The 143,437-nt window shown below is 45.8% G+C and overlaps 1 protein-coding gene across 3 annotated transcripts; it reads left to right on the top strand.

Annotated features, from left to right (window-relative positions):
* The first annotated feature begins 39,873 nt into the window (after window positions 1–39,873).
* DICER1 (dicer 1, ribonuclease III) lies at window positions 39,874–108,613 on the top strand. Of its 3 annotated transcripts, XM_047736079.1 has the most exons (29): window positions 39,875–40,007; window positions 60,605–60,668; window positions 61,547–61,647; window positions 65,437–65,624; window positions 66,446–66,608; window positions 68,061–68,191; window positions 69,108–69,242; window positions 69,685–69,845; window positions 71,652–71,820; window positions 73,287–73,759; window positions 79,702–79,834; window positions 81,303–81,545; window positions 82,097–82,251; window positions 84,855–84,987; window positions 85,740–85,815; window positions 86,640–86,779; window positions 88,404–88,583; window positions 88,825–89,038; window positions 89,238–89,391; window positions 90,309–90,491; window positions 90,824–90,929; window positions 91,327–91,502; window positions 92,448–93,231; window positions 96,871–97,026; window positions 100,190–101,078; window positions 102,940–103,208; window positions 105,771–105,933; window positions 106,020–106,095; window positions 106,446–108,613. In XM_047736079.1, the coding sequence occupies exons 4-29, from the start codon at window positions 65,511–65,513 to the stop codon at window positions 106,609–106,611; spliced, it is 5,742 nt and encodes a 1,913-aa protein (XP_047592035.1). In that variant the 5' UTR covers window positions 39,875–40,007; window positions 60,605–60,668; window positions 61,547–61,647; window positions 65,437–65,510; the 3' UTR covers window positions 106,612–108,613. The 3 variants fall into 3 exon arrangements, with proteins under 3 accessions (XP_047592036.1, XP_047592035.1, XP_047592037.1); XM_047736080.1 differs by lacking the exons at window positions 60,605–60,668; window positions 61,547–61,647 and having other exon boundaries at window positions 39,874–40,007; XM_047736081.1 differs by lacking the exons at window positions 88,404–88,583; window positions 88,825–89,038; window positions 89,238–89,391; ... (8 more) ...; window positions 106,020–106,095; window positions 106,446–108,613 and having other exon boundaries at window positions 86,640–86,794.
* The last annotated feature ends 34,824 nt before the right edge of the window (window positions 108,614–143,437 follow it).

Genomic DNA, 143,437 nt, shown 5'->3' with positions numbered 1-143,437 from the left:
TGGCAAGTCCAGCTCTTGGTCTCAGCTCGGGTCTTGATTACAGGGTCATGAGTTCAGGCCCCACATTGGGCTCCTGATTTCAATTTTTTTTTTTTAAGGTTTATTTATTTGACAGAAACACAGTGAGAGAAGGAACACGAGCAGGGAGAGTGGGAGAGGGAGAAGCAGACTCTGCTCTGAGCTGGGAGCCTGATGTGGGGCTCCATCCCAGGACCCTCAGATCATGATTTGAACTGAAGGCAGACCCTTAACAACTGAGCCCCCCAGGTGCCCCTCTGTGCTGATTTCAAATGCTGATTTTCACCCTGGACTTCACTGCTTAGAAGATAAAGTTACACCCTAGGGAGGTTCTGATTCTTGATGACTTTGGCCGCTTTGGCATCTGTGGGTGGAGAGTCCCAGAGCTGGGAAGGTGGTGAATTTGGTTCGTCAGATCGCCGTTCCCCACCATGCATCCTTCCTCCCCCCCCCCCCAAAATTCTGCACACCACTCCCAACCCGGTACCGAAACCACTCAGATGTCTCCTTCCTGCTTGCATAAAAATGCCTGAAGATGACCCAGATTCATGTTTTCGTCTATGCTTGCAAATTTGCAACCGAAATCACTGCCTCTAAATCTCTAGCAGCAAAATCTCGGCATCTGACCTCAAAAAATTCAGCCACCACTTAGTCATCCCGCCCCAGCTAATCACCTCTCCACCCCAACACATGCTTTTTTTTTTTTTTTTTTTTAAGATTTATTTATTTCTTAGAGCAAGCGTGAGTTGGGGGAGGGACAGAGAGAAAGAATCTCAAGCAAGGGTCTCACTGAGCCTGGAGCCTGATGAGGGGCTTCGTCTCACAGCCTGAGTGAAAACCAAGAGTCAGACGCTCAACCGACTGAGCCACCCGGGCGCCCTCCAGCACGTGCTTTTTCAGAGCAGGAAATCAGGCTCTCTCCTTCAAAACACGAAGACGCTTCACTGGGCTGGGCAGAACACAATGAAAATAGGGAGGATTTGGATTACTTGGATGAAGCCGTGATCGGTTGGTCTGTGGGCCAGGAATACCTCTGTATCCTTTAAGTTTACGAGTTGGGAATTTTGCACTATTGAAAAAAAAAAAAGCTTTTGATGGGTTTATTGCATTTGTGGTAGCTCCCACTTCTTTTAGTCCCACCTGGAGTCAGTAAGAGCATGTGCTGTGCCAGGAGTCAGGAGAGGCACAAAGGCCTGTATTCTCAGTGTCCGGTGAGGCTCGAACCACTTCTTTAAAGGAAACTCTGGGCGTTTCTGTAACCTAGAGAGTTGACATCGTTCCAGAGTAGGACAACACTGGCCTGAGCATCAGGAAGCCACATGGGGGCTTTGGCTCACCTGCTGTGACATCTTGAATAATTCATTGACCTCTCTGGGTCGGAAGTTGGAAAATCTTTTAAAAAGTCCTTCCTATGTTTAAAAAGCCAACGGTCAACAAGATAGATTTTCTTTTTAACTCTCAGTAAGTGACCTATTTGCTTAAAGTCAATGTATGTCTGTATTTCTAAGTGAAGTCCAAAGCTGTCAGAACATTCCTTGCGGCTTTCGTATCTGATAAAGGTGCCTTCAGAAAGGGTTTGGTAGGGCGCCTGGGTGGCTCAGTGGGTTAAGCCGCTGCCTTCGGCTCAGGTCATGATCTCAGGGTCCTGGGATCGAGTCCCACATCAGGCTCTCTGCTCAGCAAGAAGCCTGCTTCCCTCTCTCTCTCTCTCTGCCTGCCTCTCCGTCTACTTGTGATCTCTCTCTGTCAAATAAGTAAATAAAATCTTTAAAAAAAAAAAAGAAAGGGTTTGGTAAAACAAAGCGTAGTCTGTCGGAGGTGTGGGGATGAACGTTGGAGTAGAATGGAGGAGATCTGCTTCCTTGGGCTGCTGGAATGAAACCCGTCTCCTCAAATTAAGTCCGTGTCGGGGGCACTTTGCCAGAGAAATCTGTCCCAAATGCCCACGTTCGGCAGTAGGAACAAAGAACTTTAAACAGGACTTTCCTACCCTTCCCATCTTTTCCCCCTTCCCCTAGCAGACTCAAAATCCCCAGGGACAGAAACCCCACTCGCGCTGGGCGTTTGCGTGGGAACACCGGATCCCTTCTGCCGAAGGTTGGCACGTTTGTGGAGAATGTCCCAGAATGAGCATCGCACCTGCGGGGCGCTATGAGGAGGAGGAGGTCTGCCTTTTGTGCTTGAACTTGACCGTAAGACAGTGTCTGCATCACTTGCCTTGGAGCCAAAGACAAATAGGATAAATGGTTGTTCCCTCCCTTGTGTCGTCTGGACAGATGGCAGCCAGGCAGTGCTTTCTTAGGAGCCTGTTCTAGTGAATGGTGATAGCAGTTTGTTTCAAGGTCTGTAAATATGTTTAACAGATTCACTGCTACTGTTTCTTTTAACATCAGGCCAGAGCTTCAGGGACAATGTCTGAACATTTGTATGGAGAGCGCCAAGAGAACTGTGGGAAAAAAGAGTGAAATGTTATTTTGTAAAACAAGGATTATTTTGTCTACTGAGTATATATATAGCCGTAGCTTTGTAAAAAGGGATCTTTGTAAAAAAAAAAAAAAAATTGTATGAATGTGCCCTCTTATTTATTGATTATTGTAAATGAAGATATAAATGACTATTTGCATAATTTATACCTGTGGAAAATTAACTGGAGTGTTTGCTATTTGACCGTTTTCTATTAAGGAATGGTAGGCTCGGTGCTATGATGAATGGTCTTGGAAAATCCCATGTATTCTTAAGAAAATTTTTAAGTATAAATTTTGCCAACTGTCCATGTCCGTGATAACTTTTATTTCCCTGCGTGTCGGTGTCTTTGCCAGTCAGAAATCTGTCTTTCCCATGTCCCACCCACCAAGACTGTGGTCCCGGTAAGCATAAAGTCAGTTGGCTTTCGAGCTGTAGAGGTTGTTGGGAGTGTGAGCCTTGGCATGCGAAGCTCCTAGAAGACACCTCAATATTACTAGGCAACCCAGTAATAGCTACATGGCTCTGTCCTTAACACTGCCTGAACTTGAAGCTGTCTCTTACCAGCCCTTGGACCCACAGCAAGAGCCACCGGTACCCTGGGCTCCCCAGAAAACAGAGGCCGAGTGAACATTAATGTGCCAGTGCACTGTCGTGGGGTGAGGACAGCAGGGCAGCAAGAGGGAGGCAAGGGAAAGAGGGAAAGCAAGTTAAAGGCCATGTACCATATTTATCACACGTCTGCTGGGTCTCAGATGCTATTCTGATTGCTGAAAATCCAGCGGTAAATGAAACCAAAGTCTTGTACTCGTGGGGCTTGTAGTCATGGAGCTTACATTTTTGTTTGTTGGTTGGGTTTTGGGGTAAGATTTATTTATTTTAGAGCGAGCAGAGGCAGGACAGAGGGAGAGAGGGAGAATCCCAGAGTACTAAACACGGAATCCAACACAGGGCTCAATCCCAGGACCCTGAGATCATGAACCGAACCAAGCTCAAGTCGGCTGCTTAACCGACTGAGCCATGCAGTTGCCCCTGGAGTTTCCAGTCTCAGTGGAGGGAGAGAGACCTGAACAAAATAAGTAGAATACACAGCACGTCACATTCGTATCCATGAGGGCTTGAAGAAAAGTCAGGGAAGGGGGATCAGGTTGATAGCAGGTGGGGAGGGAACGGTATGAATAGTCAAGGAGGCCTCTTCTGAGGGACGAACGTTTGCATAAAGGCCCAAAGGAGATGCAGGGATAAGTCCCTCAAATGTCTGGGGAAGATCTTTCCAGGCAGAGGGAGCAGCGGTGACAGAGGCACTAAGCCGGGCCCATGGCCAGTGTTCTTAAGGGTCCCGTGGGGCCAAAGCAGTGAGTTGGGGGTTGGAGGAGAGGTCGGGGCTCACTGCATGAGGTCAGGCAGGGCCTCGTAGGATGTCATAAGGACTTCGGCTTTTCCTCTGAGGGAGCTGGGGCCCCCTGGAGGGTTGGAGCACATGGGACTTAAGCAGGCTGGGCGGCCACCATCAGAGTAGGTGCTGGGGATCAAGGGCAGAGTGCAGAGCCAGCTCGGGAAGAGAGGACACAGCTACGGACCACTGTGGTGAGCAGCACCTGAACTGGGGTGTATTTTGGAAGCAAACCCTCTGGAGTTGCTAACGGATTAAGTGTGGCTTGGGAGAGAAGAAGAGGGTCAAAGGCTCCGAGGTTTGGCCTGAGTGGCTGGAACAGGGGATGCGCTATGCTCCAAGGTGGGGGGATGTGGAAGGGGCAGGTTTGGAGTCTGACTTTTGTTAGGTTGGGATGCTGTTGGACATACCCCTTCTCTCTCCTTGCCCAAGGATCCTCAGCGCACAGTGCAGGGAACGCCCTGGGTGACCCATCATCAGTCAACCCTGGGCACAGCCCCTTTGAAGCTCTGCTGCTGCCCTGCCTTGAGGCCGGGGTGCCTCCAGTGGGGTTTGGACACCAGGTCCCCAGAACCCCGACCAGCCATTCCCACTGGCATCCCAAGGATCCTCCACTTTGTGCTCCCTGCTCCCCAGATGGGCATTTTGCCCTCCCCCCTTGCTGTCTTTGCATTTTTCCTCTTTCAAACATGGTTTAATCTCTGATCTCCTTGACCTCATGCGAGGCCTGCTCCCTACTTGATCAGAGGCGAGGAAAAAATGCAGGGTGAAAACACATCCAACTATCTGGCCACAGTAAGAACCAGAGGCTGATGCCAGGAAGATAGATCCCACGCTTGGCTCACCAAAGCCTACAACCAGCTGCGCCATCTTGTTCCAACTTGACGTTCTGCCTAATGTTGGATGGCACACCTGTGCCGTGAAAAGGTCAAGCGTGAAGACATTTTCCTTCCCATGAATAGCTGTAACATTTAGGATTGATTTCAGTTGCCTTTGACAGAAAGCCCATGACAGCATGGGATTAATAAACACGACCAAAGTTTTAATGTTGTCTCTCGTAGGAGAGAAGCCATCAATCCAGGGTTGGCTCAGCCCCTTCTCTGTCCTCCCTGCTCACAGCACTCACGCTGCATCGTCCCTAGACCGACGTCTTTTTCCTCACACTCCAAAATGCTGTCTGTCCCCCCAAATGACCCAGGCAGTTCCATGCTGTAGGATGGCAGAAGGAGCAGAAGTTGTCCATCCTGCCTTTACGACTCCCCGGGAGAACCAGACAACACACCATCTCTCTGGGATCACTGCACTTGGTCATGAGCATGGCTGCTAGGCAGTCAGGATAGGTGTCCTTTGGCTGAACACGGCTACACAGACTTCTAACAGGAGGGGCGATGTAGCTGGGGACAGGCAACTAGCAGCCTCGGTGACCCTTAAGTCCTGGCAGTCAGGTTGGGCATCCTGGGTGCAGCTTCTCCATTAAATGCACTTGTGTGGAAGGCATCCTGGGTGCACAGGCTCGGTGTTGGGGATAAGGGCAGGAATAAGGTCAAGTCTAGCCCTGGAAGGGGCCCGCGAGTAGCTGGAGAGCAAAGTGGTGTAGATGGCTGCCATTGGCTACCAGTTCTTGAGCACTCCCCCAGGGCCACAGAGACCCTTGACACCGTCATCAAACTCAGAACATCCCAGGAGGGAGATGGCCCTGTCCTGCCTATGCAAACACTGAGGCTGGATAAAATAAATTCACTCACACGCTGCTCAGCAGAGTTAGAATAAGAACTTGGGGCTGCCAGACTTTGTGTACTATATCAGCCTCCCTTCCGTGCCCCCAGCTATAGCCCCCGCCCCCAACAAGAGGACATGACCTGGGGCCGGGGATCCATGGCTGCTCCCAGAAAGAACAGCCCCCAGGATTCTGGTCGGAGGCCCACAGCCTGCCACGGGCAAGGAAACTGGATAGGACAGCTTCCCTTGCTACCCGGCACCAGGGGGTCGGTTCTCCTAGGGACCTCAGGGAAGTCTCTAACTTTCCCAGGCCTCAGATCCTTCAGATGCGAAATGGAAAATAGTAACAGGCCCATTGTGAGGATTGAAATGAGCGACTTGTCTGTGAAAATCCCCAAGAAATGACCCAAGGACAGATGTTCATATTATTAGAATAGCGCCCTTATTTCTTTCCCTCCTAAACAACAGAGTCAAACTCCAATTATATTTGCTTAGAACTCAACCCCCTCTCAGCCAATATTCGTCATCTGTGGACTTTGTGTCCCATTGCTGTAACCCTCGGGATGTCCTGACGGCCGTGAATGTTCTAGACAGACAGCAGCATTTCACACTAAGGTTCTGTCCAGACCAAGTGGCAATGCCCCATCTACTGAAATTAGCATGAAAGAGTAGAATTAATTCCCACAGGGGGCTCCACCTCTGCCAACAGATGGGGAACCCCTGTGGAAAGTCATCCAGCCTTCCTGGGTGAAAGACAGACCTGTCTGGAGTGACCACAGGAAAAACTAGAGGCTGAGCATAGTTTTTAATCTCCTCCTCCTAATAGTCTGTGTGGAGTTGGGGTTTAGGTAATGTTAGCTTTCAAATCACATAGGTGCCATTTTAGGCAAAATTACTTGCTAAGAAGCCTTAGCTCAGTCCCTGGAGACCCTCAGAGGATCCCATGTGGCACTCCTTGGGGAAACTGTGCGTCCAAAGATAGAGCTCAGCTAAGACTGTGGGCTGGAGCCTGGCCTACCTGGGGACAGAGTTCCCTAAAGTCAAAGTCCATGGGGAGAAACTCTCAACGAGAGGTCTCCGCAGACTACTTGGGAGAAAGACATCTCTTTAAAAAAAAAATGTATTTCCAATCTGTCCTAGAGCAACTTTTGTACCATATGGTATAAATTAATAACCAAGAAATGAAATTTTATAAAGACATAAAAAAATAGAAGTCCCAATTTTATGTTATTAGAGTCCGTGGACATACAGGTATGCTGTCACATCCCTAAAAAATATCTGGATGTTCTCAGCTTTTGAACTCAACCTCACAGAGGCCCAAGGACATGCAGCAAGCCAGGGCCCACACTTTGAGTAGCATCATCATAAACCACCTGTACCTTCCACCTTCAAAAGGGAAATGATGGTCTTTGTTTTTGTCTTAACCTCATCATTATTAGCTAAACAGATACCACTTACCTGAACCTGCACATCACAGTTGCTTGGTCTACTTCCTAGAAGTTTCTGTTTGCTTGCAGAGGGTACAAGGAACCTGCCAACGCATGGTCTAGTTTCATGTTCATGGTATCCTTCTGTATTTCCTAAAAGCGCGTTGTCTTTCTTGTAGTACGGAGGGGAAAACTGAACTGAGAAAGGTCATTTGGCGATGAGGGGGAAGGGTCGGAGAGCCCCACTGCAGCCCACACCCAAGGTGCTGACACCCATCGGGCCCATCTCCACCACAAAGGGCTGCCCACGTGCCCTGGAAAGTGGTTGGGGAGAGAATTGCGGGCCACCCCAAAATGTGCCTATTGGTTATTTTAAATAGAAGTCACGTAAGAGACAGCCAGTGCAAGGAGGACACTCAGAAAGCTCTGTCCTCTTGAAAGCTAGACATAAATGTCCCAAATGAAAGGTACCCTCCCTGTACCAGGAGGTAAGGAGACATCCTTATCACCAGCATTAATAAACCTTGTTACTTTTTACGAATTTACTACTCCAGCCCAAATTCTGTTCAGGATTCCTTACTGAAGGAACCTCCCAAAGTTAAGTTTTCTTTGTCCCATCAGTTCTTCACAGACATATTGTCTTTGTCTAAAAAATATAAAAACTGCCTGCCTTTGTCATTTCTTTAAGTCCCCATTTCATTGTTGGGCCTCTCTGCGTGAGTAATTATACTTTGTTGTTCTTTTTTTTCCTCCTTTTAAATCTGTTTCATGTAAGAACCTTGAAGAGTAGAAAGAAATTTCTCCTCCCCCACAGAATCATAAGTGCTTTCTCCCAACTGGCCTTTACCAGTTCAGCTTCAAGCCTTCTTCATTGAGCACAGCCCTTGGCAGGTAGGCCCACATGCCACTGGAAGAATACTCCAGCCAAGGAAAGAGACTGTCAAGGGCCTGTGGCTGCCAGGGGTGCAGGAGGTCTTGTCCAGCTGTCAACGTGGACACAGGTGAGTACCTGGCTTCAGGAAGCCTGTATCCTCCATCATCATCAAAGCACCAGACAGGACTAAACCAAATCAGACTTCCTCTTTCAAACACTCCAGAAGCCCTGGACAATTTGGGGAGATGGGGACAAATCTCCAAATGTCCTCCTATGTACAGCATGTGAAATGGTGGCTGGCACTGCATTCCAGGGACCAATGAGACCTCAAGCCAGAGACACCCCATCACATAGATGCTACAGAAAACATTCAACTTTTCTAAATTTATATAAAAAATAACAGCTTTCACTCTTACTATGTATGTGATAAGTGGGATAAAAGTCTAAGCTGCCCTTCCTCCCCAGTACATTCTAGAACTTGTGGTTTAAAGTTGTTACTAAAAGCTAATTTACACCTGGGGTCTCCACATCAGGGAATCCATTCAGCTGCACGTTCTAGAAACCTAGCCACAGGAGCTCACCACATAGGCTTTAATTTCTCCCACAGGCCATTGAAATAGGTGGTCCTGAGGGGCAGTGGCTCCATGGTGTCACCAGTATCTCAGGATTTATTCTCTTCTGCCACTCTTAGCATGTGGGTTTTGCCCTCATGGTCTCTTCTGGTCAAAAGATGGTCTCTACAGCTCCAGCCTCCCATCTCTGTGCCAGAACTGCAGAAGGAAGCCCCAAGAAGAAGGTAAAACCATCCTGGTAGACTTCCATGTAAGTCCCGTTTGCTGACACTGTGGATATGACCAGCCCTGGGCAGCAACGGAGCTTGGGAAATGTAGTTCTGTAGTTAAGACTGTTGCTGCCCTTGCAAAAGAAGGACCTGTCTGTGAACAGTGAAGGAGAAAATGAACAGCGGGGAAGCTGCTGGTTGTGTCTGCTCCAGCATTCCCTTGTCCATCTTGGGGAATGGGGTTAGCTCATTCTTTTGCAATGGAACACCAAATAATAATGACTGCTTATTAAGTATCTATTATGAGCTTGGAAGTTTGTCAATCTTTGCAATAACCCTGAAGGTAGATTGTTATCATCCCCGTTTTATTTCATTTCATTATATTTAAAGATTTTATTTATGTGACAGAGAGAGACAGAGCAGGTGGAGTGGGAGATGAAGAAGCAGGCTCCCTGCTGATCAGGGAGTGTGACATAAGGCTCGGTCCCAGGACCCTGGGATCATGACATGAGCTGAAGGCAGATGCTTAACTGACTGAGCCACCCAGGCACCCCTCATTTGTTATTTTTTAAAGATTTATTTATTTATTTGAGACAGAAAGAGAGAATGGAGGGGAGGAGCTGGGAGAGAGGGAGAAAGAGAATCCCAAGCAGACTCCCAGCTGAGCTCAGAGCCCGACTCAGAGTTCAGTCCCAGGAGCCTGAGATCATGACCTGAACTGAAATCAAGAGTTGGCCACTTAACCAACTGAGCCACCCAGGCATCCCTATCATCCCCATTTTATAGATGAAGAAATAGAGGCTGAGAGGTGTCAAGGGTCTTGTCCAAGGCATCACCTAGGCAATAGATGAGAAGATCTAAATCTTAACTCTGAGGTCTCCTTAAAATTGAACTTTCTGCTATAGCCCAGTATACACCGTGATGAGTGCCTCAGAGGAAGGGCTGGGGCTGAGAGATTTTTCATGCTGAAGATCATTCTTCTAAATTCAGCATCTTTTGTTTTCCGCTTGTTCCTCAGCTGCCTGTCCCCTGGGTTCACTCACTGATACAAACAATCTGGTATCCAGTCTCAGATGGCCATCTGCATTATTTTTGGTTCCCATGAATATTTTTGTACCAAAACACTAAACACAAATGCTTGAAAGTTAACCTCTATTTCTTGAGGTCCAAGGGAACTTGGGTTCCTTGATCAGTCAAAATGCTTCCTTCCAAGCAAAAGAAATTGACCCTGGATGATGAAGCAGAAAAAAGTCAATGAAAAGGATAGAGGTGGGGTAGTTAATAATGCTGGAGGGTGTTTGTTTATTTATTGTTTGTGTAATCAAAGGCTATGCATTCTCGCCAAATCAACTAAATAAGTAAATAAAAGGATATGGGAAAGGAATTTGAAGCTAAAGCTTCGAGAACAACACCCAAGTCGGATGAGAAAATCTCTGCACTTACCCCGCCCTTTCAAGCCCCAGGGAAAGGCACCAGCAGTACCCCTCTGATGCCCTTTCAGCACCAGGAGCTCAACTTCGCAAACCTCTACTACCAATGCCTCCCCGAGAGCCAGGTGCCCTCCACCACCACATCTCATACGGGGAGATGGGACTCCACTAGCAGGAATTTCTCTAAGTGCGGAAGACTATTCAGAAGATGATGGACCGAGGGACCCTGTCGTGATGGAAATATTCTGTGTTAGAATGTATCGATGTCACCATCCTTGTCCTGATATGTTACTATACATTTGCAGGATGGTACTGTTGGGGAAACTGTGTAAAAGGTACACAGGGCCTCTGTATTATCTTGAAAGGAAAGGAAATTTCTTTACCCTCAAGGTCTTCCAGCTGGACTGAGAATTAAATTTACATGAGACAGATTTACAGGAGAAAAAACACAATGTTTTATTACGTGCTCACGGAAAACTTTGAGAGCATTCATTAGTAGGAAATTCTAGTTTGGGCTGGGGTAGTCAATTAGCAAAAAGTAACAAGGGTTATCTAAATAGGCTTCCTGGTTCTAAATTTCCCACCTCTGCTGATAAGGATGGCTCTCTACCTCCTGGCCCAAGAAGGGGACCTTTCACATGTGACATTTATTTACTGCTTTCAAGAGGATGGGCGAAATTCTGATTGTCCTTCTTGTACTGGCTGTCTCTTAAGTGACTTTTATTTAAAGTAACCAATAGGCCAAAAAAGGCACATTTTGGGGTAGCCTGGCGTTGACCCCTGCAATTTCTTGCAACAACCTGCGAATCTACAGTTATCTCAAAAAGTCTAACTATGAAAGATTGTGACGAGAATAAAAAGGCAAGCCACAGACTGGGAGAAAATATTTGAAACACCTGTCTGTAAAAAAAAAGGACATGTATCTAAAAACAAAAACAAAAACAAAAAACGAACAAAAAACAAACCCTCTTAAAACTCAATAAGAAAACAACCCAATTAAAAAGTAAGAAAAGGATCCGAACAGATACACCACCGACAGAAATATACAGATGGCAAGTAAGCATTTAATAGGAGGCTCAACATCGTAGATCATTAGGGAATTGCAAATTAAACTGAGATCGCCCTTCACATCTATTAGAGAAGCCAACGTCCAGAACGCTGCCAACCCCAGATGCCAGTGAAGATACAGGGCAACAGAAACCCATCCATTGCTGTTGGGAATGCAAAATGGTATCGCCACCTTGGAAGACAGTTTAGCAGTTTCCCACAAAGCTAAGCATCGTGTTAAAAAAGAAAAAAATTCAACTGAGTACATTTGAAGATCTAATTGACTTTATTGAGCAACTGAAGAATGGGGTAGCAGCCCATGGAGCAAGTAGAGAGATGCTCAGAGTTGTACCAAATGGAAGGTTTTCTTTTTTTTTTTTTTTTTTAAGATTTTTATTTATTTGACAGATCACAAGTAGGCAGAGAGGCAGGCAGAGAGAGAGGAGGAGGAGGCAGGCTCCCTGCTGAGCAGAGAGCCCGATGCGATGCGGGGCTCAATCCCAGGACCCTGGGATCATGACCTGAGCCGAAGGCAGAGGCTTTACCCACTGAGCCACGCAGGCGCCCCCCGAAGGAAGGTTTTCATAGGCAGGACGGTGACACAAGAAGTCATTAGCAGAAGAAAAGAAAGGATTGTTTCAGCCGGAACATCTTCTTTTGTTGGGGGAGGGGAGGGAACGGCAGGGTTTGTATCACGCAGATGATCTCACCACAGCTGATCCGAAATGTCCCAAAAGGTCATGTACTTGGAAGAGGTTGAAACTGTAGAGAAATCTTCATTTGCTGTGGGGGGGGCGGTCAAAAGACTCCAATTTGGGTTTGTTCTTTCTTTTTTTTTTCTTTTTTTTTTTTAATTTTATTTATTTTTTTTTTAAGATTTTTATTTATTTATTTGACAGAGAGAGATCACAAGTAGACGGAGAGGCAGGCAGAGAGAGAGAGAGAGAGGGAAGCAGGCTCCCTGCTGAGCAGAGAGCCCGATGCGGGACTCGATCCCAGGACCCTGAGATCATGACCTGAGCCGAAGGCAGCGGCTTAACCCACTGAGCCACCCAGGCGCCCTTTTTTTAATTTTATTTTTTATAAACATATATTTTTATCCCCAGGGGTACAGGTCTGCGAATCACCAGGTTTACACACTTCACAGCACTCACCATAGCACATACCCTCCCCAATATCCATAACCCCATCCCCCCCTCCCAACCCCCCCTCCCCCCATCAACCCTCAGTTTGTTTTGTGAGATTAAGAGTCACTTATGGTTTGTCTCCCTCCCAATCCCATCTTGTTTCATTTATTCTTCTCCTACCCCCCTAACCCCCCATGTTGCATCTCCTCTCCCTCATATCAGGGAGATCATATGATAGTTGTCTTTCTCCGATTGACTTATTTCGCTAAGCATGATACCCTCTAGTTCCATCCACGTCGTCGCAAATGGCAAGATTTCATTTCTTTTGATGGCTGCATAGTATTCCATTGTGTATATATACTACATCTTCTTTATCCATTCGTCTGTTGATGGACATCTAGGTTCTTTCCATAGTTTGGCTTGTTCTTTCTTTTGTAACAATTGTCTTACCAAGTGATCCAGCAATCATGCTTCTTGGTATTTATCCAAATGAGCTGAAACTTCTGTCCATACAAAAACCCATACGCAGATGTTTACAGCAGCTTTATTCTGAATTGCCAAACCTTGGAAGCAACCAAGATTTCCTCAACAGGTAAGTAGGTAAACAAACCGTGGTACATTTACACAATGAGATGTTATTCAGCGAATCAAAGACATCAGCTATCAAGTCATGGAAATACACGGAGGAACCTTAAATGCAAATTAGTAAGTGAAGAAAGCCAGAGTGAAAAGGCTACATGCCTTATGATTCCAACTATAGTACATGACATTCTGAAAAAGGCAAAGTTATGGAGATAGTAGAAAGATCTGTGGTCTGCTAGGTTTGCGGGGGAGAGTGGGAGGGATGAATTGGCAGAGCACGGGATTTTTAGTGAAATTATTCTGTACAATTCTGTAATTGTGGGTACCTGTCATTATGACTTTGTCAGAACCCCCAGCCCTACCCAGCACAGTGAACCTTCCCATAAAGTATGGACTTCGGGTGATCATGATGTGTCAAGTGCAGGTTAGGCGATTGTAACAAATGTACCCCATTAATGCAAGATGGTTAAAAAGACGAAAACTGTAGAATCGGGGCATAGTGCACCCGGGAACTTTCTGTACTTTCTGTGCAGTTTTTCCTTAAGCCTAAAACAGCTCTACACATGGAGTCTTTTCAATTTTCTTCTAGCTTAATGAAAAAAAAAAAAAAAGATGAATGATAACCATGATTATAACAGGAAGTTATTCCAGAATTGCCTCTAGGGGTTAGAGGTACATGGCTTGTCTCAGAGGAGAGATCTGAAAAGTCAAGTCACATAAGACAAAGAACAAACTTACAGGAACACATGGGGGGAAATGACAGCTAAAGAAATGTAAGTTAAAAGTACCACTTTGCACATTTTAAATTCACAGAATGCAAATCGAAGTGCTATTTTACACACGCTAAATCAGCATACAATTTCAAATGCCACCTGGCGTTTGCAAAGCTGTGAGGAGTGTGATAGGATAATTTCCCACTAGTGGGAGTCTACTTGATAAACACTTCCGTTCGCTGGTGTGCTGAGCAAGATGCTCATGTATTTTGACCAGAAAATTCTAGAAATTTATTCTAAGGAATGTTTGCTGAGAACCCAATTCTACAGAAGTTAAAAAACCTATTGAGGAATATTATTGTTCACGAGAAATGCCCTGGTGTCTCCGATACATTGATGACATTTTAAAAAGTGAGTGGGGATAGAAGAGACTTAGAAGTCTTAACAACCAAATGCAATATATAGACTTTGTCTGGATTCTGATTTGAATGAATTATAAGAAGATTCTTTTTAGACTTATGGAGAAATTTTAATATGGACTGGAAATGAGGTGATATTGACAAATTATTGTTAATTTTGTAATGTAAAGATGGCAGATGTAAAAATGGCAGATGATTATGGTTTTTTTTTTTTTAAGATTTGATTTATTTATTTGACAGACAGAGATCACAAGTAGGCAGAGAGGCAGGCAGAGAGAGGGAGGAAGGGAAGCAGGCTCCCTGCTGAGCAGAGAGCCCGATGCGGGGCTCGATCCCAGGACCCTGAGACCGTGACCTGAGCCGAAGGCAGAGGCTTAACCCACTGAGCCACCCAGGCGCCCCCAGATGATTATGTTTTTAAAAAAGTCATTATTAAAGAGGCATTTTGAAGTATTTATAGGTAAGATGTCATGCTGAAAATAATCCAACTTTTATGATACGTATACTTTACCATGATTTTCTAAAATCCATAAATATATGTAGTGGTGGGAAGAGGAGTTTGGGAATGAAACAAGATTGGTGGATGTTGACGGTGGCTGAAGATTTATGATGGGTACATTGATATTTATTATACATTTTTATATGCTTAAAATTTTCCATAATAAAAAGCTTTAAACTATCCCATTTCAGTAGACTATTAGTTGTACCTTACTACTTTTTCTAGATAGTTATCTGGGCACCTAGTTGCCTAGTAAAGACTCCATTTCCCAGGCTTCTGTGCGGCTGGGTGTTGCCATGTGATGAAGTTCTGACCAATAAGATGCAAGAGAAAGTGACACGTGACACATGCTGTTCACGGGTCTTGCTTTAAAAACAAAACAAAACAAAACTCCATGTACACCTGTTTTCCTGACCTTTGCCATTTTCCACAGCTATCCTGGGGAAGTCAGAAGGAACTAAGGAATCCTGACCTTTTTGTTGTCCCTCATGGGAGAAGTTCATTCTTCCTTGTGTAAGAGTAAGAGTGAAGGATACTTCATCTCCCCGGATCATTTCAGGACCAGTTTCTAGGACTACATCAAGTGGGCCTTCATTCGGAAGTCACTCATTGAACACACTCTCACCAGCTTCGTTTAGGTGCCATAAATCACAGGGCATCCGTGAACTTCACAGACACAGGCTAGGAACTTTTAGTGTCAGCTTATTCGGAAACGTTCTTAGCCACTTCCGCAGTGAAAACAGACTCTGAAAAATTTGTAGGCAGCATCTACTATGTGCCAAGCACTGTGCAGCACTGTGCAGGTCTGGAGAAAACAGATTAATAAGGCATTATTTCTCCCTCTTTTAAAGATCATGTAGTCTGGTGATTTAATTTACATGAGATTGAAGACAGAAATATGTGCACTATTGATGGAAAATAGATCTTTCCCAGACCAAGCATAATGCTATTATTTCTGATTAGATATAAAACCCTGAATCTCAGCAAATCTCTGCCTGCTTCAATCTAACAGTAAAAGAAAGGAGTTACTATTCAGAATTTTGTTTTACCTACAAAAACATTATAAGAACAGAAAATATTTTAGAAGAGACAATTCCACTGGTAATCACCTAATGCATATATTATTTAAAATTTTCCGTTTACTTTAGTCCTTGTTTATATTTATTTTTACAGTTATGTTTATATTTACAATTTTTACAAAACCTAACCAGAACATATATATAATATTACACTCGGAAATATTTGGTCCAACTCTTCTTTCACTCAAGCATTTTTCATTCATCAGAAATGATCTCATATTTTGCTTAATTACTGTCTTAACATTTGTTATTTAGGTTGTTTTGAATATTTTACTATGATTGAAAAAAAAAAACCTGTTATAATAAACAACTTCCACCTTTCCCTTTTGCAGTATTTCTTAGCAAAATTTCCTAAGAATATAATCACCAGTTCAAGGAGTGATTATTTTTATGTTTCCCAGCAAGCTGATTTCCAGAAAAATTGCACCAATTCTTATTACTGGGAATACAGCAGTTTTAACAGAATGTCACCACATCTGGGCATTTTCACATACATTTTTGGTTAACTTAGAAAATATGTTTTAGAAATATATTTATTGAATTTTTTTTTTTTTTTTGCTTTTTTAAGATTACAAAGGGGGTTGACCTCTTTATTTGGAAGTTGACTGCCCTTCTATGAAATGTACCTGTCCTTTGCACACATTATCTATCAGGGTCTTGAAGATGTCGTTGTATCTGTGGCTCTTTGTTTTTTTGTCTGTTTCTTTCTTTTCTTCAGGCTTCATTTTTTTAAAGCAGTTTTACGATCACAGCAAGATTGAGGGGAAAATACAGAGATTTCCCATAAGCCCCTGTCCCCCCACACAGTTAACCTATGGGTTATCAACATCCCCCATCAACAGAGTGGGACATTTGTTACAACTGATGAACCTACAGTGACACATTGTCATCACCCCGAAGTTCACAGTTTACGTTAACGCTTATCTCTGGCTTTTAATAATGTCTATTACTTGTATCAGTTGCTTTCAATCACAGTACAATTTTTAAGGAAACTCTTTAATTAAACATTTTCTGACAGCGTGTAGCTAACAAGGATAACCAGGGCAAGTGAATCCCATGGCTTTTTAATAAATTTAAGCAAAAAATATGAACTGATTAATAGACACCAAAATGGTAATAATTTCACATGATATATGAAATACAGAATAGGTCACCATGAAATACATAGCTCCATCTACTGTAAGGACTTTGAATTGGATATCTCTGGATTTTGTACTTCATGGTCCTTAGTTTATTCTCATCCCAACTTTAACTTGGGAGTTTTGTAAGCGATGTCAGGCTCCGAGCATTTTGCTAGACCGTAAGGGATTTAAACATAATTAACAAGAGGATGCTGCCCTTGGATCTCCTAGATGATTTTTTTTTTAAGATTTTATTTATTAGAGAGAGAGAGCACTCATGCGCACAAGCAGTGGGGAGGGGAAGAGGGAGAGGGAGAAGCAGGCTCACCGCTGAGTAGGGGGCTCCATGTGTTTAACCCACTGAGGCACCCAGGTGCCCCATCCTAGCTGAACGGTTTCAAGGCCACCCTTAACCCAGGCTGACATCTGGTGACCTGCTGACCCAGTTCCGCCTTAGAAGGACTGAGATTTTAGGGTCTAAGAGGAATTATTCTGCTTTATCTAAAGCTGCAATCATTGCGGGGAAGGGAGTGAAGTTAAGTGACAAGAGGGGAAAGGACTTCTGGGAAGGGTTGGAGAGATGGGTAGGGAAATAGAGGGCCAAGGGCAAGGAGGAAAAAGCAGCCGGTGATGCTCTCTTTATCCTTAGCTGACCAGCATTTCAAGTCAATGAAAGACACGGAAGAAAGGTCCTTCCATGAAGGACCAGGTCATTCATTCAGAGCAGGTGTGCCTTGCACAGACCAGACAACATGTTCGGAACCAGAAGAACCATCAAGCAATAGTGCTTAGTAGATGAAAAAGATGCCCAGGCAACACCTGTGGTGGGTGTTGACATAAGTGTGCATGTTTGCAATGTGCCTTGACAGTAGAGAGAAGACAGACATGCCCTTTGCTGCCAGGAGCAAGGGCAGGGGCAGCGGGGCACCAGGTGTCCCACAGGTGACCTCACGGAGGAGGAAGCAGGTGAGATAAACACGGAATGGTAGGATTTCTAAGCGCACGGAAAGAGAGGAAGAGCATTTCAGGGGAGGGAAACAGCGCACACATCTGCATCGAGGTGTGAAATTTCATCATGTCTTTAGGAAACAGGGCAGCCTGGTGCAGCTAAAGGTTGTAAGATGTCAGGGCAAGAAGTTACATAAGCAGGGGTCAGCTTCTGGAGGACCTTAAGCTTCCGGGCGAAAATGCTGCAGACATCCAGAGGTTTGAGACAGGTCAGAGACAAGAGAACCATCATCTGGAAGCAAAACAGAGTGGATTGTAGTGCGTTACGACTTGGAGGTCAGAGAGGCTAGAAAGAGGTTAGAAAGAGGTTAGGAAGCTGTTGGAATGAGTTTGGAAGAGAAATGGAAGATCACAACTGGGACAGTAGCAGTATGAAGAGGAGGTAACAGATCACAAGGGGAAGTTCAAATTCATCTTTGGAAGGGACAGTATGGGGCCATCAGCTGGACTTGCGTGGCATCTCTTACCAAGACAAGGACATTGAATGAAGGGCTGATCAGTCATTTGATTAATATTCACCCACAAACACACTAAATGGCACAGAAAAGTGTTCTATCCATGTTATTTATTATTATTACTATTATATGTCTCAAAAACGGAGTCATCATTTGCTAAGTTTTTTCGGATACTCATTTTCACGGACAATTTTTAGAAAAGTTAGATAATTAAATTTCTACGTAGTAAGCAAAATACCAGAGATTGCTAGAAAAAGTATTACTGCATTTAAGAATATTAACCCTTAGATCAGAACCTTGGTAACTTAGTTTACTCGATGTTGCTCATGAAGCAGCTCAACGAAGACGGCGTTACGATGTCACCCCACCTGCTCTTCCTCTGTCTCCTGCCCTCATACTGGACCGAGAGCATCCACAAATCAGACGCCAACTTATTTGCCTTCATGTCCCCACACTCTGTGGGAGATCTCCGAACATGGTCACGACCAGTGTTCCCAAGTAAAGAATGAAGGAAGAAATGCATGGGAGAATGGGTGAGGCAACAAAAGAATGAAATCCGGGGGAAAGAAATCCCCTCTTTTGGACCAAATATAATGTGCATCATACTTGGAAATGGCCTAAATGACCCAGGCAAGGGACGAGTAGAATGGACTCCTGGCAGATGCACTTAGCCACACTGGAATCTGTGGTGAAGAAGGGCCAGTTCTCCTCCCACCCAGAGGCAGCTCAAGTCCAGCCACCCACATCCTCCCTCTCCAGAACCATTTTCTCGCTAAATAGACTCGTCAAAGAGGACCGGTTTTAGCCCAAATAACTTGGGTTCAGTTTTTATTATCGTTCAGATTTTCTGCGCACTTCACAGACTTTAAGATTTTTATTTAATTATTTGAGAGAGGGAGAGAGAGAACACAGAGGGAGAGGTAGAAGCAGACTCCCTGCTGAGCAAGGAGCCCCATGTGGAATTCGATCCCAGGACCCTAAGGGTATGACCTGAGCCGAAGGCAGACACTTAACTGAGCCACCCAGGTGCCCCGCTTCACAGACCTCTTGTATGAGCATATTATGCAGGTACAGAAAACCCAGCTACTAGGGATTTATTTATTTTTTTTAAATATTTTATTTATTTCTTTGACAGAGATCACAAGTAGGCAGAGAGGCAGGCAGAGAGAGAGAGAGAGGAGGAAGCAGGCTCCCTGCTGAGCAGAGAGCCTGATGCGGGGCTTCACCGCAGACCCTGAGATCATGACCTGAGCTGAAGGCAGAGGCTTAACCCACTGAGCCACCCAGGCGCTCCGCTACTAGGGTTTTAAACAAGGTCATGTTTTCCACCTGAGAGTTTTAGGCTCTTACGACGGCTCCAAGCTATTGGGATTCCAAGTTCTTTCTGTTTTGTGGCTCTTGCATAATCAACAGGCAGCTTTTAGGACCTCGTCTGATATGACAGATCCAATTCCCCACCACGGTATCCTCATTCCAGCCCCAGGAAAGGGAGAAAAGAGGGCAGGAGGACATCTTCATTTTAAGGGCATGACCCAGAAGTTGCAGGCTTTGCATTAGCCAAAGCTGGTCAAGTGACCACCGTGGATCCCAGATATGCTGGGAGATGAAGCATCTAGCGGGTTCCTGGGGGGCGCAGCTGCAGCTTCCATCGCTGCAGAACGAGGCCCTTCACCTTTCTCAGACCATGGATCCCTTTGGCAATCTATTGAAACTGCTTCTCAGAATTCTCAGTATCTAAGTAAAAAACAAAAACAAACAAAAACAAAAAACAAAAATACCTTTAAAAATATTTACATTAAAGGACACCTGGGTGGCTCATCGGGTTAAAGCCTCTCTGCCTTCGGCTCAGGTCATGATCTCAGGGTCTGGGGTGGAGCCCCGCATCAGGTTCTCTGCTCAGCGGGGAGCCTGCTTCCTCCTCTCTCTCTGCCTGCCTCTCTGCCTACTTGTGATCTCGGTCTGTCAAATAAATAAATAAAATCTTTAAACAAAAAAACAAAAAAAAAATATTTACATTAAAAATCATAGTGAAGGGTTTGCATTTGTGCCTCTTATTGCATTAATAGCAAGTCTGGCAGCAGGCCTGATCGCAGCTGCAACTTACTGTGACCATCACCTCTATTACATCTGTAATTGAAGGAAATGATAAATTTCACTTAGACATTAGTTAAAACAAAGATGTTTTTTTTTTTTTTTCTTATTCTGGTTCACGAACACACTGAATTCTATCCGAAGGCTTCTTGGATTCTGCAAACCTCCTTTATGCATCCCCAGGAATAGCATAAGATGAAGGGACACTGAGGGTCACTCATAGTACGGGCCACACTCCACATTCCCATTCACACCCGGGCTCTGGGGTCAATGCTATCCGTAGTAGTCAGGGTTCATGAGGAGACAGAAACGTGTGAAAAGGAAAAGTAACCCATGCTCAGCACGGAGTCTGCTTGAGATTTTTCTCTCTCCCTCTCCCTCTGCCCCTCCTGCTCATGCTCTCTCTCTAAAATAAATAAATATTTAAAACAAAGAAAAGAAAAAGAAAGGGAAAAGTTTAATATAATTCTTAACTATAACATGGATGGAGGAATTGACTAGTAGGAAGTAAAGAGAGCTCTAAAGAATATAAGAATTGAAGATGGAAAGAGAACTGAGGACTGACATTGTCAGAAGGCAGGACATGGCTTACTGGATGACAGGGTAGTTGCTGGTGGAACTTGCTGGAAATCCATCCTCTAGCTGCTGGGAAAAGCCATTCCTGGAGAGGCATCTCGCTGCTGGCACTATGAAACCAGCAGTGGAACCGCGGGGTGCTGGGTGCTGGGTGCTATGTGCTGGGTGCTGTATACTGCAGCATCCAGACTCTGGGGAAGCCACCTTTCCTGCCATACCGCACACAAGGGAAGGCACTGGCACTGTGCAAGCCAGGTGCTGGGGGGATCTGCCTGCCCCACTGTAATTGGTGATGCTTCATACCTGATGGCTGGTTAGTGGCCCTGGTATGACCACCAATTTGCAACTTTCCTCCTTACTCCAGCCTTGTTTTCTCAATTGGTGGTCTGGTGCTGCTTTCCAAGTTCTTGGTTGTCTCCTAGTTCTCTAAGCAAAGATTGAAGGATGGCTCTGAATCTTTAATACTGGGCTGGAACCTGGATACTTAGCTCAGCCTTTTCTAACTCATTCCTTGGAGCCCCAAGTTATTATCCAAGTCTCTTCCCTTAGCAGATGGAATCTTATCACAGTTGTGATGTTTTCTAAGAAGCTCATTTGCTACGGGGTCCTACGCAACAGACGGAGCCTTCTTGGACCAAGCCCAGATCTCTCAACATCTTTTGGATCCTGGGAACCTTGCTGACTCTGGTTTCCGAGGGCCCTAGTCTTCCAAAGCCCCATCCAGTTCCTAGTCTCTGCCCTTTCCTGCTGGTGCACTGCTGAGACCCATGATGACTTGGGGTTAATTTCTTCAGACGGCGAACAGCAAAAGTGGGAAGACTAAGACTAGCTTTAGGGGCATGTAGACGTGGTTCCTACTGATGAGAAGTTTTGTTTTTTGGGTTTTTTTAAAAAGGATTATTTATGAGAGAGAGAGAGAGAGAGCACAAATGTGGGCAGAGGCAGAGGGGGAGATATTCCCCAAGCAGACTCCCCACTGAGCCTAGAGCTCAACGCAGGGCTCCATCCCAAGACCCCAGGATTATGACCTGAGTAGAAATCAAGAGTTGGCCTCTTAGCCACCTGAGCCACCCAGGCGCCCCCTCCCCATCACGTGAAGAGTCTAGAAAATCCTCCACCGAAAAGTTTCTTTCTTTCCTTTCCTTTCATTCCCAGCCCCCACACACATATCTTAGCTCCAGGCTCCCTCCATACTGGAAATAGTACCATTTGTGATTTTTTTCCTTTTGGAGTTAAAATCATTGTGATTACAGAAATCTCTTTCAGCTGCTCATACATACCCCTGAGAGAGAAATAACAAGCCATTATGACCTAGTAACACTTAACGATGTTTTATTTACTCCTCGCTTTTAATAAGCTGTCTGTGAATGGGGCCTGAGGAGGTTAAGTCCCAAAACATCTAAGTGTGGCTCAACTACACATCCAGCTTGCCTGGGACAGTTCCAGGTTATGTGTGCCATCCCAATATTTTTGTGAAGATTTTATTTATTTGAGGGAGAGAGAGAGGGAGAGCACGAGTTGGGGGGAGAGGCAGAGGGAGAAGCAGACTCCCCACTGAGCAGGGAGCCTGATGCGAGGCTCGATCCCAGGACTCCAGGATCATGACCTGAGCCGAAGGCAGACACTTAACTGACTGAGCCACCCAGGCGCCCCCCACTATTATTTTTAATAGTATCCTATTTCCCTCTGGCCTAGGTTTAGACAATACTCAGTCACTTAACTAAGTGGGATGGGTCTGGGGCATGTGTTTTCATTTGGGGGAAGGGAAATCTGGAGGACGGATTGAATTTACTGGGAAGCAGTGTAACGTATTGAGGAACAGTTGTCAGAGAAGAGAAAATGCAATGGAGAGTGTCGCAGACAAGCTTTGTTGACTCTAGAACCTGCCTTAACAAATCTCCCTGTGTGTTTTAGCCTCCCACCTGTCAGTGGGCCTGGAAAGAGTACAGGTTGCATTTTTGGGACCCTAGCCTCACACCACAAACCTAGTGACACAGGCCTTGAAGTCAGTCATTCAGTCTTGGATTTAAATCCCAGATTCACTGCTAACTGGTACGTGACTGTGTCTCTTATCTCCTGAGGTTTCTATCGATAATCTGTGTCGCTTGTCTCTTTGGGTCTTTATTTGTAAAACTAGGGTAACAGGAACATCCACTCTTCAAGTCACACTAAAGAGTAGAACCATTAGTGTGGGTAGGGTATTTAGCATAACGCTTGGGGCACAGCAATCCCTTAAGTTCATTGTGGGTAATCTGTAGTGGGTATCTTAGGGACTGGTTCTTCATCTGTCCTTCTCTGAAAACTTCTTGCCCCACTGTGGTAGGCCGAGTAAAGATGGCGCTCAAGGGGCGCCTGGGTGGCTCAGTGGATTAAAGCCTCTGCCTTCGACTCCGGTCATGATCCCAGAGTCCTGGGATCGAGCCCCACATCGGGCTCTGTGCTCAGCAGGGAGCCTGCTTCCTCCTCTCTCTCTCTCTGCCTGCCTCCCTGCCTACTATGATCTCTGTCTGTCAAATAAATAAAATATTAAAAAAAAAAAAAAAGATGGCGCTCAAAGACAGCCCTGTCCAACCCCTGGAACCCATGAATGTTGTCTTATTGGCAAAAGGCACTTTGCAGATGAGATTAAGTCAAGGCTCCTGGGATGGGAGGATTATCTGAATCATCCAGGTAAATGTGAGGGGTGATTGCCAAGTCCTTGTAAGAGGAAGGCAGAGACAGATTTGACTCCGGAAGAGTAGAAAGTGATCTAATGTTGGAAGCAGAATGTTGTGCTTTGAAGAAGGAGGAAGGGACCTCAAGCCAGAGAATACACACAGCCACTAGATGTGGGAAAAGGCAAGGAAATGGATTCTCCCCTCAGAGCTTCCAGAAGGAACCAGCCCAGTGAAACTGATGTCAGACTTCTGACCTCCAGAACTGTAACAGAATACATTTCTGTTGTTTGAAACCACTGTTTGTGGTAATCCATTACAGTAACTACAGGAAAGGAAGACACGTGCCCACAGTGGGAGTTTCTGGACCACCATATTTCTTTCTTTTTTCTATCAACATGTAATTGACATGTAGCACTACATTAGTTTCAGGGGTACAACATAATGACTTGGTATTTGTATGTATTGCAAAATGATCACTACAGTAAGTTGTTTACTTCTATCACCATCCGTACCTGCAAGATGCTTTTTTTTTCCTGTAATGAGAACTTGTAAGATCTACTCTTAGCAATTTTCCAGGGTGCAATAATATATTATTAACTGTAGTCACCGTGCTGTATATTACATCTCCATGACTTATTTCAGCAGCCTTATTTCTTTCACTTGGTCTAAGACTTGATACATGACCTAAGCTGGACCAATCGGATTCTTCCTCCCAGGCATATGGAATTTTATTCTAGACTTACAGGTATTGAGACACATCCATGGCAGAACGCCAATGACCGTGAGCTTCATGCTGCTCCTGCTTCGTGCCCTTGCCTGGAATTATTCAACTCACGCTCAGATTATAACAGGGAGATCTATTGTAGGATTTAACAGTATCCTTCCAACAAAATCCCTTTATCGGTTAAGGTAGCTGGCTTTGGTTTGGGTTGATTATCACTCCAAGAAATTGATCAATACAGACAAGCTGTAATCAACAATCAACTAAGAAAACTGCGTGGTCTCTAACAAGCCACTGGATTGCAGCCTTTGTGGCAGCACTGATTTGGGCTTTTGTGACCTTAAAGCAGCTGACAATCATCCCTGAGAAGACGCTCCGCAGCACAATTGAACCGTGCACAGACCAGGCACCAGGGCAGCTGAGAAGACCGCTCACCTGGCCTGGCACAGTCAAAAGTGAGGCAGCTCATTTTTAGGGGGAAGTCCCAAAAAATTCCATTCTGAGTTGAGTTGCACGTTCTTGACATATTCCTGGATTTTTACTAAGAGATTGTGGTTGATTTTGGCGGCGAGGGTCACGGGGGTGGGAGGGGAGACAAAAGAAACAGTCTCACTGCCCAGTTGCCAAACTTCTGGGAGAAATACAAAAACATGAATAGTTCAGTCTAAAAATCTCACACTTGCTCTGGCATGTGATCAAGCTCTACCAAGTGTGAACACTATTTTTTTTTTAAGATTTTATTTATTTATTTGACAGACAGAGATCACAAGTATGCAGAGAGGCAGGCAGAGAGAGAGAGGGAAGCAGACTCCCTACCGAGCAAAGAGCCTGATGCGGGGCTTGATCCCAGGACCCTGAGATCATGACCTGAGCAGAACACAGAGGCTTTAATCCACTGAGCCACCCAGGCACACCCCAAGTGTGAACATTTTAAGAGAGAACATTGTAGCTGAAACCTGGGGCCGGAGCATTTGTTTCTGTAACTTGCATACTTTATATTCTTTGGCATCCATTCAAAAGTCATTTCAGTGACAGTGACTTCCAAAAAACAGGTGTCTTTTGCTTTAGGGCTCATTCATCCAGCAGACGTTTATTGAACTACTGCTTTGTGCCCAGGGTGCGGCTAAGTGCAAAGAGGATCTGGCACGTTTCCTGATCTCGGGGGCCGATCACCAGGTGGGAGACACACAGAAACAGGCTGCTTCTCTAGGAATTGCTCAGAGCGTGAGGAATTCTCTCCTTTCCCAGGGTGTCCAGCACGGGATTATGAGGGTTGAGAATCCTCATATTTAAGATGTACTCAAATATTGCTGCTTCTGTTTCATTGATTTCAATGACTCTTCCCATACGTCTCTAACATTCCTGATAACTACAACCCGTGGAATGCTGATTATGTGCTACTCACTTTACATACGATATTTCATTGAGTTCTCTCAACTCCAAGGCACGGCTACCATTATTATTTACACTTATGGAACTCAGAACTGAAGCTTAGTAAGGTGAAGAAGTACGAGACAGAGCTTGGGTTCCAATCTCGATTATCCGGAGATAGCCTGACCTCCCTCTCTCTATAGATACCAACCTTGGACGACATTTTACAGGAAATTTGCTAAGGTTCAATGAAAAGTCAAGCTTACTATTTTTCATCATCACTTTACTTGCAAGGACAGAGATGCAATTCAAATGGTTTTAAAAGTATTGGGGGCAAGATGGGATGAAGCTGGCTTTAGGGAGATCTTACCATGTCTCCATCTCTGGTCTCTCTCCTTCCTCCTCCACTCCCTGTCTCCCCCTCTCATCTCGGTTTTTTTCCCGGGTTTCTTTGGTGTCATTTGCCTCTCCTGACATGGGGTCTCTCCACATCTGGGGAACACTTGGCTGCCAGCTGCCTCCAGGACCACGCACTTAAAACACACTGACTAGAGAGGCAAAGGGATTCATCTTCACCAAATCCAGCTGCAAAAATCCTAGGGGAGGTTTCTGATTGGCCAGGATGGTGTCACGTGGCCAGGAGGACCGTGAACAGTGATTGGTCCAGCCTTCACACACCCCGCCCTGAGGTTAAGGGAGGGGTCTGTGCCTCGCCCTCCTGGAGAACTGCAAGGTGAGAGGTGGGATCGCGGGGGGCGGGGGGGGGCGGCGGGGGAAGGAGAAAGAAATTGCTTTTTAAGAAAGCATGTGCTGCTCCAGGACAGACAAAACAATGTGTGTGCGTTCTCCATAGACCGGAACCAAACGGGGTCCTCCGGAGGCTATTGTCGGTGTAACATGCCTTGAAAGTGCCTGAAGAAGGTGTGTTTAGCTAAACGCTGAGCGGAGGGAAGGATCTTCGCACTAGTGGTGTGATAGGCGACTGTGTTGCAATCACGGGGAATCACGCAGTCTTGGGTTTTGTTCTCCCTCTCCCTCTCTTCCTCCTTCCTCCCCCTCTCTCTTTCCCCCTTTTTACTTTTGCTCCATGCGCACAGTGGAGACGTAGAGATGGGTGTGACACAGACACCGCATTGGAGCCCTCGAGAAGCTCTGCTTAGCGGGGATGAGGCCCCGGGCATGAAGGCAGGGAGGCAGAGACGAGAGAAAACGCAGTGTGGAGTCAGGGGCCACGACATGATGAAGCGGTATTTGAATAAAGAGTGAAGGACAAGGAGCATGGCAGACAAGGACAAGGGGAGGGTTTCCAGCCAAGAGGTGTAATATAACTATGTTGCAAACTCAAGGCAAAACAGAGGGACCCCGACATCCTGCCGCTGGAAAGAAGAGTGTTTTCATGGCAGCCCCAGGAGGCAGGTGTGCCCAGAGCACAGGGGCCCGCAGATCAGAGATCGGAGACCAGCAGGCCATGAGACCGAAACCCTGGTGGAGGCTGGGTTATGCGGGAACTTGAGCGCATCAGCTTGGATGAGGGCAACGGAAGATTCTGAGCAGTGGACTGAACCAGTCTGAGAGAGTCATACCTAATAGCCTCTCTTTTTCCTTTGAATCACTAGATAAAGGAGAAGATCATAAGCGGACAGTAGGCAAGCGAGGACGGTGGCTCCCACCAGTGTTCACCTTGGGATGACACTCTGGCTGTCAGTTTCAGGCACCCCGAGAGCCCGGTGAGGGCAGAAGCACTGTGGAGTGTTATGGGCTGTGTTGGGTCCCCACAAAATTCACATGTTGAAGCCTTCATTGCCAACCTCAGAATGTGACTGCCTGTGGAGAAAAAGCCTTTAAAAAGGTGATTCGGGTAGAAAGAGATCATATGGGTGGGTCCTTATCCAGCATGTCCTTATAAGAAGAGGAAAGGCAGAGGCACAGAAAGACATCAGGGATGTGAGTGTGAAGAGGGAAGACCACGTGAAGACACAGAGGAAGGACGGGGTCTACAAGCCAAGGAGGGAGGCCTCGGAAGAAACCAGCCCTGCTACCACCTTGATCTCAGACTTCCAGCCTCCAGACTCTGAGAAAATTAACTTCTGTTGCCCTACCACCCCCACCCCTCCTGCCAGTCTGTGGAGCTTAATTCCGACAAAACTAGCAGAGCTAATCCAGTCAGTGTGCCCAAGCCCTCCAGATGCTGGTTGTTGTTGGTAGGGAGTGTTTTAGTCTGTTCAGGCTGTTATAACAAAATACCACAAATCGGTATTAATATCTGCAATTTATTTCTCCAAGGTCTGCAAGCTGGAAGCCCAAAAGCAGGTGTCAGCATGGCCAGCTTCTAGGGAAAGCTGTCTTCCAGGTTGTAGACCCCTGACTCCATTGCAGTGTCCTTACATGGTGAGAGGGGCGAGCAGCTCTCTGGGGTTCCTTTTACAAGGGCACGAATCGCACGCAGGGGGGCTCCACCCTCATGACCTAATCACCTCCCAGAGGCCCCACCTCCTATACCATCACCTTGGGATTTAGGGCTTCAACATCTGGATTTGGGGGACCCGAATCTTCAGACCATAGCAGGGAGTGACTCCGTACAGTTACCTTTTTTTGACTGGCTTGGCTCATATTGCCTGGGAAAGCTGAACCTCTGCTAATTTGGGTTTGTCCAGGAAAACAAACAGGTAGGCAAATGGTAGTAGGGAGAAGGAATGGACAATATACCCACCGAAAATCTATGTTGAAGTCTACAGCTCTGTTTAACTAAGCTTAGCATTAAAAAAAATCTGGGTAGGGGCGCCTGGGTGGCTCAGTGGGTTAAGCCGCTGCCTTCGGCTGAGGTCATGATCTCAGGGTCCTGGGATCGAGCCCCGCATCGGGCTCTCTGCTCAGCAGGGAGCCTGCTTCCTCCTCTCTCTCTACCTGCCTCTCTGCCTGCTTGTGATCTCTCTCTGTCAAATAAATAAATAAAATCTTTAAAAAAAAAAATCTGGGTATACCCGATTTTATCATTCTAAGCTATTTTAAAAATTGCTTTATGCAAGTACTAATGCCTTGTGAATGTGGTTAACCGAGTAATAATTCAATACAAATTAAGAGTATACTATATACTTTTTCCAAATAATGAAGAGCTAATGCCAAGATATGGGAAACTTGTCGTCCAGGGGACGGGGGAGGGGAAGTCAGTCAAATACTGAGACACGGATAGGGTAACCGCATGGCTGTAATCTTTCTGTTATTTTGTTTTCCCCTGTCAGAGTGACAAGATACTGGAACTCTGTAAGGGAGCTATTCGGGGCACTGGGAAAAGCAGCAAGTAGTTTGGGGTAACTTTCCCTGGTAAAATACGGAATAGTCTGACGGTCGGGGTTCTTTCCTTCTAAATTAAACAAGCCTCAGGGATTCAGTACTGAGGTGAGGGCAAAAGACCTGATTGAGCAAAAGTCATCCCGAAAAAGGAGATGCCAAGAAATACTGACTTCATTTTATTGGAGTGGAAAGAGAAGACTGATACAATGAGGATCTGGGACAGTGGAAAAAGGGTATGGAGTGTGCCTGACTGATGAATTTTTTCTTTTTCTTTTCTTTTTTTAACAAAAAAAATTTTTAAAGATTTTATTTATTTATTTGACAGACAGAGATCACAAGCAGGCAGAGAGGCAGGCAGAGAGAGGAGGAAGCAGGCTCCCCGCTGAGCAGAGAGCCCGATGCGGGGCTCGATCCCAGGACCCTGGGGTCATGACCTGAGCCGAAGGCAGAGGCTTAACCCACTGAGCCATCCAGGCACCCCGAGACTACTAATCTCAATCCCAGTTGATAAGCCCCTTCGTTCAGATCACAAAGCTCCAATGCCCAGCAGTGCTCTGTCCAAATGGCACCTTCTACTTTCCAGAAAACAGGCTCTTGGTGAGCTTGAAACCATAACTATAAAAGAGAGTAAAATGCACACATTTTCCCCTTTCAGATATCTCTAATTCAGCTACATCTCTCTGCCCCAGGACGATCCTGGTCAAAACCATCATGTCTTTTACCCTATTGCAAACGAACACTCCGATTTTGTTCTTCATTTCTACACTGGCTGGAGTTAACTTTAAACAATATAGATCTTACCACTTTGGCTTAAAAACCTTTCTATGTCTTCTCCATCTTTGAGATGAAGCAGTAAATCCTTAACATGATACCCACGTTCCTCTGTGTTCTGGAGCCATTTTCTTATCTTTCCTCATCTCTTGCTTTATGTGTGGGTCAATACTGGACTTCTTTCGGTTCCTGGAATGAGCCATACCTCCTTGCCTCTGGGTTCTGGCATCCTGTTCCTTCTACCTGGAAATCCTCCTACACTTTACCTGGCTGCTCGAACTTCAGGTCTCCGCTTATAAGTAGATTTCTTACTTAGGAAGAATGTCCTCGACCCCATGAACTAAGTTAGGCTCCCCTATTGTCTGGTCTCCTACCCATAGGCATGGGCCATTAAAGCGATCATTGATATTATTATTGATATTATTTGATATTCTCCCCTGTTGGACTGTAAGTTCCATGAGAATAGGAACCATGTCTACCTTTTTTCAATTCTGTAGCTCTTGCACCAAAATAGTGCCTCCTGTAAAGGAAGTGCTCAATGAATATTTCGTGAATAAATGAGTGTTTTTAATAAAGTAAGAAAAAAATATTGCAACAGCTGATACTCAGAATTCCTCTTTGGAAAGGAACTCTCTTCCCAGAACAATAGTCTGAGGAAACTGAAGAGGGTGGGTAAGCCCTTGCTAGTTCTGAATGTGAACAAGCACTAAAACCTGTTTGAGGAAGAGGCCGCCTCTCACTATTTGAATTAAAGAGCTGAACTTATTGTTTGCGTGGAGACACGGAGAGCTGCATGTGGCACTGGCTTTCCGGTCAGAGCAAACTGCTGATCTTCAACGGGCCTTGGGAAGTGTGGAGTTCAGAGATGGGGGGACTTTCAGAACCCAGAGTGTCTAGGGATTGATGGATCATTAGCTCTGGAGATGTGGTTATGGGACCGAAGCTCGCTGACTTGCAGAAAGTAGCACTGTCTCTGGCCGGTTTTCGGCGGCCCATGTGCTCATGAGGAGCAGATCTGATTTAGACCGTCTCTGGGAGTCAAGTGCGGTGCTCGAGAAAACAATCTGTTGTTCTGAGAGGGTGGAGGGTGAGAAGTTTTATTCTCAGACCCCAAGAGATGAACAGAAATGCCACCAAAGAGGAGACAGGGAAAGAGTTGAGCAAGGTGAAGACACAAAGGAACTCTGCAGCGATGTTCAGAAGTCATTTTGAGGATGACAGTGCCTTCTGTTAGGCGGAAGTTGATTTCACAGATAAGAGGCAAAACCTCTTCCTTTGCCCCATCCTCCTCCCTGCCTGCCTCCTCACACTACTCAGCATTTTTGGTCATTATACTTGAAGAGTGTGAACGAGCCTGCGGGGGAAATGGAGGCAAGGCTGGGTTCCATGTCGGTGGTACAAGGCAAAGGTGGTGTGTGCATTAGTTGCCCAGAGCCTAGGGTGACCATGAAGAGGTAAGTGAGATCCACCGCGGAGTCGTGGAGTAGAGTGGAGTGAAGTTGTGGAATGGAGTCTACCCCACTGTGGAGTAGATTCTGGTTTAAAGTTAGGTTTGTTGACGTCTAATTTGAAGTCATTAAAATTAAGTGAATAATTCAATGAGTTTTGTCAAGTATAAACAGTGGATTATTCCTACAACGATTAGGAGAGAGGACATTTCCCTCTCCCCCAAAAGTTCTCTAATATCTTTATGTAACCAATCCCTTCCCTTCATCCTTTGCCCCTAGCAACGACTGATCTGATTTCTTTCCCTATATTGTAGTTTTGTCTTTTCCAGAATCTTATGTAAATGGAATCCCCTATAGCATGTAACTTTTCCTGTCTGGCTCCTTTCACTTGGTGAAATACTTTTTTTTTCTTTTCTCTCTCTCTTTTTTTTTTTTTTTTTTTTTGGTGAAATACTTTTGAGATTCAACAGTGTTGGCGCTTATATCAATATTTCATTCCTTTTTTATTGTCAGGTAGTTTTCTGTTGTATGGACATACCACAATTTGTTTCCCCATTCACTGAGTGATGACAATTGGGTTGTTTCCAGTTTTGGGTGATTGTGAAGAGAGTTGCTATAAACATTCATATAAAGGTCTTTGTGTGGACATTTGTTTTCATTTGTAAAGGTAAATATCTAGGATTGAGATTGCTAGGGTTATAAGGAAAGTATGTATTTAACTTAACAAGAAACAGCCAAAGTATTTTCCAGTGTGGTTATTTGCGTTGTATCAGCAATGCATGAGAGTTCTATTGCTCTATACCTGGGTCGGCACTCTATAAGCTCAATCTTTGTGGCCATTCTAGAAGGTATGCACTGTAGTTTTAATTTGCATTTTTTAAAATAACTAATGATATCAAGGAAAATTTTTCATGTTTATTTGTGCTCTGTATATGTTCACTGGTAAGGTATCTGTTCAAATCTTTTACTCATATTTAAAAATTGGGTTGTGTTGGGGTGCCTGGGTGGCACAGTCAGTTAAGTGTCCCAACTCTGGATTTCAGTTCAGGTCATGATCTCTTGAGATGGAGCCCCACATTGAACTCCACAGTCAGAGTGGAGTCAGCTTGAATTTCTTGCTCCCTCTCCCTCTGGCACTACCCCCACTCTCAAATTAAAAAAATCTTTAAAAAAATTGGGTTGTGTTTTTATACTGAGTTGTAAGTTCTTTATAAATTCTGGATACAAGTGATTTATCAGATATATATTTTGAAAATATTGTCTACCAGTCTGTGCTTTTAATTTTCTTAGCAGTGTTTTTTATTTTTCAAAGAGCAGAAATTTTTAATTTGGTGAAGTCCAAATTTAGTTTATCAATTAAAAAAAATTTCTCGTTCATACTTTTTGTTCCTATCAAAGACACCCTTGCCTAACCCAAGCTTACAAAGGTTTTCTCCTATAGTTTTTCGAGAAGTCTTACATTTGTAGGTTTTACATTTGGGCTTATGATCCATTTTGAGTTAACTGTATGAATACAGGGTATGATTTGAGGTTCTTCTCCTCCTTCTTTTTCTTCTGCACATTAGTATCTATTTGTTCCAACACCACTGTCGAAAAGACTATCCTTTCTAGATCCTTGCTATCTTTGGCAGAAAATCAATTGACCATATATGTATGAATAGATTTTTTTTAATATTGAATAGATTTTTTTTTATATTTTGATATTTGATTATTTTCCATTGATCTGTGTTTGTCCTTACATCGGTGTCATACCATCTGGATAATTGTATCTTTATAGTAAATCTCAAAGTTAAGTACTTGCATCTTCCAACTTTTCAACTTGTAAGTTTCTACCAAAAAATTCTGCTGGGATTTTGATTGGAATTGCATAGAATCTATAGGTCAATTTGTGGAGAACTGACCTCTTTAGGATACTCAGTCATAGTTCCATGAACATAGTATATCTCTTGATTTACTCAGGTCTTCTTTACTTTCTCTCATCAGTATTTTCTAGTTTTCAATGTAAAATTCTTATATATATTTTGTTAACTTTATTTCCAAATATTTCATGTCTTTTGATGCCATTATATTTTAAAATTCCAATCACTATTTTTTAATTATTTATTTATAGAAATATAAATGATTTTTGCATAATTAACCTGTATCCAGTGATCTTGGTAAACTCATATATTAGTTCCAGTAGGCCTTTTGCAGATTCTTTAAAATTTTCTACAGTGTTACTTCTTTTTCTTATTTTTAAGTTCACTTTTTATTTGAAAATAATTCCAAAATAAAAGTTACAAGAAAATATGATGGTTAATTTTATGTCTCAACTTACTGGCCTAAGGGATGCCCAGATAACTGGCAAAAGAATATTTCTGGCTATGCCTGTGAGGATGTTTCTGGAAGAGACTAACATTCAATTCAGTAGATTGAGCAAAAAATTCGCCACACTCACCAATGTGGATGGACATTATCCAGTCCACTGGGGGCCTGAATGGAACAAGAAGGCAAAGGAACTATAAATTCTCTCTCTTTTCTTGAGTTGGGATATCCACTTTCTGCCCTGGGACACCAGAGCTCTGGTTCTCAGGGCTTTGGACTCTGGGAGTTACACCAGTGGCCGCTGGTCAGGCCTTTGCACTTAAAAACTGAATTACAACCCCAGCATTCCTCATTCTGCAGATGGAAGATAGAAGAGGGTGAACTAATTCCTATTAAAAAAATCTCCTCTTGGGGTGCCAAGTTGTCTCGTGGGTTGAGTGTCTGGCTCTTGGTTTTGGCTCAAGTCATGATCTCAAGGTTGTGGGATCAAGCCCTGCATCAAGCTCCTCACTCACTGGGGAGTCTGCTTGGGGATTCCCCCTCCCCCCACCCCCCAAGCACATGCACATGTGCACACACACACACTGTCTCTCCAATAAATGAATAAATAAATAAATAGATAAATAAATCTCCTCTTACAATTCTCTCCTATACCCACTGGTTCTGTTTCCCTGGAGAACACTGACTAATAAAAAAGTACAAAGACCTCCCATAAGCCCTTCACCCTGAAACTCCATTCACTTTTCAGCAATTATACCAATGATATCTCTTAGGGCAAAAACATCCAAACCATGCCAGGATTACACATTGCATTTATGTTTCTTTCATTCTGAAATTGTTCTTTAGTTCTTCTTTGACCTTCATAATCTTAAAAATTTTCCAGATTATAGGCCAGTAATTTTGTAGGCTGTCCCTCAACTCGGATTTTTCTGATGCTTCCTCATAAGGTTCAAGACACCCATTTTTGGGAGAAAGATTACAGAAGTGATGCTGTAGCTCCTGATGTTAATTTATTGTCTTGCTGACAGTAAGATTGATGAGAGACATATTTCTATGGCTCTGGAAGCTCATTTCCTTCCCTCTTTTGGTAGCAGAGCTAAGAGCTTGTTAAGCTGGACCAAGCAGGCTAGTGGAGCGACAAGACCTTGGGCCAGGGTCAGTGCTCCTGGGGAGCAAGGCCGTTCCCAGGGCCTTCTGAGCAGACCTTGGTCCTTGGTATGCTTGCTCCTTAGCACCCTATCTGGGGTTTTCCCTGATATATTTCTTATTATCTGGAGAAACTAGGAATTTTCCAGCCCCAACTAGGCTAGCATATAAGCATGTAATGCCGTGTGGGGAAGGCCCACATTCTGTCTTGGACTACGGCTCTGTTTGTTTTATCCCTGGCTGCTGGCTGAAGCAGGCTTCATCCTGTAGGAATCTTTGACATGGTACACACGTAATAGTTGTGCTTGGCCTGTGCTGTGTTGTAACGACAGTGTGTATGTGTGTGTTTAAGTTTACCTCAATAAAGCCCATATTATAGCTGTACCATGTAGCACTAGGGGGGTGTGTCTATGACCTTCTGCATGACCGTTAACATTGAATACTTGAGTAAGGTGATGTCTGTTGGATTCCCTTTAGTAATGTTCTTGTTTTTAAAATGAGAGTTTTATGGGGAGATGCTTTGAGCCCATGTAATATCGCATTCCTCATCCAGCTTTGACCCACTAGATTTAGCAAACACGGATTGTTCTTCTCTGATGATTGGCAAATGGTGATTTTTTTTTCAATTTTTTATTTAGATTCTAGTTAGTTAACCTACAATGCAATATTGGTTTCAGGAGTAGAATTCAGTGGTTCATCACTTACGTACAACACCCAGTGCTCATCATAACGAGTGCCCTCCTTAATGCCCACTCCCTGCCCACCTCCCACCATCATCCCTGTTTTTACTCTATCTTAAAGAGTTTATAATGGCTTTTCCCTATTCGCCCCCTCCCATATGTTCATCTGTTTTATTTCTTAAATTCCACCCAAGAGTGAAATCCTATGGTATTTGTCTTTCTCTGACTGACTTATTTCACTTAGCATAATACACTGGCTCTAGCCAGGACATTGTGAATGTCAAGATTTCATTTTTTTGATGGTTGAGTAATTTTCCACTGTGTATATATGTATACACATACAAACACACAACACATCTTCTTTATCCATTCATCAGTTGATGGACATTTGGGCTCTTTCCATAATTTGGCTATTGTTGATAATGTTGCTATAAACATTCGGGGTATCTATACCCCTTTAAATTTGCATTTTTGTATCCTTTGGATAAATACCAAGCAGTGCAATTGTTGGATCGTAGGGTAGTTCTATTTTTAACTTTCTGAGGAAACTCCATACTGTTTTCCAGAGTGGCTTCCCCGGTTTGCATTCCCTAAATGGTGATTTTCTAATTCCATTATTCCTTCTAAATTTATTAGTTACATTCTAGTATAAGGATGACCTGTCTCTTCCCCTCATTTATTTGCTCATTAAAAAAAACACAACAAACACATCAGCATGGACTCATGGATTCTACTTTACTCCATGGGACATAATTTCCTACTATCATCATTTATTTTGATGTTCCAATTTCCCAGATTTGGCCAGCATGAGCCCCTTCACGCTGACTTCTTTGTCCTTTCGAAACGCCTCCTTCACTCTTTGGGCATTTTCCTATTTTCTGGCCCAATAAGGAGTTCCAGGCTCATCTTATACTTTCTCTGTCCTGACCCTGAAATCAGATCTTTCTTCAAGGAGCCCTGGTTCCTTTCAGTGGAAAATTTATTTAGATCTGGGTGTAAGGTGTTCTCCCAGCTGTTTGCTGCTACTCCAAAGCTCTTTCAGTGGAAAGAGCTAGGAAGTATATATACATATACATACTTTTTTTTTTTTTACATATACACTTTAAAAAAAAAGATTTTATTTATTTGTGAGAGAGAGAGAGCGTGCACACATAATCAGGGAGCTGCAGGCAGAGGGAGAAGCAGGCTCCCTGCTGAGCAATGAGCCCAATGCGGGGCTCCATCCCAGGGCCCCTGGATCATGACCCGAGCCAAAGGCAGACGCTTAACCAACTGAGCCACCCAGGCATCCCATATATATGCTTTTATGTATATACCGGAAACCTTATGCTCACATCAAAACCTCCAATTCCAATCTGACCACTCAAGCCTTCTTGCTTGTCCCCTTTCTGTATTTGTAACCCTGTTCCCCAATAGTGAGAAATCTGGCTTCCATTATCCTCAATATAGTTTTTAATTTGTGTAGTTCCCTTGTGTATATATTCAGCCACCTGACTTTGCAGGACTGCACCCCACCTTCCCTTCTGGGCTCTGACCTCCATCCTTGGCTGACTTTCTAGATGAATAGGGGAATGGCTATATTCTCCTGTGTCGCTGAAAAAGGAGAGAGAACCAGTTAGTAGAGAAAGATACACAGATGAGCAAATATAGAGAGAAAAAAAAAACCTAGAAGAAGGACACAGAGAGTACCTTTGAGTTCCTGAAAGCTTTCCAACTCCTGGGTCTAGGTCTTTGCTGTAGCTCTATTCCTGCTCCCAGCTTTGTGAGAGGTCCTACAACCAATGATAAAATTCTTCCCTTTTGGTTAAGCTATTTCAGGGTGGTTTCTGTTACTTGCAAACAGAGAGTCTTAAACAAAGGTGTATTTATATCCTGGCTTGTTCAATAAAGAAAAAAAATAAATAAAACAAATTGTGGAAATAATCAGGGCAAAGGGAAAATAGAAATTAGCCCACAGAAAATGCATACCACATGGTACTGTACTGTTGCTTAACATGGGCTGAAATATTAGCTCTAAGATTTCTAGTGATCCAAACAAAGTGTGAAACTCTATCCCTTGTAAGAGTTTAGGTCTCCGGATTTAAAAACAAACCAGCAACTGGAGCATGGATAGATGGATCACTGGAACGAAATGCAGAGCGTAGAAGTGAACTCTTCAGCAAATGGCCAATAAATGGCAAACTGTGTAGCCATCTGGAAAAAAAAATTTTTTTGGATCCATCCCTCATCTCATACACTGAATCAGTTCCAAATGGTTCCATGTTTAATTGCAAAAGACTGGGAGTCTAAATGTCCACCAATAGAGAATTGGTTAAGAAACTTACAGCACATCCCAGCAATAAATGTTATGGGGATTGAAAAAAAAAATAGCAAGGAGCTCTGTATGTATTGCTATAAAATATTTTCTGGATATAGGATGTAAAAAAAGCAAGGTATAGTAGGTACGTGTAGCATGTTACCATTTTTGTTAATGAGGAAGTCTTGGCTTGTATCTGCACAAAAAAATTCTGCAGAAGAGTAAGAAACAATGGTTACCTGTTGGGGGAACAGGTGTGAGAGAGAGATTCTTTATGCTATGTACTTTTTTTTTTTTTGCTATGTACATTTTTATACTGTTTGATGGATGAACCATATGTTTGTACCACCTATTTTTTTTTTTAAAGATTTTATTCATTTATTTGACAGACAGAGATCACAAGTAGGCAGAGAGGCAGGTAGAGAGAGGGGAAGCAGGTTCCCTGCCGAGCAGAGAGCCCGATACGGGGCTCAATCCCAGGACCCTGGGACCATGACCGGAGCCAGAGGCAGAGGCTTTAATCTGCTGAGCCACCCAGGCACCCCTTGTACCACCTATTTTTAAAATTAAAAAAAAAAATTGGTGAAAATCAGACAAATCTGCCTAGGTAGTCTTGACAGATTGAAAAGGCAGCAGGAGGGGCTAGAAGTTTGACCTGCCCACAGATTCTCAGTGCTAGTGGATGGCTGCATATCTTCACCCTGAGAAGCCATCCTTCTCACAAAGGATTATCTCCGAAAAAGCTCTAATGTGTGTTACTGGGGGAGGTCTGTTGCCCACAGTACTGAACATATAAGAAACGCTTTTATGGAGGTCTCTGCCCAAAGCGTTCTACTTCGTAATGTTGCCCATGAACTTTCTACGTTCAAGTGAAACTTCAAGCGAATTTAAGGTAAACAGATGATCAAAATTGGAGCACGGTAGTGACTCACAGCCCACCAATCCCAAAGCTAGTAAGTACCTGGGGTTCTAATCTCAGTTGTTCACTTTTTAGCTGCTTACGGTCTGGAGGCTTGTCAGTTTCTTCAGCTGTTAAAACCGGGGCAGTTACAACGCCCACCTCAGAGGGTCCGTATTAATATCACAGGCCTGTGAGCCCTAGAGCAGCCTGTCCAACCGCAGTAGAATGTGGGCCACACAAGACATTAAAAGTCTTCCAGCACTCACATTCGAAAAAGAAAAAGAAACAAGTGAAATCAATGTTTATCCCAACATATAAAAATATTACCATTTCAATTTGCAATCCATAAATGATCAGTGTCTTGTCTTACTTTTTTTTTTTTTTTTTTAAGAACGCATACATCTGGGTTCCAACCAGCACATCTCCATGGGGACTAGCCAATTTTTAAGTGCTCAGTAGCGGCACGGGGCTGGTGGCTGCTGCAGGGAACCGTGTCTCCGGCACGTAGTAGGCGCTAAGGGCTACCGCGTAAGATCCGGAGCAGGGTGTCTGTCACCGCACCTCCTCTGGAGTACACTGGTCTTTCACCGGGAGTGCTCTACCAGGGATGCCTACATTTTGGGATGAATTAATAGGATTCTCTTTAAGCCAATCACGTACTTGACCTCCACCCATACTTTAATTCACAGCCACGAGGTTTGGCAGAGGGTTGCGACCTATGCAAATGAGCAATTTACATAAGCGGGGCTGCAGTCTCCGTCCCATTATCCGGTTATCCCAGTTCCGGGGCGGGGGTGGGGGTGGGGTCTGTTGCCTCCCCAAATGTGGAGGGCCGTGCACCACCACCGCGGGAGAAGCAGGCGAGTGGGGAGGCCCTTTAAAAAGGGGGAGGCGGTGGTAAGAGGAGCGCTGAGCCTCCGGAGAACAATTCCGGCCGTGGGGAAGGGCCACGTTTTGGGGGCGGTGGGAGTCAGAGGGGGAACAATGGAGGCGGACGAATTCTGAAAGCCGGGGTATACTGCCAAGCCGGGCGAGCGCCCGGAGTCTCGGCGCGCGGGCCGGGAGCGCCCGGCCATGGGCGGCGGATCGCTCCGGCCCACTCCCGGCGCTGGGCCGCAAACGCCGCCTGGCTTCCGCCTCCCGCGCCCGCTGTCTCCCGGCTCCTGAGTGGCTGCGGGGCCAGGATTAACCTTTCACCGCCGCACTCTGTCCAATCACAGGCTCGCTCTCATGCCGGCGCGGGGCGAGCCGGGCGAGCGAAGCGTGGGGGCGCGGAGGGGGCGGCGCGGGCGCCGGTGGGATTCTCCAAGCGGCTGTGCGCCGTTGCCGCGGGCCGTGCGCGGGCTGCGGACGAGCCGGGCTCTGCGCAGTCTCCGCAGGCGCCGGCGGGAGGGGTCGAGGCGGAGGCGCGGCGCGGCGCAGGCGGCTCCAGGCCCAGGTGAATGGAGTAACCTGACAGCGGGGACGAGGCGACGGCGAGCGGGAGGAAATGGCGGCGGCGGCGGCGGCGCCAGGCGGCACCGGGAGGCCTGGGCTGTGACGCGCGCGCCGGAGCGGGGTCCGATGGTTCTCGAAGGCCCGCGGCGCCCCGTGCTGCAGGTGAGGCGGGCTCCCGCGGAGCCGCTTTGTGTGCGGGGCGGAGAGCGGCTCCGCCCGGCCCCCGCGCCGAGGCCCGCGTGGGCGCCGGGGCCCGGACCCGCCGGGGAGGGGAGCCGGCGCGGCCAGATGGCGCCGCCTCGCCTGGTCCCCGGCGGCGCGGCCTGCGTGCCGGGCTGCCCCCGCGCCGGGCTCCGCGCTGCTCCGACCCCGGCGCCCCTCCGGAGTCGGCGCCTCGGGAGGACTCGGTGCGGTGTCGCTGGCGGCGGCCGGGGCCGCGGGCGCGTCCGCAGCGGGCATGGAGCCGGGCCTGCCTCCCGCTGGGTTGGAGGAGAGCGGGCTTTGACAGGTCCGGTTAGGCACGCGGGAGCGGTGCGGGCCCGGCGGCGGCGTCCCGGGAGCATCCTCGGGACCCGCGGCGGCGGTGGGGCCCCCGGCGCGAGGCCCCCTCGGAGGGCAGGAAGGCGGCTGTCGGGGCTGGCAGGGAAGCGCGAGCCTTCGGGTCCCGCCCGGGGAGGATTGTTCGTGTTTACTGGCAGGTGACCAGCTCTGGGTCCCCCGGGGCGGGTGGCCGAGGCCATCTTTTCGCCCCTCCCCTCCGATGTTTTTGTTGCCAGAACGCCGGAACCCTGCAGAGGAGCCTTTCTGGAGGGTTTTTAATCTTCGGGAAGTGAGTGTATGTTTTAGGATAGCACATCAGATTTATGTGGATTGTCTAGAAAAGCCGAGCTGCCCCGAAGGCTTTGCCCGCAGCCGAGCTTAACAAAACCACGTAATGTATCTCTAATAGCATGGAGATTTGTAGAAACAGGGATGAGTGCGCTCTACAGTGTTCAGCCCGTGCTTTTGTGAAGGAAGTCATCCTTTCCGCGACACGTTACCGAACCATATGAAAAGTCTAAGCATTCTTAGAACTATCACACTTAAAAAGCATTCGTCTTATTAAAGAGTAATTATTTTGGAGTCTGTGCTGCTTGGAGGCGCTTCTGGCTTTGGATTTTCTCAATCTTTACAATCCCGATTTTCAGTTGTCTTCCGTTGCTTGTTTTTCAAGTTCAGCACACTCAGTGAATGGAAAAGGGCAGGAGTGGGGACTTAAGTAACTTGGAAAATATATGTTTTAAAATGTGCTTTCAGAAACAGGTTCGCTCAGTTGAACATGTATTGTTGTAAACGTTAAATTTCCTAAATAAGAGCACATCTTAACCAAGAGCTCCAGAACTTTATATTAGAGGGTAGATGGTGGTACAGGATTCTGAATGAGACTGCTAGGGAATAGTGATTTTAGTCCTATTAATATTTTGGGGAATTATTAGTATCTAGAATACTCTGGAATAATCAGTTTATTTGGCATAGTGTTGTCTTCAGAGCCAGCTACTGCCTGTGGCACGTGTGTATTCTAGGGAGCAGACATGTGCGCGCGTACACACACACACACACACACACACACATACATGCATATAATTGTAGAATTTTATTTTAGACCATGTCAAACTTACTCTGCTTACAGATGAAAAATACTATAAAGACTGTCTTTAAAATGGTCACTGTGTACATTTAAATGGTAACGTGGGTTAATGGATGTATTCATGGCCTCAACATGCAGTTCTAAGAAAAGATGTATTAGTTTCATTTGGGGAGAAAAGATCTTCTTTTCCTGCCATGATTTTCGGTTTATGCTGTCATCTCATCATTGAAGGTTAAGACCATCTACTGTATTTTGCCTGTGGCTCTTGTATGAGTTGTACAGCGAGGTTTGGCCATTGCTAAGTTTTCTTGTCTTGGTTGTAGAAGACATTGTCTTTCCAAGGGGTTCGTGATTCTTATTCGATAGCGATTTTGTGGTGTTTCATAGCTGGTAGCTCTTTTGGCGTAGTGCTGCCTTCTAGGAGGAATGACTTTCATGGCATTGAGATGATTTACTCCCTGCCACTGTCTGGCAAGTGAGAGATGCTGGCTTCATTTGAGAAAGCAGGTGTTTCACAGAGGTTCTCTCACTCGTGACCTTAAAATCCTGTGGTCATTCCTTATGGCAAAGGAAAGAAGGGACACATTCATTAATGAAGAGTGCCCCCTTATTATGTACCAAGATGTTTCAGTTGCTTTTATATACATTCTCATTTAATCCTCACTGTGATCCTGAGGCCAACTCAGTATTGTCCTTATTTTACATGTAAGGAAACGAAGACTCAGGTTATTGACCCGAGTTAGGAACCTGAAAGTGGCAGTCAGGATTCGGTCATGGTTTGATTTCAGGGGCCTCTGTATGGACCCTCTGCATTGCATTGAACTGCATTGTTGTGCCAAGTGGATTTTAGGAGAAAAACCTGCATAAATGTAGGTGAGTCCTTAGTATCTGTTGAAAAAAAGAAACTCTAAATATTCAGGTGACCTCTGATTATCTGATTAATAATTTAGATTTTTTCCCTTTTCTTGTGGTAAAGTATGCAGCACAAAATTTACCATTTTAACTGTTCTTAAGTGTGCAGTTCAGTGACATTAAGTATGTGCATGTTTTGTGACTGTCACCGCCATCCATCTTTGAAACTTTCCCTTCATCTTCGGGGGAACTCTGTCCCCGTTAAACACTAACTCCCCATTCTATCCATCTCTCAGACCTGGGCACCTCCATTCTTCTATCTCTGTGGATCTGACTGCTCTAGGAACCTCGTGTCACTGGAGTCATACAGTATTTGTCCTTTCGGGACTGGCTTATTTTACCTCCCATAGTCCTCAGGCATCGTGTCGTAGACGTCTGTTGTAGCATGCGCCAGCACTTCCTTCTTTTTTAAGCCCAAATAATATTCAACACACACACACACACACACACACACATTTTGTTTACCTGTTTTGACGTGGGTTGCTTTTGCCCTTAGGCTTCGTGAGTAACGCTGCTCTGAACATAGATGTACAGGTCTCTGTCTGAGCCCCCACTTTCACTTCTTTTGGGTATAAACTCGGAAGAGGTCAGACTGTTTCTTGGTCATCAAAACACACAAAAAATTCAGAATTTATTGCACTGTGATTTTTCTGAGGGTTGTTCCAGGCAGTGATACTATCCTGTAAATAATTCCTCTGTGTTAATAAAAGACTTTCATCTCCTTGAGGCCCAGGATTTGCTCATTTTTATGATCTTGCTTCCTACCACTGGCCAGTGGATGTTCAAATAACTGAGGTCGTTCCGTTGCTTCATCTGGGGCTCCGTTGCGCTCCGGTGGGTGCTAGAGGAGGAGACTGGGAAGGCACATGTTTAACTTGCAAAAATACTAAGTTGAAGCCAAGTGGTTTATCTTGTTCACCTTGTGCTCAGCTTTTTGGACATTCAGGAGTGTCCTTTGTTCAGGAAACCCCAAGGAACGGATATGTATTAAACTAGCTCGTATTCACAGGTTTCTTTGTAATATTTTTTCTGTCGTTATGCACTTAGGACTTCCCAAAGTAGACCAGGATCTTAGGGGGTGCCATTATCTCTTTGGGAGTCTACCTGCTTAGCCTGTGAGGTGGATCTTTTAGTCCTTATTCTTCTGATTCTTGGATGTTCACCAAATCTTTTGCATGACCCAGGGTGGTTTTTAGTTGCAACTAATTTCTGTGAAAGCGATTCTAGTATTAGTACAGCAATGTAGAGACAACTGTGTGTTACTTTATAATTTGTCTACTTGAGAAAGGATTTGAGATTGTCTTACAATGACAGGTTTGAGAAGACTGAAAGGAATGGCGGAGGTTGAGGGGTAGAGTATGGAAGTTGCTAGAGGGAATTAGAAGAGAGGCTTACGGCAAGGATGGCTCAGCATCTGTGTGGAACTAAAGGGGTTTTTTTTGCTTTTTAAAATTTTTGTTAGAGCAAAAGAGGAAACGAGACTAATTATAGTTGGCAGTGATTAATGAGAGGAAGTATGCCAAGAGAAGCAGACTTTTCTCTTGTATGAAGAGTAGTTAATCGTTTGGATTCTTGCATAAAACGATATTAACAATATATGGAGAAAATGTTTTACATTTTACAAATGATAGGGAAACATTTTTCGCGTGCCATTTTAGAGACGGTGGATACAAGCATCAGGCATAATAGAAAAGCTTTAGTAATACAGGTGTGCTTCGTTGTGGTAATTTGATTCCATAGAGCTAGTTAATTTATCTTTAGGCTGATGTCCCTGAAATATCAATTGTCTCATTCAGGCTTTTGACAGTTGCTGAGTAACAATCCATTCACAAATGAACTCATTTCTGCACAGCATAGATGGTCAGGATTCTCTGGGCCTGTCTTTAGGAATGTGTGTTGGTCGCCTTTCTTATGGGGTGGTGTATGCTCGTGAATGAATACAGAGAGAGAAGCCGTCGAGAAGCCTAGCTGATGAAATTTAAATTTTCAGTCCTGTAAAAAGGCCTTTGTTAAAATAAACCCGAGTACAAAGTGACTTTCCTGTTTATCTGAAATTGTCAATGAATTGTTGGTACTCTTTTTAAAATACAAAGTTGCTTTACATTTTAAATAAGTGACTGAGAAGGTGTCACAAGAAAACACTGTCTGAGGATGTCAGCAGGACTGTTGCTAGAAAGAAGACGTAAAGTAGTGACCCGTTGGCCCAAGGTTCTTGGTGATATTCAGTGTGTTGGCTGTGTAAGCGTTTATGAGAGTAAGTAATAGTGCCGGGCATAGCAGAAGGTGCTCAGATTTGTGGAATGAATAGATTAGTTTATATTTAATTTTTGAAATTTTAGAAGCTGAGGTAGATTTATGGAGAATAATATTGCCTGTATATTAAGGCTTTTAAAAAGACCATCACCCTTCTGATCTTGGACCAGTCATGCTGTCTGATTCTTGATTCTCCTCCATTTGTGAGGTCCCTGTGACTAGGTGCATAGAAACATTGTGGACTGAGACAAGTGTTAATTTCATAGAAGAAGAGTGCTGGGTCGCTCAGTTGGTTAAGCGTCTGCCTTCGGCTAAGATCATGATCCCAGGGTTGTGGGTTGGAGCCCTGCATCGGGCTCCCTGCTTGGCGGAGAGTCTGTTCCCTCTCCATCTCTCTCTATCCCTCTCCCCACTCATGCTCGCTGTCTCTCTCAAGTAAATAAGTAAAATCTTTAAATAAAAAGAAAAGTGCTATAAAAATTGAAAGTTCTGCTGGTATAGAAAGCTTTCTCAGTGTTGAAGCAACCTCACTCTGGTAGTTGTCATGGTAGTTCTGTTTTAGCTGACAACTCCATGTATACAATAAAGCAGTGATTGAAAAAACAGGTTTGGAAAGTCTTCTGGGAATTAGAAAATGTCAGCAAACCAGTTCAGAATTTTTAAAATAATGTATTTACAGAACTTGGATAAGGAAAGTAGGATCTCAATTTAAAAATTGATCTTTGAAATGTTAGGTTCTCTAAGAAGTTAGATCAGTAACATATTTGAAGGGGAAAGAAAGGCAGTGGACTTGTCTGATACTTTGAGATTCCAGAATTTTTGTCTTCCTGCTGGTAACAGCCCGGGAAGGCAAAGTTAACATGATGATCCCGACGGTTTGAAGGGCCTCGCCTTCTCTTACACAGCCTCCTGCCCAGCTGTCGCTCGGGAGGAGCTCTGATCAGTGGTATTTTAAGCTTTTTCCACCTTGCAAAATTAAATATTAATATTTTATCAGAGCTTTGTAGAGCAAATGTCTTATGTGAGAGAGACCAGGGTTCAGATGCTGAGTCCTCCATGTGTAGCAACCTTGCTGAGTGTCCGCTTCCTCGTTGGTAAATTGGTCATAAGACTACCTGTTTGAGGTTGTGAGGGAAAAAAACGAGTTTCTTAAACTCCCATCCCACTTCTGGCACATAATTACTATTTGATAACATTTAGCGGATATTGTTTTTCCTTTATCTGCATTGAGAAAATCTTACTTATGTTCCTAATGTGGTTATGTTATGATCCCCCCAAAGTTATTGCTGTAGGGATGGACGTCTGATACATTTATAATGGAAGGTGGAAGAGAGGAGGGCTGGAGAGCAGTTATTTCATAGGCAAAGTTCTATACTGAAAATGGTCTACATTGTGTCTAATGGTTCAGCTGTCTCACTTGGGTCTCTGCAATAGTGATGTCAAGTGTAATAGTGCCTTAATATTGCTGGCTCTCCCTAAATAACCATTATTCTTCTATTAGGCATGAATAAATACATCGTCCTTTATCTGTATTTCTTTCTTTTCTTTTTTTTTTTTTTAAAGATTTTATTTATTTATTTGACAGTGAGAGATCACCAGTAGGCAGAGAGGCAGGCAGAGAGAGAGGGGGAAGCAGGCTCCCCACTGAGCAGAGAGCCCGATGTGGGGCTCGATCCCAGGACCCTGAGATCCTGACCTGAGCCGAAGGCAGAGGCTCAACCCACTGAGCCACCCAGGTGCCCCCCTGCTAATTTAATTTTAAAGGCTTTTCTTTTGTACGTAACACAGTACTGAGATTACTTAACTTTTCTCAGTCTTGTATAGCTAAGTATTAAAGAGGAGAAATCCCTGGCTTCTAAATCTTTATATGTACCTCCTGCATCTAATAAACTGTTTATTAATCTTAGACCAAACATAATTTTGGGTGTTTTAAGGAAAAGGCAGGATTTTGTTGATAAAAATATGGGAACAAGTGATAAAACAGCCTAAATTAGGCATTTGAATGCCGTTTGTAAATTGAACAGCAGTTCAGGCCAGCTGTAATTTCTTGTCTAAATGCAATTAGTAGCTTCAAAGGAATCATTCTTTTTGGCTTTTCCAATATACGGCCTTTAGTTTCCAGCCCTTCTTCAATTAATTATGTGAAATAAGGTATTGCCAAATAGCACTGTCCTTTTGGGATGTGTTTGTAGAAAATCACCACTGACATATGATGCGGTTCTGAAGGAGGATATTAGTTTTACTCAGTTTATGTAAACACGTAGCTTTTGTATTGCTAAACACTGGGAGAATTCTGGGAAGTTGTTTTTTGTTTTTTTAAACCTGAGTTCGGTCTGTACTTTGGCCGAGAATAGGGAAACAAATAATTTTCCTAAAGCCTTTTTAAAGCACGTGCACCTGTGTACGCACACATACATGCACACATGCACACACAATCCATATATATACATGTATGAAATCTGTATTCGCTGTGTATCTGTGGCAGATGCTCAGGTAAAATGTTTACTTGTGTCGTCTGAGTTGAGTGAAGACAAAATTACACAGTATGTTGTAGTTTCTGAAATACTATCTAGTTTATTTCACTGTGTCTGAACCCCCTCCATGATTGTAATCTCTTTTAAGGTAGTACTTTCCGTTTCACTAAAGAAGTCGTTATGTAGTATTTGTAGCTGGTAGTGCATCACGTTTAGTCATCAGCTGAGTGGAATAGAGATTCTAGAAAAAACGGTGAGATGTATAGTCAGTATTTATTGAGCATCTATGCTCTTAGACTAGAAAGGCCAAGGGAAATGTCCGTGGGCAGGGCTGATTTGGGTTGCCACAGGCTTTAAAATTAAAGGAATATTTACTTATGTGTGTGTGCAGATTGAGCTAAAATTAAAATATTAGTTTGCTTCTGTTAATGTTAAATTGCATTTACTCTTTTTCACCCCTGTCGCGAGATCAAAAGGAACATATCCAGAAGGAGCTATTTTGACTGGCAAATCAGTATAAATTTAGTGTAAATACCCCAGAGGGTAATTGTATATTACGGAAATAAGTTTGGAGTCAGAATTTAAGTAGAATTCCATCTCTCCCATTTATTGGGGCAAATGGCCCTGGATAAGTGTTTTCAAATCCCTGTAAAATGGAAATGACCCTTGTTTCAGGGTTGTTTTGAGGATGAAATGAGATAATAGAATTTGAGTGCTCAGTAAAGGTAAATCTTCTCCCTGCCGTCTCACAGGTGCACCATGGCAAATGAGGAAGTTTTACATATTGTATTAAGGATTGCTTACTTCTCTTTCAAAATAAACTCTAAGTGGCATCAGTTTCAACTGATAAACCGGAAGGTACATAAATCACAAGGATACACAAAGTGTTTCCAGGCAATTACGCCCCCCTAACCCCTGGCCAAAAACACCATACCCACTTTTCCTTTTTTTTTTTTTTTAAAGATTTTATCTATTTATTTGACAGGCAGAGATCCCAAGTAGGCAGAGAGGCAGGCAGAGAGAGAGGGGGAAGCAGGCTCCCTGCTGAGCAGAGAGCCCGACGCGGGGCTCGATCCCAGGACCCTGGGATCATGACCTGAGCCGAAGGCAGAGGCTTTAACCCCCAGAGCCACCCAGGTGCCCCTGACTTTTCCTTATTTTTAACTCTGTGTAGTGGAAGTTGTACGGTTTCGTGTTGGTTTCTTTCCTGAACATCTTAGGTGGGTCAGGTTCATTCCATTGCATCTTCTGGGGCCCGTAGAGTTCTGTTGCATGAATATGTCAGTCTTTCCTTGTCTGTTGCATTGTGGGGGGACATATGCCTCGTTTTTGGTTTGGGCTGTTATGGATATTGCAGTTCTTGTGTATGTTTTTTGGTGAATATATGTGTATTTCCGTCGGGTGTGCACGTAGAATGGAATATCTGGGTTATCGGGATGTGCATGTCCAGAGCATCCACGTCCCCTTGACCGTTCTCCCAGCTGTGTAGGAAAGTTCTCGCAGCTCCACTTCGTCCTCACACTGTGTCCTCTTCATTTTGGCCATTTTGATGGATGTGGTAGTGGCTCTTTGTGGTTTAATTTGCATCCTTCTAACTGCATATGCAGAGTACTCACCGTTGGATATCCTGTGTGGCGAAGTCCTCTGTCCACTGTTCATTTACTTGTTTGTTCCTTATCGATCTGTAGAAATTGTTTGTGTATTTTCTACCCTGGCTCGCCTTTTCACTTTCATAATCAGGTCACGTAAACAACAGACATCTTTAATTTTAATCTAGTCCAGTTTGTCCATTTTTTTTTCCCTTTGTGATGAGTGCTTTTAATGTCTCCTCTAAGAAATTTTGCTCACTTCAAGGACATGGAGGTATTATCTTGTTTCCTTTTTTTTTTTTTTTTAAGACTTTATTTATTTGGGAGAGAGAGGGAGAGAGCATGTGTGTGGGTGTGCACATGAGCAGGGGGAGGGGCAGTGGGAGAAGCAGGCTCCTGTCTCTGCGGGGAGCCTGAGGTGGGGATACGGGCTAGATCCGGGACTCTGGGATCATGACCTGAGCCGGAAGCAGATGCTTAACCCCGAGCCACCCAGGCACACTTCTTAGGTTGTTTTCTAAACACTTCATTGTTTTAGTTTACACCTTTAGATCTGCAGTCCAACTGGCATTGACTTTTGTGTGTGACTTGAGGAATGAGCCAAGACTTGGTTTTTCCATCTGGATACATAGTTAACCTGGTTGTTACTTGAAAAGATCATCTTTTTCCGTACCCCAGTGCAGTATTGTTTTTGTCACTAATTAAATAACCTTATATGTGTGGGTCTGTTCCCATAGTGTGTTCTGTTGCATTGTCATTTCTTGTGTCATTACCCCCTGTCTTAAGTATTGATGCTTTATACTGAGTATTGGTGAAAAGTCAGTTGACTTTGGCATGTTAAGCCGTCCTTGCATTGCTGTGACAAAGCAAAATGGGTCTTAATGCGTTCTCCTTTTCACATATTCCTGGATTATTTGCTCATATTTTGATTAGTATTTTTGCATTTCTAGTTTGAGAGAGAGGTCTATAATTTTCCTTTACTGTAGTGTCCTTGTTGGGTTTTGGTGTTAAGTTTATGCTGGTCTCCTGGAAAGAGGTGGAAAGTATTCCCTCTCATTTCAGTCTTACTGAAGGGTTTCACTCTAGTGAAGCATTCACTCTAGTGAAGCATTCTGGGCTTGGGAGTTTTTAATAATCTGTTTTCTTTAAAACCTGTAGGCCTTTTCAAATGTTCTTTTTCTTCAGATGTTAATTTTGGTAGGTTGTTTTTCAAGGAATTTGCCCACTTCTAAAATACTATCTTGAGTGGCTACTAAGAAGTAATTGATACTAAAAATAGAAATAACCAGCTAAAACTTGACTCCATTTGGAAAACTGCAACTTTTTTTTAGAGATTGTTAACTGATTTAATATAAAGAATATTCTTCATTGTGGTTTGTGGGAGAATTAACAGTGGTTAATGCTGCCTGAATTAGGTTTTTTATTCTAGTGTGATTTATATGGTCAAAGTTAGTTCCCTGGAAACAAATTATATTCAAAGGCTTTTGCTATGTGAAATCTGTAATTAGATTTGGAGCTTTTTTTTTTTTTTTTAATTAGAAGCGGGAGGGGCAGAGGGGAGGGAGAGAGAGAATCTTAAACAGGCTCTGTACACAGTACAGAGCCCTACACGGGGCTCACTCTGACAACCCTGAGAAAATGAGCTGAAATCAAGAGTTGGACACTTAACTGACTGAGCCACCCAGGTGCCCCTTGGAGCTAAATTTTTAACTTTGCTCCATTTTGGATTAATTTTGGATTTATTGTTTTCTAAAGAGTTGCATTCATTTTGGATTAATTAGACTAGTGAATTATAATCTAACATGTTCTTTGGTTGTTCCTTGTAGGATTGTTTCTAAGGGATAATCAACATAAAAAAGTGATTAAAGTATGAAATAAAGTATCTTAATAATTCTTTTGGAGGGGGGCAGTCAGTATTCAATTAATCTCTAAACTTTTGCTTATTATTGGTGAGAATTGTCAGCATTTATTCATTTATTAAAAAACATCTCGCTTGTGCCTGGCACCCCAGTTGGTTCTGGATGTACATATTTACTGTCTTTTACTGAAACTGTTGACTTTCTGAAAAAGTAGCTCTGAGACCTACAGGTTGAGGGGCAGTTAGCTGGGGGATAGCATGTGCAAAGGCTCTGGGGTAGGAAGGCGTTGGTAGAGGTGCTGAGAGGTCCTCACGGCTGTCGGGAGGTGGCAGAGTTACACAATCCCAGTTAGAGATAGAGGCAGGGCCATACGTAGTACGGATTTTGGATTCTAGCCTGAGTGCTGGGGGAGTCCAGTGAAGGTTTTGAGCCATCTTGCTATACTGGTTTGACTCATGTTTTCCTCAAACCTAGTTGCGCACTGCTTTGAGCTCTGTTAGTATTCTTCTTCTGTTCTTAATCACTTTCTTTTTTTTTTTCTGGGACTCGTGCTTGTTGGTAATCCTGGGCAAGAGCTTGGGTCTGGCAAATGACAAATATATACTTCTGCCTTTAGCGTTCATATTGTGTATCACATTGTCCCTTGTCATTCTGACAGTTTACTTACGATATCGGTCCCTCACGCGTGCCAGACTTTACCCACGCAGTAAGGTGTAAGCAGATGTGGAAGATCCTAAAACCTAGTGCGTGTCCTAGGCTTTGCTCGTGTTCAGACAGCGTAGGATGTTAACAGCACCCCGGCTTTGCAAGGTATGGTGGCTGCCAGTGTGGGCCTTTGGTCTACTATGGATGCTTTCCTGTGTTTTCTTTTTCTTTCTCTCTCTCTCTCTCTTTTTTTTTTTTTCTCTCTCTTTTTTTAAAGGGTTATAAATACTCTGGGAGATATGACTCTCCAGTTGTAGTTGTTCCTGCTCCTTTCCCATCCTTCATAATCCCCACATGTGTCAGTGACGTCTCACGCTCTTCACTGTGCCTCCAGTGCAGTGTTCTCCAGCAGGGCCCTCGAGGTGTCCCCTCCCCGCACCCCCCCTCCCCCGCCTCCAGTACACGAAGTTCTCCTCTCACAGCCAACAGCAGACCTGTCTTTTTAGTGATCTGCAGATTTGACTTAACTAATGAACTCAGTGTGTATGTTGTGGGATTGTGTAGGGGAGGAAGAGGAGCCAGAGGCCAACATCTTTGCAGGTCCTATGGTAGAAATGGGGCTTATGTGGAAAGGCAGACAAGGCATTTGCCCAAGATCTTGTAGCTCACTGAAGGATTCTGTCACTGCTCCGACTTTGGAGCCCGCTTCTTTTTCCTCTCTCGTCTGGATTCTTTCTGTAATGTGTGTGTCTGGGGTTTAATTGTGACATAATTGAGCGAAACAAGGGTGGTTACCTTGGGAGGCTGTGTTTATTCTGATGCTGCTTCTCTTTTTTGAAACCTCTCTCTAATTCCTGTAATGGATGTATTTTTGGGAATTATATTTAGCGGTAGTGAATCTTCATCTTTCTTATTAGATTAGTTTAGTTTTGGGAACAGCCCCAAGTTCCCTTGATAGCTAAGTGTGGATCTGTCTCCAAGTGGCAATATGCAGTCGGCCCCCAAGGATAGAGAATTGTAGCTGGAAATGGGGTGACCAACCCTTCTGGATCCTCCAGGGTTGGGAGAAGTCAGTGGACAGTGCCTGGGACAGGGGACTTTCAGTGCGCAGACGGGCAGTTCCAGCATAATCCATGATTATAACCGGGAAAAGGAATGTCTTCTAACGGAGAGAGGGGACTTCAGGAGTCTCCTGTCTCGTCTTGCACTGTTCCTGCCTCTGGGCCTCGTATAGAGATTTGTTCTCGGCTTAGATGAACTAGGGGAGAGCCCTTGGTGTAATAGAGAAGCAGGGGCCCCAGTCTTGCTTGAATTCCCCAGGATGAGAATCGGAGCCTTGTGGAGCTGTGTGTTAAGGTCCTTTAGGACGTGGCCCTGCCTTGTCTTAACCTGTTGCACCGTTTTGCCACACTCGTGTGGGAACAGTGCTTTGGCACTCTGCTTGTAATTTCTACAGCTTGACTCCCCTGTGTCCTTTTGTGCTTCTCCACATGCCCTCACCCCCGTGGTGTCCTGTTACTGTCTCCTCACCCCTGGGATGCCCTGTTACCGTCTCCTCCCTGATGGGGCTGGTACTGCTGGTCCTTCAGAACTGACCTCCAGTCCGGTCCTCACCTTCTCCAAAACACAGGTTTGCAGTACGTATGTCTTGCTCATTAAGTATTTGTTGAATGAATGAGTGATTTTAAGGGACAGGACTTAAAGCTCTTTTAAATAGGGAAAATCACCTTAAGTGTTACTCTTTAGACTACCCAGAAATACAGTTGGACAATTTCCGTTTTTCTGTGTTCTGATAGTCAAACGTATGTATCAGTTTGTAGTAGAGTTTTATTTTTAATATTGTTTTAAAATATTTTCAAGCTTATGAGTTGTAAGAGTAGTATGAAGAATTCCAATATCAATGCCTACATTTACCAATAGTTAATATTTTCCACACTTGTGTGTGTTCTCCCCCCCCTCATCCCCTGCATATAGTTATTTTTCTGAACTTTTTTAGAATAAGTAGCAGGCATTATGCTCTTCACTTGAATATTTTCAAGGTCTGTTTTCTAAGAACAAGAGCATTCTCTTACATGATCACAATATAGTTATTGAATTCAGAGAATTTAGCATTCATTGATGATAGTTAAATTGCCCCAGTGTCCCTGTAGGGGGAGGGAAAAAGGTTTTCCTCTGTGCTCTTCGTGGGTGGAGCCTGTGAATTAAATCAACAATGGACAGATGAACAAGAGAAAAGATTTATCTTGTGTGCACCCTGGAGATTCACCCAAAGGAGTGGAAACCCAAGGAAGTGGCTGGACTCTAGAGCTTCTATACCATTTTACTAAAGGGCCACGTATTGCGGACAACTGACAAGGCAAAGGAATGGGGGAGTTTGGGCTTTTAGGGGTGGTAGGTTGTGGGAAGGTGAATAGATGACAGACGACAGTAGGGGTTAGTAACGGGGTTTGTGCAGGTGCAAGTCAGGGGTGTCTTTGGTGATAATTGTCACCTCCTCCTCCTGGTACTGGAGTGGGGAGGAGGGACACTCACAAAAGCAACACTTATGTCCCGCTTTTAGGCAGAAAGGGAAAGGGCAGGGAATTTTTCCTGTATCTGCTATTTCTCTGTTGCCTTTGGCTCAGAGTAACCCTTAGGCAGGGCGGCGTGTTTTCAGGTGGCCTCTGCTGCTCACCCTTCAGCCCGGTCGCGTCCTCCCAGTGGCGCTCCTTCTCTGATACAGGATTCAGTCCAGGAATGTGCATTGTGTGTAGTTGTCATGTGTGTTCACGCTCGCAATCTGGACTCGCTGGGCAGCTGTCGGCTGTCACGGCGGCTGACATTTTTGAGGAGCGCAAGCCGGTTCTTTTGTAAAGTGCGTCTCAGATTCGGTTTTGATGCCGACTCATGATTCGATTCCGGGTTCTCACTTTCGGGAAGAAAACTGCATAAATGATACTTCCTTCTCAGTTCATCGCACTTAGGAGATACATGTCAGGCTGTCCCAGTACTGATGAGGTCACTTTGGTGGAGGGTGGTGTCTGTCAGGTTTCCCCAGTGTGACTATATCCGTTTTCATGAGGATTTGCAGGGAATCTGTGCAGAGGGACTTTGAAGTGGTGTAAATGTTCTTTTGTAAACTTCACCCAGTAGCCTGAGTGCCCATTAATGACTCTTGCCTCAATTACTAACATGATGGTTTAAAATGGTGATTTTTCTATCGTTCCTCCTACATTTATTAGTTGACATTGAATAGAATTTTTATCTGGATTTTAAACCTAATAAAACACTGTTTCTAAAATGAGTCTTTGGGTTTTCCCAGTTATATTGTTAACTTTGGAACTGTACATTGTTGCTGAAACATTTTCACAGTTTGTATCAGATAAGACTGCATTAATGTGGAAGACGACTTTGCAGACTTTGGGAGTTCTGGGAGGGATGAGACTGGAGGGATGGGTAGAGCTGGGATGCTGTCAGAATTATCCTGCATTCGATGCCTCTCTAGCTTTGCTGGTTTCAGATGAGCTCTGAACTTTTGTTTGTTGGAGAAGGGGGCGGTTTTGGGGATCTTAAACTTGTTAAAATAATTTGGGTTGTTTCAAGTCCTTTAAAGGTAAGAAATATCTAAATTGAATTTTGTATTTGACCTACAAAAAGCAAACATATGATTTGAAGAGTAGATCAATAAGGTTTATACTGAATGTAGAATTAAATATCCATATTTGTGGGTCTTTCCAGCTTTTCTTCAATTCTGTGTAAGTCAAATATGAGAGGTTTCCTTTGAAAAATCTTACAGTTTCGGGGGAAATAGCAGTAGTAATAGTATCTAATATGGGACAGAAGATACAGATGAGTCCTGATCTGGGTGGTACAGATGGCCCCTGTGTGCTGCATGAGAGGGGAATCAAATAATAGAGGTTTTTAGGTTCTTGGGGGAGGGGGTAAGTGGCAGGCGGGGGCCCAGAAACAGAGGCTCATTTGAAGGTTGGGATATACTTGTCACAGCTCTCTAAGGAAAGCAGATAACGTGAGTGGTTGGGGATCTTGCACATAGCTGTAGTGTGGCGCTTTACCCCTTGCCTGGAACTTTTAACGTGTTTGCTTTCCAGACTCATCGTATTTAGCAGTCTCTCAGACTCATTTTGTCTCAGGACTAACCTCTCTTTGGTATTAAAATATACATGCATTATATTGTGTTAGAACAGCCTAATGTAGAAAATTATGGCCTTTTTTCCTTCATGGATGTTCTTACTGGGCATATAAAAGATAGGCTAGAAGGTGGTCATGAATTGAGTACATCCTAGCATAGCAGTGTTTTTATTGAGTAAAGTACAGAAACGTGGAATCAAACACTAACCTTAAAACTGACCTTGAAAGTTAGTGGTTTATTAAGCGCTTGCCTCTCTTGAAACAAAACTGAAGGGTAAATGCCATTGTAGGTAACTCAAAGGGGAGGGATGGTTCTGGCTGCCATTTTGGTATGTTGGAATGTTGTCTTTTTAGGAAGTATTCCAAGTACGTGGGCCATTGGCTGGCAGCCTAGAGATACTTTTTATACGGAGATTTTGATGGGTGATACTTGTTAAAATGCTGTTTGACCTGTATTCAGTTTCAGTTTTGGATAAATCTAATTTTAGGCATAATGACATTGAAGTATAAACATAATATGTTTGTTACAGATTTACAGAAACCCAGAAATTTATCTGGTTTACAGAGTAGTACAAGAAAAGAAGGCTAATGAATTCGTGGTTTAAGTCATAGAAACTGGGGTAAGTTTTAACTACATCTGATGGCTTAAGGGAGTTTAAAAAAAATGCCTTTTTTTGTTTGTTGTTTTCTTTGTTGTTTCGTTTGTTTTTAACCTAAAGCGAAATCATTGCTCTTTAGATTGATTGATTTAAGTCATCTCTACACCCAACATGGGGCTCAGACTCACAACCCTGAGATCAAGAGTTGCATGCCCCATAGCTGAGCCAGCCAGGCACCCCAGAATCATTTCTGTCTAAACTGTTGTCATCCTACAAGTTATCCTCAGTATGAAAATTTGTTTTCCAATTCTAAATGTAATAAATTGTTCAAATTGTAGGAAATTTTAGAATGCAGAAGAGTTTTAAGAAGAAAGAAATCGCTCATAGCAGTAATCCAGTCCCATCCTGAATTTTGGGCTGAATTTTCTCTCCATTCCTCCTTTTCTTCTTTAGTTTTTAACTTGACTTAGTCATGGTCTTCTTGTAAATAAAAAATGCTCTTTTTTTTTCTTTTTTCCATTGTATGCCATACCATAACCATTTTTGTTCATTATAAGCTGCCATCATTTTTAATGGCTCAGTTGAATTGTATTATGTAAAATGAACCACAGTCCACCACACCATCCCCTCATTTGGTATTAGACATGGGGCATTTTTTGCTATTTATAGATGGTAATGATGAGGAGAGCATTTCTGTATGAGGGTTTTGTGTGTGTGTGTGTGTGTATTAATATTTCAAGATAGATTAGTATGCAAGGATTGTAAATTAATAATGACAGATACAACTGTCAGGGAGCAAGAATTCCTATCCTCTTCAAGGTCCTTGTAACTGGGCTGAGGCTCAAACTGGCTGAAAGAGATTAACAGGAGAAAATCAAATGTTATAGTGTACATACAGGGAAACCATGCGGACGTGGACATTCCAAAGATGGGAGGGCATAGCGAGAGGTCTGTGGGTCATCCAGAACTAAGGGGAAGGGCAAAGGGTCTGGGACCGCGGAGTAAAGGAAAGCACTTCACGGGGCCATAAGGAGAAGAGCAGATGTTTGGTAATTAGATGTTTGCTCTGCCTTACAGATGGGTCACTTAAATAAAATTGATCTCTGCTAATAGCTCTTATTCCGGGAAAGACCCTTGATTTAGATTCTTTTATGTGTTTAATGGAAGGGCAGAAGTTTCTTTTGAGCCCACAGGGTCTCCTTGCCTTCAGCTCAAAAGAATCTCCCTGCCAAAGTGGCCCATCTTGGGGGCGGCCTATCCTTGGCCCCTACCTAACAATTAACAGTAAAAATGGAAGTATTTCTCTTGTCCTGTGTATTTCATTTTGTGAAGATGCTGGTGCTTATATTCTTGAAATTATTATCCCCTTTCTTTTCTCTTAGGTCTTTCGATCTTTTGTTCCACCTTAGTCTTTTCATAATCTATATTTACCGAATGGTAGTTGAGAAATCCTTGAAATACTTATTTTATATACCATGGGTATTTTGGTTATTTCCTATCTTTTTGGGTATTTTTATATTCTCAGACTTTATCCATTTGATGATGATTTCTTTCCCATCGTGTAGCATTTCATTGTGTAAGAAATGGCTAAGTGAAGTAATGTTTTCAGTGATGTTTGTGGAGCCAGACAGAAGTAGGTATAGTATGCCTTTTTTTTTTTTTTTAAGATTTTATTTATTTATTTGACAGAGATCACAAGTAGGCAGAGAGGCAGGCAGAGAGAGAGGGGGACGCTGAGCAGAGAGCCCTGGGATCATGACCCAAGCCGAAGGCAGAGGCTTTAACCCACTGAGCCACCCAGGCGCCCCTTGGTTTTTGCTTTTAAAGAGAACTAGTGGACACAAAGCTATTTAGTTTTATTTCACACTGTTTACCGAATTTTGTGACTTAAATGTTTGATTTTCATTCTACTGTAAATTCATGATGACTAGGTAGTTCGTGGTTTGTGGTTTTTAGGTTCATCTGGTTAAAAATACTGTATAAAATTTCATATACTTTAAATGTCTACGATAATGTGTTTCCTATGCCAAATCTTAGGAATAATAGAGTATTTTAGGTTTTCTCTAAGAAGTTTCTTAAAGTCTTAGGAATTGCCTGAAAAACAAAGATTTTAGATAGAGGTGGGAGTGTAGTTTTGTAAATACTACCATATATTGAGCGTTTTCTGTGTTGGGGGAACTTCTTTCTACCAAGCTTAACATACGTGATCTTACTGAGTTCTCTTGATAGCCCGGAGTTATTTAACAGGCAAAGAGACCTCCTGAGAGGTAGCTTGATAAGCCCTTGTCTTGACACTGGACCCTTTGCCTGTTTTCAGATGATTTTTAAATGAAAGATACTTTAAAAAAAAAAAAAAAAAGGTTTGCTTTCCAGATCCCCGGTGGTCTTGCTCTGTGCACCTTATCCATGGCGGGCCTCTCTGAGGGGTGACTGTGTGAGAAAGTACTAAGGGATGAGGACATCACCTTGGCTTCTGAAGGTAAAAACAGCTGAGATTCCTCCTGCTCCAACTTTAATTTAGAGAAGGAAGGCTGGTGGGAGTGATTTTTGAACAACTTGGATCCTTTCTGTGTGCAGATTCCTTCTTAATGTAGTTAAGTGTTTGCACACTTAGCTCCGTCTTCGTTTTAAAAGCTCGTCTCCTTCCTGTAGCTGGGCAGCATATTCTAAGATTTCTCCAGTATTCAAATTCCAAGAAATGGAAATTTGTTATTTGGCATGGATTTTATTTGAGGATATATTTTATGTCCTTTTTTTTGGTTTGTTTTTTGTTTTTAAGACCAGTCTTGAGGAAATAGAATTAAAAACAGAATATCCTCCCTATATCCCAGAAAACCTATCCACAGAGGTAGAGGGAAGAAAGCAGTCCTATTACTGGTAAGCGTTAAACCAGAGTGTGATGTGCATCCCAAGCTGTCCACTGAAGAGGCCCGGAAGATAGACAGAAACCTACTCTTTTGTATAGCTAATTGGTTAGACACTTGACACCCATGTTTTTCAAGGCAGAATTGCTCATTTCCTTGCATCTTTATGACTGGGGGCGGGGAGTCAAGTGACAAATTAGGCCCATCTCTTCCTAGGAAGCTGGGAGATCAGGCATTGTCTTTCTCCATGATTCTGTTTCAGGGATGGCTTTCAGGTCCTTAGGGAGACGTTCCTGAGATGTGACCCTGGCAAGAGGCTATTTAAGCCTTTAAAAAGATTCACTTACATTTGGAGAAGATTGAGACATTGTGAACAAAAGGAAGAGGGAAGGAGGCTTTTCCCTTTATTATTGCCTGGGAGAATCAAGCCTCTTATTTTTAATTTGCCTTTATGCCAGTAATTGTATTAACCTGTTTGCATGTATAGCCGAGGATTCCCTTAGTGATTTTAGGGTTGGTTGGTTAAAATAATGCCTCGATCTCCATAGCACATTTGTTACTAGGACCTCTAAAGGCTTTTCAAACATTTCTTTCTTTTATTTGTTAGCTTACAGAAGTACTTTAGACGCTGTTTTAATGTCACGGTGTTACTGTTGTGTGTGTGTATGTGTGTTTTGTCTTTTGCTCACGACACGGGACTTTATGGTAGTCCTGCTTGGGCTTCATGAGAGTAGGACGGAAATCTTGGACAGTGATACTTGTAAAGTTAACAGTATCAGCATCTGTGACATGTTGTAATAAAACGACTAAGTTGGGAGTTTTGTTGCCAGTTTTGGAAATGTGTACCAAGAAGCTCTAGATGCTTTTAGACCTAAGATAAGCAGGGTTAAGCTGTCTGTTGTTACAAGCCTTTGTCTGAAGGGCTACAGCTGCATACCGGATTTAGTTGCTAATGTGGGTGAAGTCTGTTGGTTTGTACTAAAACTTGGCTGAGTGTCTGGGATGTGGCACGTGTTTTTCAGTCATCTTAAAGGGGCTTATCAGACAGGAGTTTGCATGTCTGTAATCGAAGTTACGATCATCAGTTAAAATGAGAGAACTTGGCCTATTGGTTCTGTATTTATGAACACATGAAATAAGTTGTCCTTGTACTTGTTTGTTAACTCTCTGATGTATCTCTGTACAGAGTAGTCTGGGGAAATAATTCGGATAACTCAGTAGTAATTTTGTAATAGTGGAATTGCATTGATGTTTAAAGGAATATCAGTGTTCTTATTTTAGTTATGGTGTTTCTAGAAAAGACGGGAACGTGGACTGGAACAGTGTAGAGCAGGACACATCAGGCCTTGTTGGTGTCTTGAGTTTGCATCTGCCTAGGTGGCAGCGTAGAATGGAATTAAGCCTCTAAGTATGGAGGGAGCTTCAGAAATGCAGACTGACACCAGGAGAGGGAAGATCTGCTCGCGTTGAACATGGTACTGACTTACATAGTGTTCAGGGACTTCTAAAGCCAGATTTTACTGGGGGAAAATGTAATGTACTTTCAATGATTCTCCCTTATATCTCACCGGATTGTGCTAACAACTTTCAAACATTTTCATTTGTATTAGAACATAATAAATACTAATTTTAAAGGCAGCTCTTTAAAGGCATGTACTGTTTTCTTGACACTTTCGGTAGAAAAATGAATTCTCGGGAATCCTATTCTGATAAGTTAAATGTGAAAATTTTGTCAAATAGGAATATTCTTAAAGTTGGTTTTTAAAAATGAGTTGTGTGTTCTAAAATACTCTCTCTGATTGCTTTTAGGTTACCTAGGGTATGAATTAATACAGACTTGGAAACTGAAAGAACTTAGAATCAGCATTTTGAGGTAAATATGTACCTATTAAAATAGTGCTAAGGTTTCCCCATTCTGCTTTGTTAACCTTCTAGCAAATCAAACTTGTCTCTGAAGTGAGAAAGTGTAACCAGAGCATGTCCTTGTCCTCGCGCGGTCTGGACGAGACGGAGATGCGTGTGACGGCTGCTCTCCCGGAGCTGCTGGTAGCGAAGCCGTCCAGGGTGTTGAGCACAAGCCCGAGCGGGGGTCACAGCTGACCGGATAAGCACCTGGTGACTCAGTTAAGCTTTCTGGCTCAGGGCTTCATGCTTCCCTTCTCTGAACTGTAGTCTCTAAGGAGAACCACACTACATTTGTATGCATTTATAACAGTATTGATGAGCTATGTTCTGCATTCTTTTATTCGCGAATGCATTCTGTAAAAGAGACCATGGTATGGGTTCAACCGTGGCATTTTTAATTCCATCTTGAGACACTGAAATCACTGACCAGTTGCATCTGTGTATCGAGTGATTGGGGTTTCTCTGCCCAGTGCCTCTCCTGGTGATCTTTGTTTCTTTCGTGTGTGTGAATTTAGGAAATAACACATGCTTGTCTTCTTTTTCCCCCATTGTCCCCAGCATTATCTTTAGATTTCCCTGTATCCATTTGGAAATCTTTTCTTGGACTTGCCTCCAGCTTTTTCTCTCCCCGCTATCTCTGGGAATTAGGCGCGCGCTTGTCATAGCGCGTCCTCTCGTTCTTTGTTCAGAGAGCAACAACCCAGATGTCTTTTGTGTAAAATTTAATATAAAATAGTGGTCTTTTATTTAACTCCTCATGCCAATAGGGCTTTCTTATAAGATGTGTTTGTATTCTTGTTTAAGTGCAGGAATCTTACATTTGGCTATTTTTGCATTTATTTTTAGAGCAGAAGCTTGGGCATGCTGTGATTTTCCAATAAACCGCTATCACAATGTCAAAGTGCAGTTCAGACAACAGCAACACAGAGATCTCAAACATTAACACGGTAAATCTGTGACTTATCATATGCGGAAGGAGGAAGAGTGTTTATTCATGTGTTTTACTCCATTATTTCTGAGTGAATAATAGATGGAAATTACAAAACAGCCTCACTGATTTCATGAATGTAGATTGGCCAGAAAGTTAAGATCTGTGATTGAAAAACAGTTGGGAGGAGTTGTCCGTTGGCTCCGTGAAAGCCGCTACCTGATAGTGAGTTCATCTGCGAGACTGCAGGACTTCTGCTGACCAGCGGGGATTCAGAATTTCTCATTAAGACCGAGTTAAGGAAAAAAAAAATCTATTTAAACATGTCAAAGAAAATAAAAATTGGCAAAGTTGTAGATTTTTCAGTTTCCACATTACTGGATAACCTTCTCACTTTTTTCATCATGGATTTGTGTTTTCTAGGAATAGGAATAGGAATAGGAAGTGTATCTCTGGGGCCAGTCACTATATATGAAGTGAATGAGGATTAACTTAGCGGTTATGACATGATGGAGAAGTTCATTGAGGGTTCAATCGCCGTGCTCCACTGCCTTACAGGTCCTCTCTGGCCCATCTCCTCACCCCCCTTCCACCCCGCCCTCCAGTTGGGGAGGGCATGGATTTCCAAAACATAGAGAACTGGCTTTTGAACTGTGACCAGTTCACAGTTGTTGGGTGACACTCATGAATCTCTCGTTGAGTTCACCAGATACTTATGTAAACACACATATGGCACGTTGTAGCAGGAGATTGAGGAGCTGTAGACAATGAGACGTGCATCTTGCTCTTAGGTAGCACGTGCGCTGGTGAAGGATAAGGTGTGTATGTGTGTGACTCTGTTCATGTATGTGCAAGATGACAAAATTTGAAAGGCAGACAGAAGCTCTTGGAAGCTTCCCCCCGCCCCAAGATCTTCTTTATTTGGGAGAGAGAATGAGCAGGGGGAGAGGCAGAGGGAGAAGCAGGCTCCCCTGCTGAGCAGGGAGCCAGACATGGGGCTCGATCCCAGGACCCTGAGATCATGGCCTGAGCCGAAGGCGGCCTCTCAGCCGACCCAGGCCCCTGCCCTGCCCTCTGCTTGGAAGGTTTTTATGACACTTTTCATCCTTCAAAGTTGCTGCTTGTTTGCTATGTTCTGGGCTTGGTTGGATGCAGTGGGGATGACTGGGTCATCCCCATGAGACCTGCAGCTCCTGTATGCAAGGAAATCGCAGTCCGGCCGGTCATTTTTGTTTATTGACTTTTTAAAAGTCTTTATTTGGAAATAGCTTCAAACGTACGGGCCAAGTTACAAGAGTAAGCATAGGACAAAGAACACGTGCTCTGCCCCATTCGCTTTGCACACTTCTCTATGTGTGTGTGGTTTCTTTTTCTGACCCATCTGAGAATGAGTTGCATACAGCTCATGGCTCTTTACCCCGAGATGCTTTGGGGTGTATTTCTTAGGAATAAGGATACTTTCTTAACAGCCATAGCACAGTTACCGGCTTCGCTGACCTGAACAGTTTCGTGAGGGACTCTGTGACGCCCTTGATGGCGTTGTCCTGTAGTACAGGACCCAGCCGGAGATCGCTCGCTGCATTTAGCTGCTGTGCCTCTTTGTAGTCTTCTTTAATTTGGAGGATTTCTGTAGTTTTTCTTTATATTTTATTCCTTTTTGAAGTCTATAGATTCTCTTTTAAAAAATGGACTATTTTTTTAAATAGTCTTTTTGAGACTGCCTCTCTGGAGTAATTAGTTATTATTATTAGCGCTGTTACCCCTGTGAGATGAAGTGGTGACAGCGGTGACAGTGGCAGGAGGAGGGGTGCTGCGGGTTCCTGGCTGGATGTGGTGCTTGGAGGTGGAGGAAGAGGTACTTGGGGATTTGCATTGCTGCGTTCTTCCTGTTCTAGTCTCGCTGGCTGCTGGGATGTAGCCTTATTCCTGACACCTTTTGCCATGTTTTAGATGGTCTTGGATTAGCATTTGGCTTGGACGAAAAGTGAGCGGGTCAGGCTTGCGCATAAATCATTCCAGACAGTGGGCAGCCTGTCGCAACGAAGATGTCGAGAGGTATCCCCAGGATGGAGGTCAGGTGGGAAGCGCCCGCCGTGTTGGCTGTGAGCCTCCAGAATGACCTGCTGCGTCTCCGAAGGGTAGGTGTGGTGGGTTTGACTTCGGGTTCTGTGCAGCCTTGTGGAGTAAAAAGCTCGACTGATGAACCTGTTAAACCTCATTGCTTCTTAATACCCACTTGGGTGTGTCTGTCCTCACCAGCCGCGTAGGAATTGACATTGGTTTGAACAACCATGAGTTGGCGGGCGCCACCAGTGGGCCTGAGGAGTTGAGCAAAGTGAACGCCAAGTGTGGGGTAAAAAGATGGCTGTTGGGCTTTGGTTGAGTAGAGAAAGAGCACGTTGTGTCTCCGGGAGAATGGTAGTTGTCAGAGTGGACTCCAGAATCCTTGGCTTGCCGTCTTCCTCTGAGAAGGGTGACGAGGAAGGTTGTGCTGTCTGGTCCAGTGGCACCTGCCCCTCGGAGGTCCCGGGCCGCCGCAGCCCTGTGCCCTCTGCCACCGGCTTGGGATCGCGCTGCTGTTAGCTGGATGCTGAGTTGTCAGCTGAGCTAGTCCCTGGAATTGGATGTGGTATCATGCCTGTGCCGAGAAGAGACTACACTTGAGACTCCTTGTTGGATCAGGTGGGACAGCTTCGGTCACTCTGCTGTGTCACAGTTGTGCATTTCACGTGTCAGGAGAGTCAGGGGTTCGTGTCAAGGAACAGAGTGGGCTTCTTTCCTTCCGGTTTCGCAGAGTGGTAACAACGAGCGCTCCGAAGCAGGATGAGGGTGAAAACTTCCTTGAGGGGCAAGTAAGTTCTGCTGGCCGTCAGAAAGCTGATGGACTTTCAGGGTGAGGTTTGAGACCTTAACCCTCTATCTGCAGGTTAGGAGTTTTAAGAAGACTCCTGTTTAGTCTGTCATTTTACAGAATCAAATTTCTTGTTGGGAAAGCGTGCGTGAAACACAGAAAAGTGCTTACGTACCAAGGAAAACTCACAGAATGGTGCACTGGATTTAATTTATCTAGGACGTGTGTAATTTTAAAGGTACATATTTAAATAGTTGGTCAGTTGTGCCATTGTGATAGGCTGTCAATCGAGAAAAAGACCTTGTGTGTTTATGGGCTATTGATAAAACGATAAAATGTTGGCAGGCTTTTGAATCTTTCTTAGGTGCAGGCACAGTGTGCAGTGATAAGTGCCCTCCATCCATTATCTCGTAAGTTTATCAATAATGGCATCAGAGAATTGACAAAGAATGTTTGAAATGTATTTAAGCGCCTATCAACTGTGCTTCGTATGTACGTGTATGTTTAAAAAGGCATCATGTTCATATTGTGTTTAAAGCTGTATGAGAAAAGGCATAGTTCTCTATCACTAAATATAGACACGGATTTTCTTCGTGGGTTCAAAGGATTCCGTTGTGTCATACCTGTACCATAATTTACATAGCTCGCGTTTTTGTTCATACATTCGAGGGTGTTTCTTGCTTTCAAGGAATAAGGCGCAATATATACGTGTGTACTTGTGTCTGTGTAGTCGCCTAGTTCTTTCAGATAAGTTTCTAGATGTAGAATTGCTGGGTTGGAGAGTGTGGAACACTTGACTTTTTAAAATGATCCTCTTAGATCAAGAAAAAACGAAAACATAGGAAAAGTGTGAAAGGGTCCATAGGAATGATATGCTGATGTTTCTCTTGTTTCTGTGCTTTCTTTTGTTCTTAACCCTGCATGGTGGTGTAATGGTCTTCTTTTTCCCTTTTGTAGTAAGCTGTGCTAGAGCAGAAGGCAATGAAAGAAGCACTGGATGAGTGAAAAGCTCTGCTTTGCAGCCGCTCAGCATGGCAGGCCTGCAGCTCATGACCCCCGCCTCCTCACCAATGGGTCCTTTCTTTGGACTGCCATGGCAACAAGAAGCAATTCATGATAACATTTACACGCCAAGAAAATATCAGGTACTAATGAGAACACTAATACTGGAGCATTTTCACTAAAATGGAATAAATTAGCATATCGTTGACACGACTTATATAAAACCCTTTTACCTTTTCAAGCTCTCCTCTTCTGATTAATTTTCTCATTCCAGATACTTTTGTTCTTAATAGTCCTTTTCTTTTCTAACAGCTGCCAGGTAATTGATTTGATAGTTTTATTTGTGAACATCCTTATTTTTTTTTCCCTCTGAAAACCTCCCCACTCCTTAGTACCCACTCGGGTGTGTCTGTCCTCACGAGCTGCGTAGGAATTGACATTGGTTTGAACAACCATGAGCTGGCGGGACCCTGGTTACTATAAACTCAGTCATTCAGATTCTTGGGAAGTTTTCTGTCCCCCTGAAAAAATAATTCTTAAAGAAATTGTGAATGTCCTTCCTTGCGTGTTTACACAACACAGCTGCACAGTCACAGGCATTTTTTTAAAAAAAGATTTTATTTATTTATTTGACAGAGAGAGAAATCACAAGTAGGCAGAGAGAGAGGGGGAAGCAGGCTCCCTGCTGAGCAGAGAGCCCAATGCAGGACTCGATCCCAGGACCCTGAGACCATGACCTGAGCCGAAGGCAGAGGCTTTAGCCCGCTGAGCCACGCAGGCGCCCCATAGTCACAGGCCTGTGATGACTCTTATATACAGATACAGAAGGTCTGTTTCTTGGCAGATTCATCAGAGGGAGATTGTAGAAAACAGTGACGTTTCCTGGATTAAAAGAAAACCCGATTTTCCCAACCTTGTACTTCGGTAAGAAGTGTATAATCTTTTCCCCCCGCTGTATTTCTAGGTTGAACTGCTTGAAGCAGCTCTGGATCATAACACCATCGTCTGTTTAAACACTGGCTCAGGGAAGACGTTTATTGCAGTACTACTCACTAAAGAGCTGTCCTATCAGATCAGGGGAGACTTCAACAGAAATGGAAAAAGGACGGTGTTCTTGGTCAACTCTGGTAATAAAAAAATTATTTTATGAAATTGCGTGGAGGAAATTGCATGAGAGTTTATGGTGAAGCCCATTTTCTCTGTGGGCATTCAGTTAGATTATTGAAAATATAGAGAGTTCGAGAAATAATGTCTTTGTTGAAATTGTAGCAGAGACATCATTTTGACTTTTTTCTTAACTTTGTAGCAGGCCTCTTTTTTTTTTTTTTTTTAAGATTTTATTTATTTATTCGACAGAGAAATCACAAGTAGGCAGAGAGGCAGGCAGAGAGAGAGAGGAGGAAGCAGGCTCCCTGCCGAGCAGAGAGCCCGATGCGGGGCTCGATCCCAGGACTCTGAGATCATGACCTGAGCTGAAGGCAGCGGCTTAACCCACTGAGCCACCCAGGCGCCCCTAGCAGGCCTCTTTTTAAAGTGTTAGCATTTTATTCTATGGGGGTTAGACTTCCGCTTTTTCCTTAAGTGTAATTGGATTATTTTTTTTTAAAGATTTTTTTTTTTTTAATTTTTATTTATTTGACGACAGAAATCACAGGTAGGCAGAGAGGCAGGCAGAGAGAGAGGGGGAAGCAGGCTCCCCACTGAGCAGAGAGCCCGATGCGGCGCTCGATCCCAGGACCCTGGGATCATGACCTGAGCCGAAGGCAGAGGCTTTAACCCACTGAGCCACCCAGGCGCCCCATTAAATGTAATTGCATTTAATTCTGATTCTTCATTCTTTGCTTGAGTGACTTTTTGGAACATCATCACATCTAAGCCTTGACAGTTACTTTTGCTCTCGATGTTTTAGCTTTGCAAAGTATGTCAAAGTGTGCTTGATTATGAGATCAGTAACTTTTGGATTTATGACTTTGCTATGCCAGTTACAGAAGGGAAGTTGGATGCTTCTTAAGAGTTAGATATTCAGTAAGACCTTATGATACTGGTTTGTATGGGTTTGTGATTATGTATTAAGAGTATCAGTGTGAACCCAAGCTGCTCGTAGGGCATGAGTATTACCCTGCTGCTGCTCTCCTTTTTTTTTTTTTTTTTAAAGATTGTTTTGGTGTGTGATGTTCTCATGTACTTTAAACATATAGTTCTTAGTGAAATACATTTCTATTTCTTAGTGAAATGATCCGATTTTACTGAAGAAAACAGGAGGGGTAGATCTGGAGTAGTTACCATTCTAGCCTAGAAGTTACATTCCTGGTTTGGGGAAAATCAACCATAAATAAGGAAGTTGATAAAAGTTTCTCTGAAAGGAATGACAGAGGGTGGGGTCTTGAATCTAGATCTAGTCAGTGCATTCTGGAGGATGAACTTGGAAACAGGATTTTAAATTGGCTCTCTGAAAAATTGGGGGTTAGCTGTGATATATAGTAATAAAGATTTCCTTAGCTGTCTTAATCATTGGTAGTCTGGAGAGCCTCCTAGATACGATTTTTCATATTTACATGAAATATTATATTTGTCATCAGCAAACCAGGTTGGTCAACAAGTGTCAGCTGTCAGAACGCATTCAGATCTCAAGGTTGGGGAATACTCAAACCTAGAAGTAAACGCATCTTGGACAAAAGAGAAATGGAACCAAGAGTTTGCTAAGCACCAGGTAAGACTCCTAGAGAAATTTCACTTTTTAGATCCCTGCAGATCCTTGGCTTTGTTTGTGAGAGTCACCTGTAACCTCGAAAACTCTACTTTCATGTACTGCCCTGTACTTTGTCAGCCTAAAATCTAGCCCTTACATCCTCTTTGTCTTACTTCATAGAAGAGAATCAGTTCTATACTGTGATTTACTTGTTTGAAAAAATGCAATTTCTGGTGGCCTATTTCCCACTTGTAGATAACCTGCTTTTCAGAAAATTTATGCTTGAGTTGAAGGTCTTGAAACTGGAGGCATTTCTTGGTTGAGATCTCTGGGTCTTTGAGAGACTTCTCACAGTGACCCGTTTCTGTGGAGGCAGCACGAGTTGAGCTACTCTTGGGTGTCGGTGGGTGACGTGGTTAAGAGGGGCTTCCTCACCAGCCGGGAGCTGTCCACAAGGATGAGTGTGTCTCACCTGTGGGGCTGAGTCCTCATCGATAAAATGGTTAAATGTCTGCATGGTGATGAGTGATGACACTATAAAAGAATACTGAGTCTGCACCTTCATCCAGAAAATCTTCTCCGTTTAATGGGAAAAAAGAGGAAAACGTGAATTGTTTTGTGAGTTGATTAAACTGATAGGTCTTATCAGTCAAAATATGGCTGTCGGACCCTGAAAACCTGAAGTAGCCTTAGTAGAGTTATCGTTAACAACATGGTCTCTGTTATCAAGGATTTTTTTTCTCATAATCTCTTCCTGTATTTTCAAAATTCTGCTTCTTGACTCCAAAGTGTAAGCCTCCATACGTTTAGATTTTGTTTTGACTAATGAATTTCTTGATTCTCACCCACAATATAATGTTTCTGTAATCTGATTTAGTCTAAGTGTATCCAGGCAGGTGAAGGGCACATTTTTTATGCTGATGCCATTTTCTTTTAGGTTCTCGTTATGACTTGCTCTGTCGCCTTGAATGTTTTGAAAAATGGTTACTTATCACTGTCAGACATTAACCTTTTGGTGTTTGATGAGTGTCATCTTGCAATTCTAGACCACCCCTACCGAGAAATTATGAAGGTAAAATTTTAGTTTTTATCAGTCTTAATTCAAGTCAAATTACTGAGCTTAAGGAGTGTTTTTATATATCAAAAGCTGTAATGTTAGTTACCAGATTGGGGAACTTGGTTCCATATATGAATGAATGAATATTAAATTAATTTTTACTTAAATCTATGATAATGAAATATCATAAGTAACCTACAATAAATCTAAATCTAGAATAAAATTTTTGAAACGATACAAATAAAGTACATGATCTGTGATAAATTAATGATCTAATCTCTCATAGCATATTTAAATGAGCCTTTTTGACAAGCAGATCTTTTAAACAAGCTACAGTAACTCCATAAGTCATATTTTTAGTATCCGTCCATCTTCTCGACCTGTGTTAACACAGCAGTGTCTCTTGTTCCGGCCTTGCAGAATGAATTACTGACCGTCAGTATCTTTGTTTTGTTAGCTCTGTGAAAATTGTCCGTCGTGTCCTCGTATTTTGGGACTGACTGCTTCCATTTTAAATGGGAAATGCGATCCTGAGGAATTGGAAGAAAAGATTCAGAAACTGGAGAAAATTCTGAAGAGTAATGCTGAAACCGCAACTGACCTGGTGGTCTTGGACAGGTAGGCACTGGGCCTCTGCGGCCTTCCCGTGGCCAGCACCGAGCTCGGCCCTTGTCCCTCCTGTAGGCTCTCCTGGCTGGCGCCCGTTCAGGTGAACGGAGCGAGCGAGTTGGAGAGTTCTGTCGGGACAGTTGCCCACAAGGGCAAGGATCTAACCTTGTGTTCACAGAGACCAGTGGATGGAGGGGTTTCTTCACTCCGAGAGAAGGTTGTAGAAGCATGGGCCCCGACTATTTGTGGACATAGACGAGGACCCGGAACTCAGACAGGAAATTGGTGTTCTTTCCTGTCCATGTGTGCTTGGTTGTTCCCACCTAAGCGTCCCACGGGATCCTTTGAAAGAGCACTCCTTTACTGGCAGAATTCAGTATTTTACAATAGGTTTTAAAATGATTGGAAACACCCTGTAGTGTGGAAAATGGGTGTGTCTGAGAAAGCTGTGTGTGCTTTCCAGGTTTGTGTCTTTGAGAAGGTGGCTCTTTCGAGTTTCAGTAGAATGTGCACACGTGCGCACATTGACTTGAGTTGGTGGAAGGGAGCCTAAAGAAGTTCAGTTTTTAAATCAGTATAATTCAGTTCATAGTCAAGTGTCCTTATCAGATACGGTCTTCAGCAGGGCTAAAGATGATCAGGTGGTGGCTCTTAGAACAGTTACAACAAGAGGAGCTGATTTCAGAGGATGTGGACTTCAGTCAGTCGGGCCTTGAAGCTTTGAAGCCGCTACCTGGAGGCCACTAACCGAAGCCACTGAGGGGGCATCCTGTGGTCTCCTAGACCCTGGAAGATGGCGCGGACAGTGGTTTCAGGGGATTCTTTGATCAGTCTCATTAAAAATGGTGATGTGCCTGCCATTTAATAGAAGCTTGGGGAAAGTTCTCTTTGTAGAATGAGATGAAAAGGAAGGTTTCAGATTCATGGAACTTAAGGATTCAAATGCCATAGGACGTACAAATCTCAGCACGTTTTGGACATGTTGTTTTTGACTTCTTGAGCCTAAATGATCTGAGGTGGAGGTAAAAGGCTTTACTTCTGCTTTTATCTGCCGTGATTTAGATTGGTGGGCTTGTACACTTGAAGTTTTCAGAAGTAGATGTGTTAGAGCGTTTAAGTAAAACTGTTAAGTGATCTGTTAAATCTGATACTTCCTAGTTTTCTAAGCGTGACTCTCTGGTTAAGTATAAATGCTGGTCGAAAATAATGAGAACTGTAGTAGTTAAGTATGTCTTTATTAATCATTATTAGTGCTTTTAGAATATCATGTGCTGTCCTGGTTGTCATATTTTACGAAAGGCATAAGCGATCCAAGGATGATACCATAACTGGTTGAAAATTAGGTGAGCTTTCCTTACGAGGATACCTTAAAAACACATTAAAACAAAACTGACATTTGCAAATGCCAAAAATATCAAACAGTACGGAAGTGGATAGATTAAATGATACCAGCCTTCCCTCTGGGATCTGCCCCCTCATCCCTGTTTCTGCTTCCAAGAAGTAATCATTGTGTTGTTTGAGTTTCTTGATGCCCAAGAAGGCAGAAGTTGAAAGTCTAAATCTAAAAACCAAAACAGAAACCCTGAGAGAATAAGGTAATGACAAGATCCACAAAAGTCTCTGAATGTCAGGCTTAGGCAGTCGTTCCTTGAGCCCTTCCAAGTGAGCACAGGTGCAGATAAAAGTGAGTACCCCATTAGGAAGACCTCTGCGAGCCTGCCCGTGATCGTAAGGCATAGACACGCTGTCATAATGGATCGTCGTGCTATAGTGAGTTTCTGGTGCCAGCGACAACTTCTGTTTCTCCTGTTAAAGATACACTTCTCAACCGTGTGAGATCGTGGTAGACTGTGGGCCATTTACGGACAGGAGTGGCCTCTACGGCAGACTGCTGGTGGAGCTAGAGGAAGCACTTAACTTTATCAACGACTGTAACATATCTGTGCATTCGAAGGAAAGAGATTCTACTTTAATTTCTAAACAGGTAAGAATGTACAAGTAAGTAGAGAAAGCAAAATAAAAGGCTTTTGTTTATTTTATTTTCTTTTTTAAGTTTATTTATTTGACAGAGAGAGACACAGCAAGAGAGGGAACACAAGCAGGGGGAGTGGGAGAGGGGGAAGCAGGCTCCCTGCTGAGCAGGGAGCTCTATGCGGGGCTCGATCCCAGGACCCCGGGATCACGACCCGAACTGAAGGCAGACGCTTAACGACTGAGCCACCCAGGCGCCCCTCTGTTTCTTTTTAATATCGAAATGAAAACATGTTTCTGATGAGGCTATTAAGTATGTTTTACTTTAAGGCCTTATCTTCTTATCTCTTTGAACATTTCTCATTACAAAGCATATTGGGTTGAGTTTATGGTCATCTAACAGATAATTAAATATAGACCTCCCTGACTTACGGGATGGATTGGGGTTCATGTCCTGAATCGGTCCCTGCTGAGCACTCGGACTGAGCGAATATGCCGTCTGTACCTGGGGAGGAGTCTGTCCTTCCTGAGTGGCCCGGCTTTGGGAGGAGGTGGTCCCTTACATCAGTGGTCCTCAGAGTGTGGCCTCCAATGCAGCCGTGTCCCTGTTCCCCCTGGAACTTGTTTGAAAAGCAGATTGGGGTCCCATCCTTCACCTGCTAGAGCCCTGGTGGAGGGGTGCAGCTTTCTGAGAGTCGACAAGTACTCCTGTTACCCCGATGCGCTAGAATTTGAGACCCACCGTCCGAGGACGTTGCAGCCATTTGTGAACAAGACTTGAGTCGGAGTCTCTGCTTCTTTCCTGCTGATTTGCTCTGGAGGAGCAATGCCTAGACTCTTCTCGATCCTTGATTTCTCATGAAGTCTGTGATGCACCCGGTTTGTCTTTTACTTGCCTGTGGAGCTGACAGTTCCTCGGTTACAGCCTGGCTGTGTATTTACATGCTGCTCGGAGCTAGACTTGTAAGATGTAGCACGCCACGTGTAAGGTGCAAGGATACCTACAGTAAAATACCGTGATACCTAAAAGAGATCACTTCTTTGATACCTAGAATAAAATTGCTCTGCTACATAATTCCTTGCATATTTACCTGGAAGTAAATGACTCATTTCTACTTGTAACTAATGACAGACCTGAAATTAAATTTTATTAACCTTATACAGTTGCATCTTTTATTTTCTATTATTATTTTTTCTGGGGAAAACAAAAGGATGGTTCTGGACACACACACACACACACACACGTACATATACATACATATACAGGTATGCATGCATATATATATGAAAAAGTAGAGATTGAAAAGACCACTGGCTATTACCCGCCCCTGAACTTGAGGAATTGACCTCAGTGTTTATGCTAGCGGGGAACATTTATTTTGAAGGTGCAGACGGAAGACAGCTTAAATCCCAGTTACACCTCATATGAAAATGCTACCTGATTACTGTTTAGCATTTGGCTCTTTCCTTTTTTTGTAGATCCTCTCGGACTGTCGTGCAGTCCTGGTGGTTCTGGGCCCCTGGTGTGCAGATAAAGTCGCTGGGATGATGGTAAGAGAATTGCAGAAATACATCAAGCACGAGCAAGAGGAGCTGCACAGGAAATTTCTCTTGTTTACAGACACCTTCCTGAGGAAAATACACGCTCTGTGTGAAGAGCACTTCTCTCCTGCCTCCCTTGACCTGAAATTTGTGACTCCTAAAGTAATAAAACTCCTTGAAATCTTACGCAAATACAAACCGTACGAGCGGCAGCAGTTTGAGAGTGTTGAGTGGTACAATAATCGGAACCAGGATAATTATGTGTCTTGGAGTGATTCTGAGGACGATGATGAGGATGAAGAAATCGAAGAAAAGGAAAAGCCGGAGACAAATTTTCCTTCTCCGTTTACCAATATTTTATGCGGAATCATTTTTGTGCAAAGAAGATACACAGCTGTTGTCTTAAACAGGTAAATCTCTTAAGATTAATGGATATCCTTTCGCCTAGTAGCATAGGGCAGTGTTTGGTTCCGGGAAGTGCTGTGCCGTAATAATAGCTTTGAACCTGGCAGAAGGCTTAGGGGAGCGTCCTCCGTTTGGCACCGCTGTAATTCACCGTCGCTTTGTGCCGGAATCTTCAGGGAGGACGTTTGTGGGACTGGAGCTTTCCCAAAAGGCTAGATTTGACGGGACCTGGGATTTATTTTTTTTTCCTTAAAGGTGGATAATCTATTCTAATCCATTTAAAATAGAGAGTAAGTGTAGAAAAATGAAGTTATATTAAGGGAAAGCAATTTTTGTTTTGTTTTGCTTTTTTATTTTGATTCAATTCATATGCGGTTCATCTGTGACTGGGTATTAGGCATTGCGTTGAGCCATTTCACACCAAGCTTTCTCTTTCAGGTAATCTTAGGATACATTTTACGTAAGAATTATTGTGGATTTCTTTGTTGTTGTTGTTGTTAACTTTTTTATCTTAACCAATATTGATTCAGGTTTTGCAAGTCTGAAGTGGGAAAAGTTCAGAACAGTTGGGTTTGCGTTTTGGGTTGGTTCATAGACTATATATTAAAATTTTCTGAATCAGAAGAAAATACGAAGGTTAGGGAAGAATTCAGAGAATATTGGCAAAAGAGGACAGTTCCTCCCAAGTTAGGCTGTGGATTCCCATGTCCACCTGCTTCTTCAGTAGAAGTTGATTTTTCCAGAACACAGATCTGGCCAAAGAGCTGTACTCCAGATTTGTGTCACATGGTCAGGGAATGCATGGTTCTTCTGGTATGTGTACAGATGCTGTGGTATATAAGGCCACAAAGGGTCCTCAGTTTGTACTTCAGACAATGATCTGTTTCTCTGTGAGATCCATTAATTGGCCAGAGTTGATCTCTAAGCGCCAGTTGTGCACAGAGTGATCTCTGAGGAGAAATTCAGCTTTGGTTCCTGTGGTAATTTGGGATTTTTTTTTTTTTTTTCTTTTCCTAAACTGCTTCTGACTGTTTGGGGGCTTTGAAAACTTACTGGAATAATGAGAAATTGGACTCTGGGGTAGTCATCTGGCAGTTTTTAGTCTGGTAATTTTCATAGTCATTGGGCCTGATCCCTATGATGAATACAAAGTAAAACGACTTTAGGTAGTGAATTACATTGGAATCAGAAGTTTAAGGTTGGAAAGGGACTCATTGACTATCTAATCCAGCCCACTTATTTTTATAAAAAAAAGAGAAAGGGCCTCAGGAGGAAAAGTGATTTGCACTGAGTTAAATTGCTAGGCAGTGGCAGAGACAATTCTAGAATCCTGATATCCTACATCCTAGTTTCCAGGTCCTTCTGCAGTCATAGTGCCCCTGGGCGTCAGAAAACACTAAAAATCCGTGTGGAAGACAGCCAGGAGACAGACCAGGGAGAACCTGACCGTCAGGATTATTTCTTAGAATGGGGGAAAAGGCATTTCAGGGGTCAGAGAAGTTTAATATCAGCACAGTTCCCAGCCTCGTTATAGACATGCTCCCTGCCCCCATACAGAATGGTTTAAGAATCAAATACATCTTATGGTGCTTAGAAAGAAGAAATGGTGTATTAACTTCTTTTCCCTCTTCTCTACATGCATTCTTAAGTGTAGAGATGTGCCGGTTTTCATGGCACGAATATTAGCCTGAAAATCTTTATCAAAAATCAATCAGTTATTTCCTGTTGACTTTGAGGATCAGATTAATTGTGATCAACTTTCATAAAATGGGGCTGGAATTTAGTGTTGGATGATGAATCAAGAGCAGTTTGAGGGTTGACTTTATGGGCAGCTAATTAAATATACAATAGAAGTCTTGTTCCAGTAGGCTTTTTAATAAGCTTAGAAAAACTTCCTGAAATCCAGAGTCTTTCCTTCCATCAGTTTAATAGGAGGAAAAACCCTCAGTGAACAGTTTCATGGGAATCTGAGCTATTGTGATACATGGGCAGTTTTGTCCTCTCCTAATTAAAAAAATAAATCATAGCTACTTCTGTAAATAATGTAGCTATGTGTACAGTCTTATGTTTATAGTGTTCCCTTTTGCCTTATGTATGTAGGGCTTTATGGTTTATAACTTATCTTCAGATACCTTTTTAAGTCTTAAACAACACTCCATGAGGGAGGAAGGCACATGTTTTCACTCTGTTATAGATGCGGAAGCCAAGACTCAGTTTGTGACCCACCCCAAATCACACAGATATCAAGAATCAGAAAAGGGTTTTTGGTCTCCCAAGTCTGGTGCTCTTTTCACTGTGTGTGTGCGAAAAGCCTGGGTTCAGCACCTCTGTCTACCCGTCCTCCTCTATTTGCCTCCTAACTTTGTTTACAGAAAAGTTGCAGAGAGAGCAGAGAGCTCCACCATCTACCTTGTGGGGCTTCTTCCACCTGTTGTTAACATCGTGTGTCCCTCCGTTACAACCAGGAGACTGACTTCAGTGTGTCCCTGTTAACCAGACTTCCGGTTGTATTTGCATGTATCCGTTTTCCCCTTACTGTCGTCCTCTTAATCCCGGGTGTCCTCTTGCGTCTCATGGTTGCGTGTCTTTGATCTCCTCTGGTCTTCTGTGTTTTCCGGTTTTCCTTGGCTTTGATGCCCTCCACGGTTCAGAGGCGTACTGGTCAGGTATTCTGTAGAACGGCTCTCCGTTTCGACTTGTCTGATGTTTTTCTCAGGATTAAAACAGGGTTTTAGGATGGAAGAACACCGCAGGGAGGAAGTGCCTTTCTCGTCACATTCCGTCCAGGGGCCTCATGGTCTGGACATGAGACGTCACTGCTTGTGGGAAACGTTATCACATGGTGTTTGCCAGCCTTCTCCACTGGGACGTTGTTACTGTGTCATTCCTCACTTTCTTCTCTGGAAGCAGGTCGCCAAGTGTAGCGCGTCCCGGGAGGGAGGGCTTGAACGCCATTCCTGGAGGGAGGGGTATTTATGTTATCATTGGAGTTCTCCTGCAAGGACAGCTGCCTCTTTGATCTCATTTATTGATATTTATTGACTTACATTTGCTTATTTTACACTTGGGTTATAATCTGGTAGTAGGTGATTTATTTTGTTCACATTGTTCCACTCTGGGCCATGGGGCTGGCCGGGGGGGGGGGGTGCTCTTTGAGGTTAGCTCTGTGTTCCTTGGGCCCTCATCCTGGATTTTTTTTTTTTTCTTTTGGAGCATTTCCTGACTTTCTAGCCCTACTAGATGCTCCAGGCTCTTGTATTTTTGTTGCCCCAGCTGTAGAATCAGCCATTTCTCTAAGGAGCCCTTGTTCCTTTCATGTCAACCCTCTTTGTAAAATGTCTATTTTGTGAAAGTTTTTTTTTTAACTTCTCAGGGTCTTCATTTGTAAAATAGTGATAGTCTCTGTCTCTTCACAACAAAATGGCTGTTTTATCACCGGATTCAGTAGGTGCTGTTTTCTTACAGGCTTTATGCACACATTCGGGGCATATGGGATCCGTGTACTGTAAGTATCAGTGATAGTTTTTCTGGCGAGATCACAGAGGAATTACATTTGATTTTCTCACGTTGATAAGGAAGTACAAGGAGTAAGGGTACTATTAAAAGCTGTTGTTGATAATGTGTTTAGTACCTGGCAGACATTTCAAATGATGTGTTTGTTTCTTTGAATTTGTTTCCCCTTGTGATTGTCTGTGTAAACTTACATTTAGTCAAATTCCGGTTCCCCGTGGTACATCTCCTAGTTCCGTGTCCGTATCTGCTGTGTCCGGCGTGGCTGGGGAGGCCGTGTGCGCCCCGCGCGATCTGGGCCCTGCCGCCAGCTGAGCACGCGAGCTACAGAGATGGAGGGTGAATACCCAGACACTCTTACTTTGGACAGCGGGCTCTGTCTCCTGAATAGAATACGATTGAATCTTGCATTTGAATGCTTTTTGGTTTCATTTTCTTCGTAGATTTTCGTGGAACTTTAGAAAAATGCTGGTCTCTGATGGATTTGAAATTAGAGAAATAAAAAAAAAAGTGGTTCTTAGCTGCTGATAGTTTCAGAAGCCTTGTGCACAGGAGATCAGCTGGGTTTGTCAAATCGCTTGCTGGTGGAGTAGCTCACATAAACTCAGTGTAAAAGTCAAAAGAAACAAGTAAGGCTTTGTCCTATCAGTTCAGGGTCCTGTGAAATCTATAAGCAGTTTGTGTTACTCACTTGTAAGCCCCAGGACACTGTAGACCTTGTTGTTTCTCTGGAAGCCTATGGCTTTGTCTGAGGACTGTGGTTAGACATCCCTTAATTTATCAGAAAAAGACATTTTTTTCTCTAAACATCACCAGCATGGGTATATAGCATTTAATTACTGCTTACAAGAGATTTGGTTTGTTAATGTGCATATTGTCTCTTCTCTGCAGTATTGATGTGAGTTTCATTAAGGGGAAGTGCATTTACTCTTAGTGCTTCTGCTTCTTACTTAATTGAAATCTGCTAGACTGATCATTTTGGCAAAGTAAAACACATTCTTTGCCTAATTGAACTAATTAATTTGCCTAATGCTTGCCATGAAATGCATTTTTTTAAGCCTCTGTTACATTCACATTGATGCTTATTTACAAAAACTAACATTTGGAAGTACATATTTCTAAGATAATTTCATAATTTAGACTTTGGGGCATGTGATTTTTTTTTTTGGATGTAACATTGCTTTCTGCTACTGACATCATGTTTTATTTTAATAACTAAACAAACTTGGAACATATTAAAGTTCCTGATTCTGAACATTCTGAACTAATCTAGACATGCAAGTGTTTGGCTGATTTGGAGGCAGGAAGATATTCTAGATGGCCACTCAAGGTTTCTTCCAACTCTTTGATATTAGTCTGTTTCATGTATTTAAAAAAAAAAAACGGTTTGACTTAAAAATGCAATTTTCTATTAGGAATTTATACTATGTGTATGACTTCAGAAGAACCATCTGGAATCACTTATGTCAGGTGTGGAACCATTTATCCTGTGTGCTGAGTTTTTGAATGTGGTTATTTCCAAAATAGCTGTAATGGCAACACTAACTGTTAACCTTCTGTCCCCGTGTAATGTGATCCCATCCTGTAGCTCTTTTCCATTTCTTAGCTAGAAGGCTAGCTTTAGGTTACTCGCGTTCTGGATTAATACAGAAGAACAGGCAGGAAGAGGGACGAGCTGGGAAGCTTCTCTTTCATGACGGAATGGGATGGGGACTCTGGCATTGCTCTGGTCGGCGGCCTGGGGGCAGGAAAGCGATGGGAATGGAGGTGCTTCCCAATAGACAGCCATTTCTTGCCCTGAGCTCTGCGTCCAGTGATAAAAAGGGCATTGGGGTAAGACTAAAAGAAATAACGGTGCTATTTTCCCCACACGGCAGGAGCTCTCTTCGTCCATATAGCAGGGGAATGAGGTTTCCCTTGCTGTAGGGTCGCCCCTTGGCATTGGGTATTGGTACTCACACTGTATAAACTTGGCCATGGAGACAAGGATGGCGACGGCCGCCCCAAGTTGCGTGTGTGTGGAGAGACGTGCAGAGAGCCGCAGAGAAGCGTGTGGCTTTTTCATGATAGATCCTGGCTTGAAACCGAGGTATATGAGAAGTCCATGTTTCTCTCTGCCTTGCTCTGTCCCCTACAGGGCCACGTTTCTAGTAAGTCGTCACGGCCAAATTAGACAGTCTGAAGTACTGTGACCATTTTGTTGGTCAGTATAAATCAGCCCTCTCTCTGGGGTTGTGCGCGTTCGGTCCACAGACCCACACAGGGAAGTGGCGGTGCTCTCTGTTTAAGCTCGTTGGAAGAAAGCACCAAGACCGTTTCGTTAGGTATGTCGGCAAAACATACGTGTATTTCTATTTTCAGGGAGACCTTACAAACACAAGTTTAAATTTTTTTCCCTCAGCAATGCTTAACTTCCAAATGTATATAATTTTCTTAGATTGATAAAGGAAGCTGGCAAACAAGATCCAGAGCTGGCTTACATCAGCAGCAATTTTATAACTGGACATGGCATCGGAAAGAATCAGCCTCGTAACAAACAGATGGAAGCCGAGTTCAGAAAACAGGAAGAGGTAACTTAAGTTGAAATAATTGTACAATAACAGTTTTCAGAGTATATATAAACTCTGCTCATTGGAACTCCCTTTCTTCATGGTTGCTTGGTATTTTTTTGTAATACAGAATATTTCTTATAGATAGACTGGCTGTCTCCTATGAGGTAGCTGTGTAATGATTCACATGTTCAGAATTAGAAGAGCGGTCTGGTAAATCAGTTTTCTCTTAATTGCCATCAGCCATTACATTCTCCTTTATTGGACTGTTGGCATTTCACAGAAAAGCAAAGCACGTGTAACCATAACTCCGGTCGACTCCATGTGAGTGAGCAACAAAACAATGTTTTTTTCCCCTAGAAAGTGTTTTGTTTTCTATTTAAAGTCCTGCCTTGGTTGAATACGTTAAAGATTCTGGCTTATTTTTTTTTTTCATGCATTTTTAAGATTTTAATATAGGAGACAGCATAGTAAAGATGTGAAACCTAATACAGTGTTTTGGCTGGCAAACAAAAACTTATTTGAAGTTTGTTATTTAACTTAGAGGTAGAATAATTCACATTGAAGCTCATTTTGTGTGTCCTAGCTTTTTGATAATATTCCAAGTTTGGGGAGTCCAATAGCCCACCAGTGTGATAGATCTGTTTTAGAAGCCAACTTACTTTACTTATCCTGGATTGAGAAATGATGTTATTTTAGATTTAATATGAAAAAAATGTCCACTTTACTTTTTTAATCAGTAGTTCTGATTCTTTAAGTTGAAAAATGTCCCAAGATGCCAGAAAATAGGTAATGCCTTACTTGTAATTTTGAAGTTACAAGCATTTTAGGGATTTTAGTGAAAGGGTTCTGACCTCTTTGGCGGTCAGAAGCTCTTGGCACAGTCTCACAGACATAAGACACTACCACAGAGGGTCTGAGTGTCAACAGGACTCCAGAAGTGGATTCATTTGGTCACTTTGTTGGTTAGATCTCCTGTGGCCCTTGAACAAGCCAACCTCTTCAACCTGAAGGCTTTCTGTGATTTGTATGTACTTCTGTATGGTAGAAAGTCACTTTGATTTTTCAAGTCCTATTCAGTTGAAAACTGTCATTAAATCAGAGAAGAGTCTCTTTGCCCATGTGTTCATGCATCTTGAGTTTTGTGTGGTGTCGTCATCTTCCTTAGCCTGGACCAAAAGATTTAGTGTACCCAGAGTATGTGTCAGAAATGACAGCCGTGGGGCGCCTGGGTGGCTCAGGCGGTTAGGCGTCTGCCTTCAGCTCAGGTCATGATTCCAGGGGCCTGGGATCAAGTCCGCCATCAGGCTCCCTGCTCAGCGGGAAGTCTGCTTCTTCCTCTGCTTGCCGCTGTCCCTGTTCATGCTCTCTATTTCTGACAGGTAAATAAATAAAATCTTAAAAAAAAAATAACAGTTGTCACTTATTTCTACTATAGCGTTGCTTTGGAAATTTCTTAGAATTGCTTTTCTTGGTGGACTTTTTTCAGGTCCTTAGGAAATTTCGAGCACATGAGACCAACCTCCTCATTGCAACAAGTATTGTGGAAGAGGGTGTTGATATACCAAAGTGCAACTTGGTGGTTCGATTTGATTTGCCCACAGAGTATCGATCCTATGTTCAATCTAAAGGAAGAGCAAGGGCACCGATCTCTAATTATATAATGTTAGCGGATACAGACAAAATAAAAAGTTTTGAAGAAGACCTGAAAACATACAAAGCTATTGAAAAGGTAAGATCCAAAAGTCAATAGAATATCTCTGAGTTATTTTTTATGTGCCAGGAAATAGATAAAAACAGCTTTATCTACAGAGAGTAGTCTCAGTAGGGGTGTGTAGTGTGTACATTATGAGAAAGTCAAGTAATTCCAGAAAGTGTTTCAAAGCTCACAGTGAAGATGGTCGATGGATTATGGGGGAAGAGGCCTGAGAGTGTCCCGTTAGTGTGGACGGTGTAGTCAGTCGAGTGATGGAGTTGTGGAGTGACTGGAGCATGATGACACAGCCCCCATCTGTGTGTATGTGTGTGCACACAGGTGTGCATGTAGGTACAATACTGTGCAGACCGTGTGCGCATATAGCAAGTGTCTTCACGTGATTGAACCTGGGGGGACTACTTAGGGAGGGAGTTTCTGCATCGGGTGACTTTTGAGTATTGAAGTGTTTTTAGGAGAGAGAGCTGTTGTGTCAGGGAAGCTTTTTCTGTAGGTACAGAGGCAGACTCCTGACATACGGCAAAGGGAATACTCATTCTCATCGTAATATCTGTTTCTACGATATTCAGATCTTGAGAAACAAGTGTTCCAAGTCAGTTGACACTGGAGAGACTGACATTGAACCTGTTGTAGATGATGATGATGTGTTCCCACCATACGTGTTGAGGCCTGATGATGGTGGTCCACGAGTCACAATCAACACGGCTATTGGACACATCAATAGGTAGGATATGAAACCATTTGCATGGAAAACCTAGGAGTATTGCAGGATTTAAGTCTAAACCTGTGAGTATTACAGTGTTTACCTTTTGCGAATATTCACCAGTCTTTCTGTTTATGACTAGTACTATTTTGTTGAGAGAAAGAAAAGAAGTTGCTTTTTTCCATTCATTCTACTTTTTGATCAGAAGGCAAAAACAGTATTGTGCAGTGATAAATGTTTAGTTTTAGTGGACAAGGCTGACTTAACGAAGGCATGCTTAATTTCGATTAGATTTTACTTAATTTTCTAGTGCTTGCTAATTTTTTTGTTCTGAAATCTGTTGTTTTGTGCCATGAGTGTTAAGGGATGTTGAATTTTCCATTGGCTAGGATATAAGATTATGATAAATTAACTCGTATTTTTAATTATGTTCTAATTTATTTTGTCCTGAATTGGTAATAAACATTTCCAAGAACTGAGAAAAGCAGATACATACCTAGATTATGTATCAGGATAAGTATTGTGTGGAGGCAAAATAAAGGAGCAACTGACATGAGATTTTCTATTTAACTTTTTACTTTGAAACAATTGCAAGCTTTAAAGTGCTGCAGGAATACTGCCGGGAGCTCCCATTTACCCCTGAACCTGAAGTTTCATGGGAATGCCTTTTTGTGGTGGAAGGATCCAAGCCAGGATCAAGGGCTGTATGAGTTTTTCTCATCTCTCTAGTCTCCTTCAACCTGGAACCATTCTTGTCTTTCCCTGACCTGAATGACCTTGCATCTTTTAAAGATTATAGGCCAGTCATTTTGTAGTCTGTCTCTTGGTTTGGCTTTATCTGATATTTTCTGATAATTAGCCCCAGGGTGTGCCCTGGGGCCCGCACGTCACAAAAGTGATGCTTTGTTCTTCTCATCCCGTCCTCCCAGGTGCACTCGATGTCACTTGGAGCTCTTACTCGTGGGGGTGGCTCTGATCACTTAGGAAAGGCCTGCCAGCTTTCTCCGCTGTAAAGTTGCCTTTGCTCCATTCATAACCAGGGCATATTTCTTGGGGAGATAGTTTGAGACAGTATAAAATTTATTCCTCTTCCAAGTTTCACCCATTAGCTTAAGTATCCATTGATATTTCTCACCTGAGTTGATTATTGCTGTGGCGTCTGCAAAACGGTGATCTTCTAATTCTGTTATTCTTTGTTCGTTGGCATTCTGCTGAAACGAACAGCTTTCTCTTTTCTCCACTTAGTTATTCCCTTTGTTTTTTTAATCTAATAGGAGCTGAAGGAGTTCTGTTTTATTCACTGGGTTATAGTTTGGCGACTGTCTTTTATTATTTATTTTGATGTTAAAATGATCTCACATTTGGCCAGTGGGAGTCCCTTCAAACGAGTCTTTTTACGTCACCATTGTTCTTTATTACTTCCCTATTTTATGGTGTGCTAAGTTAGATTCTTAGCCTCAGCTTCTATTTTCCCTGCCCACCTCAATACTGGCTATTTCTCCAAAAGGTTCTGGTTTCTTTCAGTGGCAGCCGACTGGTGTTTAGAGACCAGAATCTGGGCGCTCAGCGCTGGGCATGCTTATTGCCCCTGGAGCGTTGCTGCTGCCCGGCTCCTTCGAGCTAGAAGCGACATTTGTGTGAGTGTGTGTGTGTGTGTGTGTGTGCATGCGCGTGTATTCATGTGCGCAGTTATTCTCTGTCTGACTACCTATGTGTTGTTCCCTTCACTTTCCCTGTCACACCACAGGGTTCACTCTAGCTTTCCTCTCTTGCATCTTTATTTCTGACTTCTTCCGTAGTAAGGGATTGGACTCCCATTGTCCTCAGAATTGTTACTTTTATGTCAAATCTCCCCGAATCCAGCCAGTGTCCTACTCTGCAGGGCTGCTACTGTGTTTGGGTGCCCTTACTGCACAGGCTGTGACCTTACAGGGCGGCTGCTCATTCCAGTGCCTTCCGTGTACATGTCCTGCCCCCATCGATTACCTTCCTGTCCCAGCACCTTCCTTGCTCAGTCTCAGCACCCTTGGAGCTAACTAGCTCCCTGCCCTGTAACACTCGCCTGCTGCTGCTGTGGGGGAGTGGTGGGCAGCGAGGGTGGTCTTCTTGCTCTGCTGCCTTCCGTTGTGTCAATACTGGGCTGTCCTTCCAGCCTCTTCTGACGCCTTCCTTGCACAGGCCCTGAGAGTTTGTGGTGCGTATCCGATATTAAGGAACAAAGACTAGCAGCCTGTTCTCTTTCAGTGGATTCTGAACAGTATTTTCTGTACTCTCTGGTTTCATTGGACATATATCTATTGAAATTCAAGTTGTAATTTTAATTAAAATTAAATACAATTTAAAAATTAGTTTCCTAGCTGCCTCACCACATGTCAGGTGCTCAGTGGCTGGCCCGTTGGACAGTGTAGACACAGAACACCACTGCCGAGGATTCTGTTGGACAGCACTGTTCCATCTTATTCCACGTTCAGAGCGGTGGAGCCCAAGCTTCACGTATAAATGCCAATCCGGTAGCGGGGAAGAGGGACGTGCGAAATCAAACTTGAGGCTGTGAATGTCGATACAGAGTTTTTCCTCCGTTTCCCAGGTGTAGATTTAGCATCAGCATTTCTTTTTCTTCACAGATACTGTGCTAGATTACCAAGTGACCCGTTCACTCATCTAGCTCCTAAATGTAGAACCCGAGAGTTGCCTGATGGTACATTTTATTCAACTCTTTATCTGCCAATTAACTCACCTCTCCGAGCCTCCATTGTTGTAAGTTTAGATAAAGAAATGATTGTGCTTTTCAAGTATGTCATTAATGGATTGTTTTTCAGCTTCTCTACGCCAGCGCAAGTTACAGGGAAATTTAGCCTTAAATCTGTTCTTAAGCATAGGTTTGTAAGTCTCTTGTGGTCAGCGACATGTCCAGACCTTCAGTAGACTGTCTGAGTAGATAACCAGAAGTCCCCTCTAGGATCTTACCAATACCAACATTCAGCTGTGGCTTAGACACTTGAGGGACAGAATGTATTAGATATATTTGGGCTTCTCTAGCCGTTTTGTTGTTCACTCAAAAATCTGCCTTTGCGTGACTGCCATCCTTGGTCCCAGTACTGATTTCCAGATATCCCGAGGTGACTAATTTCTGTCGCACATGAAAATTTGTCAGTGCTGTTAACGTGTATGGTACAGCCATGTTTTGATATATCTTTGTTTTTTTGTTTTTTTCTTATTTGTAGGTTAGTGAAAATAAGCTACATTAAAATCTTACTGAAATGTAAATACATTAAAATCGTCAAATCTTCGTTATGACTTATCTAGGTTTTACTGGGCAGGACTTTTAAAAATGGCTGTTTCAACTCTGGAGATTAGGATTTTGACAAACTTGCTGGCATTTTTCAAAATAAACCACTTTGCTCTCATAAAAAGTTTGGCTTTAAAGATTCTGGTTTCATAGAAGTTTTATGTGTTAATGATAGATGGCTACATGCATGTACAGTGGAAATGTTGTTTGTTACTTTCAGGGTCCACCAATGAGCTGTATCCGATTGGCCGAAAGAGTTGTAGCTCTCATCTGCTGTGAAAAACTGCACAAAATTGGTAAGAGCGTTTGAAAAGCACACACACATAAGAATAAAGTTGAAAACATTGTCAGACAAAAGCATGCCAAGGACTTGATCGTTCTCTGAGGATTTTGTAGCGTTCTGACCTTGTCGCTCTCACTGGGCGGTGGTGAAGATGGGTGGATATCTGATGTCACCTGAAGGTCCTCTGATGGGCCAGCTTCCTGATGGCCATAGCTCGCTGCAGATGGCTGCGCTGTATTTGCTCCCCTTCCTGACCCCTTGTCAATACAGAGAAGTCTTCTTGTCACTGCTGAATCATGGACACTTGTGTTTCAATGGGTCAGTCTCTCAAATTAGTTTGCAGATTCCTCTTTTTTTTTTTTTTAAATGGGAAGCCTCATTTTCCATAGACTTTATGAAACAGTGGCTATGTGCTATTTTTGTTTCAGTATTATTGAACTAGTGTTGACACACAATGTACATTGGCTCCAGGTGTCCCGCTCAGTGATTGCACGAGTCTCCATGGGCTGCTCTGCTCACCAGATGTGCAGCTCCCCCCACCCCGCCCCGCCTCCGTTGGCACAGAGTGCTGGCCCTGTACCCTACACTCCGCTCCCTGTGCTGTGCTGTGTGTAGATGCGATGTTTGCCTCTTAGAACTCGAGGCCTTGCTCGCTGAATATATGAACGCCTAAGTAGACCGTCTGACACGTCACGTCCGATCAATTTGTGTCACGAAAAGTACAGATGCTTTAGGTTTCGTTACCTTTCTAGTTGCTTTCTAATACTACTGCTCTGGATTCTTTCGTAGAGAGGCAACATCTGGATTGTTCATGTTCATTGTCTTTACATTTCTTAGGGGAACTGGATGACCATTTGATGCCAGTTGGGAAAGAAACTGTTAAATATGAGGAAGAGCTTGATTTACATGATGAAGAAGAGACCAGTGTTCCAGGAAGACCAGGTTCCACAAAACGAAGACAGTGCTACCCTAAAGCAGTTAGTATTGGTTAGAACCGAATACAAATCTAGCCTTTCTGACTTTTTATTTCCTGCCCCATCAAATCGACATTCCTCTGCTTGCCTTCCCTGACCTTGTAATTTGGACCACTTGGGATCTCTGCTCACGTCCTCTCCTGACAGCTTCTCTCAGATCAGTCAGCCCCTCCTTCCCACCTGCACTGTGGCCACAGGCCCACTTAGGACATTGCTTTCGTTTTTCTTCTCAAAAGGAGTATGGACTCATTTGTCAGATTCTATCCAGAATGAGTCTGTTTCTTTTAGAGATATTTTGTGTTTCATTCACTTTAGTGGTAAGATTTTTGCTTTACTTATATTTGGGGCTGAGAAAGAAGGGGATTTGCAGGATAAAATAGGCACGTGAAAGGGTGCCCGCTCCACGTGTGGGGAGCCCGGCTAGGATGAGCGTGGTGACAGCGAGGGTTTGTCAGGAGCTAGGCTGTGGCCTGCCAGCATGCTGCGTCTGCCTCCATCTGTGGCTTCCTGGTGGGGTTCATACACTGTGACTTCCCAGAGTCGGACTTCTAGTTAGAGCCATGCTGGATTGAAGGACTTATTTTAAAAATATCTGCTAGTATTTCTTCCCCATAAGAATTGCAAACAAAAGCAAAAATCTTAGCCTAAAAGTGTGGTTCTTTTGTTTTATTTTTGCAATTGCGTTGGGTTGCTACTTCTTAAAAAGTTTTCACTTGAGCATTTTCAAGATTCAGAATCACGTCATTCTTTTAAAAATGAAGAATGTGACCTGTTCCCTGAAATGCTTGTTTCCCAGCCTTCCTACTCTAACATTTACTCCAAAGACCACTGGACTTGTTTCATGTGGTGCACATCATCATTAATAATAAAGTGTTTTAATTACAAATACAGTCTGGATTCTCTGATATTCTGTCACTGTAACCGTTTCCTCGGCGGTGTTTCTGTGCCTTCTAACTACACATGCCACCCTTAACGTCCCTGAGCCTCAGAAACCGCACGACTCCCTTGCGTGGGGTTGTACGAATATTAAAAGTTAAGAAACAATCTAAGATTCATTAAATTATAGTTTACTCCTATAATTAGATAGCCATTAAAAATGATATAGATAGGGAAGATATTCTCTTTGTAGTCACTGGAGAGAAAGGTCAGGTCATGACAGTCTTTATTGTGCCATTCCATAGGTAACAGAAAAACACTAGTGTATCTGTTTATCTGCATTTACACATAGGAAAAAGTTGGGAGGACGCTCAGTATATCAGAAGTTAATCAAGGTTATCTTTGTATAATCATGTAGGACTTTTAAATTTTGCATTTGTTTCTGATACTCTACAGTGTTAAGAGCCTAAAAATCCCAAGAAAGAAAAAGAATTCTCTAATCAAAAGAAATAATTCAAATGAATACTGTATATAATTTGGTATTCGATATCTAGTCAACAGTGCATAATGAGGTACGTGACCCCTGGCCACCTTGCGGCCTGAGGTGAGAAGGGCTCCCTCCCTGTGTATTTTCTTACCTTTTTCTCATCAGCTTTTAATGAAGCTAGGAAGAAATTTGTTTTCTTGCCATTATCTGGAAAAGAGGCTGTTACACGTGATCTTGATGCTTAGGTTTTCTTTCCGATTCTAGATTCCAGAATGTCTGAGGGATAGCTATCCCAAACCCGATCAGCCCTGTTACCTGTATGTGATAGGAATGGTTCTGACGACGCCCTTGCCCGATGAACTCAACTTCAGAAGGCGGAAGCTCTATCCCCCTGAAGATACCACCAGATGCTTTGGAATACTGACAGCCAAACCCATACCTCAGGTAGTCAGCTCCTTATGACTCCCATAAAAATACCTTTTTGATTTTGTTCTGTTTTAGAAGAAGGGAACAGCTATTTATGAGTAACTACCTTTTGTTACCTCAGAATGCTTAGTATTTTAAAGTCAAGGTGTCCCTTCTGTTTCCTAGATTGAAAGTGTCATTCCTCCTTTGAGGTTAAATATTTATAACGGGATAAAATACCTGTTAACTTTTGGGGATGCTCTGTTTTGTTTTTGCTAAGATCCCGCACTTTCCTGTGTACACGCGCTCTGGAGAGGTGACCATATCCATTGAGCTGAAGAAGTCTGGCTTCACGTTGTCTCTACAAATGCTTGAGTTGATTACAAGACTTCACCAGTATATATTCTCACATATTCTTCGGCTTGAAAAACCTGCACTAGAATTTAAACCCATAGACGCTGATTCGGCATACTGTGTTCTACCTCTTAATGTTGGTAAGCCGGGCTCGGATTCTGAAGTGTTCGCTGAGACTAGCTCAGAAAGGGGAGTCTGCTTACCATTAGTTCATTGTCAGATGCCAGAGAACTCTCTTAAAAGAGACAGCTCTGCCTTAGGCACATCCATGAATAGAGGGCGTAAGTAAGAATCTTCTCTGTAGTACATTTTAACAAGCTAGTCTTTTCCTTCCCTAAGTGAATGACTCCAGCACTTTGGACATTGACTTTAAATTCATGGAAGATATTGAGAAGTCTGAAGCTCGCATAGGCATTCCCAGTACAAAGTATTCAAAAGAAACACCCTTTGTTTTTAAATTAGAAGATTACCAGGATGCAGTTATCATTCCAAGGTGGGTGTTTAAGAGGAAAGCAAAGGGGTGGTGGTATTTCATTTCAGGAGATTGCCTTGCTCGCGTGGAAACATCACTGGGCTCTAGCATTGAGGTCACTAGTAGGAAGTTTAGGTGTCTCTTCCTGGTGGGCCTGTCCTCCCTGGTTGACCTCCTTTTGTACGAAACAACACCTGGAAGGAGCACCGTTGGCGGAGGGAAGGGTTTTACCTTGGGAAAGTTCAGACCATCTAAGTGATGTCGAAAGACTTTTTAAAAATCTTCATCCTCTTAATCCCCAAAGTCTTAAACGATTTCATTGTAAATAATAGCTTCCTAAACTTTTTATAAAGAATAATGGATGGTATTAAGTGCAATGAAGTAGTAAGTCAGAATAGTTTTTTTCTTATTTCGTAAAAATTAAGGGAATAGACTTTTTGAGCAATAAATTTAAATACAGGAACTTTTCATAATTAGAGTGCTGGCTGTAATTTAGTCTTTCTTTGATGTTTTTTCTTCTGTGTTAAAGCTGTATTTTAAATGTTAGCTATCATCAAACTATGAACACCGGAAGTGGGGTCTCAGTGTGTGTGCGCGGCTGGTGCCTTTCACGTGTAGCATATTAGTAATGCAGGGTGCCTGCTCAGTTGGTGGGGCGTTGACAGTTTTCTACCCTGTGCATAGTGGTGAAATGAATAGAGATTTAAAGGTGCTGTTTAGCATTAATGTGTTAGCGAAGCACAGATATTTAGAACGTGGTTAATAGTAGAGAATCCGTATTCACTTACTATAAATGTCTTACACCCACTTGAAATGTTTAGAATTGAAATTTTCAGTTATTTATTTTTAGCCTTTGAATTTACTCATAATTTGCATTTTCATAAGAAAAACATTTGTTGAGAATAGTTGTCTCTAAGTGTATTGTTTTTCTTTTGTAGATACCGTAATTTCGATCAGCCTCATCGATTTTATGTAGCTGATGTGTACACTGATCTTACCCCACTGAGTAAATTTCCTTCCCCCGAGTATGAAACTTTCGCAGAATATTATAAAACAAAGTACAACCTTGACCTGACCAATCTCAACCAGCCACTGCTGGATGTGGACCACACATCTTCAAGGTAGGGGGTTTCAGAAAGGACATCTGAGATCTCGTGCGAGGCATTATTTGCAGAGGTCGGTAGACAGATGTACAGGTTCGCTGTCCCCACAGCCCCACCTGCAGACTCTCTCAAATCAGGAGACTGACCCTTCACATGCAAGACTGCCCAGGGTGGGGTCCAGAGTCCGCACACTGAAGGGGCGGAACCACTGTGAAGCAGGGAGCCCGATACGAGGCTCCATCCCAGGGCCCTGGGATCATGACCTGAGCCGAAGGCAGACGCTTAATCGACTCAGCCACCCAGGCACCCCTTTTATTTTTGTTTGATAAAATATTTTTAAATTCTTACAGACTTAATCTTTTGACACCACGCCATTTGAATCAGAAGGGGAAAGCTCTTCCTCTGAGCAGTGCTGAAAAGAGAAAAGCCAAGTGGGAAAGTCTGCAGAATAAACAGGTAATGTGCTCATTGTTACTCGATAATTTAATATGTTGAAGGATAAGTTTGGCTTTTATATTATCAAGTGAACTGAGTGACATATGAATTTTTTGGAAGTTTCCCAGCCCTTACGTTTTGTTATGTTTTAGGTAATACTATGTGTTAACTTGTATTTGAATGTCTTTCTGGTAGAAGTGTGAGAGGTTTGCTTTTATACTTGGTTCATTGATCCATTTCGTCCTTGTAAATCCTAGGATAAATCCCATTTGGTCTTAAAGGATTATTTTTAAAAGTTAAATTTTTACTAGTGTTTATGATTTTTGTCTTTATCTGTTAGTGAAAATGGCCTTAAGTTTAATCTTTTATTCTTTTGTGTGTTTGCTTTATGTTTACCCACATTTTTCCTTATTCAAAGATACTGGTTCCAGAGCTCTGTGCTATCCATCCGATTCCAGCGTCACTGTGGAGAAAAGCAGTCTGTCTCCCTAGTATACTCTATCGCCTTCACTGCCTTTTGACCGCAGAGGAGCTTAGAGCCCAGACGGCCAGCGATGCTGGCGTGGGAGTCCGATCACTTCCTGTGGATTTTAGGTACGCCTGTGTCGGCAGCCGGCAAGAACGTGGGTCATGAAATCCTCTTTGCCAAAGAACTGAATTCAGTTCAAGTTTTAATTTTATATAAAATAATTCTTAAAAGGTTAAGAAGAAAAGCATGGATGTCTCATACGTGCAATAAACGCATCCTTTGACTCCTGTGTCCGTGTAAAGTCGCAGAAGGGGAGGGCGTCCCTCCTCCTCCAGGCGTGCCAGTCAGAGTGAAAACGGAAGCAGTTCTTTGTAACCACACTGATCTTTTAGGGCTGCTTCCTCTTTTATAAACATATATTAAATAGCACTTGCCTCAATATGTTCTTTGTCTTTTTCACTTTCTTCCCGCTAGGAAAGTGGCTGCATCATCAGGAAAGTCCTGGCTTACCCACTCTGATTAATTCGGGTTATCCAGTAGTCAAGACCAAGATGGTTCTAGGGATTAAGGAACGTGAAAATAGACTAGTACAAGTCACAACTGCGTTTGTCGAATACTTAGTACAGTGTCCTACGCTGGTTTAAATGCCGGAGCCTTTACGAGGTCACTTAATCACTTAGGACAACCTAGGAGGTAGGGGTTGTTAGCCCCTCTTCCAAGTGCAGGAAGCCAGGGCACAGAGAGGCGTTCTGGAAATGAGCATCTGGTTAGCTGGAGGGCCTGGGATTCCAGCCCTCACAGGGGCTCCAGGCCCGAGCCCGAGCACTGCACCGCACCGCGCTTGCCGAAGGGCAGCGGATGGAAGCAGCCCAGCGAGCCCCGTCCCCCTCCCTGATGGGCACCGCAGAAGTCCGGGACTTCTGGTGTCTGCCTTGGAGACTTGGTTCTCTTTTGAAGTGGAGCTGATTTCTAGCGATCTTTACTTGATATATTTGTCATCTTCACATTGTTCTCGCTCTAAGCCTAGCCCTTCTGAAGGATCTGACGGAGTCGTAAAAATGTCTTTGCAGATACCCTAACCTAGACTTCGGGTGGAAAAAATCTATTGACAGCAAATCTTTCATCTCAATTGCTAACTCCTCTTCAGCTGAAAGTGATAATTACTGTAAGCACAGCACAATTGTAGTCCCTGAAAATGCTGCACGTCAAGGTGCTAATAGAACCTCCTCTCTAGAAAATCATGACCAAATGTCTGTGAACTGCAGGACGGTATTCAGTGAGTCACCTGGTAAGCTCCAAATTGAAGTTTCAACAGATCTTACAGCAATTAATGGTCTTTCTTACAATAAAAATCTTGCCAACGGCAGTTATGATTTAGCTAACAGAGACTTTTGCCAAGGAAATCAGCTGATTTACTACAAGCAGGAAATACCTGTACAACCAACTACCTCATATCCCATTCAGAATTTATACAATTACGAGAACCAGCCCAAGCCCAGCGATGAATGTACTCTACTGAGTAATAAATACCTTGATGGAAATGCTCACAAATCTACCTCAGATGGAAGTCCCACGACGGCCGCGACGCCTGGTACTACCGAAGCTGTTCGAGCGCTCAAGGACAGGATGGGCTCTGAGCAGAGCCCGTGTCCTGGGTACTCCTCGAGGACTCTTGGCCCCAATCCTGGACTTATTCTGCAGGCTTTGACCCTTTCCAATGCTAGTGATGGATTTAACTTGGAGCGGCTTGAAATGCTCGGTGACTCCTTTTTAAAGCACGCCATCACCACGTATCTCTTTTGCACTTACCCTGATGCTCATGAGGGCCGCCTTTCATACATGAGAAGCAAAAAGGTAAGAGGCTGTTTTTATCTGGGACAGTTTGAGCACCTGGTCAGCTGCCTACGAGTGGCTTCGGGTGTTGGGTGGTTCTGGAGGATGGGGGATTGTGCAGGGCTTTTGGTGCACCCGCCCAGGGCTTGACTGCGATCTGGTTTTCACCGCTGCAGCACTTGGGTTTTGGGTGGGCATTAGCTGATCTGTGTGTGGCTTATTTATGGTAGGAATCCAGTTTCACCAGGACGGTTTGGGAGAATGTGTGTGCTGCCTGGATCCTGAGCGGGGCGTAAGGAGATGCGTGGCACGGTCACTCGGGCAGCTCGTGTTTAATTTCATCCAGTTCACCATTTACTCGGGACAGTGCCGTCTCGGCTCACGGGGCATACAGGTGTGGATAAAACACGGGTCCTGTGTAGAGGAGCCCATCTTCAAGGTTTTGGAGCATGAGGAAGGGAAAGAGTCGCCCTCCCCTAGCTCGGTGACTCTACGCGGTCAAGGCCGTGCCGCCGGAGAGCCCGGAGGAAGGGTGTGTTCCGAAACCAGCGCGGGTTCAGGTTTAAGGAGGACGCGCCACAAAGTTAGAATGCTCACCCAATGCAGAGAGAGGTGGCACAGGTTCCCGTGTACCTGCTTGACAAATAGCTTCTAAAGCTGCTTAATAGTCCTAAAGTCCCAGAAGGAAGGACTGTCACTTGTGATCAGAAGGCGTGAATGGAAGAGGTGCGCTCGTGGTGTGTGAGCACAGTGAAGGACCGGCCGAGCATGTCAGCCCTCAGGGAGTAGACTGGAAGTGCCTGAGACGAGACTAAGAAGGCCGCCAGGCGGTGCTGTGCTGGGGACGATCTTAGTGCCGGGCAAAGGAGTTTGCACTCATGTTGAATATTGCAGCAGGGACTTCTTTCTTTTATGAGAGAGAGGGAGGGAGGGAGGTGGGGGAGGGTGGGAGAGAGTGCCCAGCAGGCTCCCTGCCCGGTGCTAAGCGTGCTAAGCCCAGCGCAGGGCTCGATCTCACGACCCTGAGATCACAACCTGAGCCAGCCAGGCACCCCCTGAGGGACTCTTCATTTCCACGAGCTGGTAGCTGTAGAGGAGGGCTCTGGGAGCAGCGTGCAGCCTGAGTGGAAAAGCAAAACCAAACCGAGCTGAGCAATCCGTTGGGCCTTCGAAGACGTCTAAGCCAGTGGAAAATGGGATAGTCCAGGACTGTGGCAGAGAGGAGAGGGCCGAGGTGAGTAGGAGTTTGGTGGAAGAGGAGTTGTAGCTCAGCTAAGTGCTTCCTTTAGGCAGACAGCACTCTCACCACCTCACGTACATTAATCGCCTACTTTAGTTCTGTATGCTCTCATTTAGTTTGTAATCTTACTTAGAATTGCTATACTTACAGTAGTCCTGGCTCACAGATGAGGGGACTGGCACAGGAGACGTCAACTTGCCCGAGGTCACCTGGCACTACCAGCCCAGACGGTCTGGCTTTAGAGACCTCGCTCTACACCGTCATTCTCCCCTACGTCCCACGTCAGTCTCCCCCACCTCTGAAGTCCCTCTGCGACGCCAGACACTAGCCTCAGCATTTACAGCCCTTGCTTCTCAGCGAACCCCCGAGGGGTAGATAATGTGTCCCCATTTTGCAGAGGGGGAAGTTTATTAGTTTAGAGAGTTTAATTAGTTGGTATAAGGTTGCCTGCCTAACCAGAGCGTCGGGGAGGTGATGGAGGCGAGAGCTGGTACCCTTCGCCATCCTTCTCACTGCCTGTCGGTGTGATTAGGGGCAGAGAGACCTGCCGGGGTGGCCGTGTGTAAGCTGGGGAAATGGGGGTGACGGCGGCGCTCGTGGTGACAGAGGCACAAATGTGCGAATAAGGGTCAGGTGTGGGGTTTTCAGACCTCATGGAACATGAAGTGGGATATTCAGTGAGATGTTCGGATAACTTGGAATTTGGGACCGAGGTCCGGTTTGGGGGAACAGTCTTTGTAAGAGTGCTCATCCAAGCTGTCAGAGCGAATGAGATTCCCACCAGCTGGTTGCAGGAAGGGAAGGTCAGAGACCGAGGTTGAGTAGGAAGCAGCAGTGCCCTCTATGACGTAAGAAAGAAATTCGTGTACATTACAGAAGTTTCATCTGCCGGCAAAGCCTTGACTCCTTATGTCCTGTAGGAGTCACTGCTGTTCCCTGAGCCTGGTCTTGGAGTACGGCCTTCTCCGCGTGCTCACGCCCCGGACACCTTCTGCGTCCTGACCAGGCCTGAGCCCCTGGCTGGTCCGCATACAGGCTCCAGACACGCACACCCCCACTTTGTTCCTCTCTCAGGGCTCTCCCCGCTGCCGCTTGTCTGGTTCTGCCTATGAGGTGTTGCAGCTCAGGAGCGCCGAGCTCTTTCTTCCCGACCCCCCGTCCCTCCCCCGTGCTGTCTGACTTTGACTATGATGGCCATCTTCATCCTCTCCTGCCATCCACGATGCCGTCTCGTCGTAGGCACAGGGATGCTGGCGTTGATCTGAGCTGTTCCATTTCCGACGGCATGCTGCACGCGGTAACGTGTGCAGACACCTGTCCCCTCCCAGCTGTGTCGTCCGCAGGGCCTGCTCCTCGGTCTTGCTGACGCCATTCTCCCAGGGATGGCCGGCCAGGTGCCCCTCCCGGGGCGGGTGCCTGTTCAGTGGTATCAAGTTCCCCAGAAATGGGGCTCATGAAGTACTTCCATAAAAAGGAACCGAGTTGGAGTGCCTGGGTGGCTGAGTCCTTAAGCGGCTGCCTTCGGCTCAGGTCATGATCCCAGGGTCCTGGGATCGAGCCCCACATCGGCTCCCTGCTCAGCAGGAGGCCTGCTTCTCCCTCTCCCACTCCCCCTGCTGTGGTCCCTTTCTCGCCGTGTCTCTCTCTATCAAATAAAAAATAAAATACTAAAAAAAAAAAAAAAAAAAAAAAGCCGAGTTTATAGAAAATGCAAATGAGATCGACAGTTCTAGATCCTGGCTCCCAGGTTTTTACTAGATAGTTCTGGATAGAGAAGGTACGATTTGACTGAGCTACAGAGGACATGGAGTCCTTAGGAAAAACAGACCAGAGGGTAAGCAATGAAGCTATACCTTTTGCTCTTTTAAAATGGTTGAACAAAAATGTCTTGAAGTGCCATCCAAAACAAAGGAATGATATTTGAGAAAACATTACAATTAAAGTGATATTTGTGGCTTAGAGTCTAGGAGTGTAAAATTCTCTTGGCTCTCTTCAGTGCCAGTTTCCACTTTATAGCTAGAGTTTGTGGCATCCCCCCCCCCTTTATTTCATTGAGAATGTTGGGACATCTAGACTTGTTACGTGGGTTGTTTTCTGTTCTCACAGTCCCAGGTGGTACTTTGCGTTTGCTGTCATCACGTGGCGTTTGCAGAAGTTTTAAATTGTATGCACCCTTTGTTCTGACCTTATGAGGAATTTGCATATCAGTGTTTTCTGATCTGATTCTAAAATCAGATTCTCATCTGACTACACTGAAGGATATAGAAAATATGGGAATGTAATATTTGCCACCGAGAATAATTGATGACCAGTTGTAGTAATATGAAGAATGTGTAGCTAAAAGTATGTTTATTTGCCTGGTATAAATTTTAGCAGTGGTCATTTGCAGATAAGTATCTTATACATTTTTTCTGCTAAAGGTCAGCAACTGTAATCTGTATCGTCTTGGAAAAAAGAAGGGACTGCCCAGCCGTATGGTGGTATCAATATTTGATCCCCCCGTGAATTGGCTTCCTCCTGGTTATGTAGTCAACCAAGACAAAAGTAACACAGATAAATGGGAAAAAGATGAAATGGTAAGTTTTTAGTAACTGGAAGCATTTATCTTTCAGTGAACGGGAGAATTTTGTGCTATTAATTTCTGTGTTCTCTTTCCATGGTGTATTTATAATGGAGTAGGTATTTGATATATTGAATCAATTTCTTTAAATAAACGGTCTCTTCATTGAATTTAGAAACAGTGTTGTAATTTTGATGGGGGTCAGTTATATCATCATTTTCAGAGGCAGAAGTATAATGATGTCGCGACTCAAAAACAGGAAAAAAAAGCAAAACTCTGTAACATTTCATTTTATTATTACATAAAACAATTCATCCTCCCTCAGTCCTTAGCTCTGTTCAGTGACTTTTCAATGAACCATGATCTTCAGTCTGTGAAATAATTAATTTCAGTAAAGCCTTGCTTTATAGGTCAGGGTTTTTTCGGTTAGGACTCGGTCCTCTCCGGTGACTTGAAAAGAAAAGAAAAGAAAGTAAATCATAAAGGTTGTAGTTTTCTGGAAATAGTTTAAATCTTACCAATGGCTTAAGGCCAGACAGTAGGTGCAGTGTCTTCATTTTGTCTTGTCTGAAAGGCCACCAGAGGGCACCTCGGAGACCCTTGGAGCTGGAAAAGCCGTCTGTCCGGAGCCGGGCCACTGGGAAACGCTAGCGCCACTCCCAGAGCTAAAGGCGATCTCTAGGCCACTTTCATTTTGTGGACATTTATTTTGCATCAGTGAGAGACTGGATCATTGTTACTTAATTTTTCCTTCAGGCCAACAGTGAGAACACGGTTTCTTTTCACAGGTCACGCTTTCTAAATAGACAGGCTTTCGTGTCCTCTTCCTGACATGCCTGTGCTGGTTCTCCGTCTCAAGTTTCCCCAGGTCTGCTGCTCTGCGCCCCAATTTTGATTTTTACCCTTTTATGGAGTACATTTTTAACTCATGCAGTGTTCGATGTTTTACAGAAATTGAACTGCTCCAGAAAAGCATTAAGAGAATATATTAATGCAAGCCGGGTTAGAAAAATTATATTTGCTATTAACTTAGAAATAGGTAGAAGCTTAGAGGGAAGTGTAGAGATTTTGAGGACTTTAGAGAAGATATTGCATATTTATGAAAAACATTCCAGTAGTAATTATTCTACCTTGTAGTTTCATAATGTAATTGGCTTTTTAAAAAAATTAGCATAAAAGTGACATTGACAAGTCCTTTGGATTAAAAAAGAACTTAAAAAAATACAATAGAAATCTCTTATTTTCCTTTTCAGATGGCCTGGCACTTTGGTTTTGGGAATACATTAAACATACCATTCATATTTTCACTTGGTAGTTTATACTTACTGAAGTAGGCCCTTACACGACGTCGGAAGGAGCAGGCTTGCATTCCTGTTCTGCTTGACTCACTCCTCAGCAGATAGGTTTAAGAGAAACTTTGCATACGAATGCCCAAGTGGTAATAACTCAGGTTGAAAGTGGGCTTGAACAGGAGGAAAGAGTTTTATGCCAGTATTTTTTTTTTCCTTTTTTTTTAGGCGCTTGAAGTGTTCTCTGAGACCATTTAGTGAGTTAGAATCCCGCTATTTTGCAGATAGAGAAACTGAAACCCAGAGGCATTAAAGAACTTTGTCCAAGATCACATAGCTTATTTGTGATAAAACCTGGTTTTTTGTGCATGTGTGTGTCTGTACTGCCAATTTTACACTATGGTAGCATCTTACTAAAGATATATAAGGATTTTTTTTTTTTATTATTAAAAACTTATTCACTCTGATTTTTTTTTTTTTTAATTCCAGTTGCCTTTTTAAATGTTAAGGACCAAACAGTAGTCCAAAACATCTCATGTTACCCTCTGAAGGTATAGAATTTTTAACAGGAAATAGTTCCTAGGGATCTGCCACTGCTGTCTCTTTTCATGTTCTTGGAAAAGTTTTCTAAACATTTTTTCATTAAAAAAAAAAAGAACCAAGCCAACCCGTAAAGGTACATAGTTACCTTTATGTAAGTTTGTACTTATGTACATGGTTATGTACATACATGTACTTATGTACATGGTAACTTATGTACATGGTTATGTAACCATGGCTTGGTTCACTGCTCTTCTTTACAAATACGCTATGCCTTTGGGTCTGGCTTAAAATGAAATGTTGCAGTGTTTTAAAAATACTTGACAAAGCTGGAAAACTTTTTTGTCAGGAAATCTCTGGAAAGTTGTCCCTATCAAAATTGAAGCACACCCTCCTGCCTTTTTCTCCCCAAAGTATAAAGTTTTTTTTTTCTTTTATTTCTTGTGCAACAGAAATTTGGCATCTTTTAGCATTGCAAAAAAGTTACATCATTACTGAATCCTAGCCCATTATTAAGGTTGTCATTCACAAATAAGCTTTTGCCAAAGAAATTGGAATTAGCAAAGATCTTCTGACAGAAATTGGATTGTTGTGTTTCATGTTAGTCTAAATTTTCTTCTTTTTTTGTCAGTTATGCTATAATCTGTTCCTCTGATTACTGTAGCACAGTGGAGGGGAAAGCATAATTTCACAGATTTGTAACTTAGTTCAGTGATCACTAGTTTTCAAGTAGAGCAATCTAGTTCTACATTGTAGCAAATATACTTTGATTTGAAGTGGAAATGGGGACAAACCTTCAGCATGAAACCCTATTGCCTATTTTTAATATTCGACAGATTTTTAAAGTAATTTGTCTTTTTTTGTATTTATATTCTTTATTGCCCAGATAATGCTTTTTCTGGATCTGGAATTTAATTTTATTAATTTGAAAATCTTTTTGAAACATTTTAAAACTTTGTCAGCAAAATCGAAGACCTCTGTGATCAGCATGTGAGTGCTTTTACTGTGTGTCTGCTGGAGTAAGACTTCTTAGCTGAAGTTTTGCCTCGTAGACATTAATTTTAACTTTATATCCATATTTAAAAATTCTTAACGTAAGGCTTCATATGGGAGAAAGGTCATTTTATAACTTAGAAAATGAACATTCAAAGAACATGTTTTACTTTGTTTATATGATTAAATAACTTATTTTATGTTAATTGAAAACAAATGGCCATGATTTTAAAGTTGCCTTTTAGTATTTGTGGTTGTCATTTGAAATTATCCATAACCCTTGCTTTTATTGAGTTTCAAACCCTTTTAAAAACAGCAGCTATGTCTCCCCTCCTTCCCCATTCCTCCTCGTTTCAGACAAAAGACTGCATGCTGGCTAATGGCAAGCTGGACGAGGACTTCGAGGAGGAGGACGAGGAGGAGGAGGATCTGATGTGGAGGGCTCCGAAGGAGGACGCGGAGTACGAAGACGATTTCCTGGAGTATGATCAGGAACATATCAAATTTATAGATAACATGCTAATGGGATCAGGAGCTTTTGTAAAGAAAATCTCCCTCTCTCCTTTTTCAACCACTGATTCTGCATACGAATGGAAAATGCCCAAAAAGGCCTCCTTGGGTAGCATGCCCTTCTCATCAGATTTCGAGGATTTTGACTATAGCTCTTGGGATGCAATGTGCTATCTGGATCCTAGCAAAGCTGTGGAAGAGGACGACTTTGTGGTGGGGTTCTGGAATCCATCCGAAGAAAACTGCGGTGTTGACACGGGGAAGCAGTCCATTTCGTACGACTTGCACACCGAGCAGTGCATTGCGGACAAGAGCATAGCGGACTGCGTGGAGGCCCTGCTGGGCTGCTACTTAACCAGCTGCGGCGAGCGCGCTGCTCAGCTTTTCCTCTGCTCGCTGGGGCTCAAGGTGCTCCCGGTGATTAGAAGGACTGGTCGGGAGAAGGCCGTGGGCCCGCCTCGGGAGAATTCCAGCAGCCAACAAAAGAACCTTTCAGGGAGCCGCACTCCTGCCTCTGTGGCCGGCTCCCGCTCCTCGGTGTCGAGAGACCTGGAGTATGGGTGTTTGAAGATCCCCCCGAGATGCATGTTTGATCACCCCGATGCAGATAAAACACTGAGTCACCTCATATCCGGTTTCGAAAATTTCGAAAAGAAAATCAACTACAGATTCAAGAATAAGGCTTACCTTCTACAGGCTTTTACCCACGCCTCCTACCACTACAACACCATCACGGGTAAGGAGCCCCCGGCCAAACTCCGCTGCTTGGGGGCTGCGAGCTTGTGTTAACTGCACTCTTTCTGCCCTGTGTGTGTGTGTGCGCATGTGTGCATGCGTGGGGAAGAGCTCTGGCCTGTGCGTGTGCAGACTTGGTGCTTCAGATGGCCGGTGGAGGGGGGAGCAAGAGAAAAACGAGGGCGGCTTTATTTCCCTCTAACTCTGGGAGCACGTCCGGCTCCTCGCCACCGATCGCTGCCAGTGCGGCCCCCGGACCTGCTCGTAGGGAGGTCATTTCACGAGCTACATGCTTAGAGAAATTGGGGCCTTCCTACTTTGTTGTGCTTTTTCCATTTTTGTCCTTCCCCGGGAACTTTCTGATGCCTGTTTAGCGCTGTTTATGGTTCTTGATTTCGTATATTCTGGATGTATTTCCACATCCTTTTGTCATTCTTCCCAAACTAAAAGGCCCCTCTCGTAAGGTCATTTTAAATCTAAAGGTGTGTGGGGTCACCTGGGTGGCTCAGTGGGTTAAGCCTCTGCTTTCGGCTCAGGTAATGATCTCAGGGTCCTGGGATCAAGCCCCACATCGGGCTCTCTGCTTGGCAAGGAGCCTGCTTCCTCCTCTCTCTCTCTGCCTGCCTCTCCGCCTACTTATGATCTCTCTCTGTCAAATAAATAAGTAAAATCTTTAAAAAAAAAAAAAATCTGAAGGTGTGTGGGCTCAAAGAAGCTTCGGGGTGAGTTTTGGGTGCCTTGGCTTGAGCTCTGCGGCCACCTTCCGCTAGGCGCGGTCCTGCAGGGTCTCTCCTGCTTGACGTAGCGGCGGCCGGTGCGGCAGATGCGGAGGGAGACGAGGCGCCTGGACTGCAGTCAGCTTCGGCTTATGAAAAGCCTGGTTATTGTTTTCTCTATCAGAGTAGTAAGTGCTCAAGTCTAGAATACCAAAGCAGAGTATAGAGTGTGTAAGGACAACAAGAAAGGTTAAGATGGTCAGAAAAGCGTAAAACCGAAACGTGAAAACCGGCCTGGCTCTGGGCTAGAAGCGCTAGTGGCCTGGCCCTGCTTCCCTTTGTTTCTCCTTCCTGCCCTCTGCTGAGTGATGCCCCTGCCTTGGCGCTCTGGGTGTCCCGGACGCCCCACGTTGGCTGTCCCTGCCCCAGCCTCCTGGCCTGAACGGGCTCTGCTTGGCTGGGTGAGGAGCTGGGGTGCTGGTGGCTTGGGGCGCCTTCCGCCCAGCTGACCCGTGCTGGCCCAGGTCTGCGCAAGGCCACGGCTCTCCTTTCCCAGGCCGTGGTTGGTGTCCAGTCAGCATGTCTCGCTCATGTGGGCAGGAGGGTTTTCTGGTACTTACTGGGCGGGTGGCTGCTGTGACCCAGGAGTGGCGAGGCATGGTGGCCCCAGTGCACTCTCCCTAGTGGCGGGGGCGGGGTGCACGGGGTGTATTGGGGGCCGAGTGTGGGGTGCACGTGTAGCGGAAGGCCCCTGACGGCCGGCGCATGAGCGAGGCTGCGGCTTCGGCAGTACCCAGCACCCGCTTGGCCAGCACCGTGCCTGCGCGAAGGGCCTGACCTGATGAGGTCCCCTGGCCAGTGTCTTGTCTGCAGGAGCAGTAGCCTCTGGGCCATGGAAGGCTTTTATGACCCCAATTCATAGATAAGAAATAGGCTTAATTTGCCATTCAAATTGAATTTCCAGAGGCTCCAGGAAGTGTGACATGTCACATGGGTTGTCATTGAGGAATACAGGCGAAAACGAAGCCTGGTGGCATTCTAGGGGTGGGGTGGGGGGAGGTTCTGGGGCCAGACCTCACGGTGGGTTACCATGTGCGAAGAGTGGGGTTGGCGCGCGCCGACGCCTGCGCCCTGGGCCGCCCGCAGATTGTTACCAGCGCCTGGAGTTCCTGGGAGATGCGATTCTGGACTACCTCATTACCAAGCACCTTTACGAAGACCCGCGGCAGCACTCCCCGGGCGTCCTGACCGACCTGCGGTCCGCGCTGGTCAACAACACCATCTTCGCGTCGCTGGCAGTCAAGTACGACTACCACAAGTACTTCAAAGCCGTCTCCCCTGAGCTCTTCCACGTTATCGACGACTTCGTGCAGTTCCAGCTGGAGAAGAACGAGATGCAGGGCATGGACTCCGAGGTGCGTGCTGCCGCCGTCGCTTTCCTCCGCTTTGGGGCAGGGGTAGGGACGCGGGCAGGCTCTCCAGGTGGGCCCTTTAAGAACTTGACTGCCCCCCTCGGTGGTGCGTGCGGTCCTTCCAGGGGAGAGAGGGGGCCAGGGGCTGTCGGCTCTTTTCCCTTCCTGGTGCCTGGTCAGTCCCCGGAAAAGTCCTGCCGGCCCCTGCCTGCCCCCCGCCCTCTCCGTGGCGCTTGAACCTCAGGGAGGGCTCCGTGGGGTTTATTCTGCCTTTCTTTCTGTTGAAATGGGTCAGAAAACAGTTGCTGGTACCATCTCAGGTAAGTCTCACAAATGTATTTTCTGTTCTACTTGAAAATAGGAAAATCTCATTTAAAAACCAACCGTCTAAGTTTAACCATTGGAATTTGAGAGGCTTCTGTGGTAAGTTCAGCCAAAGGTTCTTTGGTGATGGAGCTAATTTTAATGTGTTTGTGAGCTATTTTGAAGTTTTGTAGTGAAGAATTTCCCTTAGATCTCTCCCCTCTCCTCTGACCCTTCTCTGCCATCCCTCTGCATACCTGTGTACCCAGGAGAGCCCTCTCCCTCCCGTTCTCCCTGTTCTGATGGCCTTGTCTTCCCTGTGTAGATGTCTTATAAGGAGTCAGAGAATTTATTCTTAATTCTGGTGGCTGTTTTAATTCCTCTTTGTTTAATTTGTACTTTGCTTCATTCATTCATTCATTCATTCATTCATTTATTTATTTATTTTTAATTGCACCAAATGGTGGCTGGGAACTAGTGCCTTTCCTTGACTTGCTGTGAGAGAAATTTGAGGCAGAGCTGCAAGGGAAGGTGTCTTTCCCTGTAAGTAGGACAGAGCGTGTGCCGAAGGGGGATCCACTTCCCCCCCGGGTGTCCTCCTCCAAGGTTAACGGTCTGAGTCAGAGGACAGCTCGCCGGGGACCAGGAGTTAGAGCCGCCTCATATGTACTCCAGCTATTTCTGCTCTTACTCTTCCGAAATGTTTAAGCTTTGAATTTGAGGCATTAGCTGAAATTGGATTTAAGTTCTCTTTTGATGACAGCGGGACATGCTGGTTCTGTTAATTTTTCTTCATTCTTTTCCTTTCTTTAGTTTATATAAACATATGTATTAGAAGTTACAGAAACTGATTGGAAATGGCAGTGGTCTGGCTTTTCTAACGTACTGTTGAATCTTAAGTAAGTCTCTCCACCTCTCTGGGTCTCAGTTTTTTCATCCGTGAAAGGAAAGAATTCGATAAGTTTTAAAATTCCTTTCTACCTCAAACTGTGATATATGAACAAGAAGCATCTTTTTCCCCTGTAACCAGCATTACAAGTGTTTATGTAGAGCTCGATGCGGCTAAACGATCCATTTAGAAATTTTTTTTAAAACTCCCAATGCCCTTTCTCTCTTTTTTCTCTTCCACAAGTACTTTGTGTTTATTTTAGAAAATACAAATAAGCAAAAAGAAAATTAAAGTTATGCAAATATACTACCTTGGATAAAACCAAAATGAACATTCTGTAGTGTTTTATTGCTAATGTGTATAAACAATAAGTATCCATAAAACAGAATTATATTATGCGTAGTATACCATAATGTGTTTTCTTCTCGCTTAATATTCTGAGGACAACTTTCTTTGTATTCTTTGGCGTTTTGACTTTCAGTGGCTGCACTTTCATCAATAATATATGGCTATGATGGAAAGTATTTAAATAGTCCTTTGTGGCTAGGTATTTGTGTTGTTTAATAAACATGGGTATGGTAAATATATTCAGTACATGCTTAAGATAAATTCCCAAAGGTGGGATTGTTGCTTCAAAGAATTGGGAACTTTTAAAAGGCATTTGATACATATCTAAGTTTTATATTACATTACATTACTTATTATTACATTATATATAACATTATTTTACATATTATATTTACATTATGTACATCTATACAACATACATTATATATTACACTATTACTGTATTTTGAACACCTCCTGTGTGTCAGGTACTCCCCTACAGTCAGTGTGCGTTAAGGGGTTTCATAAAAAGGGAACTTGGAGGAACCTGTTGTCCGGCAGGATTTTCCTGGGGAAATGCTGCAGTTTATACTCGCAGAGCAGTGCGCACCCTTGTCAGGCCATACGTGTTAGTGTTCAGCCTAGTCCTTGCAGGCCGCTAGGGGGTAGAACTGTTTTAAGATGCAGTTCTTTGCTTACGAGTGGATTTGAAATTTTTTTCATACATTTATTAGCTATTTCTAATTTCGTGTGGTTTTTGTTTTCATTCGGAAGGACTTTTTCCCCTTTGCTGAGCGCAGAGTAATAATACTAACAGGGGAAGGCATTTTTTGATCCCTTGAGAAATTGGGAGAAAAATTTTTTTTTTTTTTGGATAAGATGTTTGTGAAGAACCTATTACAGTGTAGTAGGTGATGGCCATAAGGTATTGTTACCCTTATTAAAGGGTTTAATAAAAGTCCCAGCCAAGAATAAAAACCCAGCACCGTGGAATGCCTTTAAAGGTGATCTTGTTGCTTACAAATCACTTTTCTCTATGTCAATAGCTTAGGAGGTCTGAGGAGGACGAAGAGAAGGAGGAGGACATCGAAGTTCCAAAGGCCATGGGGGACATTTTTGAGTCGCTTGCTGGTGCCATTTACATGGATAGCGGGATGTCCCTGGAGATGGTGTGGCAGGTGTACTACCCAATGATGCGGCCGCTGATAGGTACTGTTTGCTCCCTTCGAAAGAAGCAGTCATAATTAAAAACAACTATAAGGATATTATTCACATGACTTTTCTTTTGATTACAGAAAAATTTTCTGCAAATGTGCCCCGCTCCCCTGTGCGAGAATTGCTTGAAATGGAACCAGAAACTGCCAAATTCAGGTAAGCAAAACCGCACGTGGAAAAAATTAAGTTTCTTAAAAACAAGAGGGGGAAGAGTTGTCAAAGATGCCATAAACTAATGATTCTGAGAAATATTTACACTGGGGCATGCACTCTGCTCTCTCCGTTTGTAGTCGGATTGGCTTTCCCTTCTGCTTTGATAGAGTAAGGCCGAGTTAGAGAAGAGACTCGGCCGGTCTGCCGCGGCCGCACCGCTGTGTAATGCGCGTTTCCTTTGTGTGCCGGCCGCGTGTAGCCGGCCCTCTGCCTCCGAGCGCGTGCTCCGTCCTGATTGACAATAATAATAAATACTTCTGACTTCGGATTCAAGCTGTTTGGCTTTTTTACAGCCCGGCTGAGAGGACGTATGACGGCAAGGTCAGAGTCACGGTGGAAGTGGTGGGGAAGGGGAAGTTTAAAGGCGTCGGCCGGAGCTACAGGATCGCCAAGTCTGCAGCAGCAAGAAGAGCCCTGCGCAGCCTCAAAGCCAGTCAACCTCAGGTTCCCAACAGCTGAAACCCCTTTTTACAACGAAAAAAAAAACAAAAATGAAAACAAAAAAAAAAACCCACAAAAACCAGAATTAAGGGGCTAACTATTTAAATTGAAAAGGATGGTTTCAAGTCTATAGTGAGGGGAATGAATCGAAGGCAGAATTTAAAGTTTGTTTGATAACAAGATAGATTACAGAATAAAACATTTAACATATGTATAAAAATTTTGGAACTAATTGTAGTTTTAGTTTTTTGCGCAAACACAATCTTGTCTTCTTTCCTCACTTCTGCTTTGTTTAAATCACGAGAGTGCTTTAACGAGGACATTTAGCAAGTGCACGAGAACTGTTGACAGTTAGTTAGCTGTGCTTTGTTTTGGGGTTTTGTTTTAGTGTTTTAGTTTCATTTCTGTCTGCTCTGCTTAGCGTTAGGAGGCCAAGGAGGTTACCGCTAAGACAGCCCCTAGATTCCGGGGCGCGCCCTTCCCCGGTCAGCGTGGGCGCCGGCGCCGGTCCCACCGTGGCCGCTGCGCCCAGGGGACCGGTGCGGCTTGCAAGAGGAGAAGCGTGCCCACCCCGTCTTTTCTTTCCAGTTCTGTTGCATAAGAGGACGTCTCCCGGTCGCCATTGCACTTGATAGAGTAAGGGACAGGTTTTTAATGAACGCTGGCTGGCATGTTGGTGAATCAGGTCTTCGTTTTCTCATGTGACATAGTCTTGCATACAAAAGGTTCTTGCCTTAAAAGTAAAACCCTCATGGATATTCTTTAATTTCTGATCTTTTTGGAACAAGCTATTTTACATTCCCTTCCTTTTATTATGCATTGAGATGTCGAGCTAGAGCGGTATTTGCAACTCACTAGTGTAGTCGTGACGTAACTTATTACGGGATTATGTTAGAGATCCTGTCATATGTGTCCTGAAGGCATTTTGAAAACCAGAATATTATATATGTAGTCTATGGATTTTTTAAAGCACCGTAATAAAAATCTTTGGCTAAATACCCAATTTTGCTAAAAACCTCCGCCAGGTCGTTCCACTGACGGAGATTGTTCGTGGCAGTTCCGCCCGGTAGGCTGTTGCTCTAACAAGATAAACTCTAGACATATCACACCTAAAATATGCTGCAGATTTTATAACTGATTGGTTACTTATTTAAAGAAGCAAAACAGAGCACCTTTACCCTTAGTCTTGTCACTTAAGTGTCTCACTGTACTTGTCACACTGTTGCGTGCGTTCTTCACCTACCAAAGCCGCGCCGCTAATGCCGTGGGAGTGTAACGTTTGCGACAGACTGCCATCATCACGACACGCCTGTGATTGAGCTCATTAATGGAGGGAAACAAGCTCATGATTTCCATCTTTGGAAAAGAGAAAAAAAAAAAAGACATTTGTAGGCATTTGCCGAAGTTTCTTTCATTAGACTTGTAGGCACTCTTCACCTAAATACCTCAGTTCTTCTTTTCTTTTGCATGCGTTTTCCCCCTGTTTGGTGCTATGTTTATGTATTATGCTTGAAATTTTAATTTTTTTTTTTGCACTGTAACTATAATACCTCTTAATTTACCTTTTTAAAAGCTGTGGGTTGGTCTTGCACTCCCACCAACATACCAGTAGAGGTTTGCTGCAATTTGCCCCATTAATTATGCTTGAAGTTTAAGCAAGCCGAGCAGAGGTGTCTAGTGTTTTCCAGCACATCGCTCTGAACTCGACGCTTCGTGTAATGCTGCATTTTTCATTTTCGGTTACCGTTGAATACTGTACTTTTTGCTTTATCTGCACCCCCCACCCCCAGAGAAACACCTCTGCACGTGTGCACAGAGAAAACCGTCAGCTCCATTTTCTAAGGAGACCCGAGTGAAGGGGATGTTAAGCTTCTCCAACGTTATTTGTTGTCTCCAAACTTATATTTAAATTGCGATCTAAATTATTAAATGAGTTTTTGAGCAAATTAATTTGGGTAGACTCATTTTAAAAATATTTCTGATTGGGAACCTTCCGATTTCTTTCTTTCTTTCTTTCTTTCTTTCTTTCTTTCTTTCTTTCTTTAAAAAAAAAAAAAAAAAAACAAAACCTCAGCATAAGGTCTCCTAGCAAGTTAAAACCAAGCAATTCTTGAATTATATTAACTGTAAACATGCACAATTAACAAGTAAGTAAGGCTGGATGTGAATTTTACTTGCGAGGGTGATTTGTGATCACGTTAGATCGCGAATCTCTTCTTGATTTATAAACTACCTGATGCCAGGAGCTTAGGGCTTTGCATTGCGTCTAATGCACTAATCCCAGTGTTAAGGGATTCTCTCGCCTCCTGGCACCAAAACCAGATTGTTTCACAGTTACAATTCCCGTTGGGAGAAAAATGCCTCAATATATTTTGTAATCTTAAGAAGAGTATTTTTTGTTAATACGAAAAAGTTCAGACTTGGATAAGATTAGGTCATACATTCTCAGGGGTTCAAATTTCCTGCTACCATTCAAAATGTTTTATCAACGGCAAACTTTAGCTATTTCATTTTTTTTGTTGTTGTTGGAGAAAGATAGCTAATTTTAATTTGTGACTCGCACTTGGACGCATTCTGTGATCCCCTGGTTGCTAAGTTAAAAAATAAAAACTCTGAGACATACGAGATGGTTATGAACACTTTCGTGCTGCTGATTTTTAATGCTGTAGAGTTCCCCCAGTCTAGCTTGTTGAAATGTTTTGCATCCATTAACTAAGGAAGAAAATCACTCTGTGTGGCCCCCCTTTCCGCCCGTGTGTGTGTCATCCTTTTGTTCCTGTGACTGCAACATGAGACCGAATGTAATACGGAGGCCCCGCTGGTGGGAGGTGTGGTGGTGCCGCGGGCACGTGTGTGCAGGACTGGGGAAGTGTGTCTTGAAGAAGCAACTCCGGAGTTCCTTATGATGATTGTGTGGAGGTTAATCGGCATGAACCTTCATTGTAAAGATTTTTTTATTTCTTTTATAATACACTTTCAATAGTCCTAACTATGCTGCGTTGTGTAATAGCTTTGTCCCCCTTTGTTCTGTTGGTGTAGCACAGATAAGCATTGCACTTGGTACCATGCTTTACCTCATTTCAAGGAAAATATGCTTAATGGAGAGGGAAAAAAATGTGGTTTGGCCTCGCTGCTGTTTTGATTTACCGGATTTGAAAAAGATAATTATAATGCCTGCAATGTGTCATATCCTTGCACAACTTAAATAGGTCATTTTTGTCTGTGGCATTTTTTACTGTTTGTGAAAGTATGACAAAGATTTGTTAACCGAACTCAATTATGTTTTTTTTTTAATGTTTTGTTACTTTTTTTTCTTTCTTTTACGTCATGTGAAGTGATTAAATTTAGAATGATCTCTAACACTCCTGTAATGATCTCTCAAACTACTAATAGTTTAACGTTCTTCGTAGTAGCTTGCCCTCAGAATGATCAGACTTACCCTCCCTAACTAGCGAGGCCCGAGGCTGCTCAGCGGCTCATAAAGATGGCTCTTCGCCCAGCACCATGCCCTTCTAGGTCGTTCCCAGTATGATGGAGACTGGGGCGCCCAGAGTGCCCCATACCCAGCCCTGCCATGGTGCTGTCTAAGGGCCCAGCCGATGGCAATCTCTCCGTCTTCCTCTCATAGGGTATTTAATCCACACGGGACCCAAGCCACCAATCTGAGTCCTGGGTATCTCTGTTGAAACCGCATCTGAGAATCCGTCCGAGCCCTCGCCCAGCTCCTGTTCCCAACGGTCCACATAGATGGTTTAATTGCATTTCAGTAGATATATTTTTTCAACCACTGATTACTTTTCAGGAATTTAATTATTTCCAAATAAATTTCTTTTATATTGTACATGGAAAGCTTTTAAGATATGTTTAAGACCAAGTGTATTAAAGCGAATTTACCAGTTTTCGGAGCCGCCAGGAGTTATCTCGCGGGAACTTACATTGAGACTAGTGTTGTGGTTTCCACTAGCTGTGAAAATGGTCTTTCAGAACTAACTTGTAAATATATTGCAATCATTAAGTGTTTGTTTGTTTTTTTTTTTCCTGGCCCATTTTTCTTTGGACAACCACCACAGAGAATTTAAATTTTCTAGATGCATTCAGAATTCACTGCATCAGCAGGTTACCCAGCAAAAACACAGAGGTGAACAGCGAGTAAACTTTCTGGCTTTTTTCTGCTGTAAATAGAGTGAAGGAAAATGACTAAAATCAAGGAAAACTAACATAATTTGATTGACAGTAGCCTATTTCCCATCACATGCTGCACCTGTTCTAAGGAACGCACTGTAACCCATCCCTCCGGTAACTGTGCTGCGGGACCGTGCAGCCTGCACCTTCCGGGCCCCGATTACCTTTAGTTGTTTGTTTTGTCATAATTGTAGCAGAGTCAAGCTCCAATAAAGTTATGGTCTGTTCATTCCGTGTCCTTCTATCTTTTTCTTTTCCCATATTGGTTCTGTTCAAGAGGGTGGTAACACCGAAATGGTTGTAGCAGACAGGATCTTTCTCACGTGTTCTAGCTCCGCGGTCGTATGAAAATGCCCATTTTAATACGATAAAAATTTTGCTGACCGAGTTCTCCTTCACGTTTACTGGTAGAGTTGTATAGTAGTGGTTGCCTTTTTCTTTTTGAGATTTAAATAATAAGTGTATTTTTCTGAAATTTTGCCACATTGACTGATGCGTTCCAGGTCCTGGATTATACACAAGACATTTGACACATTCTTTAAGTGAATTTGGTTATTCTAAAATCGAATGGACAGAATGTTCAGCTTCCAGGTTTTTAGGATGTATTCCTGATATTATTGGTTAAGCAAGAATTCTGTCTCCCAAGATTTGACCCAGTCTTTTTGTGACTTAGTAAACTGAGGACTAATAGAAAGGATTTGGCTGTAGGGACAAGATTGGTTAGTAATAAGTCTCTTAGAAGGAGAAAAAAATTTTTAGTTTTCTTCTGTTCCAAGTCCAGATTAATCCCTTCCTTTTCCTCCCTTCCAGCTTCTCTAAAGGAGAACAAGTCTGTGTATTTGAATCCCGAGAATTTGGCGCAGCACCACAGGTTTGAGCGTGCTGGCCTTAAGACCCAGAAGTCACTGGGTAGCGTGGGCCGCGTGTTCATGCCACAGTGCTTTCCTGCCACCGTGCCCCTGCCCTCCTCTGGCCAGCGACAGAGAACGCAGCCGGGCCAGGCAGATCAGCTTGCAGGTCATGATGGGTGTGAAAAGAATCCAGATGGAAGCAAAGTGTTTTCTTTTTACAGATCCATAAGCAGAACACAGTGCATGCTTTTAGATGGGATGGAAGATGCCGGGTCACGACCGGCCAGGTTGAGAACAGACTCGGGGTCCTTGCGAAGGAGCAAGGGAGCAAGGGCGTGCACTCATGGTAGCTGGGCAAGCCACAAGCTCGCTTTTTAAGCTGCTCGCAAGGCAACGTGGGGAGAGCCCTTCGATCTTTTTCTTTCTTTTTTGTTTTGTGGTCAGTTAGACATAAAACAACAACATTTCGGCCATTTTTCAGCGTACAGTTTAGTAGCGTTAAACACGTCCATGTTATGCAGGCAGCCGTCCCCACCGTCCGTCCCCAGAACTTTTTCTTCATCCCAGACTGCAACTTTGCATCTGCGAAACACTCACTTCCCTCGCCTTCCTCCCCGAGCTCCTGCCCGCCACTGTTCTGCTTTCCGTCTCTGTGAATGCCACGACTCGAGGTGCTTGATAGAAGTAAAATCACGCAGTATTTGTCCTTTGGCATCTGACTGACTGATTTCACTCCAGGTCCATCCATACTGAAGCAGCTGTCGGAATTTCCTTGCTTCCTTAGGCTGAGTCGTACTCCAGCATACGCGTACGCCACGTTTTGTTTGCCCATCCAGCCGCGGGTGGAGGCCTGGGTTGCTTCCCCCTTCTGGCTTTGTGACAGGCGTTGCTTTGAATATTGCTATACACATACCTGCTCGAATGCCTGCTCTCAGGTCGGCTGCAGTGTCCGTATCCAGAAGCGGACCTGCGGGATCGTACAGGAATGCTGTCTGTGGCTTTTGGAGGAGCCGCAACCTGCTTTCCAGCCTTCTGCTCCGTTGGACGTGCTGCTCGGCGGTGGAATGTGTTCCGGTTTCTCCACAGCCTCACTGACACTTGTTTCAGTGTCTTGGTTTTCTGTCATTTCTATGCTAAGGGGCAAGAGGTGGCATCTCGTAGTTTTGATTTGCCTTTTCCTAATTATCAGTGACACGGAGCATCTTTTCATGTGCTTCTTGGCCTTCGTATGTCTTCTTTGGAGAAACGTCCCTTCAGGTCCTTTGTCAATTTTTGAGCTTTTTTTGTTGTTGTTGTTGTTGTTGTTGTTGTTTTTGGTGGTGGTGGTGAGTTGTGAGAGTTCCTTGTGTATATTGGATATTAAGCCCTTTTACCAGATTTGTGATTTGCAAGTATATTCTTCCTTTCTTTGAGTTGCCTTTCACTCTGTTGAAACATTCTGAGTTGCAAAACATGTTGACGTCAAGGACAGGGCTTGTGGGCCCCTGATAATCAGCCAAGGGTTACTGAACATGAACTTGGTGCCTGATGGCTGCCGAACGTCGTACACATTATATGCCACTGACTCCTCACCACAAGCCTGGAAATGGACTCCTTGTGGAGGTTCATACTGAGAACTGGAGTCAGCCTGCCTGATTTCCAGCACTGTGTGACTTTGGGTAAGTCGTTAGCCACTCAGCCTCGTGTCCCTGCCTCTGCCTCATTTGGATTCAGTGACAGTTCATGTACAGTGCTGGGCACAGTGCCCCGCATGTCACGGGCCCATAATAAATGCTCATTGTTACTGCTGCGATCCCCCTTTTCAGATGAGGAAAATGAGGCACCGAGTAGTGAAATTCACCTCCCTCAGAGGGGTGCACCTTGCCCATTTCAGGTTGATAGACCTGGTCTTCTCCATAAGAGAAGCTTTTCGAGAGGCCTTTCTAGGTGGTGGTGACCCTGCCTAAAAACTATCCTGGCGCTCCCACCTCCTCCTCTACTCACCCAACACTACTCATCCTTGCAGACACTGCCGGGCACCTCGCCCACGGGACGCCTTCTTCCCACCACCTCGCAGCCTGTGTCCATCCTTTGGTCCCCACCACTTCTCCCAGTGTCTGTGAGCTACTGGAATGCAGCCACCACTCTGTGGCTCGAGTCCCAAAAGCTTCTGGGTTACAGTGGATACTGATCTCAGTTCAGGACTGCGCTATTCTGGGTCTGCCGTCGTAGACAATTCTCCAGGAGACAGATGAGGTGCGGGATCAGGAGGGAAGTGGGCATACGGGAGTGGAGCCAGCGCCATCTGGGGTCGGGGGGGACATCCCTGCTTTTTACCGTGTTTTCTCTAAGGAGAATAGGACCTGGGTCTCTCTCTCTCCCTCCCTCTCTTTTTTAAGATTTTATTCATTTTAGAGTGAGCATGTGTGCTAGCGAGCATGAGTGGGGGAAGGGACAGAAGGAGAGGGAGAGAGAATCTCAAGGAGATTCAGGGAGCCCGACACAGGTCTTGATCCCACGACTCTGGGATCATGACCCAAGCCAAAATCAAGATTCAGCCACTTAACAGGAACCCCAGACCTGGGTCTCCTAAATATTGTGTCCTAGTCTTGGGTGAGGGCTGGGCCTCTTGGTCCTTTGGACACATTTGGGCCACGTAGAGAGTTAAAGACCCAGCAGAGAAACATCTGTGGCAGAGCCTTACTTTTCCAGAAGATTCGGTTTAAACGGACGTTGGATGTTGGAGCAGCTCTGTCCCCTTTTTGCTTGGACTCCTGCACCACTCCGAGCCGGGTTTCTGGTAGACCTCCAGTTCATCTGTTCACTCATTCATTTATCCAGCACCTTCTGTGTGCAGGCACTCTGCTGCTGGGAGCAGGGCAAGGAAGCATATGAAAATTTTGCCCTTGTTACCGGAAGTTACATTCTAGTGGATCCTTGTGGGGAAGACCGGCCATGGCCAAATCCACCAGAGCTGGCTGGGGAACAGATCCCAGTGTGCACAGCTTCTCCACCTCCCTGGTGCCTCGACCCTGGCCTGTAGTGGCATCTGTGCCGTCACTCTGGGGAACGAGACCGGCTGTAGTGAGCACATTGGCTCTCCTTGGTCCGGGATATATTTATTAAGCAGCTACTAGGTTTTCGATGTGGGGCCAACCTAGATGAGTAAGTGGTGCTTGAGGAGGCAGGTACCACTTGAGTCATATCCTTGAACTTGGCACTGGCTCTTGTGGCCGAGGCCAGTGGGCCTGCGTGACAGTGATAAATGGGTAGGGCTACACTTCACAGCGCCGGGGAGGGGGTGTGTGGCACTCTTTGTTTTCTCCCTTTGAGAGCCTGGGGCTCCAATGTGGGCAGACACAGTGGGACAGAAGTTTCTTTTATGGGAAAGTGTGTTTGAGCTTTAAGTTCTCCTAAGAGCCATAAGGCCACTTTGGGTTTTGTTTGGTGGTTAGTTATTTTTACTTATATTTACCTATTTGGGAATAAAGGGCTGAATCAGTCGTCTTAACAAGCTAGAATTCCAACTTGAGGTTATGTTTATAAATAGAAAATCTAGGCTTTCCAGAAGTAAGGCTCCCTAAAACCAATTTTGTTGACAAAAGGGAGGTACTGTCAGCTAGTGGTCTGAGCATTTCGAGGCATCTGGCATTCCTGAGTCCCAGACACACCCCTGGGGCAAGCCAACTTTAACCCTCCTGTACCAGGGGTGCCCAGAGGAGCCAGGCTGCCAGTGTCCAGGAGCTGGCACCACAGCATCGCTGCCCTGGATCTGTCATTCCCTGCCAAGCATCAGTCTCCTGTGGCCACTGTCTCCTCCTCTACGGTGAAGGAATTGGCCCATGGGATCTGCTAACTGTTGATACTCAAAGCCACAAACATTTAATTTGCAGAGGCAGAAGCAATAGAGATTTCGATCTTGGCTGGTTAAGACTGTAGATTTCTAGAAGCCGAGCTCATGTTCTCACTCTTTTGCTCGATACATCATTTGTGCTTCCAACCATGAACATTGATTCAGCACCCTCTGTGGCCCGGGCCCTCTGGGCACCGTGAAGTGAGTGTCCCTCACATTCATGGTCACAGACGCTTATATCGCTGGAGGGTGGGAGTGTGGAGGGGGAGACAGATGTCAATCAAAGAAAGCTGATCATTTTGGAGAATGGTATTTGCTTGGAAGATGATAAAACAGGGTAATGTATTTGAGTGCAAGGCAGAGTGGTGTGGCCAAGTTTAAGTAATAGTGATGGATAATATTTACTAAGTGCTTCCTGTCCCTGAGCACCTTCCCTGTGTCTCAGGGAAAAGTAGGTGCTACTGCTGCTCTCCCAGATGAACAGAGAAAAGTGGAGATGCTGAAGACATCCCTGAAAATGAACAAAACACAGGGCCTGTGTTCAGGGCTCAAGTTATGGTGGTGACAGGTGTGTATAACCAAATAATCCCAATCCAGTGTCCTCTCCAATGAAGAGCTGACCAGGCACAGTAGAAAAAGGCTGGAGGATTAAAGGATGGTTTATTGGGCGGGGCGGGGGGAGGGAGGATGATTTGCTGAGAGGGTAGTGCTCGAACTGGGTGTTGAGGGATGCGTAGAAGTTCTTACAGGATGTCTCTATAGAACCAACAGTAGTTGTACGCGATGCCGTGGACATGTGCGGTCTTTTCAGTAGACCATGGTATTCTTTGCCGTTCATGTTCTTTGCCTTCATCACAAAGCCCTGCGTCTTTCTGAGGGATTATTTAAGGTAAATGGTCACTATAAATCTTCAAAATTAACTCCTATTTTAACCCAAATTTACAGTTTCAACGCGGAGGATGACATCCCTGCACACTATCCCTGCGAGCAGGCTATATTTTTCTGGGCTGTAGTTTTAAATCTTGACTTCCTTAAGCACATCTCTCCTGCTCGGGGTCTCTCAGGTTCCTCAGACATAAGGCCAGACCAGCATATCTGAGTTAGAATCATAACAAACCCAGAATCTCGGGGGTGAGGCCAGGTGGATCCTGACGTGTAGCCGGTGTGAGGAATTGTGGGAGTGGAAACGGTCTCCCATCGTGTGCTGCAGGAGGCTGCGGGGGCTGGGGTCTCCTCCTTTCCACCTCGGCCAGACCCGGTGCAAGTTTATCTGTTTTATTTATTGGACTCTTACAACATCATGTTGGAAGGAAGGGTTCTACTGCCAAAAACAAATGTTTGAAAACCCCCTGGGACCGCCTGTTGGGACCCTCCCACTCTACATCTGTGGTTCCCTGGGCTGCCCCCCCGCCCACCCCGGTCTGGATCTTGGTACTGTTTCTGCGCTCCCGTAAAGCAGCCACTGCCTTCCAACCCGGACCTGGCTACCCTTCTTTGATAGGTGAGCTAATCCCCAAATGTGGCAGCGGCGGCCTTACAGTGAGGGTTTCTGTTACCTCATTATGAATTACAGTGGAGTGCCCTGGTGAAGGGTTGAAGGTATTTGAGATCCTTTGGGATCAAATGCAAGATATTACTAAAACGAGACTCCATTTAATAGGTGATAAATCTTGATATTCTAAGTTTAATATAGTTTGATGGTTGTAAATCCAGTGAATCTACTGTAGGAATTTGCTGTGTGTTGCATTTATGAAATATTTAGTCAGGTGTTTTTAAAGGGACGACTTTTCTCATAAGGTACTAATTTTTATGGGCTCACCAAGAAAAATTCATATTGGTGTCAAGTACACTGCTGTGTGCGGGTCTTTGAAATGAAAAAGGAAACGGTATTATAGGCTCTCTTTTTGTATTATGAGACAGCCCTTAGACAATTTCATAGTAATGGCCAAAGCAAGAAGCAGATTTTAGTATATTTAAGAATATATTGTAGGATTAGAAAATGGTAGGCTATAAGCGACTTAAAAGTAAGCTTATATTCAATGTTGGGACTGCAAATATTAGAAAGGAGCATACACATGGGATAGAAATATGGCCGCAGTGTGGATGTCGGAGCGTGTCTCCTAGGTTGGTGGCCAGGAGGCCCCGAGTGTATTACGAGCCATTTGGACTTGTTTTCCATGGCTGGGTAACAGGTTGACATACATTTGATGGCCCAAAACAGTATGCATTTGTTACCCCCAGGTTTCTTTGGGTCCAGAGTCTAGGCTCAGCTTAGCTGGGTTCCCTGCTCAGGGTCTCAAGGCCACGATCAAGGTGTTGGCTGGGCCGTGGTGTCATCTGGGCCTGGGATCCTTCCAAGCTCACATGGTTGTTGGCAGAATTCATTTCTTTCAGGTGCAGAACTTCTGGGAGCTTGCTTCTGCAAGGCGGATAGGAGAGCTTCTTTCCCACTTCAGTCTCTTTTCAGGGAAGACTTGGATCCATTTTTTGTTTTTGGTTATTATTGTTTAGAAGCTCACCTGATTAGGTCAGGCCCACCTAGGATAATGTGCCATTTGATTCTTTTAGTGTCAACTGATTAGGGACCTTAATTACATCTGCACAGTCATTTCGCCTTTGTCATATAACCTAAGTATGACAGTGACATCCCATCATGCTGCCCACAGCATGTATGCTGAGGGATGGGGGTCCTCAGGGTCATCTTGGAATTCTGCCTGCAACACCACAAGCGTGACATTAGACACTCTTCGTAATTCTGAGCTTTCCCTTTGATGGCTGTCAGATGGGAAGGGTAATTCCCACCTGTCTCGGAAGGATCTTGTTGGCCTCGACGAGATAAGGTGTGGGAAGTCTGGGGCTCGCGCAGAAGCCTCAGGCAGGCGGGAAGGACCCGGGTGAAGCGTACTCCCGCAGATGTGCCGAGAACTCCAAGTCTGCAGTTGTACTTGGGTCTGAAGATCCCACCAAGTCCCCGAGCGCCTGCAAATGTGAAGACACCACAACCACAGGCAATTCTGCCGTCCCCTCTGATTTGATCCGTGACCCGAGCAGGCACTGAAACTGCTTACAGTTCACTTTTCAAAACAGTTGCCTTTCGAAATCCCTGCACTCCTAATAATGGCCACGACATCTTTTTTGGATTAGGAATGGGTGCAGGGTCCAGGCGTTGACTTTGATTCTGATCTCCTCCCAAAGACACTGTGATCAACAACTCTGTGATTTCCCACACGAGATCCATTCGGGCCCACGACCCCCTCCTTCCCACCTACCCTGTGGCTTCCCGGTACCCTTCCACCCCCGCCGTGAAGTCCCCGTTGATCACTTTCCATTTCACAAGTAACAGAGAACCCAACAGGAGGCAGATGGGGAAAGACACACAGTGGGTCACTGGTAAGCTATTGGTCAAATAGTATTCGGAGTACAGATAGCTGCTTTTGCCATTGTAACTGAAGGCGTACTCCGCGCAGCCGTAATTACAAATGCAGGGAAATGGAGGGAAAAATCCATCTTATTTAAAAGTGTTTTAGTGTCAGCAAACACACTGCGATGCCATTAAGAAAGTTTTTGTTAAGGACACGTTTGACTTGAGGTTTTTAATTTGTTTGAAGTATTTTGCTAAAACAGAATTATGTTGGAGTTTACATAAAAGTAGAGAATGACATGAAAAGTTTTAACTTAAGCAGCAAAATATAAAGGCTAATCTTATTTAAAAGTAATATGTATGTCTTGATGGAGTGCCCAGATACGCTCAACTGGGACTTTTTAGTGGGTCGGGTCTAAGCTGTTACACTGAGTTATACCGAGAAGGCTTTCCTCAGCTTATATTGCCAGACCTGAAATACTCTTGTGGCTGCATTTAATAAAGAAACGAAAGTCTTGAGTAAGGGGATATGATTTTTTATGACAGAAGGAATGCAAATAACTTTTAGTCTCATTGCCTTGACCGGGTTTGGTTTGATTTGATGGAGTTTAATAGTGACTTATAACCTGTGCTGACAGTAAGCAGACCCGCACAACGTCATTTAACTCATTTATTCTGCTTGCTGTAAAAACAAAGAGATGGCAAATAAATATGTGGAACGTTCATTGTTTGTCAGAGGGCCCAAGCCAAGAGTTTTCAGTGACCTTTTAAAATATGGTCCCAGGCTAGTACTAAAATGTCTGTCACTCAGCAGACACACTTGCATGCTTTGCCCTTTTAACCCGTGCATCTTGTGTTTTTCTCTTTCAAATGGGTGTATGAATTTCCAGTCAGCTGCAGCGGCTTAGGCTTTTGCATTGGAGGGTTACTGTAAATTGCAGCCTGACAATTACAATCCGCAGGGCACCGGCGAGTTATTAATGGGCTCGCCTACTGATGGCCTTTCAGCGCAGCCTCGGACCTGCTGAGCCTCAGCCTAATTAGATCCAGGGGTAGCGGCCTCTGCAGAGGAGGCCAGCGGGGAGGGGGCTCCCCGAGACCCCGCCTCCAGCAGAGGAAGATATCAATTGATTATGGATGGCTCCTGTCCGCCACGTCGGATCTCTAATTCACCTCCTCCTTAATGACTTGTATTGGCTTAAGGAGCTCTGCGTGATTTGACAGCGTCAAGCTCAGCTGACGAAGACCAGCAGGTGACTTTAATTGAGGACTTCTATTGCGAGAGATTTTATGCAAGACAGAGCAACAGTTCAACAGACACAAAAGAGGCCCGTTTAAAAAAAAAAAAGTCTGCAGCGGTTCTGGGAGGAGCCTGGGAACAGACCTGGAGTTCGCTACTTTACTTTCGTTTCGTTTACACTTTTTTCACCTCTCCGGCGGTGGGATCAGGAAGGGAGACCCCCTTTCCTACTCGCCCGCCCCTGGAAATTCTGCAGCCGTCTCTCCTCTCTTGGGTTTCAATATTTATCTTTAGGGATGAATTATGTCCAGGCATAAATTATGTTTGACACATCTCGATGCTGGGGGAAGAAATTAAATTTTTCACCGCTCCGAAAAACATTCCCCAGAACATATCACGCGTCCTGAAAGAAACAAGCGTGCTGTTTAGTTTTATGAAATTAAACGGACGGCCTGTCTGAAGCGCCGGAAGGGCGGAGGATAATGATCAGCGAGTGAATGAATGAAAAAAAGAAACTGATGGCTGATAGGATGGCAGCCTTAGAGCCCCGGGAAAGGAGGGGAGAGGGAAGGCTAAGCTGGGTCTGGCCGGAAGGCTCCTCACGGTGGGTCCGTTAGAAAACCCTTTAGCCGATGCCTCGGTGTGTCTGGAGGGTCGTGTCCCCTAAAGGTGTGTGTTGTCCAGGCGAGTGAGCAGCCACCGTCTGCCGATGGCCTCCCTTGTGCGCTGCGTTCCCGGGGCTGGGAGGGACGGTATTTACCTTCTCGGCCACTGTACTGGCGGTCTGTCCTGATCCAGCCCTAGGAATTCCGTGTCCTCGGCAGCCACCCCCCATCGCACCCCCACCATGATCCGAGCTTCCCACCTTGATCCGAACATGCCTCCAGCCTTGTGCCACTTTCTGCCTGAATTTCCCTTGCTCGTCCCTCCCTCATCTCACTAACTCCTACTTAGCCTTCCGAGAGTGTGGCCGCCTCCTCCAGCAAACTGCCCAGCTCCTCTGGCCCCTCCCCAGGCACTCTGCGTCCAGAGCCTGCACGTCCGGCCATTCCGCTGACCTCTCCTACCGCGGGGTGAGGAAGCATTTGAATATCAGACTGACGGGCCAGAACGGTATTTCCGCCCCAAGGAAGGGACCCAGGGAGTCACAGAATCAGAGAGAAGGTAATGATGGGTTCTGGGGGAGGTGAGTAGAGGTGGAATTGGGCGGGGGGGTGGGGCTTGGAAGGGAAGTGGTCCTTGAAGCGGGGCAGGACTATGGGACAGCGGCAGCAGCATGGTTTCCCCGGCAGAGCTCGGACTTTGGAAGTCTGTTGGGCACCAGTGCTGGATGGTTTCAGGGCTGGGAGTGCTGCCCAGAAGGACTCCTGATTTGAAATGGTGATGTGATCCAGAAACTCCAAGATCTCATTGGCCTAACAGCCCAGCTTGGTCCTTGAGTTATGAACGGGTTGGTAGTTGCCCCCACCAGATCCCAAACAAGCAAACCCATATACCCCAGCCTCCCGACACACTCCCGCTATCATGGCCTCAATATCCCCGCCCCTGCTCTGCTGAACCACCGTCTCTCTCCATGTGGCCCACTTTTCCTGGCATTCAAGGCAATCCCTTCTCTAGGAAGCCTTCCTGGATTCCTCATTTTGGTGGAACTGTCTCCTGAGTTTGCGTACCATGTACATCTGCACATGTTATCAGTCTTACTCTGCATTCCTGAAGCCTACTGTGAGCCACTCAGGGCTGAGCTCTGGATCATCTCCGATTCACCTGGGACGGCGACGGTCTGTTGAACGACTGAGAAGGCAGAATGGAGGAGCAGATCCCAAAGCTCCATCTACAAGTTTCAAAAGTTAGGTTGCTTGATTTTTATGTTTAATTGGAACTTGGAATGGTTTAATGATTATTTGATGATGAGTATCTTTATTAAATAACTGGTAAGTATAATAATCAACCGTATCTTATTTGGTTGCTGAACATCTGCACAATGGATCCTGCTGGGGTTGGGGGCTCCTGCCATGGAGGTGATGCCAGTCCAACTCTGGGGGGTGGTGCACAGAGGCAAAGAGCACACCTGGACCAAAGAGATGGAAGTGATGGTGGTAATGATTATGTTGATGGCAGTGGTGGTGATGGTGGTAGTTTGATGACGATGATGGTGATGATGGTGATGATGGTGGTAGTGGTGGTTGTGGTGGTGGTGATAATGGTAATGATGATGGTGATGATGGTGGTGGGGAAGGCACCCTGGCTGCCTGTGTTGTCAGACTCATTCTGCCAGGCATGAGGACCCTTGGATGACTTGAAGTCATCTGTGTCCCTTCGCTTGTCACTCAGGCAAAGGCAGCGAAGGCAGCCTTCTTCCTTGCTGGGAGGCTCTTGGAGGAGGATTTGCAAATTTCATTCTCCTTCCAAAGGTGCAGCTGTGACGGGTGGATATTTTCTGGTCAAAGCCAGCTGAAGTTGGACCTGCATTTCAAAGTGCCAGGCTGCAAATGGCAAACCAGTAGGGTTGGGGGGGTGGGGGGGTGAGGAAGAGGACGTGGCAAGGGGGCCATGGACTGAAAGAGGGGAGGCTGGGGAATTACATACTCAGGAGCTTGCCTAGGAGAGCACATCCTGAAGGGAGCACTGCCAGTGCAGCTGTCCCTGTGGAAATTAGGGCACTGGGACCTCACATGCTCGAGCCTCCATGCCGGACTCCACCTAAGGGGCTCCAGAGAGAGGCATCTGGAAGAAGGAGTGGCCTGTCAACAGAGTTGGCAGCTAAAACCCTAATCCCCCGGAATGTAGAGATGCAGCCCAGACTCCCGGATTGGTCAGATTTTAGGGGCTGGGGCTGTGATGAGTGTTTCCTCTGCCCTCTTCAGGGAATACCCAGACTAGACCTTCCTCCCTCCTCCCTGCTCCCTAATCCTTATGCTCTTGGAACCATGCAGGGTGACAGCCATAGAGAGCATTCAGACCTTCCAACATAATCTTTCCTTCCCTCCCTCCCTCCCTCCCTTTCTTCCTTCCTTCCTTTTCTTCAGAGAGAGAGCACGAGCATGCACACAAGGTGGGGAGGGACATCCTGGATCTTATCAGAGAAAAACGGTGAGGAACCATTTCGCCATCATCCTGTGCTCGGGATGGTATCAGTCTACACTCCTGCGGTGCCAGGACCATTACGAACCATCATTGCCTCCCTGAGTGTGTGGTCCAGAGCCCGAAACCGGAGGTTTTCAGTACGAATTAATTCAATGAATGAATAATGCTGAATGTGCAGAGCGGATCCTGAGTCGATGCTCCAGCTCTGACTAAGACCACACTGATTTTCCCGACGCTGCCCGGCTTTTCCCATGCCCAGCCCGGGTGCAGTGGACTCGTTCCCTCTGCTTTTCTTCACTGGGCTGCTGCACCTGTGTTTCTCCTCTAGAAATGTCAGGCCCCCTTCCTCCTCCTCCCTTTTGCTCACCTCTCCCTTAGAATTTTCTCTCCGCCATCTCTGCATGTCCAGCTTCTGCCTCTCCTCCTGGCCTGCCTGGACCTTTCTCATGGCCCCTAGGTGGCAGCCCCATCTTCAGCCTTCCTGTCCTGCCAGTCCTGTCCTGTGCCGCTGTCAGACAAAAAGAGCTCAGACCACGCCCAGGCCTCAGGTGGCTTTGTCCTCCTGTCTTTCTCTACTCCCTGCTTTGCACCCTCTTCACTTGGCTCTTGAGTGGGCCCATCACAGCTGTCACCTGGCTCCAGCTCCTTCCTTCCCCCATCTTCCACCTCCCTCCAGCTCAAAGACTTAAGAGATGCAGGGAAGGTATTTCCTGTCACATCCTCATATATTTCATTGGCTTTCGCAGCCGTGGGTTAAGTCTTGGAGAGTCAGGCAGGACTGGGTTTGAACCCGGATCGTGCCACTTAGCAGCTGTATGACCTTCTTGCACTAAAGTCACCATGGCCACACCACTGTCAGATTCTTCTGTTTCTTAGCACAGGGCCAGACACACGCCCTGGAGGGGCAGAGGGAGAGAGAGAATCTCCAGCACACTCCATGCCCAGCTTAGGGGCCTTCGAGGAAGCAGTTACAAGGAGGTGAGGCCATGACAATGATGACATGCAGGGGACATCCATGGACCAGCAATCAATCCCCAGCCTGGCCTGGTGATTCCTAAATACTCTGGTGTTCATACCTCCAAGGTCTGAATTTCCTTTCAGGGAAAGGAGTGATGGGGCTGAAGCTAAGAGCAGCACCATTTCCTCTCACTTTAGGTGGGGCCTAATGGGCAGCTGATGTGTAATCGTCTTCAAGACACTGATGGGACTCAGTAAGAGGCCTGTTTGGTGGTGGTGGTGGTGGTAATGGTGGTAATGGTGGTAGTGGTAATGATGGTGATAGTAGTGATAGTGGTGGTGGTGATGATAGTAATGATGGTGATGGCAGTGATGGTGGTGGTGGTGGTGATGGTCTGATGTTGGTGGTGGTGATGGTGGTCTTTGTGATCATGGTGGTAACGGTAGTAATGATAGTGATTATGTTGATGGCAGTGGTGATGGTGGTGGTGGTCATGGTGATGGTGGTTGTGATCATGGTGGTGATAATGGTAATGATAGTAATTATGTTGATGGCAGTGGTGGTGATAATGATGGTGGTGGTAATGGTGGTGGTGATGATGGTAGTGGTGGTGGTGATGGTGGTGGTTATGTTGGTAATGATGGAGATGAGGGTGATGGTAATGATGGTGGTAGTGATGATGGTGATAGTGGTGATGGTGGTGGTGGTGGAGTTGATCATGGTGGTGATAATGGTAATGATAGTGATTATGTTGATGGCAGTAATGGCAATGATGATGGTGATGGTGCTTGTGTTAGTGGTGATGGTGGTGATGGTGGTTAGGATCATGGTGGCGATAATGGTAATGATAGTGATTATGTTGATGGCAATGATGGTGGTGGTGCTTGTGTTAGTGGTGATGATGGTGGTGATGGTTATGATGGTGGTGGTGGTGGTGGAGATGACAAGGACAATGGTGAGGATGATAATGATATCATTAACTCACTGTGTGACCTTGCATGAGACTTGTATCTGCACTGGATCTCGGTTTCTCCATTTATAAAACAAAGAAGTGGAACTTCATTGGGACCAAACAGGGACAGAGGGAAATATTTGTTGGGTCACCAGACAGATGAACGACCCCTCCTGAAGTCTCTCTCCCCACTGGCCTGGGAAAGCTGTCCCTCCGCTTCTGGGGGACCCAGAGTTGCTCCTGCTGGAACAGAGGTAGATGCGTGACACAACCCACCGTGCGCGGACTGTACCTTATTTCCCAGCCCAGCGAGTCCTCACCTGCTAATTACATCTCCCAGGCCTGCCGCCACCGATTTTGGCCTCATTGAATCCCTGCCCCACCCCCAAAGGGTCTGGAGCAAATCATTAAAATATCAGGTTTCCAGCCCCTGGGGGATGAGTAGGTGCTAAAAAGAGGCCAAGCTGGATTTGTCAAAAACCAATCAACTCTCACGCACCAAATATCCCTGCTTGGTGCTGGCAACCTAGGCTTTTGAGAGGCAGTGGGAGGGCTACAGAGGGGGCTCTGGGAAAGCGCTTAACCCCAGGGCACCAATTAGTTGCCCTCAGGGCCAGACAGAGCCATGGGGAGCCAGGGAAGAGAAATTACCCCGTGAAGAACCTACGAGTTGAGTTCAGTTCTCCGCCCACTGCCGAAGTTTTTGACGGCTCAGACTTTCAACCTGTAGCGTGGGGTCAGCCGCGCTCACCTCTTACGAGGGTCGCCAGGGTCCAGAGCGGTGGTGCAACTTTGCAAGCTGCAAGGAGCTAAGGAAATGCCATTCCTTCGTGTGCGCCTTCAATCAGGAAAGTCTTCTTAGAGCGCCCCCTGTGAGCCCGCCCCAGGGAGGCGGCAGGATCCTACCGTTCTGCCCTTGGCCGCCATGTCTTCCTTTCTCAGATGTTCTCCCTTGGCCTCTGTGACCGCAGCTCGGTCTCCTGCACTGGCTCTTCTTCTGATGTGAGAGTTCTCTGAGCTCTGCCCTGGGTGCTGCTCTCCCTCCTCCCCTCTCCTCATTCTCTCTGGGTGACATCTTCTAGTCCCATGGCCTTGATCGCCGTAAGTGCAGATGGCTCCCCAGATCTAAATCTCCAGTCCAGACTGGTCGTGCTCACCTCTGGTCTTGCATATCCATCCATTCCCTGACTCCCCCTCGGATGGCCCTTAACATCATCTCATTGAGAACAGATCATCTTCTCAGGCTCTCTGAAGTCACTCCTTCCCCTGTGCGTCCTGTCTTAGTAAAGGGCACCACCTTCCACCCAGTTGTCCAAATCAGAAACCTGGGAGTCATGCTCGTCACCTCCCTCCCTATCCCCTCACCTGCCTCCCAGTGAGCCCTGACCCTAACAGTTCTTCTGTTAGAGCTTCTGGCTTTGGTTGTCTTGCTCAGCCCCACCAGGGCCCATCTCAGCAGCCTCACCGCTGCTCTCCTGCCCTCGCTTCCTCCTTTCCAGACTCCTCTGCATGTTGCCACAGTGATCTTGCCAAAATGCAAGTCTGATTCCACCCCCCCCACCCTCACTTCCAGGAGACCTCTGGTCCTCTAGGCTATGTCCCTGCATAGAGTACATAGGGAGCCCCTCTGAAGCCTGGGCTCCATGGGGTCTCACTGCTGAAGGGCCACCTTCCAGTGCTTCTCATCTACTTATCAGTCAAGGTCCAAGCAAGTCACTCGTCACCCTGGGCCTTGATTTCCTCATCTGTAAAATGGGGATAATATGTGTTTCATGCACAGGATTATTGTGAGGTTTGAGTGAAGTCACGAAGGTTCAATTTCACCAATGGGGTCCTGGCCATCTCAGCATCTAAGTGTTTGTGTGTGTGTATGTGTGTGTGTGCACGTGCTAGGGAGTAAAAAGAATTGCAGTGTAAACATGAAGCACATTCTTATAATATTACTTTTAGTCAATTCTTAAGGTCCAATGTCTGCCTGTCTATCATCTTATTTTTCCAATATATTTCTATCTTAAAACAGACATGGACATATTATGGAATCAAATGCAGATTTTGCATCCATGTAAAAGAGAAACATGAGCTCTGGCTGATGCCCTTGGTGGCCTGCCCACATCTCCTCACCCAGAGGACCTCAGGTCTCACCACTTATCTCCCAAATGCTGGCACCAGCATTTCTGTGGCTGCTGGAGCTCACTCCTCCTACCCGGTGCTGGCCTGGGGGCCAGGAGGTAACCAGCCTCTGCCGACAGCCCTTAGCCAATGAGTGACTACAGCTGGTGTACCAGGGCTGCAGCTTCCGTGTTCATAGGGGTAGGGGGTAGGGTAGATGGATAGCTCTGAGGTGTGTGCGCTCTGAGGTGTGTACGCTCTGAGGTGTGTGGTCTCTAAGGTGTGTGAGCTCTGAGACATGTGAGCTCTGAGATGTGTGGGCTCTGAGGTGTGCGAGCTCTGTAGTGTGTGAGCTCTGAGTTGTGTGGGCTCTATGGTGTGTGGACTCTGCAGTGTGTGGACTCTGAAATATATAAACTCTGAGGTGTGTGGGCTCTGATGTGTGTGGGCTCTGATGTGCGTGGGCTGAGGTATATACTCTCTGAGAATGCATAGGCTCTGAGGTGTGTAAGTTCTGATGTATATCACCTCTGAGGTGTGTGGGCTCTGAGGTGTGTGGGCTTTGTGGTGTATACACTGTGAGGTGTATGGGCCCTGAGGTGTGTAAGCTCTGAGGCAGGTCAGCTCTGAGGTATGTGGGCTGCATTGGCTCCAGAGCCCCCAGCAGGACTGGGGGCTGTTGCCCACAGTGGTGACAAGCTCGTCCAACATACACTTGCTCGGCTACCTTCCCTTCCTTGTCCCATATTCCCAGCTCCCTGCTGGTGGGTCCTGGGGTCCTTCTTCTCCCACAAACAAACCTCTGCACCTCCTCCTGGCCTCGGAGTCTGTTTCTGGGAGAATGAAACTGAGCCACGAGACACCCACCAACAGCAGCAGCAAGAGAAACAACCATGATGACAATAAAACTAGATTCCAATTAGCACGCTAATCATTTTTCACGCACCATCCTCCCTTAACCTTTCGTTTCCCAGCAGGAGCTCTATTTCCAGATGAGGGTCCTGAGGCTGAGGGAGGTTACAGGGGCTTCCTCAGGCCTCACAGCTCATGAGTGCGGCGTTGGGATTCCAGCTCTGGAAGAATCTGGCGCTCGTGCTCTAACCTCTAGGCAAATAGTCATGTTAGTTGGTGCCCTTTGGTGGAACCGTCCAGAAGCTTTTCTCTGGGGAAAGCACTGGTGGACTATAATCCTGGAGGTCTGGGTGGGCCAGGCAGCTGCTAAGGAGTCCAATGAGCCCAGCACATGTCTAGGCTATCCCTCATGTCTCACTGCTCTCTCTTTTTTTTTTTTTTTCCTTTTTTCAGTGTTATTGAGCTTTATTTTCTTGGAATCAGTTATTTTTATAATACAAACTCTAAAATCTCTTCAGGCGAAGCAAATAATTATATTCAACAAATATCCATAGATTAGATGACTGTGAGCATTCTGAAAGAAAGCAGAAATATAAACCTTTCCATGCACTAACACATCTGATACTTGTGTGTTTGTGTGTGTACGTATGGATGTATTACTGGTTTCAGAAGTAGAATTTAGTGATTCATCGGTTGCATGCGACACCGCAGTGCTCATGCCATCATGTCCCCTCCCTACAGCCCATCACCCAGTTACCGCGTCCCCCGCCCCCTTCCCTCCAGCAGCCCTCAGTGTGTTCCCTAGTTAACAGTCTCTTCTGGTTTGCCTCCCTCTCAATTTTCATCTTATTTTATTTTTCTTTCCCGTCCCCTATGTTCATCTGTTTTGTTTCTTAAATTCCGCATAGGTCTCACTGCTCTTTTTGAAACCCTTGGCCTTTTTAACTCTGATTTTCCTGCCGGCTAACTATCGGGCACGAAGGCCAGCTCACCGCCTTGGAGCTTGCTAGAAGGAGACAGCAGCCCAGGAGTGAATGCCAGCGGCCTCCCTTCCCGAAGGCAGTGAGGGCTGCACGCTGCCACGTGGGCTTTCCAAGGAGCAGCTCGAAATCCAGATCCCTCTGTGAAATTTCCCCACCTTAAAAGACAGGCTGCTGCTCTCACGCACTGAAAATCCACCCTTTGGGGGCCCAGTTAACCCCTGCTGAGGCTGCCTTTTGCCCGCTGGCCAGGCCGTGAAGCGATGGCCGCTGGAGGCCACGAGGATGAACAGGCCATCTGTCTGTCTTTTCCACGGGGGAACCAAGGTCCCCCGACTTCCACTGTGGTAAAGGGAGGGACCCGTTCCTGGGGCCCAGCCTGCCTCAGGGGGTGGTCTTCCCACTGAAGTATCCCGGCCTGAAGCTGAGCCGCACCTCCCTGTACCCTACCCCTCCACCGGGGACACTGAGGCCTATGGGGAAAGAGTGTGCTGAGTTCCCACCCAGCAGACGGCATGTGAGCCAGAGACGAGCCCACCTCCCCCGGGCCACCGGGCCCCCGCCGGGCCGTGGGAGGTGCCCCGGTGTGGCCTGTGGCCGCGGGAGCCTCCTTGCCGGCCTCTGTGGGTGGCTCTGCCCATCGGTTCGCTTGCAGAGTCTGGGGCTGTGGAGTTTGCCGACAGCTGCCAAAGCCCGGGCTGCGTGGTAAGCCACCAGACTTCAGAAGGACCGGGGCTGTTTATTTAAAACCTTACAAACAGTTTACAGCCAATGGAGCCCGGTTTACAGGGAGAGACCTCAGTGCCGAGTGGCCCGGGGAGGCCGCCGAGGGGGCGGACAGCTCATCCCTCCTCTCGTGTGGGGAGCCGGCGGGGGGTGTGCGGGCCCAGGGGGCCACCGCGCTGGGCAGCGCTGGGAGGCCGCTGGCTCTGGCCTCGCTGTACACACTCTCTTGGGATCCCCCGTCGTTGTGCGTTGAACTGTGTCCCCTCAAAAGGTACGTTGAAGTCCTGAACCAGGTACCTGGGAACGGGAGGCTTCCTTGGAAATTGGGTCTTTGCGGATGGAGGCAAGGTCAGGAGGATGGATCCTAGTCAGTTATGACTGATGTCCCAGTAAGGTGGCCATCTGAGGACACAGACACGCAGCGGAGAGGCCCACGTGACCCCTGGGAACCCCCAGGAGCCAGAAGCGGCGAGGAAGTGTTCTGTCCTAGAGCCGTCAGAGCATGGCCGGGCAGACACCCTGACTTTGGATTTCTAGCGTCCGGCACTGTGACAGAATACATTTCTGTTGGGTCGAGCCGCCCGGTTTGTGGTTTTCATGGTGGCCTCCCTAGGAAACGAATGTGCCCGTCCTTCCCCAGGGCCTCTGCTAGGGTCCCTTCACCGCGCACTCCCACCCGTGGCTCTCTGGGCTCCAGACCCACACACGGCTCAATGCCACGTGGGTGTTCCCCGGGCCACCCCTTGGGCCCTTCCAGCTGAGTTTCCCTGCAGCAGGGCCAGGCCGTGCCCTTGAGGTGGCCCGGCGGAAACCACTGGATCCTGGAGCAGGTGAGCTGGAAAATGGCAGATGCCATCCGGGGTCCGAGAGAACGTGGTCCTGAGCAAGTCAACGACACCAGGATTCCTCGGGGGAGCCGAGGATAGCACGGAGGGAGAGATGCCGAGATCCTGCCTTCGAGGGGTGACAGGCGAGAGGTCCCCCCCCGCCAGGCATGGGGCCATCAAGTCTCTGACCCGGAGCCCAGGCAGAGTCTCCATAACCCCTTGCTCCTGGGTTAGTTGTGGACCTGCAGCAGCGTACTGTGAGCCTCTGGATTCTGGGACCTTCCCCAGACCTGCAGAGTGAGAATGTGCATTTGACCAGGATGCCTGGTGACTGGCATGCACGGTGCGTGGGAGAGGCGCAGGGCTACAGTGGGGGGCGTGGTGGGGTGGCTGCCCTGGCTCCCCCTGCCTCTGGGCTCTGCTGGGCTTCCCACAGGAGCTGGCCAAGCACGCCCAACCTGGTGACTGCAGGTGCCAGTGTCAAGAAGAGAACGTTCTGGACTTCAGGGCCCTCCCGACATGTCTTCCTCCACTGCTGACGGGGCTCCAGGAAGAAACCTGGCATCCCCCAGGATCCTTCTGTTTCCTGACTGCACCCCGCCCCCCCAACCCTGGCCTGGTCACCCAGCCCAAGAAGGCAGGAGGCCTGTCGTCACTCCACCCCCATGGCCCGTCTCTTCTGCCTCTTGCCTGGGCAACTCTAAGGCGCCCTAAAGCTCTCCCATCCCCTCCCAGACCTGCCTCCTCTAAGCTTCTCTCCACTCGGTTGCCAGAACGACAGCAAATACCCTTAACTCCCACCAAGCCAGGCTCTGGCTTAACTCTCAGAGCCCCTACCCTCTGACCCCATCTTCACAGAAGGCCCCAGATCTTTTCCGAGGCCTGTCTGAGTCGGCCCATCCCGCCAGTTCCCGCTCACTGCTCGGCGGGCCCTAGCCTCCCCCAGTCCGTGCCCCTTCCCTCCCGGCATGCTGCTCCTCCCCCCGCGCCCCTTCCCCGCGTGCTTCTTTCTCCCGCTCAGTAGCCACTGGCGCCGGAGAGCAACTGAGAGGCTGCCTCCCCCGGCAGGCCCCCAGGTGCCCAGATCAGACCAGGCTTTCCCTGACGCCTGCGCCCACGTGCCCCATGCTTTTCCTCCTTGGCACCTGTCACAGCAGTGATCGTGGGCGCCCGAGGGCAGGGCCACGTCGCTCAGTCAACAGGAAGGAAATCTGGCGCAGAAGGAACACTCCGTCTCTTCTCCGTTCTGGGGCAGGTTTTCCTCCCACATGACAGGCGGCTGTTCAACTGTGGCAGGCACAGGAGAGAGGCCTCTGCCTGGGAAAACGTGAGGACAGCGGTTTCCACGGTTGCCTCTGCCCTGAGCCGACCTTGCTGAACATCTTGGGTGGCGAAATTTGGGGCGGGGGAGCTTCCGGAGACCTCTGGGTGCGCTGGCTGCCACCGCGTCCGAGTCGAGCCAGAGACGTTCTCTGACTGCGGGCGGGCGGGTCCGGGCCAGTGGACAGAGGGCAGGCTGCCTCCTCCTGCCCACCGGCGCTGCTCCCGCCCCTCCAACAGCCCCCTCTCCGGTGCCAGGACGGTTTTGCTGGAATGTAGCCCGAGCGGGCCTGTGCCGGAATGGACTCCCCTCGTGGGTCCCCAAGCGGGCCGAGCGGGTGAGGGCACGGCTGAGTTTCAGTGCCCCTTCGCGGCTTTTCCTTGCATAAGCGAGGGGAGAGAAGGGTGCGCTCTCACACCAACCCAGACCAGAAGTCTGGGCTCTCTTGGACTCACCCCGTCTGCGAACTGGATAGAACTCCTCCGGGAGACGGGCATGTTCTGGGATCCCCAGTTTGGACAACACCGTGCTTGTCCTTCAACCGCCCGCCGCCTTTCCAGACCAAGGACCTTGCCTGGAGAGCAGTCATCCAGGACCTGGCAAAGACTTTCCCAAGAGCCTTTTGTCTCTAATTAAGGAATCCGGAGCCCGGGCACCTGATGACCTTGGTCATGTCCCCGAGCCTCATATCTGGATGGAACGGCTTCCTTAAAGAATTGGGGTGCATTCAAGGACTGATGGCAAATATCTAAGCAAACTAACAGGGGGGCAAACACGCCCTTGCTGTGAGATCTTGGGCAGGTCCCCTTGCTGCTTCAGGAGGTCACCTGCTCTAGAGCCGTGAGGAGTGGGCGGGCGCCCCAGGGTCCCAGCTGCCCCCTGCCCCCCACCAGGCTGCCGGACTCTGGACTCTGGACTCCGTGGCCTCCCGGACAAGGGACAAGCTGGTCGGGTGACTTGGGCTGAGATTCTGCTGCTCTGCCGGGCAGGGTGGGGGGCACGCTGGGGGCAGGCGGGTGCCGTGACTGCTTGCCGTGAGTCCATCCCCCTGTGTCCGCAAATTCACTTTTGTTTATTTTCCTGAAAAGCTAAGTAAGCCGTGAGACTGAGCAGCTCCATACCAGACGTGCGTTTTCATTATAAAAATATTTTTGTGGGTCAGAAAATTGCACCAAAATGTTTTCACAGCAAAACGCTGCTGTGCACTGCTCAACCCCGTGGCTTACTGACACCGAGGATGGGGCTGTGTAGGTCCACCTCGGCCACGCAGTCCAGTAATAATAGTCATAAACCTGTGGCGAGCCCTTCTTATGTGGCATTTTTCCGGTCGGTTCCGTGCGATGTTTTCACCCCACCCCTCCCTGTGGGGTCAGGGTGATTATCATCAGTTCCATTTTATAGATGAAGGAACAGAAGTCCAGAGAGGCTGAGTGACTTCCCCAAGGTCACGCAGCCTGCCAGGAGGAGAGCCAGGAGCAGAATCCGGGTCTGCCGGGCTTCAGAGTCTGGGATCTTGCCCACCCCGGTGCACTTCGGAGGCCCTAATTCAAGTGTGCCACACGCCCTGGGCTCTCCCCTCAAATTCTTTGTGTCACCGTGTTTTCCAGCAGTTTTCTAGGACGAAGTTATCTGTTTCACAGCTACAGCTTGTTGCCTAACTAGAGAGAGCCCAGAACATTCCGTGTGTGGAGGACTGTTGGAGCCAGAGAGGCTTTGACGATTACCTCCTGGGACCTGCTCCCGTGTTCGTGCAGACGAGGTGAGGGGCACGGCGGCCCCGGCACGGTGAGAGGCGGTGCCGGGCTGAGGCACTCACACTCCCAGGCTCCCGGGCTGTGTGCTGTCCTTGCTGCCCAGCTCTATGACGCCAGATATTTTACATAAATGCAGCCCACGTGGCTTTGCCTTGCAGCCGAAATCCCTGACGCACACATTCATACATAAAAACACGGCAGGATGTGTCGCAGACCCGCACAAACTGCGTCCCCAGTCGTAGAACACCTTCCTCTGAACTGCCATCTGGGGACTCTTCTCGTGTCCATGCTCAACTATATGCAGCCAGTGAAGAAACTGGAGTAAACAAGTTCAATAATTCAGGCATCCCTCCCTGACAACCACGGAGGATGCCTGTGTCCCAGCGGGGGCGGCCACGAGCCCTGCCCCAGCCCCGGCTCCCAGGAGCCCACGGGGGCGTGGCATCTTTTTCCTCCAAGGTGGCTCCAGACACCAGCCAGCTCAGTGGCCTTGTGCTCAGGGAGGAGGGACAGTGTGAGTCGCTGGGGCGCAGGTAGAGCAAGGGCCGAGCTTGCTAGGAGGTAGCGGTGAGTCAAGGCAGCGGCACCCTGAGGAGGTGGGAGGGAGGAGGGGCTGTATATGTGGGTTCTTGCGACTCTTGGCATCTATGCTCTTGTAGCCTCTAACCCCAGGAGGACGAGATCCACTGTGCGAGTTTACCAATGTCCTCCTTGAGGACAGGGCCATGGTGATGCCCCTCGGCGTCCCCGGGCCTGGTACAGATCTGCCGCTCATAGGTACTGGGTGACAGATGGCATGGAGCTAGGGTCCTGCTGTCCTCAGAGTGATGGAGCCCTGCCTCTGGCTCTGGGGGGGTTACAAACCTCGCCTGGAGCTAGAGCTCCCAGCAACTGTGGGGACAGGTGAGGACAGGCAGGAGAGGCTGTCTGGGGGACAAATCCCAGCTGGGACAATGACATCCTCAGATGGAAGCTATCAGAGGGGTCAGTCAAGCCCTCAGCACATCTGGGGGGCTCAGTAACTGTGGAATGAAGGAAAGCGCTCGGCTGTCAGCCCCCTGTCCCCACAGGCATCCACCCGGCTCTCAGCCGCGTCATGCCTGCAATTAACATCACGACGCCTGGAAGAAGACGTCACACATTCCCACTATGGTCTCTGTTTCCCCGAACACAGCCCCGTGCTGGACACCGAGGGGTCTCTGTGAACAGCGTTTGAACAGAAATGCCCAGTATTTAGAACCGTTTCATCCAGGATGACGTCCCTCTGAGAGGGTCGTTGGCGGCTGGCTCTCATGTCAGCATAGAGACAAAGGGGATTTGATAGACCAGTTTCTTTTGCAAATCAGGGGAGCTGCGCGATCCTGGAGTGCATATGTGTGCGTATGTTAGGGGTGTGTGTGTGTGTGTGTGTGTGTGTGTGTTGGATGTATGTGTGTATGCATTGGGGCACAAGTGTATGTGTTGGAGGGGGTGTGCGTGTGTGCATGTGTCCGTGTGCATTCACGTGTGGCGGGGGGAGATGGAGATCAGTGCTTGGTGGGTGCTGCACTGGCAGCCACAGGCACAGGTGCTCAGGAAGGGTCCAAGGGCCTGGCTGAGTCAGAAGCTGGCGGTCGGAGCAGACAGCCGTGAGTGGAGAGAGCAGGCGGTGGCCGGACTGCTTCCAAAGAGGAGGGCAGGCGAGTGATGGCAGCGGAGGGACAGGGGTGCAGGGGAAGAGTAAGCCTCATGGACCCCGGCCCATTCAGTCCAAGCCCCAGCCTCCAGGGGCTGGACTCTGACTCCCATGGTCTGCAGAGGGCATGACCCCAGACACATGAGGGAACTTGCCCAGGGGCTGTGCTGTCTGAGGACCCGAGGGGCTCCATGTGGTATGGACATCTTCTCCTCTGAGACGGGGAATTTCCATTTCAACTTGGCTGGGCTACGATGTCCAGATACGTGGTGCAACATTATTCCGGGTGTTTCTTTGACAGTGTGTTTGCATGAGATTAACATTTAAACCGGTAGACTTTGAGGAAAGCAAATGACTCTCCCTCAGGCGGGTGGGCCTCTTCCAATCAGTTGACGGCCTGAAGAGAACAGAAGACTGACCTCTGCTAAGCGAGACGGAATTCTGCCAGTGGGCGGATTTGAACCAGCTTGCCCTGCAGACTGTGCACTTGCCAGTTTCCCCCCATCCGTGGGAGCCAATTCTTTAAAACAAATCTCTTCACGGTTCTGTTTCAGTCGAGAACCTTGACTACTATATATACTCTCTCAGGAGTAGATGTCTGTAGCAGAGCCTAGGACTGGACAACCGGAAATTAATGTGAGTGGAAACTTCTGGACACCTCAGGTGGCTGAGGCAGGGAGTCACACCAGTGAGCTGTGAGGGTTAAGGTGGGTGCCAGAGCAGAGCAGGGAAACAGGGCTGGTGGTGAGGGGCCAGGACGCCCGATCCCAGCTCCCCCCACATTCTTACTCTGTGACCACGGCCAAGCCTTCCCCTGCCAAACTGCTTGCCGCCAACCCAGACTGCCTGCGGAGCAGAGCCCCTCACGCCCCACTGCCGGGTTCCAGCCCCACGCCCCGGACTCCCACGACATCGTGCGACGTCGTCCCCTTGGTGGTGGCCTCCGTGTAATCGAACACCCCCGAGTCAGATGTTGCAGCATTAACAATCCCCCACATGGTATAAACAGAGTCTAAATCAAATGCCAGTGAAAGGATATTGCCTTTAAAATCGGCCCTGACAGCTGTGGAAAATATTATGCCCAAATAGAATCCTTACATACGACAGACATTAATTCTTCGAGAACCCCTAAACGGGTCCTCTGGATCGTTTGTAAGATTTTATTTTATTATGGATTGGACGTATTGAAGTAAGACTATAATCTTATTGTGCTCTGACCTCTGTTTTTATAGCTCTGTATAAACAGCAGTTACCGTGTTAGAAGGAGAGATGTTTACAGATGGAGAACTAGAAACACGCCGCTTTACCGTGTTGTAGAAACCTGAAACCAGCCCGAGGCCGGGCCTGGGTTTTGTACGTCTGAGGTCCCCGCCTGATGGGAGCGGACAGCTCTGATGGGCAGGAGCACGGAGCAGGGCATGGTTCCTCTTGGCGGGGAGGACACAAGCCTGTGGCTCCTCGGTGGCAGGTCCCGTCACCCATCTCCTTCCGAGGGTTCCAGGCTTCAGGTGGGCAGGCTCCCTGGGCTTGATGTGGCTGAGAAGCAGAGGATCTCAGCCCCAGAGTGTTGGGTGTGTGTCTTGCATGTCTGTGACCTCCCAGACACGGAGGCTGGGCAGAGAGGTCACAGGCTTTGCAGCAGGGCCGACCTGGGGGTTGGTTCTGGCTCGGTGCTTCTTCTTACTGATTCTCTGACCTTGACTTAGACTCCCCTTGACCCTCAGCTTTTACCTGTGGAACATGGGAGTGGAAACACCTGTCCCCTAGGGGAGGCATAAATGAGATGGCAGAAGGTTCTAGGCACTCCAGAAAGTTCCTTTCCCTCACCCCGCCCCTTTCCTTGAACAATCCCGTTATAGTTGTGTGATGGTGGACCGGAGGGCTCTGGAGTGGTCTTTTGAGGGTGGCCACAGGCCACGTTATGGAGCCCAGTTAGGAACCCCACCCTCCGATCCTTGCTTCCTAACTCATGATGCGCAGAATGCCAGCTAGGGACAGGTGCCAGGAGAAAACAAGGCAGAAGAGGGAAATGGGCTGCCCTAAGCAAGGACAGGACAGTTTTAGGAAAGGGTGGCCAAGGAGAGTTTAACTGAGAAATTAGCCTTTGAGTAAAGACCTGAAGTAGTTTTCCATGTAAACTCTATGTAAGTGCTCGGCAGAACAGGGCTCCAGGCAGGGGATCTGGCACAGCCAGGGCTGCAAGGTGGGGAAGGTGGTGGAGACGAGGTCAGAGACATGGCGAGGTCAGACGGATTCTGGTGTCCAACTGGGTGTGTGGCCGGGTCCCATCCACCTGCGGGGATCCGAGAAGGGCTGGCCACCAGCGTTCCAGGGGCTCTCCACGGGCAGGCCACTAGAAGCATTTAGAGGTGCTATGGACTGAGTGTGTCCTCCCCAAATCCGGAAGTTGAAATTCTAGCCCCAGTGTGATGTGTCAGGAGGTGGGGCCTGTGAGAGGTAACAGGTTTAGACGAGGTGATGGGGTGGAGCCCCCATGATGGGGTTAGTGCCCTTCCACGAAGAGGAAGAGACAGCAGAGCCCTCTCTGTGCTCACACACAAAGAGATCATGTGAGGACACAGAGAAATTTGCCACCTACAAGCCAGGAAGAGGGCTCACCAGGAACCACATCTGTTGGCACCTTGATCTTGGACTTCCAGCCTCTAGAACTGTGAGGAATTCAAAACAACCGTGTTGAGCCCTCAGTCTGTGGTGTTCCATTACAGCAGCCCGAGTGGACTAAGACCGGGGATTCCCCATATCAAATCATGGCTAGTGACGGCTATGTCAAAAGATGGCCCAGCAGTTGCTAAAAGCCAACCACCTGTTGGGGAATTGTTAGAAGCGCCGGATGGTTGAGCAAGTTCTACTATAATTCATGTCATCTGGTTTGTATACCCATGAGCACATTGGAATGAATGAAATATTTCTCAAAGTTGTCTTTACGTATTGATTAATGTATTTGTTTATATGAGCATAGTAGTTGATGAATCAATCACCACGTCCACATAGGGGGCTTATCTAAGTCTGCTGCTAACCCAAGTGTTTACTCGTTTCTCCTGCCCTGGTATCTCCTGCCTTCCATGGAGATGTTTCTGGAGAAGAAAAGGGAAATCATGGTTCTCTACAAATAGCCAATGACCTGGAACACAGGGGAAGGCGCAGCCCAGTTCTAGATGGTTCCAAATAGCGACAGACCCTGTAGCTCAAGCCAAAGAGAACTTTCTAATGAGGAGTGCTGTCCTAGAGGGAAGGACCCTGCTCCAGAGCTCCCAATGCAGGAGGCATCAGAGCAGAGGTGGGGGACAGTCTGGCAGAGAAAGGGTATGCTGGCTTCTTCCATCGGGAGAGAGTCTGGACCACTCCCTGATCTGAGTGCTGTGAGTGTAGGGCAGTGGTTTTCCATGGGGGTGGGGGAGGGTGCTCTTACCCCCCAGGGGACATGTGGCAATGTCTGCATACATTTTTCATGGTTACATGATGTGTCAGGAAGCTGAAGATAGACAGACATGTGATCATTGCCCTAAATGCCTCTTCTAAGATGTAGAGGCAGGATGCTGAGCCTTGGGTGTGAACCACAACTGATCAGAACAACATCCTTTCCCCTCCTTTCCTTGAGGCCCAGGCAGGGAAAGAGTCTCATATGGTGAATCAGAGCAGAATCAGAATGAGGACCCCATTGACTCCTCATCCAGTGCTCATATCCCAGGCCCATTCAGGCACCTGGTTCACCTTGGAGACTCCAGGTCCCTGCCAGCCCTTTCCCTGTGTAGACAGTGCTCAGGACTAGCCAAGGGTTAAGACAACACTGTGTCCACAGCCTTGTTTTAGTGTAGACACAGTTGCTGCTCACTGTGTGGCCACAAGAAGGAAACTCTCTTTCTTTCTCTCTCTCTCTCTTTTTTTTTTTTTTTTTTTGCTTTCTCCCACCAGAATCTGGACGGCGCTCAAAGTAGACTTGCCATCTCATCCCTGAGCCACAAACCCACGTGGGCCTCCCGATGCATCTATCTTAGGGTCTAACCCTGGCAAGTTACCCCCTGCCCCCACTTAACGAAAACCAGCGGGGCTTCTGCCTGCGGCCTGTGGCCTGAATGACAGATAGAAGTGTCCCCTTTAGGACAGAATGGTGCAATGAAAGATCCTTCAGCTTCAGCTGGCAGGGGATGGGCCCACAAGGAAGGGCTCCAGCCTGGGGTCTCCAGATTCCATCTCCCCGCTGCTCTCTTGGGAGGCTGTGCACATGAGCAACCATGGATCTGGGTAGAATTTTCTCTTATTATATCACAGATCACCCTGGAAACATGCAGGGTCTTCGCTCAGAATCGGGTGCAGAATTGAGACAAGGGGGAGGGTGCCCGACGCTTGCGCTCACACGTGGGCCCGTGTGTGTGTGTGTGTGTGTGTGTGTGTTTTACCCACACCGGAGAGGTGGAGCTTGTGGGTTTCCAGTCCCTTCCAGGCACAGGAGTGTGAGTGACTGGTCTATGGCACTGGGCTGCCTGCCGGTTTCCCAGAAGAGGCAGCCACCTAGCACCGATGTCACCTGGTGTCTGAAGGATGGAGAGAGGCGGGTGGGGACAGAGGGTCTGAGCTTGGGGTGGTACAGAAATTTTATCTTTCTTTAAAATAATTGCGGTTTCATCAGAAGTTGCAAAAACAGTACCACGAGGTCCTGTGTGAACTTTCCCCCAAGGTGACAACGTGCGTGACCGCCGCCCATGATCAAAATCAGGACATCGTTTGGCACAACACAGCAAACCGGACTATAGGCTTTGCTGATTCCACTGGTCTTTACGGATGCTTGCATTTCTTTTTTTTTTTTTTTTTTATGTCTTTGCATTTAGTGCTGTGACACTTTATCGCTGGTGCAGATTTGTGTGATTGTCACCGTGGTGGTGATCTGGACTGTTCTCCTCCAGGAACTCCCTCCTATTTCCCCTGGATGGTCAGGCCCGCCCTCCCTGGGGCCCAGCGCCTGCCCCCCCCCCCCCCCCCCCCCCCCCCCCCGCCGATCTCTCCTGTGTCTCTACCGTTTGCTCACACGGAGAATGTCACGTAAATGGAGCCAAGTGGCCCGGAGACTCCTGAGACTGGCTTTCGTTCACTCAGCGTCATCCCCTCGAGATGCAGCCGAGTATGTTCCTTCTTATTACTGAGTCGTCCAGGGTGTGGATGTACCATGGGTTTCCCCCAAATTCTATCTGAGGGGTCGAGTCTGCCCAGCGGGCGCTGGCTGCCCGAGATGCGGGGACAAGCAATGACTCTGTCTGCTCCCGGTCAATGGAGGGCACTCGGCCGTGGTCAGCAATCCTGTCCCTGTTCAGCAACCCACGCAGTCACGGGTATTTGGCACCAACTCTGTGCCACACGAGCAGCGGAAAGGATGAAAGAGCGAGCTCCAGTTCTGGATGCCCGTGAGCATATGGCTCCGGAGAGGGGACCGACAGATGGTAAGTCAACAGGTGAATACAGAGTTATAATTTGCGATGGGGGCTTGGAGGAGAAGAGCCGTTGCCTCTGGGCAAGAAGAAGAGGCATGGGTTCGTGGAGGGGAATGGCATTCCAGGCCTGGCAACAGCATGTGCGTGGGCTCTGAGCCTGGGAAGGGGCACCCACGGAAGAACGGAAGGAAGGCAGAAGGGCTAGAGCATGATCTAGGGTCTGGGCTAAGGTAGGGCTGGACCAGGCAGGTCCTTGGAGATGCAGCATTTGATCTCTGGACAAGGGGAAGCCTTTAGAGTCTTTTAACCAGGGGAGAGGCGTTGTATGGCTGGCGTTTTTACCAAGATCGCACTGTTTGTGGTGCGGATATTGGACCATAGTGGGGGAGGGTGGAAGCCGGGAGACTCACTGGGATGTCATGGTGGCCTCCTATGACCGTGACTGTGATGGCCTGATGTAAGCCTTTGGCAGGGGGCGCTAAGAGGAGTGGACAGGTGAGAGGTGGACCCAGTGTGGTCCCTGGGTGGAGGGGATGGAGACACCAGGTGCTCCTGTGTTTTGGGCCTGTGGACGCTGCTCTGGGCTTCAGGTCATGGCTGAAGGGCTACGTGAGGGCGCTGAGCGAGCACAGATGGTCTCCGGGCAGAGTGACTGAGTTGAAAATCTGCCTCTACCTTGTGTCAGCGGCCTGTGCTCCTGCGGGCTTAGCTTCGCTCAACCTCTCCTTCCTCCTCTCCCGTGGAGCGCTTACAAGGGCTGAACGGGGTGGCATAGGCCTGGGCCCCAGCCGTGGCCAAAGCAGCAGACCCTCAGTGAGTCATAACCATCATCTCACCTCGTCTCATTGAGGACACGAGTTTTGTTTAGCCTGATCCCGCCAGCCGGCAGCAAGTGCCTCCCCTCTCTGTGAGTTTCCTCTCGAGTCTGCTTGGCCAGGGACACAGGGACTGTGCAGGGTGGCTGTGGGGCCCAGAGGTGGTGGTGCAGATGGCGCAGGGGACAGATGGCACTGCCTGGGGCCCTTTGATGTGTAGGGCCTGGGGGTTCTTTGTTTTCGAGAGTGCGTGATTCAGACTACACGTTGGCCATTGGAGCTTTAAAAAACAGGACCCCAGGGAAAGCGGTTGGAAATGAAGGCTCTGCCGGTCCAAAGGGGCCACAATCTACCATATTGCCTTCATCTGAAATGATGTTCTTTCTCTTTCTCCCTACCGTTTCGGGTTTTTGAAGTCGGGATAGATCTCGCATCTGTGCGTACACTTGGCGTTGGGCGGCAGTGGGGGAGGGGGTCGACCCCCGCCAGGACCGTCGTTAAATCTTCCAGTCGCGGCAATTTTACATCAGCTCCGGCTGTGCTCGGCTTCCTGGTCCCGCCGCTCCTTCCCACTGATGGATGAAGTCACTGTGAGTTAGGCGGGACGAGACAGACGGATCCTGCCTGACGGTTCCCACAGTCCCCGGGGGTCTGTCTTTGCTGCCCAGAGCTTCTGAGAGTACAGGGGAATGTTTTATTATTTGGTAGCTTATAACTTCCTCAGCATGTGGTCTCCTGGGGGTTGTTACTGGTGAACTCAGAGACATTTGCTACACATCAAGAGTTTACCCTTGGGCAGCGCGAACCACGACGTGAGAAGAATTCCCGTCTAAGGCGCGCAGACCATAGGAAGCACCGACGAAAGAGATGTCCTGGGCAAGGCCAGCGGTCAGCGAAAGACAATGCCCTCCCACCCTGGGCCCTGGTCGTGAGCAGTCTTGCTTCAATGAACCGTTCGGGGATCTGGACATTAGAGAGCGGCTGGTGGTTGTCCAAACACAACTCGGTATCCAGTACCTAGTTTGGCCAGCACACAAGCTCCCGCAAGGGGGTCAGGGTGTGTAGAGTGGAGGAGTGGACAGAGGGAGGCAGGAGGGAGGAACCCTTTGAACGCTGAGTGTGGAGGGGTCAGGGTGGGTGGGAGTCCCTGACCCCAAGACCTCAGGTCCCTTGGGCTGCTCCTGGTCAGGGGTGTGGCTCCACCAGTGATAAGGGGGCCCACATGTCTATGAGCCGTTCTGATTGCGGACATGGCAGTCTGCAAAGCTGGCCCTCCTGCTGTCAGTTCTGTGGTTTGGGAGACACACTGGACCAGCCCCTCCCTTCCCCTAACACAGCCCTTCAGAGAGGCGTGGGTTTGAGCCCTGAGCTGTCATTCCATATGCTCCCCTGTGACGTGGGGAGCCCATCTCCCGGGTGGACAGGCGCTTGGTGCTGTGTGGGGCTCCTGGGCATCAGGACACCGTGAGGCCTGGCAGTGTGTCCCGTGAGGACCCAAGCAGCCCACGTCCTCTTGCCTCGGTCCCAGCAGAGTTTGGGTGGCAGCCGGGCTCGCCGTGAATGTATAAGAGACACAGGGGACCAGCTTGGGGGTGTCCCGATGCGGGAGCCCAGAGCCTGGGGGTCTGAGGGTGACTCAGGGCAGCTGTGGGGCGCGAGGGACGGAGCGGGGGAGCTTCCCTCCCCTGCCCAGAGCAGCCCCTCGCCATCTGTTTTCTATACGGTGGCTCCTGGTGAAATGACTTCTGAGAAAGGTTGGCTCCTTGGAAGGCATGAGTCTAACTTGCAGTCCTCTGGGGCCAGAGGCTGCAGGTCCTCACCGGTCACTGTGGATCTGACTCTGCGCCTCCCCTTGTTCCTCCTGCCCTGTTCCCCTCTGGT

Source organism: Lutra lutra, chromosome 7 (genome assembly GCF_902655055.1).
Source record: "Lutra lutra chromosome 7, mLutLut1.2, whole genome shotgun sequence".
Taxonomy (NCBI): domain Eukaryota; kingdom Metazoa; phylum Chordata; class Mammalia; order Carnivora; family Mustelidae; genus Lutra; species Lutra lutra.
Note: the sequence above shows the minus strand (reverse complement) of the source record. Positions and strands in the feature narration are given on the sequence as shown.

Bases quoted from the DNA above. Each gene is read 5' to 3' on its own strand.
- DICER1 (XM_047736080.1), top strand. From the start codon at position 65,511: ATGGCAGGCCTGCAGCTCATGACCCCCGCCTCCTCACCAATGGGTCCT. The intron at 66,609-68,060 runs GTAATAAAAAAA...ATTTGTCATCAG, and splicing joins GGTGTTCTTGGTCAACTCTG to CAAACCAGGTTGGTCAACAA. The intron at 101,079-102,939 runs GTAAGGAGCCCC...GGCCGCCCGCAG, and splicing joins CCACTACAACACCATCACGG to ATTGTTACCAGCGCCTGGAG.